General features: G+C 48.7%; 35 protein-coding genes across 35 annotated transcripts in view; 22 read left to right on the forward strand and 13 right to left on the reverse strand.

Moving 5' to 3' along the window:
* Positions 1 to 746: 746 nt before the first annotated feature.
* On the forward strand, positions 747 to 2,779 carry L228DRAFT_226149 (hypothetical protein). Its single transcript, XM_018330405.1, has 3 exons — positions 747 to 1,076; positions 1,224 to 1,355; positions 1,449 to 2,779. Exons 1-3 carry the CDS (start codon positions 882 to 884, stop codon positions 2,589 to 2,591), a joined length of 1,470 nt encoding a protein of 489 aa, XP_018191897.1. The 5' UTR covers positions 747 to 881; the 3' UTR covers positions 2,592 to 2,779.
* Positions 2,780 to 3,074: 295 nt separating this feature from the next.
* L228DRAFT_207370 (MFS general substrate transporter) lies at positions 3,075 to 4,455 on the reverse strand (the record flags this gene model as incomplete). Its single annotated transcript, XM_018329717.1, has 2 exons — positions 3,075 to 3,686; positions 3,757 to 4,455. The coding sequence occupies 2 exons, from the start codon at positions 4,453 to 4,455 to the stop codon at positions 3,075 to 3,077; spliced, it is 1,311 nt and encodes a 436-aa protein (XP_018191898.1).
* Positions 4,456 to 5,756: 1,301 nt separating this feature from the next.
* On the forward strand, positions 5,757 to 6,447 carry L228DRAFT_226153 (endoribonuclease L-PSP). Its single transcript, XM_018330406.1, has 3 exons — positions 5,757 to 5,982; positions 6,054 to 6,203; positions 6,327 to 6,447. The coding sequence occupies exons 1-3, from the start codon at positions 5,821 to 5,823 to the stop codon at positions 6,399 to 6,401; spliced, it is 387 nt and encodes a 128-aa protein (XP_018191899.1). The 5' UTR covers positions 5,757 to 5,820; the 3' UTR covers positions 6,402 to 6,447.
* Positions 6,448 to 6,841: 394 nt separating this feature from the next.
* On the forward strand, positions 6,842 to 9,457 carry L228DRAFT_257800 (MFS general substrate transporter; the record flags this gene model as incomplete). Its single annotated transcript, XM_018334018.1, has 6 exons — positions 6,842 to 7,426; positions 7,472 to 7,537; positions 7,610 to 7,645; positions 7,712 to 7,881; positions 8,010 to 8,625; positions 8,715 to 9,457. The coding sequence occupies exons 1-6, from the start codon at positions 7,075 to 7,077 to the stop codon at positions 9,455 to 9,457; spliced, it is 1,983 nt and encodes a 660-aa protein (XP_018191900.1). The 5' UTR covers positions 6,842 to 7,074.
* Positions 9,458 to 9,506: 49 nt separating this feature from the next.
* On the reverse strand, positions 9,507 to 10,057 carry L228DRAFT_10439 (hypothetical protein). Its single transcript, XM_018328881.1, has 2 exons — positions 9,574 to 10,057; positions 9,507 to 9,514 (listed from the first exon to the last, which is right to left on the reverse strand). The coding sequence occupies exon 1, from the start codon at positions 9,909 to 9,911 to the stop codon at positions 9,615 to 9,617; it is 297 nt and encodes a 98-aa protein (XP_018191901.1). The 5' UTR covers positions 9,912 to 10,057; the 3' UTR covers positions 9,507 to 9,514; positions 9,574 to 9,614.
* A 1-nt stretch (position 10,058) lies between these two features.
* On the reverse strand, positions 10,059 to 11,792 carry L228DRAFT_10470 (hypothetical protein). The gene has a single exon (XM_018328886.1). The coding sequence runs from the start codon at positions 11,348 to 11,350 to the stop codon at positions 10,205 to 10,207; it is 1,146 nt and encodes a 381-aa protein (XP_018191902.1). The 5' UTR covers positions 11,351 to 11,792; the 3' UTR covers positions 10,059 to 10,204.
* A 541-nt stretch (positions 11,793 to 12,333) lies between these two features.
* L228DRAFT_242807 (hypothetical protein) lies at positions 12,334 to 15,045 on the reverse strand. The gene is made up of 5 exons (XM_018331540.1): positions 14,811 to 15,045; positions 14,630 to 14,752; positions 13,785 to 14,562; positions 13,457 to 13,720; positions 12,334 to 13,399 (listed from the first exon to the last, which is right to left on the reverse strand). Exons 1-5 carry the CDS (start codon positions 14,963 to 14,965, stop codon positions 12,437 to 12,439), a joined length of 2,283 nt encoding a protein of 760 aa, XP_018191903.1. The 5' UTR covers positions 14,966 to 15,045; the 3' UTR covers positions 12,334 to 12,436.
* A 1,629-nt stretch (positions 15,046 to 16,674) lies between these two features.
* L228DRAFT_10495 (hypothetical protein) lies at positions 16,675 to 19,256 on the reverse strand. Its single transcript, XM_018328891.1, has 3 exons — positions 18,679 to 19,256; positions 18,055 to 18,625; positions 16,675 to 17,997 (listed from the first exon to the last, which is right to left on the reverse strand). The coding sequence occupies exons 1-3, from the start codon at positions 19,137 to 19,139 to the stop codon at positions 16,735 to 16,737; spliced, it is 2,295 nt and encodes a 764-aa protein (XP_018191904.1). The 5' UTR covers positions 19,140 to 19,256; the 3' UTR covers positions 16,675 to 16,734.
* A 1,771-nt stretch (positions 19,257 to 21,027) lies between these two features.
* Positions 21,028 to 23,800, forward strand: L228DRAFT_252013 (putative MFS multidrug transporter; the record flags this gene model as incomplete). The annotated part of the gene is made up of 3 exons (XM_018333661.1): positions 21,028 to 21,186; positions 21,261 to 22,687; positions 23,788 to 23,800. 3 exons carry the CDS (start codon positions 21,028 to 21,030, stop codon positions 23,798 to 23,800), a joined length of 1,599 nt encoding a protein of 532 aa, XP_018191905.1.
* A 260-nt stretch (positions 23,801 to 24,060) lies between these two features.
* L228DRAFT_264758 (hypothetical protein) lies at positions 24,061 to 25,270 on the reverse strand (the record flags this gene model as incomplete). The annotated part of the gene is made up of 2 exons (XM_018334608.1): positions 24,061 to 25,064; positions 25,210 to 25,270. 2 exons carry the CDS (start codon positions 25,268 to 25,270, stop codon positions 24,061 to 24,063), a joined length of 1,065 nt encoding a protein of 354 aa, XP_018191906.1.
* A 2,669-nt stretch (positions 25,271 to 27,939) lies between these two features.
* L228DRAFT_235436 (multicopper oxidase) lies at positions 27,940 to 30,177 on the reverse strand (the record flags this gene model as incomplete). Its single annotated transcript, XM_018330716.1, has 6 exons — positions 27,940 to 29,107; positions 29,163 to 29,276; positions 29,339 to 29,509; positions 29,567 to 29,626; positions 29,694 to 29,804; positions 29,867 to 30,177. 6 exons carry the CDS (start codon positions 30,175 to 30,177, stop codon positions 27,940 to 27,942), a joined length of 1,935 nt encoding a protein of 644 aa, XP_018191907.1.
* Positions 30,178 to 32,278: 2,101 nt separating this feature from the next.
* Positions 32,279 to 39,510, forward strand: L228DRAFT_235437 (polyketide synthase; the record flags this gene model as incomplete). Its single annotated transcript, XM_018330717.1, has 6 exons — positions 32,279 to 32,565; positions 32,625 to 32,910; positions 32,967 to 36,392; positions 36,449 to 36,655; positions 36,707 to 39,391; positions 39,454 to 39,510. The coding sequence occupies 6 exons, from the start codon at positions 32,279 to 32,281 to the stop codon at positions 39,508 to 39,510; spliced, it is 6,948 nt and encodes a 2,315-aa protein (XP_018191908.1).
* A 667-nt stretch (positions 39,511 to 40,177) lies between these two features.
* Positions 40,178 to 42,742, forward strand: L228DRAFT_257808 (hypothetical protein). The gene is made up of 5 exons (XM_018334019.1): positions 40,178 to 40,252; positions 40,548 to 40,711; positions 41,050 to 41,331; positions 41,509 to 41,814; positions 41,974 to 42,742. Exons 2-5 carry the CDS (start codon positions 40,574 to 40,576, stop codon positions 42,514 to 42,516), a joined length of 1,269 nt encoding a protein of 422 aa, XP_018191909.1. The 5' UTR covers positions 40,178 to 40,252; positions 40,548 to 40,573; the 3' UTR covers positions 42,517 to 42,742.
* A 1,651-nt stretch (positions 42,743 to 44,393) lies between these two features.
* On the reverse strand, positions 44,394 to 45,657 carry L228DRAFT_242816 (hypothetical protein). The gene has a single exon (XM_018331541.1). The coding sequence runs from the start codon at positions 45,225 to 45,227 to the stop codon at positions 44,691 to 44,693; it is 537 nt and encodes a 178-aa protein (XP_018191910.1). The 5' UTR covers positions 45,228 to 45,657; the 3' UTR covers positions 44,394 to 44,690.
* Positions 45,658 to 51,304: 5,647 nt separating this feature from the next.
* On the reverse strand, positions 51,305 to 52,822 carry L228DRAFT_235439 (S-adenosyl-L-methionine-dependent methyltransferase; the record flags this gene model as incomplete). The annotated part of the gene is made up of 3 exons (XM_018330718.1): positions 51,305 to 51,898; positions 51,964 to 52,476; positions 52,574 to 52,822. 3 exons carry the CDS (start codon positions 52,820 to 52,822, stop codon positions 51,305 to 51,307), a joined length of 1,356 nt encoding a protein of 451 aa, XP_018191911.1.
* Positions 52,823 to 54,115: 1,293 nt separating this feature from the next.
* L228DRAFT_235440 (hypothetical protein) lies at positions 54,116 to 54,721 on the reverse strand (the record flags this gene model as incomplete). The annotated part of the gene is made up of 3 exons (XM_018330719.1): positions 54,116 to 54,253; positions 54,290 to 54,457; positions 54,542 to 54,721. 3 exons carry the CDS (start codon positions 54,719 to 54,721, stop codon positions 54,116 to 54,118), a joined length of 486 nt encoding a protein of 161 aa, XP_018191912.1.
* A 1,083-nt stretch (positions 54,722 to 55,804) lies between these two features.
* Positions 55,805 to 57,025, forward strand: L228DRAFT_264763 (hypothetical protein; the record flags this gene model as incomplete). The annotated part of the gene is made up of 1 exon (XM_018334609.1): positions 55,805 to 57,025. One exon carries the CDS (start codon positions 55,805 to 55,807, stop codon positions 57,023 to 57,025), a length of 1,221 nt encoding a protein of 406 aa, XP_018191913.1.
* Positions 57,026 to 60,175: 3,150 nt separating this feature from the next.
* On the forward strand, positions 60,176 to 62,059 carry L228DRAFT_242819 (short chain dehydrogenase/reductase). The gene is made up of 4 exons (XM_018331542.1): positions 60,176 to 60,672; positions 60,760 to 60,868; positions 61,039 to 61,499; positions 61,626 to 62,059. The coding sequence occupies exons 1-4, from the start codon at positions 60,600 to 60,602 to the stop codon at positions 61,859 to 61,861; spliced, it is 879 nt and encodes a 292-aa protein (XP_018191914.1). The 5' UTR covers positions 60,176 to 60,599; the 3' UTR covers positions 61,862 to 62,059.
* Positions 62,060 to 64,484: 2,425 nt separating this feature from the next.
* L228DRAFT_235443 (hypothetical protein) lies at positions 64,485 to 66,411 on the forward strand (the record flags this gene model as incomplete). The annotated part of the gene is made up of 4 exons (XM_018330720.1): positions 64,485 to 64,488; positions 64,583 to 64,795; positions 64,868 to 64,965; positions 65,290 to 66,411. 4 exons carry the CDS (start codon positions 64,485 to 64,487, stop codon positions 66,409 to 66,411), a joined length of 1,437 nt encoding a protein of 478 aa, XP_018191915.1.
* A 591-nt stretch (positions 66,412 to 67,002) lies between these two features.
* L228DRAFT_216568 (putative nuclear pore complex subunit) lies at positions 67,003 to 68,938 on the reverse strand. Its single transcript, XM_018330121.1, has 7 exons — positions 68,853 to 68,938; positions 68,754 to 68,792; positions 68,540 to 68,655; positions 68,442 to 68,472; positions 68,264 to 68,346; positions 67,867 to 68,172; positions 67,003 to 67,670 (listed from the first exon to the last, which is right to left on the reverse strand). Exons 1-7 carry the CDS (start codon positions 68,853 to 68,855, stop codon positions 67,346 to 67,348), a joined length of 903 nt encoding a protein of 300 aa, XP_018191916.1. The 5' UTR covers positions 68,856 to 68,938; the 3' UTR covers positions 67,003 to 67,345.
* A 521-nt stretch (positions 68,939 to 69,459) lies between these two features.
* On the forward strand, positions 69,460 to 71,058 carry L228DRAFT_242823 (hypothetical protein). The gene is made up of 4 exons (XM_018331543.1): positions 69,460 to 69,655; positions 69,717 to 70,544; positions 70,637 to 70,700; positions 70,771 to 71,058. Exons 1-4 carry the CDS (start codon positions 69,539 to 69,541, stop codon positions 70,797 to 70,799), a joined length of 1,038 nt encoding a protein of 345 aa, XP_018191917.1. The 5' UTR covers positions 69,460 to 69,538; the 3' UTR covers positions 70,800 to 71,058.
* A 786-nt stretch (positions 71,059 to 71,844) lies between these two features.
* L228DRAFT_10917 (hypothetical protein) lies at positions 71,845 to 73,283 on the forward strand. The gene is made up of 5 exons (XM_018328926.1): positions 71,845 to 72,062; positions 72,126 to 72,159; positions 72,229 to 72,795; positions 72,864 to 73,128; positions 73,199 to 73,283. Exons 1-5 carry the CDS (start codon positions 71,981 to 71,983, stop codon positions 73,217 to 73,219), a joined length of 969 nt encoding a protein of 322 aa, XP_018191918.1. The 5' UTR covers positions 71,845 to 71,980; the 3' UTR covers positions 73,220 to 73,283.
* A 2,128-nt stretch (positions 73,284 to 75,411) lies between these two features.
* L228DRAFT_235446 (hypothetical protein) lies at positions 75,412 to 77,578 on the forward strand (the record flags this gene model as incomplete). Its single annotated transcript, XM_018330721.1, has 2 exons — positions 75,412 to 75,552; positions 76,079 to 77,578. 2 exons carry the CDS (start codon positions 75,412 to 75,414, stop codon positions 77,576 to 77,578), a joined length of 1,641 nt encoding a protein of 546 aa, XP_018191919.1.
* Positions 77,579 to 79,225: 1,647 nt separating this feature from the next.
* Positions 79,226 to 81,387, reverse strand: L228DRAFT_205792 (hypothetical protein; the record flags this gene model as incomplete). Its single annotated transcript, XM_018329660.1, has 5 exons — positions 79,226 to 79,574; positions 79,764 to 79,932; positions 80,113 to 80,199; positions 80,291 to 80,781; positions 80,939 to 81,387. Coding segments are annotated over 5 exons (1,545 nt in total), but the record flags the coding sequence as incomplete, so codon positions are not given.
* Positions 81,388 to 82,003: 616 nt separating this feature from the next.
* Positions 82,004 to 84,244, reverse strand: L228DRAFT_226175 (DUF1604-domain-containing protein; the record flags this gene model as incomplete). The annotated part of the gene is made up of 2 exons (XM_018330407.1): positions 82,004 to 83,984; positions 84,036 to 84,244. The coding sequence occupies 2 exons, from the start codon at positions 84,242 to 84,244 to the stop codon at positions 82,004 to 82,006; spliced, it is 2,190 nt and encodes a 729-aa protein (XP_018191921.1).
* Positions 84,245 to 86,758: 2,514 nt separating this feature from the next.
* L228DRAFT_264770 (Pkinase-domain-containing protein) lies at positions 86,759 to 90,078 on the forward strand (the record flags this gene model as incomplete). The annotated part of the gene is made up of 3 exons (XM_018334610.1): positions 86,759 to 87,370; positions 87,437 to 88,064; positions 88,121 to 90,078. 3 exons carry the CDS (start codon positions 86,759 to 86,761, stop codon positions 90,076 to 90,078), a joined length of 3,198 nt encoding a protein of 1,065 aa, XP_018191922.1.
* Positions 90,079 to 90,227: 149 nt separating this feature from the next.
* L228DRAFT_11006 (hypothetical protein) lies at positions 90,228 to 90,697 on the forward strand. The gene has a single exon (XM_018328927.1). It carries the CDS (start codon positions 90,376 to 90,378, stop codon positions 90,625 to 90,627), a length of 252 nt encoding a protein of 83 aa, XP_018191923.1. The 5' UTR covers positions 90,228 to 90,375; the 3' UTR covers positions 90,628 to 90,697.
* Positions 90,698 to 91,314: 617 nt separating this feature from the next.
* L228DRAFT_252020 (Rcd1-like protein) lies at positions 91,315 to 92,359 on the forward strand (the record flags this gene model as incomplete). The annotated part of the gene is made up of 4 exons (XM_018333662.1): positions 91,315 to 91,465; positions 91,531 to 91,686; positions 91,742 to 92,117; positions 92,182 to 92,359. 4 exons carry the CDS (start codon positions 91,315 to 91,317, stop codon positions 92,357 to 92,359), a joined length of 861 nt encoding a protein of 286 aa, XP_018191924.1.
* A 1,378-nt stretch (positions 92,360 to 93,737) lies between these two features.
* On the forward strand, positions 93,738 to 97,295 carry L228DRAFT_11053 (hypothetical protein). The gene is made up of 5 exons (XM_018328928.1): positions 93,738 to 94,143; positions 94,251 to 94,348; positions 94,407 to 94,623; positions 94,686 to 95,285; positions 95,338 to 97,295. Exons 1-5 carry the CDS (start codon positions 93,916 to 93,918, stop codon positions 96,973 to 96,975), a joined length of 2,781 nt encoding a protein of 926 aa, XP_018191925.1. The 5' UTR covers positions 93,738 to 93,915; the 3' UTR covers positions 96,976 to 97,295.
* Positions 97,296 to 109,732: 12,437 nt separating this feature from the next.
* On the forward strand, positions 109,733 to 112,005 carry L228DRAFT_279581 (hypothetical protein). Its single transcript, XM_018335694.1, has 2 exons — positions 109,733 to 110,304; positions 110,361 to 112,005. Exons 1-2 carry the CDS (start codon positions 109,918 to 109,920, stop codon positions 111,729 to 111,731), a joined length of 1,758 nt encoding a protein of 585 aa, XP_018191926.1. The 5' UTR covers positions 109,733 to 109,917; the 3' UTR covers positions 111,732 to 112,005.
* Positions 112,006 to 112,711: 706 nt separating this feature from the next.
* Positions 112,712 to 113,862, forward strand: L228DRAFT_279582 (GINS complex, Psf1 component; the record flags this gene model as incomplete). Its single annotated transcript, XM_018335695.1, has 3 exons — positions 112,712 to 112,738; positions 112,791 to 113,335; positions 113,393 to 113,862. The coding sequence occupies 3 exons, from the start codon at positions 112,712 to 112,714 to the stop codon at positions 113,484 to 113,486; spliced, it is 666 nt and encodes a 221-aa protein (XP_018191927.1). The 3' UTR covers positions 113,487 to 113,862.
* Positions 113,863 to 114,616: 754 nt separating this feature from the next.
* L228DRAFT_264776 (hypothetical protein) lies at positions 114,617 to 118,491 on the forward strand (the record flags this gene model as incomplete). The annotated part of the gene is made up of 11 exons (XM_018334611.1): positions 114,617 to 114,830; positions 114,895 to 115,597; positions 115,671 to 115,699; positions 115,764 to 115,909; positions 115,957 to 116,503; positions 116,554 to 116,753; positions 116,849 to 117,082; positions 117,130 to 117,736; positions 117,792 to 118,060; positions 118,120 to 118,409; positions 118,467 to 118,491. 11 exons carry the CDS (start codon positions 114,617 to 114,619, stop codon positions 118,489 to 118,491), a joined length of 3,264 nt encoding a protein of 1,087 aa, XP_018191928.1.
* Positions 118,492 to 121,816: 3,325 nt separating this feature from the next.
* Positions 121,817 to 124,213, forward strand: L228DRAFT_264777 (hypothetical protein; the record flags this gene model as incomplete). The annotated part of the gene is made up of 6 exons (XM_018334612.1): positions 121,817 to 122,085; positions 122,151 to 122,349; positions 122,418 to 122,619; positions 122,681 to 123,097; positions 123,169 to 123,584; positions 123,647 to 124,213. 6 exons carry the CDS (start codon positions 121,817 to 121,819, stop codon positions 124,211 to 124,213), a joined length of 2,070 nt encoding a protein of 689 aa, XP_018191929.1.
* Positions 124,214 to 125,693: 1,480 nt separating this feature from the next.
* L228DRAFT_235456 (hypothetical protein) lies at positions 125,694 to 126,644 on the forward strand (the record flags this gene model as incomplete). Its single annotated transcript, XM_018330722.1, has 3 exons — positions 125,694 to 125,696; positions 125,772 to 126,455; positions 126,525 to 126,644. The coding sequence occupies 3 exons, from the start codon at positions 125,694 to 125,696 to the stop codon at positions 126,642 to 126,644; spliced, it is 807 nt and encodes a 268-aa protein (XP_018191930.1).
* A 1,113-nt stretch (positions 126,645 to 127,757) lies between these two features.
* Positions 127,758 to 132,246, forward strand: part of L228DRAFT_264779 (calcium channel subunit Cch1) — a gene marked incomplete at both ends in the record, with an annotated part of 7,352 nt that continues 2,863 nt past the window's right edge. The window contains 9 exons of the mRNA XM_018334613.1: positions 127,758 to 129,488; positions 129,552 to 130,008; positions 130,069 to 130,115; positions 130,166 to 130,248; positions 130,310 to 130,470; positions 130,529 to 130,773; positions 130,829 to 131,132; positions 131,184 to 131,307; positions 131,360 to 132,246. The exon at positions 131,360 to 132,246 is cut by the window's right edge and continues 53 nt beyond it. Of these exons, the coding sequence (XP_018191931.1) occupies positions 127,758 to 129,488; positions 129,552 to 130,008; positions 130,069 to 130,115; positions 130,166 to 130,248; positions 130,310 to 130,470; positions 130,529 to 130,773; positions 130,829 to 131,132; positions 131,184 to 131,307; positions 131,360 to 132,246 (4,039 nt within the window). The remainder of the gene's footprint in view (positions 129,489 to 129,551; positions 130,009 to 130,068; positions 130,116 to 130,165; positions 130,249 to 130,309; positions 130,471 to 130,528; positions 130,774 to 130,828; positions 131,133 to 131,183; positions 131,308 to 131,359) is intronic.

Raw genomic sequence — 132,246 nt, forward strand, 5'->3', positions numbered from 1 at the left:
AAAAAAAAAGTGCCTTAGCTTACTGGTTCTTTGTCCTATCAACTCTTCCAGAGAAATTTTTAGAGTCCAGATATCATCAGTCGGCATCTTTTCCAGGCGTTCAATATATGTGACCAAATCACATTTTCTGTCATTAGATTAATGTGGAGGAATCCTGGAATTGTTAATTTGATATTATACTACGGCATATTGTTTCCATTCGATAGTTCCAAAGGTTGTAATCAGTATATCGTGCAAACGAACATGGAAAGAAGCCTTATGACCTGATGCAGATTTATTTGATTATTCTTGAAATCGGCGACAATCCCAATGTATGTACTCCGTTCAGCACAACAACTGTGCTATATCTCGTAGTAACATTGTTTACTTTCTTTTGGATTCCACTCATAATCCAATTCTCGGTGGAAACCATTGAGCTGGTCATCTGTCAGTGCGGAGTCGTTCTCTTGCCCAGGCCATGGCGTGGGTCTGTCACCACTGCGTGACGATGAACTGCTGAACTGCTGATAAGAACATTTGATGCATCCAAATTTCCAAGCTAACGATTTTGTCTTCTTAGTGCTAGAGAGGCTATCTAAGCATTGCGATGCACGGATACGTCTGAGGTCTTGTCTGATTTCAGTGTCCAATGTTCTCCGAACCGGAACGGGGGAAGATAAACACGGAGTACTAGCGGTCCGATCATCTGCCATTCAATTGCGCAATCCCAACTTGACTCATTCTGCTTCATTAAATATTCGTGGTTAAACGATTTACATCTTCCATTGTTTTTTTGACTTCTTATTGGGAGTCCCCTATAAAAATAAAAATAAAAATAAAAATAGAAATTGAAGTTGAATTTTACTGTCAATTTGCTGTCCAGAGGATCTTCTTACATCACAATGTCGAACGTCTCCCTTTATCCAGGCCCCACGACCCAAGAACTGAAGGAACGATTCGTAGGACAGTTGCTTCAAGATGTTGATGGCCCCGCAGCAATCATCGATACGGCTGTTGCTCAACGCAACTGCGCCCTAATGCTGGATGCGGCCAAGGCGCTGGGAGTCAAGTTCCGCGCGCATGTCAAAACACATAAGGTATGTAATAGTTGTACAGTTTGCAGCTAGCGTCTCGTTGTGCCAAATTCAAGACTATGTGGGAGGAAAGAAAACCAAAGTTTTTATATAAAACACGAGACTAGAAGTGCGTGCAGTGCGCTGACCCTGTTTTTTAATTCTGGGCAGACGACAGAATTGACCCGCTTCCAAGTGGGCAATGGCAGTGATCCTGTCAATTTGGTAGTGTCCACACTGATCGAATTGGAGCAACTTGTGCCCTTTCTTCTTGAATCCAAAGAAAATGGAAGAGCTGTGAATGTGAGTTTTTTCTGTTCCTGTTTCTGTTCCTGGGAGAGATGTGTCCAAATTATGCTTCATTACTGACAGAGGGATTTGTGAAATAACAAAAAGACCATATATGGATTGCCAGTGCAGCCTTCAAGCATCAAGCGTCTTGCCGCAATTGGCAAGACTTTGGGAGCCGGTAGTATTTCTGTGCTTGTCGACAATCCTGAGATTCTACCTTTTCTCGGAAAATATAAACAGCTTTGCGGACATACTTGCGGAATCTACATCAAGCTCGACACCGGCTACAATCGAGCAGGCATTGCGCCGGAGTCGGCGCAGCTCAAGGAGCTCTTACATGCAATTCTCGAACACGAGACTAAAAGCCCGTCAGAGATTAAGTTGGAAGGATTCTACAGCCACATGGGCACGAGTTATGGCTCAGACAGCATCTCACAAGCTCTGGACTGGCTCGTTCAAGAAATTGACCAATCTCAAGTCGCTGCCGACCTTGCCAAGAGCATTTTCCCAGACACTCGACGATTCGTTATTACTGTTGGTGCCACGCCAACGACTACTGCTGCGCAAAACCTCACTTCGTCTGAACCTTCATCTTCATCAGGTCCAGATTCGGGTTCGGATTCTGCAAACGCGGCAGTCGTGCGGACCAAGGAACTCATCGAGCGTGTAAAGCGGACACATGACGTGGAATTGCACGCTGGGGCATACACGACACTGGATCTGCAGCAACTGGCAGCACATGCACGATCACGCGAATCAAATCTCTCATTCAACGACATTGCGTTACGTGTGCTCGTCGAAGTGGCGAGTCTATATCCGCACCGCAGCAAGCCCGAGGCCCTGATCAGCTGCGGCTCTCTCGGCCTCGGACGCGAGCCATGTCGGAGTTATCCCGGGTGGGGCGTAGTCACGCCGTGGTCGTCTCTTGGGGGCTCGCAGAACGACGAGCAGAAGCAAGAGCAAGAGCAAGGGCAAGGGCAAGGGCAGAATGGCTGGTATGATCCCGAGGACAAGGACCGCACGGGATGGATCGTCAATCGCATCAGCCAGGAACATGGCGTGCTTGGCTGGGAAGGGCCGCGGGAGAAGATGCGCCAGCTACAGATTGGCGAAAAGCTGTTGCTTTGGCCTAACCATTGCTGCATAGCGGGTGCTGGATACGGTTACTATCTCGTGGTGGACTCGACGCGGCCAGGCATCGAAAAGGACCGTGTCGTCGATGTCTGGACTCGCTGGCGGGGATGGTAAAATTATCGATGATTCGATAGTGAACACTGAGCATGTCTCTGTATATAGCTGGTGTACTTTCAACCTTAGTGGAAGAATGTCCCGCGCTGTGATTTTGAGTATATTACTGGAAATGCAACTTTCGTTTTGCATGGATCCTATAAATCTGAGCAAGTATCGGGGACAGTGCTGAACATAATTCAAGAAATTTATAGTGGTCAGGTGTGTAGGTATGTATTATGATTATATTGAGGCCATCCATGCCATCTATTCATATACAGAGCCCCGTCTATTCTATGTATCTATAGTATCTATATCATCTATACATGGGTATATGCCAGGTGGGTATAATGCAAAATATGTCCGGAGTCATTAGATTCTCAAATCTGAGAACGCCGATAGGAAAAAGAGTATGCGGTGGTCAAGAAATGAGAAAGTAAAGAAAAGTTCCATCTGGCCCCCATCGCCAGCGAAGGGACCGATAAGAGAAAATGCAAATCGACTTCACTGGTTGGACTGAGCGGGACTGTTGGGTCTCGTCTTCTCTTTGCTTTCGTCTCCAATTTCATCTGCCCTCTGCTCTTCAACCTCCTGCTCAATGCTCATCCTTTGACTTTTCTTGTCCATCTTCCTTTGGAAAAGAGCGGCAGCGAAATAAAATAGACTGCCCACCATCATGAGCGAGCCCGCAAACATTTGCGCATACAGATAATTTCCATTGTTGGCCTTGATCAATGCGCCAGCAATGGGCTGCGATACAAGAGCCGCAATGCCCATAAACGACAGCGCCATACCCAAGCGGACACCCATTTTTCGGGGATCGGTAGTCAACGATGCAATTGTCGAAGGCATAAGCCCTTGGGTACCCGCGCCGAGGCTGCCATAGATGCACACATAGGGAATGAGCCCCGGCAAGGTGGACACGCCGGCCCAGCAGTATAAGACAATCGCAGCGGCGATACCAAGCGGTGCAATGGTCATCAACTTTCCAAAGTATCGATCGGCGAGATAGCCCGGAATCAGACGACCCGGAATGCCGACTGCGTTCAGAACGAGAAGGATGGTGAGTGAATTGGCGGATGAAACGTGAATTTGGTCGTGTGAGAAAGGGGTCAGCTGAAAAAGATGTCAGTTTGATTTCTCCAAGGACACAAAGCAAAGGCGAAAAAAAGGTGAAGGGACTAACGAAAAAATAAGGCACGTAGATGGCGCCAATGCAGAAAAATGAAGCCGCAGTGACGAGGAGCCAGAGCGGCTCGCGGAATGCATCCCATTCGATCCACGGACCGGCCTTGCGGGGCGGAGTGCGCTGACGCAGAACGGCCAGCGCAAAGGCTGCGTTGAAAAGCATGACAAACGCCATGACGCGGACGGTCCAGCCAAAGCCCAGCTGAGGCAACAGCTGCCGGGCAATGACGGGAAAGACCATACCACCGCTGGCCGAACCGGAGACGATAGCCGCCACTGCTACAGCGCGCTTGGTGGTGAAGTAGGTCGAAATGAGAGCCACGGCGGGCGCAAAGAGCATGCCGTCACCGAGTCCCATACAGACTCCTTGCGCCAGGAAGACCTGCCAGTATTTCGTGGAGAGACTGGTCATGAAAGCTCCAAAAACTTGAAGGAAGCAGCCAATGGCAATGGTGGCACGAAAGTATCCTGCATCCATGCTCCGGCCCGAAATGGTGCCGATGAAGAAGAGCAGGAAGATTTGTATGGAACCAATCCACGAAACGGTGCTCTCGGATTCGCCCAATGCCGTAACATAGTATGATTGGAAGAATCCAAAACTGTTGATGAAGCCCCACGTATTGAAATTGACAAGATGGGCGCCCACGACCTGTAGCCAGGCCATCCAGCCTCCATCAGGAGCGGGTTCGAGGCTCATTATGCTTTTCTCATCGTTCTCGTCGTCGGTGGTGGCTCCGTGGGAGGGGTCATCCTTGCCAGACTCTTCTTGAGGGAGAACATTTGGTCGGGGTGCGGGTGCGGGTGTGTTTGAGCTCTGTGGTGTTTTGGGTTCTGTGCCGGTGGGATTGAATGTGTTAAAGTCTAGGACCTGTGTTCCTTCTGCAACGTGGTGCTGCTCTCTGCTGTTTGCGTCCATGCTGGATGGGTAAGAGGAAATGTCAGGCTAAGCAGTTCGAGTCCAGGTCCAGCTGGGTTTCAAAGCTGCACGAGCGGATCGGAGGGGGTGGGTGAAGGGAAGAGTAAAATAGGTCTTGAAGTTTGGGAGAATTTGTGAATCATCTTCCTCCGAAAAAAAAATATGTACTAAAGCTTCAACGATCAATAATCGCCCCGAAATCACATCTCGGGGAAGGTCGCCCGACAGCGACTCAACAATGTTTTTCCACCATCAAGCAAAGGGCGGCGGGGTGTGTCATAGCGTCGATTCTTTTTTCTTTTCTCGACGATCCCGCTAAACTAACCCTTACAGAGCAATCGGTTCCTGACAGCTTGAATAAATATCCGAATATGTACTTTTCCACCCAATTGACTTTCCAGATGGGTCATATTTGCTGCTTTTTATCGTGGGGCGGAGGTCAGTGCTTGTCCGAAGATGGAATAGCATCGGAGAAGATAAAAAGGTAGAAGAACATGACTTAGCATGACCCCCACGCACTCAGCAAGTGTACTCCTAGAGCTCGGAAAAAGGCGGTTCTTGCCGAATAATCCAGAAGAGATGCGCATAGACAATAGCCAGAAGACGGGATGATTTTAATTGTGCACTGGAATCATTGAGCATTGACCTGAAGCATTCAAGTACTATTGAACAATAAGTCAGTCCAGTAAACTGCCTTACTGGGCACCTTTTAGCATTCAATGGCAGGTCAGGGCGGCGAGAGCAGCGAGATCGGAGCTAATACATCGAAGTCTTCGATTTAACCAAATACCCCTCCAAGGTTGCTTATCGGAATTGCTTATCGGACCTGGTTTACGGCTATAGAAGGGATTGGCCGAGGGGAGATTTCAGTCTCGAATCGCACGAGAATGTGTCACACGCTCTCCTCGGCCTTGCTTGCCCTTTGAGTTACGGAGCCAAGTCTTTTGATGAAACCTTAAGAGTTGCGTTATCGGATTGATTAGCTGGCGACTAATAGTTCAAGTCATGCAGAGCCCCGGCTGAAGATAATAATTGTACAATATAAAGTGTAGCCAGGCCCGTCAAGTCGCTGAAATTGTAGCCATAGTTTCCAGTCATTGTAAAATCTAAGTCTCTGTTCTACAGTGTAGGATCAACGCGTCGATAATGGCATCCGGAAAGCAAGTTGTTGCGACCGACAAGGCGCCGAACCCCGCGCCCCTCATTTCGCAGGCCCTCGTGGTCAACGGCATGGTGTACACAGCTGGTCAAATTCCCGTTGACCCTGCCACGGGAAAGTTGGTCGAAGGCACCATCAAGGAGCGTACGGTGCGTGACTGATATCATAAATGCACACATGTGTACCTGTGATATTCAGTGCTGACAAGATTTCACATTAGGCTCAAGTCTTCAAGAACCTTCAACATGTCCTCGAGGCGGCGGGGTCGAGCCTGGAAAAGGCCGTCAAGGTCAACATCTTTGTTACCAATCTGAAAGACGTCCCTGCATTGAATGAAGTCTATGCTACCATTTTCCCTGATCCCAAGCCGGTATGTATCTGCGTTTATGTTTGTTTATATTTCATTTTGTTTTTCTTATTATTTAATTTTTTTTTTATCCTATTTTTTTTTTTTTCCCTCTGTAAATAAAACGATACTAATATCCGACAATAGGTCCGCACCTGCGTGGGCGTTAGAGAATTGCCTCTTGGCACTGACATTGAGGTTGAATGCTCAGGCTACATCTAAGGAAATATACAAGAATGCATTGGGAGGAGTTTTTCTGGCAATGAACAAACAAATAGAAAATTGGATAGATACAATAAAACAAAATATCCAATGCAGTACCAAGTTCGTTTCGACTCTTTGCGTAGAGTTTTGTTGACTGACACTTGAGACGTACCTTTTCAACGATGACTAATCTAAGAAACGCTTGACTGGTCGAGTTAGGAACAAAGAAAAAAGCAGTCACTTACCTCAGGTACCTCACTCTGCTCGCACTAGGCCGGGGTCCTGGATGAGAGTCTAGACCTAAATCTACTCTTGGCCCGCTGTCATCCAACCAGGACCCTCGCGCTATTGAACCCCAGACTACTTTCGAGGACGTCACCACTTTCCTACCGCCCTTGCTATAGTACACAATCAACACGTCTTTATTACCATTATCACCCATTCTTTCCCCACCGTCTTTCCGCTTGCAGACAAAGGCCCTTCAAGTTGTTGCACAAGCCTGGAAACTCGAACACGTGGAGGGTCCCTTGCCCAGACGCAGTGTCACGATGATTTCGGTCAAGGATGATACCACGCCCAGGAGGCACGAGAATGATTCTCATCCCTTTCCATTTTTGTTATTTGAGACAGCGTTAAGTTATTCGACGGCAATCGATACTGTCTTGCCCTGTCTGCTTGTGCAACGTGAGATATGGCTGGCAAGGCAACTCCTCCTTGGACAAGCTCCTCGAAAGTAGACGGCCACGGCCGATATGTCGATTCAGTTGGCGAAGACGAAACTCAGGTCCCTGCGATATATGCAAGCCCAGCCACAGTCGCAGATGCGGACAGTGCAGGCACTACTGTCGATCCCGAAATGGAAGGCCTCACTCTATTCGAAAGGAAGTGCGTGCTGGTAAACCGCGAGCTCGATGCCATGGGCATGGGCCGGTACCAGTGGTGTATCTGGTGCTTATGCGGTTTTGGCTACATGCTGGATCTGCTGTGGGCACAGGCATTTGGTTTAGTGGTGAATCAAATGAAGCAGGAATTGGGATTCAATTGTGCGTTTATGCCCTCTCCTAAATCTGTTTGCAGAAAGTCAATAGCTCATCTCATTGAAGATTCTCAATCCGGAAACCTTGCGACTTCATTTTCTTCTGGACTTTGCGCAGGTAATCTTTTCCTTTCCTTTCTTTTTTTCTTTCCAACTTGCAGGGAAACTGTTTTAACATTTATTCACTTAGGCGCGTTTGTGTGGGGTGTCTTGGTCGACATTATCGGTATGGTTATATCATGAGATTAATTTGCCTTACTTTCCAAATTGTCTCCCACTGAACGACTATCAGGCCGCCAGTGGGCATTCAACCTTACAGTCCTCATATCATCCATCTTTGGCTTATGCCTCGGCGCATCCAACACGTATACCACCGTGTTGGTTCTCACAGCATTTGTCGGTTTTGGCGTGGGAGGCAACATCCCAATTGACACGACTATTACACTTGAATTCATTCCAAAGGTAGCCATTTTGATTCCCACCCTCCATTCCTGAGCACTGTCCAATCTCTCTGGATCTTATATTATCCACCTTCGGCCTCCCATAACATGATTATTCCCCTCAATCACTTCCTCGCTAATGATACTCAGAACCGGCGATTTCTCCTGGCCGCACTCTCCGTCTTCCAGCCCATTGGCGTCGTAGTGTGCACCGCCATCGCATACGGCTTTATCCCCAACTATTCCTGCCCGGCCAACGGTCCGGACGGGGAACCGCTCGAATCATGCCGCCTCGTTTCGCGGGGAACACCATGCTGCCAGCGATCCGCCAACATGGGCTGGCGATTCGTATGCTTCACCATTGGCGGGATCACGCTGGGGGTATTTATCCTGCGCTTTGTGCTGTTCCGATTCCAAGAGTCTCCCAAGTTTCTCGTCTCCCGGGGTAAAGACGAAAAGGCTATCCGTGTCCTGCAGCACGTGGCAAAGTTCAACCGGACCGAGTCTCGCCTTACACTCGAGGACTTTGCTCAGCTCGCAGACGAAACCACGTCGGTGCAGAGCAGCGATTCTGAAGCGCCCTTATTTCATAATCTGCGTGAAAGCGGCCATGGCCAGAAATCTATTCAGCAGTCTGTATTTGGTGGGAGTTTCAAGGCCGAGCTGGCTCGCTATAAACTCTTATTTTCCAATTTCACCATGATCCGGTTGACACTGCTGGTGTGGATCACGTATATCTTTGATTACTGGGGATTTACGATCGCTGGTACGCCGTCTTTCCATTCCAATCTGCTCATTACTCCTATTTTTGCTTGAACAAGAAATAAAGCACAACTAATACATGTTTATCTCTAGGCTTCTACCTCCCGACAATCCTTTTGCTCAAAAACGCCTCATTGCATGTCTCGCTGCGCAGCACATATCTGTCATATCTATGGATTTACCTTCCTGGGATTCCCGCAGTGTTGCTCGGGTCTTATTTGTATCATTTTGACATTGGTTTTCATAACTCTTCCCCTTCGCCAACTTCATCCTCCTCCATCTCCTCAGCATCCTCCGCGTCCTTCTCCACCCCTCCACCTGGATCCAGCTTATCCCCTCCTTCCCCCAGCCGAGAACATCATCATCATCAACACCCCCACACCACCGCCAGACGCAAACCCACCATCTCCTGCCCTATCCCCTTTTCTATATCCATATCCGGGCGACAAGCAACCATGGTCCTCTCATCCCTACTCATGTCTCTGTCCCTCTTTCTCTTCAGCCTGGTCAACACCCAGGCCAGCAATATCGGCTTGAACGCCATGGAGTACTTTTTCCAGTCCCTCTTCAATGCCGTCTTGTACGGCTGGACACCCGAGGCCTTTCCTGCTCCTGTACGCGGCACCGCTGCTGGCGTCGCTAGCTTTTGGGGCCGTCTTGCAAGTATTGTCGCTCCACTGATTGCGGGACATTTGTTGGACACTGGCAGTGGCGGTAGTGGAGATGATGCAGCAGGTATTAACAATGTCCTCTACCTGGCGGGCGGAGGCGTTCTCGTGTGTACTCTTTCAACAGCACTGTTGCCGAGAGGAGTCCTTGGTCGGGAAAGTTATTAAAGTTTGTCATTCAGTCATGGCCGCATATATGTTTACGTGTTGAGTTTAAACATTCAACTAGAAGAATCAGTTAGACAAATAGCCAGCATGGTCTTTTGAGATGCTTTGCAATTGACTTTATTGCTTGTTCGAGCAGGCTACAGTACGACAATCACGTCTATATCATCATCATCATCAAAGTAACAGTGACAATGTTAATGTTGAAAATTTGATATTGTTGTTGTTGTTGTTGTTGTTGTTGTTGATGATGTTGATGATATGATAAAGGCTCTGAAGAGGTAATGGGGGATACTATATAAAAGGCCAATAGTCCATAAAAGGGTAGAAACCTATCACGCAGAAAAGGAAAAAAATGAGAAAGGAGGAAAAGAAGCGGGGAAGCGTGGAAGGGAGAGAGGAAAAGAAAGAGAAAAAAATAATAGTAAGAAAAGATAGGGGCAAGGAAACGAGGCATGCATTCTCCAGTGCTTGACCATCAAAGGGGGCATATTAGTAAATCATTCAACCACATCAAACAGATACCCCGCGCTCTATCATCATAAATCCTAAATAACATATACTCGGATACAAATACCCGCCAACGTGGACGCAGACAAAGATGGAAACCGAATGCTCGCGCGTCGCGTGCTCATGCTCGTGCTCTCGCGTCCTCCATACAGAATGCCCTTTTGATTGTTTTTGATGTTTCTCATCCGTAAGTTGTCCTCGGATACAATGATTCATGATACTTTAAACCCCATGATTGATTCATCCTGCTGCACCATTCGTATCCATCGGACTGCCGCCACCGACGGCCACGCCAACGCCGGAGCCCGCGCCTTGTCTCCGTCTCCGTATGGGCGCCTTCTTCCTTCTCGCAATCGCATCTGCTGCATTATCGCCAGGCTGGTTGGAAGACATGGACACATCAACCTCTGCCTCATCATCGCCATCGTCATGCGCAGCCTGCTGCTGCATTTCGTGAAATCGTCTTTGCTCATCCAATTCGGTGATATCGTCCGGCCGCATACGCAACCATTTCATGCGAGGTCCGGAGCGAGCCCGTTCTGACACTTTGAAGCCGTAGATACGGGGTTCGTAAATCTTTCCTTGACCCAGTCCCGGTGCGAGATTGCTTGAAATCACACCATTGATTGTAGTTGGTTGACCGTGCTGTAGCTGATTCGCACTTGATGAGGAAGCGCCGCTGCGCGTGGCACGGTCAGCGTTAGTGGCTGATCCTGTGCCGCCAGTGGTGGCGGTGAGAAAGCTGTCGCCGCCACGGCCAACGTCGAGTTCAGGGAACGTCATAAAGAAGAGACATCCAAAGGTGGTACCGAAAAACGCACCGTCGAGCGACTGGAACCGGCTGTTGGGTGGCGTGTACACGTCGAGACAGCTCGGGCAAAAGAGCTTTACAGTATCCTGACCTGGCGTGTCGCTACAGCCGACGGGCAGGACACGACATCCGTTGCAGTGCACACGCGGGCAAACTCCAAAATGTTGAAGTTCGTACTTTTCTGCCATTTGTTGTATACCGGGCCGGGAGGTGATGTAGCGTTGGTGAATGAGACCGTAGAGAAGCTCGGCTGAGCTCTCGATGACGCTGAGATCGCTCGCCATTCGCATGTGCCGTCTGTCACCAGCGCGGCGGTATCCCAAGCGTCCCTCGTCGCCGAGAGCCTCATCTTCTTCCTCTTCTTCGTCCTCGTCCTCGTCCTCTTCGTCTTCTTCGGGCTCCACGTCCAGAATCATCTCCAACGCTTCCTTGTACATGTGGACGTGCGACTGAAGCCCTGTTAGATTGAAGTCATCTTCGATAAAGTCCTCTGAGACTTCAGCAAAATATTCATGACCGAGAAGCGAGCAAAAGGATGTGATCCAAGATTCGGGTGCTTGCGATGACGACGACATCTCGCTCACGTCATACGACTGCTCTCCCTCTTGCTGTGTGTAGTCGTCTTCGGTCTGGAGATCCAAGCCTTCGAGGCCCGCGACCAGGTCTTCGCCGAGTCGCGACACGGTGAAAGATTTGGATCAGAGATCTTGGATGTGATTAGAGCGAGTGGGCAGAAACCCAAGATTTCGGAGCCTGTCTTAATTGACAACAGGCTGCCGCGTATTTTAATCTTTGGCTGTAAAGGTGACCGGTTTCAAGGGTATCTCGGTGTGTGCGTGATAGGATGGCAGGTGCGGGTAATGGTGGAAACCAAAGGTGCGAGTCAATGACGGCTAAATTGGCAAGGACAACCGCAAGCTGAGATGCTCGCACGTATCATGTAGGGTATTGTTTGAGAGTGCTTCCACAAGACGCCGATCGAGTAACGGTGACTAAATCTCGAGATGACTACTACAAAAGCTGAGGCACTGCGTCAGCTTCGCTCCTCGCCATGACCAGACCGACTAGTTGGGGAAAAAATAGTATATTTACCCACGGAGATAGTTTTCACCAACCAATTAATCAGCGGTAGCAGAACATAAGGTAGGTTCCAAGGCAGTGAGCCTTTTTGCTTTGTCTAAGAACTTTATGGAGGTTTAAAAGGGGGACAAGAAAATATCGTATAAAAGGCGCTGCGAGGAAAGGGTTAAGGTTTGCTGATCTTCACTGGCAGTGCGTTCGTGTGGGTTCTGTGGAGTTGGGGGATCAAGTCTGTCTGCGATGGCTGATGGTTGATGGCTGAGTCCCATTTGTGGCTGGTGCTTCGCTACACTGTATCAAGTTAGACTGTCCTGTCCCTTTGGTGAGCTTCATATGTGGAAGTAGATTAGATGGTCCTATACAATTTTAGAAAGGACCATTATGATATTTGAATCAAATATTAATTATCGAGAAAGTTCTAATTGATATTATATTATATTACTTCTTCAATGGATATGGACATTGTTTGACAGATAATGACCATCAAGAGAAAGCATATGATCTCAATCCCAGTATTGCTTCTGCTTTATACACTCAAAACGCCCTTCGCCAATATAACCAAAAGAACGTTGCACCACAGGTCAAAAAAGATGCCGAATAACCTTCGGAGCTTCCTGCTGCCCTTCGAGATTCGGGTGAGTTGAGCCATCCCGAGGAATTGGGACAGACTGTGCGCCATTATATCCATTTATCCCCTCGGTTCCGCCATTCAAGACTCCGGCGGCCTCAAACAAATGAGTCAATTCGTTACTCATCTGATATCCATCAACGGGAGTGGTCCCAGCCACTGCTGAATTCATTGTAGCGGCTGTATCAGGATAACTTGCCACTGGACCCACTGGATGACCTGCGAGACCGGCCATGGCCATGGCAGCGCTAGAATGAGCGTCGCTCTCAGATTGACCAAAGTGTTGTACTCCAAGACCCAACTTCGGTGCCACGACTTTTAGTCCTTCAATGGTCTTCCAAAGACGCTTTGAGATGTACGATTTAGTGCTAAAGCCCTTGACGAGATCAAGAGCCATGTAAAACTCGTCTCGGGCGAGGCTGCTAAACTGTGCTGGAGCGTGCGAAACGGCCAAGAATAGCACCGCCAATGCCGAGACTAGAAAGTAATTGAAACAGACTTGCTGAGTTCGATAAATGTCTGTCTCCTGATTAAGCCGCGATAGGACTCGGATCGTGTCCTTGGCCACATCCACAACGGTCTGAGCGCAACCTCGGTTCTCTACGATGCTCGTAGCAGAATGTAGCACCGGACGATAGATAAGGATACGCATTTGATTCGCTCGAAGATAGAGGATCACCCGTAATCGAGCCAGGCCGCGGTTCTCCAAGTTAGTTCCTTGTGGAGACTCGAAATGATAGAACCGTAAATTTTCTGGAATGGAATTATGCCATTGAAGGGTCTGATAGTCGAGGAATCCCATTTCATCGCGACGAATCTCGCTGACTGAGCCATCGAGTCCGGCCACAGACTTCCAGACACGTGAACCAATCCGGCTGTATGCGATCATGGCAAGTAAATAGTGAGATGAAGCGTCCTGCAACTCGTCAACATATAAAGGGGCAGAGGTATATGTGAAACAATTTTAGCTTACTGGCTCAGGCAAGCTTGGATCGATATCCGAGTCCTGGAGTGCAAACGGTAGACCGGTGCTTAGACTCCACCGTCGATCAAGAACGTAGATGGACCAAAAGATGCCAATAGCGCGCGCACGTCGCTCCTGCTCATTCTCAGAGCCGGCAAATAACTTGTCCAGGCACTCACGGCGATGAAGGCCAAGCTCTAGGCACAATCGCACAACCAATCCATTAGTGCGCCAGGCCAGTGTCTCCTCGTCGCGATGAAAATGATAAAATGACTGTGCAACACGTCAACCTCAAACGATTCTGAGAATATCATGGATTTCAAAACAGGTGACCTACAATGACAACCAACAAAACAATGTCCCTGACCTCCACAGGCGCCCACAAGAAGTTTTCGGCATGTGGCCGGACGGTCTCATAGAGCCTCTCTCCGACCTCACTTTGACCGTCGCCCTCAATCATCAAAGCCGTCGCAAGTACCATTTTCAACACGTTTGTATATTTGTCTTGAAGCTGATCCGCGCCAGGCAGTGAAGGCTGGGCAAACCCGCTCCGGGCTGCGGCTTCGATGAAAGTATATAAGAGATTCGCATGTCGCATGAGAAAGTCGATGCTAAGGACCGGATACATGACGCCCACTTCTTCCTCATAGACTTGACAGAGTCGCATAACATCTTGTCGTGACAGACCCCATATCGGATCTTTCGTCGAGTGTATCTTGATTGGAGAATGCGGCGGGGATGGGGCAGGGAGGGCATTACGAGGGAGAGCGCCATCGGGTCCTATGTCTTCAGGACTGGTGATGCCCATTGTTTGTAGACTTGATCGAGCAACATCGAAACCAAACGCAGAGCTTGTTGGTCCTTGAAACCTTGGGGTACGCGAAATTCGTCTATCTTGAGTGGCCTGGTGGATCTGATTGAGCGGAGAGCTGGGATTAGGAATCGACGGCTGTGAAACCGAGACGGAACGTGACTGAAGTCGGCGGGGATAAGAGCCTGACTCTATTGTTGGAGTATTGATATCCTGTGAGCTGCGCAAGGCCGACATGCTCGCGAACAAGTTATCGACTTGATCCTGTAGCGTTCTTATCTGCGCATCCATCCGTTTGAACTCGCTGAATGCGAGTGGAGCAAATAAGTCAGCATTTAGAAACGCAGCTGAAGACTCCAATCCAGACTCACTCGGATTCTTTAAACGAGCTTCCGCAGCAGTTCGGTGCATATAGACACTCAAGGCCAAGGTTGCCGCATCGTTGGCAAGGCGTTTGTCCATTGCATTTAATCTTGCGCCGTTTACATTCGTTGCTGGAAATTACTCGTCAGATAAATACTGATCCTCTGGGTATGGTGACCCGAAACACACCAGGCAATGGATATATAACGATTGCGCTTTGCACGTTGAGTAGGTTGATTGGCGCCATCGGGCTTTCTTTTATTGGGGTTGTTGTTGGATGCGCTGTGGTCGCCACTGTCCGACCCGGCGGTCGAGGTAGGATGAGGAGGTGGAAGGCCGTCCATTTCTATTATTTACGAGAGCTTTCATTTGTCGAGTGAGGTGTGGCGCATGGAGAAGAGACCGGAAGACCTTCAGGGTCGGGAATGCGAAAGGATGTCAGGTCGCGTCGAGCTGTAGAGGTCGAGGACGGAGATAATCCCGTGGGGTCGGCAAGAGGATCGGAATCTTTCCCGTTTCTAGGATAAGGGGAGGGGAAACAGTAACATCATCCTTCTCTTTTCACATGCGGACAATTTCAAACTAACCAGTGATGAATTCATTTCCACAGACAAATATATGACAGCACGCAATCTTTGATATTTTACGATATTCTATATTCTGTGCTATCATGTTGTCACGATTAGTGAAAAACATGGTTTGTCACAACATCTTATCATCTGTTTAAGGTAAGGTATGAAGAAACACTGGCCTCATTGGCTTGGATGCAGGAAGATTAGCTGTGCAAAGCTATATACGGAGCTTCAACAAACATTTATTCTCTTTTACTATCTTCGATGCCGCCCTTTCTAAAAGATGGTGGCGTTGCGATGTTTGAATGTGCAGCGTCTTCCATCACGAAGATGTCGTTATTTTATGGAAATGAATGTCAATCCTCTTTCATTTTCTTGAGCACACACCTCTCGGGATTCGTGGCCTAAATTTCTGATCATATCATTCGATATTTGCTTCGGATGTTTCCATAAATTTCCATTCAATGCGGTCCCATGACCTGCATCGACTTCCTGCTGCTGTGGCGGCTCGGACTCTGCGTGACTGGTCCAGGAATGGGCTTTCCACGCGTATTCCCAGATCGTATCTTGAAGTGAATCAAATGTACAAAAGTGCCTTGTAGAATTTCAGATGCTTTGGTGCTGCAAACGAGCATGTCCGTCCGCGATATTCTATTCTGACGCATCCTCAATCAACGTTTCCAACCGAAACATTTGCTGAGAATCCAATTTGTCATGCCTCTGAGACACTCTAGAATGGGAGTACCTTCCCTATCTATAGCACCTTCGTCTATAAAATGGCTCTTTGAGCTACTGTGTCTTCTATGATTTACTGACTGGTTGGCTTGCCTGCCAAGCCATGAAACAATAAGATTGAAAAACGGGCAGCAGAAATCCAAACAGAGACAGGGGATGACGGCGGGGGAAAAGGAGAAAAAAACCCCAAAGCTGTCTGGTTTGGAAATACACAGATGTGAGGATGAGGTTGGGTAAGATGACCCGGTTAGTCAGGCAATTATCTGTTGGAATCAAAAGAAAAGATCGGCAGGGAACCACGGGGTTAGAAATAGAGCTCGGTGGAGCGTGGTCCCAAATGGAAACCAGAAAAATGAGTTCAAAGGCATATGTGATCAGCGAGGGAAATATAACAGATTATCAATGAGCTGGGCTGCTCTTCAAGAGATATCGCTCTTCTTTTCATTTTCTCGTTTAACCTTTTTTTTCCTCGCCTATATGGGCATTTTGCAAAGTATTTTATCCAGCTCTTCTATATCTCTTTTCATCTGTCAAATTGCCTCTTTCTTTCTTTCTTTCCATAAAATCATGTCATTATCATTACCTTGCTCTTCGCCGACCATTACCTTTTTCATATTTCCGTTGAACTTTCGAAATGTACCTGCTATGCCTCCCTTACCTACCTTAGTCAATCTCTCCGCGCCATAAGTAAATATGATATCAAGTCTCCCATGCGTATTCAAATGCACTTTCCTACCATTTCCTGGATCCCGTTCCTCATGCTTCAAAACATAACTGTCTTCTTAGGCCCCCGCCCTTGGAAGATGTTACCCATACTCCTGTTGTATATTGCCCTCGAAGGACTGAAGCTGGCAACCCTGAAGAAGATCGTCCCAGTAGGTCCAGTCCATGGGACTGAGGTCCATTGGGAGAGAGCCGGTCAACAACGGTGCTTCTATGCCCGCTGCCAGATCGACTGGAATGCCAGCTGGATTGCCGGACGTCGGGGTTGTTATTATAGGATCGTCAGCCGGAGTCGAAGAGTATTCAGATGATGTTTTGAGTGGGGATTTTTGGTTCGTGGGAGAGGCGCTGGATGTTTGACTGTGGCCTCGTTGGTATCGTAGCACCGAAATGAATGGCGGTGGCGGGTTGGGCGGTGGTTGGTTCTGGCGCGTGAACTCGGCTTCAAGTGCCTCCCATGCCTTCAAGGTCAAGTTCCCAACGGCCACGTGAAGCGCATTCTTGGTTGACTGAATATACTCTGGGTGGTTTTGAAACATATCGTTAACCTCATTCCATGCCCGCTCGACAAGCACCCCCGTCGTTCGACGACGTAGTTCGCTCAAGAGGTAGACTAGCACGTCGAGTTGGAAATTCATCTGGACATGCCAACGATATCTTTGCAAGCTCTTGGTTGACATGACTAGATTGTCGCTCTCAATGACCTGTAAAGCATTTCGAAAGAGCATATCCCGCTCTTCTTGGGGCAGGCTTGCCCCGCCGTCCATATATTGTCGAGGATGATGAGCAACTAAACGCATCTTGCTGAGAGCTGTTGACATCATCGTCGAGCTCATGTAATGAAGAGGAATTAGCGGTTCGCAGAATCGCAAATATTTTTGGTCCAAATTCCGCTCCAAATCGTCAAGCTCCTTATCTTTCTCCGCCAAGGACACATCATTGGTACTCAGCTTCTGCCAACCACCGTCGAAGCCTTTGCCCGGGGGGCAGCGACGCAGAAATTCGCCCACTTCATATCGAAGCTGACAAAAAACCATTTCAGTGATACCAGTATGCTCTACTGGGAGCTCCCGCATGTCTGGATTAAGGTCGCTGTCATTAACATTGAGAGGAGGTTTAGTGTCCCACAGATGGGAGAGGACCGAGGATCCAGAACCCGACATTTCTGCACTGCGACCATCGAGTAGTACAAGTTGCCACCAGAGCCGCCGGCGCATCTCCACTTCAAACATCGGCAGTTGCAATGTGACTCCATCACGGTGGAGACCAATCCGTTGACTGATTCGAACAGCAACACCAGTAAGAACCCATAAAGTTCGGGGATCGAAGGATGAACGGACGGAGATCTTTTCGGTAACGTTAGCCAAAAAAAATTTGCAACAAACTTGGGCAAAGGTACGTACTATGAAAAGGACAAATGCTTGCAAGACAACCAGATCGGAAGATTTAAGCAATCCCGCGGCAACAAGGGCTTGTTGTGTTGCGTACTGAAATCGTTCCAACAGTATTGATCTTTGTTCGCCAATCAAAGCCTCGCACTCGGCATTGGTCATGGATAATACTGCGCAGGAATAAATTGCAAACATCAAAGCTTCAGTACTCGTGGGTATGTTTTCAATATGACCGCTTGCATCGAGAATGGCAGACTGCACCGTCGGAGCGTGTATGATTTTGGTGAGGGGATTGATATTGTCCAAGAAAGTCTGCCATAATCGAAAGATATGTACGGTTTGTGGGTGCAGCGCGCTCAAGTTTGTAGTGATAGGACCGAAGCCAAATAGAAGGCCACTACCTTGGTAGAGTGCATCGTTTCCATGTTGAGTTGCCGACTCAGTCCTTTCATCCTCGGAGGATGCGTGTAAAATCTCCTTGGGGTTGCGGAGCTTGATCGCTGAATCAGAACGAGCTTCATCGGAGAGCAACAAAAGGGTCCAGGGGAAACTTACCTCATCGCTGAGGCTGGTCCATAGGTTGCTATTATCATATTAGTCCAAGGACTTTTGAGAGCACAACATAAGATATCTTACTTATCCAAATAGCGAGACATGCCCCGTTCCGAGATTAGTCTCCCTGGCTCCATAGCCGGCGATGCTGAATCTTTGATACGCATGCCTGAAATTCCAGATGTTTTTCGATAATCGACTTCAGAAGCCTCTGTGTCCATCTCGTTACCCTCAGGGCCAAATTCGCCACCTTCCCCATCTGATCCATCCAGTTTGACCCCATAGCTTCTCAACATCTCCTCGTAACGCTTCAACCGCGCAAGCAATGTGGCCTCGGGAGATCGTCTTTTGCGCCGTCGAGGCGGTGCAGGTGGACGAAATACACATTCAACCTGAGCCTTTCTGCATGCAGAGCAGGGGTCCTTCCTGTCACATTTGACCTTGCGCTGTTGGCATAACACGCACGAATGATTCTTGGGATTCTTCACGACCGCCACGCCTGGCGTCGAGGGCGTGGGGGAGACCAGTGGCTCTGCCGACGACATTATTGCGGCAAGAGCTCGAAGTGGGATCGAATGATGCGGCTAACGGGTATGGCGAGGAAGACCAGACGACTCAAAGAAACAGCTATACGATAGCTGCGGGCACATGGGACGCGGACCACTTGCGTCGGTCGCTTACGGGCGGTGAGGCTCAAGCATACAACCCCCAGTCGGAACGAGCCGAGCGGTGAAATGAATAATTTTTGAGATGCAACTGAGATGAAAAGGCAGAAGCTTGATGACCTGCCTCTGCTGTGTTGGTTGTGTGCGTGTGAGGCTGAGGAATGGGGTTTTCAATATTGGTGAACGATTTTCTTTGTTCCTTGAGAGAGGAGGTTAGAGATGATGCATCCACTTCCGTTGACTGGAGGTTTAGCCGGAATGGGGCGCTGGAGAGGCAAGTGCTCGGTACCTATATCAATGACTTCATTGTGCAAATTTCCAAGTAGCCTGTACTTTTCTGTTTTCCCAGAACAGCTATCGGCAACGGAAAATCCAATTTCCCGCCATCAGGCGCAGCTACCTACATTCTTCATGATGTCGTCTTTCACAAGCAGCAACTTCGTTTTCTGTTCTGTCGGAAATGTAATTCTTTCAGTAGGTTTGCTAAAAATATAACTCCTTTATTTCCTCTACTAATGCTAGATATAAAGCAAGCATTTCTGTTGAAACTACCAGTGACCCATACTTCTTGTCGCTGTAGCAAGCTGTAACGCTCTGACAAGCTTCGACTATGTTGTTGTAGCAGCGTTTGACATTTCAGACTAAAACGGGCTTCGATGCGCATCTCGCTGTGCGACTCCGTGGTTGAGGTTATCTGCGATATCACTATCTAGAGCAGGTTCGTTTCAGAGAATTAGGCTTAGTGTTGGATACAACCAGCGCAGGGTCAACTCGTGGTTACCTCATTTTGACGGGAGCGGCAGAACGCTCTGTACATGTGTTGGGGGTTCGTGAAGACCCTGAAATGGCCTGTTAATCTAAGCGCAAGCCCCGGCGCTAAGAATGACCGACCCCCGATTGCAGCTGCTTTAAGGTTGGAAGCAGTCGAAAGGATATAATGTACCCCGCCTTACTTCGAGACCTGCAAAGATACTTTACAGTGCGTGGGCTGCTCGCTCCCCGGGCAGGCCGAGCCGTCGGAGAGACGCCAAAACGATCGACCCGAAAGCTAACCTAAAGGGAATATATGGATCTAGTCGAACTAGCGAAGTAGCTCTTCCGTACTCAAGTGCAATCGTCAAGGTTCTCGCTTGCTGATATGAATGTATCTTCAACTATAGAGTATCATCGTAGATCTCGCTGTTCATGACATAAAAGTGCAATAGATCTAAGGGTGGAAAGAAATACCCTAGAAATGACACCGGCAAGATCAATCAGACAGGAATTTAGGGTGGGTCTCTTTTTGCGACATGCCAGTGGGTCTGGGTGACGGAAATTACACTAGCGATCAGAACTTTGCATAAGGGTACAAGGTACTTCGGGCCCGAAAGGATCGTGGGCCAGGCACCGTTTCGGGCCCGAGAGGTTCATGGACAATAACAAAAGCGTCCATGACTTGTCGGATCGGACTTCTTCTCCCTCAACGCCCCTAAATTTCGATATTCATTTCTTTAGACGCGTTGATGTCTTCCGAATCATCATTTTATTCTAGTTTTTTCTCCCCGCCCCTTCCTCCTTCATCTACTATTTAGAATACCTCACTTCCACTGACATGACTGACCATTCTCCATCCACATCTGTCAATAATCACCTTGAGTCTCCTCCATCTCATAAATCCTCTCTCTCCGTTCCCTCTCCTCACAATCCGACCACCTCTGAGCATCAAGCTCCTCATACTACCTCTCAAGTTCCCCAAACCACTCAGCCCGGTATGCCTTCGAGCACCGAAATGAGCCAGGACTCTGTGCCTACCGACTTGGAGAAGGCCCCTGAGCCTCCCAAGGTCCAGCAAAAGGGTCCACTTCCCGATGACTATGAGTACCCCGGAACGGTGACTGTTATCTTGGTTATGGTGGCTCTTTACCTTGCTGTCTTCCTCGTTGCTTTGGTAAGTTACTTCCCCCATGACAAAACAAAGTCCCAACCCATCGCACAAGATGAAAAATCTAACAGCCGGAACAGGATCGAACCATTATTGCAACTGCAATCCCTCAGATCACTGATCACTTCCGCTCGCTCGGTGATGTCGGATGGTACGGTAGTGCCTACATGTTGACCAGCTGCTCGTTTCAATTGCTTCTCGGTCGTGTGTACACCTTCTACTCTCCGAAATGGGTCTTCTTGACTACCATCATCATTTTCGAGATCGGATCTGCCGTTTGTGGAGCTGCCCCTAGCTCAACTGCTTTTATCGTCGGTCGTGCCATTGCCGGGCTTGGCTCAGCTGGTATTTTCTCTGGTGCTATCATCATTATTGTCTACACTGTTCCACTGCACAAGCGACCTGTCTATCAAGGCTTCGTCGGGGCCATGTTCGGAATCGCCTCGGTCGCAGGTCCCTTAATTGGTGGTGCTTTCACGACTAATGTCACCTGGAGATGGTGCTTCTACATCAACCTGCCGATCGGTGCAGTGACCATTGCAATCATCATTTTCATTTTGAAGCTACCTGCACCTCAAAAGGCCGGCACCCCCATCAAGCAGCAGATCAACCAGCTCGACCCTCTTGGCACGATTTGCTTTCTTCCGGGCATCATCTGTTTGCTTTTGGCTCTCCAGTGGGGTGGCTCAACGTACGCTTGGAGTAACGGTCGTATCATTGCTCTCTTCGTCATCTTCGGTGTCCTGATCATTTCCTTCATCGCTATTCAGATCTGGCGCCAGGAGAATGCGACCGTGCCTCCTCGCATCATCAAGATGCGCAGCATTGCGGCTGGTGTCATTTTCGCCTTCTGCCTTGGTTCTTCTCTCATGGTCATGGTTTATTTCTTGCCCATGTGGTTCCAGGCCATCAAGAATGTCAGCGCCGTGAAATCTGGTATCATGTCAATTCCCATGGTGCTTTCCTTGGTTATTGCCAGTATCATTGGCGGTTTCCTCATCAGCAAAATCGGCTACTACACACCCTTCATGTACATTTCAACCGTTCTTACTTCAATTGGAGCCGGTCTGCTCACGACCTTCACCACAACCACCGGTCATCCCAAATGGATTGGCTACCAAGTCATTTACGGTCTCGGTGCCGGCTTTGGCCAGCAACAGGCTGGTATGGCTGCCCAGACTGTCCTCGATCGTAAGGATATTGGCGTCGGCGCTTCTCTCATGTTCTTTGGCCAGTCGCTCGGCGGTGCCCTCTTCGTCTCCATCGGAAACAATGTCTTCGCCAACAAGCTTATCGACGGCCTCAAGGGCGTGCACGGACTGAATGCCGGTGCGATCGTTAGCACTGGTGCGACTGACATCCGCCGTAACGTCGCCCCCGAGTACCTTCCCGTTGTCCTCAAGGCCTACAATAATGCTTTGATGAAAGCATTGGACTGCGGTCTTGCTGTCGCCTGCCTCTCCATCATTGGTGCTGTTCTGATGGAGTGGAGGACCGTCAAGGGCAGGCGTAGTGGTCCTGGAGGACCTGGTGGACCAGGAGGCCCTGGAGGCAAGGCCGGCCCTGGTGGTCCCGGTGGTCCCGGGGGTCCCGGGGGTCCTGGAGGTCCGGGTGGACCTGGTGGACCTGGCGCCGATAACAAGGCCTAAGCTCAACGACTCGGGCCCATCTTTGGCGGTACTTGCTTTTACGTGTCGTCAAAATTTGGGTTCTGGTTGTGGGGGTGGCAGATGGGTGGTCTGTGTTGTGCTTGAAACATATTTTCGCTGAGACTGAGGCTGCGTGCATCGACATAATATCCTCATATCATCAATTTTCTTCTCATCATTAGCATGCGACATACCCAATATTGTTTGCAAGATTTTCAAAGCGAGCATCTCAATTTGCTAGACGAGATGTACGGGGTCTTGTGGTATTCCTCGTTTTCTCTTGTTTGCTATTCAAACATGTTGCGGAGATGCAGTCGCCTGGTTTCCCGAGGTTGATGGGTGGTCTGGCTGTTTACCTTAGCCGAGTGTTCCCTTGCTGGGTAATGGCGGTCACCATTCGGTCCGGTGACAAGTGCAACCACGACTGTGCCCGACTTTTTCTTTCTTTTGTCAAATCTGGGTCTGGGAAATTCTTCACTCTACACATTTTCTATGTGTATTATATCAGGGCGTTAGGGAGAAAAGAGCATGGAAAACATGGGGCCAGGGGATAATATACGAATAATGAATTAAAAAAATTTAATCAGCTAATATTTACATTTTTCCACTTCAATTATTGTTGTGCTTTATTTCATTTGCCGTGATAATTGATTGAGTACTCGCTGCATACACGTAAGATAGTAATACGTCCCATTACGCTATCAACTGATCTAGAAGGTAAAGCCAAGTTAATAAGTTTCTCAGGCCAGTATCACTCTAGCTATTGGGGGTCTTTGATCATATCAGGATGCCAAGATGACGAAAAAACTGTGAGAGTAGATTCTGGCGATGATTATCGTCGGCGCAGTACATCAAAGTTGCGAAACATTTGATACAGACCTGTCATGGACTCGAGACTTTTGATACAATGTTTAATACGTGCATGTCTACGCTGTGCTAACGAGAATTAAAAAGTGAGAGAAAAGGCTTAGATAAAATCGAAATTGAAATGATAATAAGAGTAGCCATGGTAAATAAATTTCATAAATGCATAGAAACATATATTGAGCGTAATTGAACTACCTTTGACAGGAACATCTCTACAATCAAAAAGGGGGTTTAAAAAGAAGGAAAGTATAGAAAGTTTATATCAATGAATGAAAACCAATGTTGCCTTCATCTGTATCATTACTGGGCAACCAGGTGACTGCCTTCTTACTTCCGAGGTCTTCGGTCCTCAGTAATTCACCCATTATGATTGGGTGATATCTCTTGTCCACTTGACTAGCTCGGCGATGCTCTCAGAGACGAACTTATTCCTGGGCACATCATGGCCGCCCTCATGATCGTACATTCTGCGGACCGAGGGGTCGCAAAACTGCGCGAGCTGCAGACTGGCGGGGTACCGGGGATCCTTTGAGCCATAAATGTGTACCGTGGGAATGGGAATGATCAAGCGCTGCGGGATCGCCGTGCAGTCGAACCCAAACACATTGGTCGGATCGAGCGCCGCTTGGGCCGCCATGTCGTCAATGATCTTGTTTCGCGTCGCGCCGGGTGGCGCCTCGCCGTCGCGCGTCATGCCCACGCCGTGCCACGACTTCGGGATCGTCGTGTTTTCCAGCACGGGGGTGGCGGTGCCGCTGCCGGAGTTTCCATTGGAGAGCGAGAAAAAGCCGTTGTTGGTGGCTGCGGGCGACAGGCGCGTTCCAGACGAGGGAGGCGGAGGAGTCGGGGTGGAGGTCGCGCGGCCATTGGAAAGAGACGGCGAAGGGGAAGGCGAGGCACCCCCAAGAGAAGCAAGAGGTTTACCGGTCCAGCGGTCTTGGCCTAGTTCAATGGCCGCGGCTTGGGCTTGGAGCTCGTGCCGCGTACGTTCGTCCCAGTCTTTGGCTTCTTGGCTGACGGGAATACCGAGCGCTTCAACGACTGGCAGGCCCACGCCACCGCAGATGAAGATGGCCGTTTTGAATGGAATAGGGTCGTCCGGGCGCTCAGCCATGTGGTAAAGCAAGAAGCTGGAGATCAGGGCGCATCCTTGCGAGAAGAGCATGACTCCGTCGTACGGTCCATCTCGGTCAATCAGGTCCAACAGCCATTGATGTGCCGCGCGGATGGAGGAGACCGCGGTCCCTTCCCAGAAGGAGTAGTATGGGGGAGGGTAGAAGAGGTCGATTCCAGCGGCAGGCGTGGAGGCGAATGGCGCGTCGCGGAAATCGAACTCGAAGCTTGGGTCGAGACGGAGGCGGAACGACGCTGATGCAGTCGTTAGATGGATGAAGTAATGCGAGCTCAATCCGGGATTGGGGTGATTTGAAGATTTATATGCGTGTTGGGTGTTTGTGAAGGGAGAAAACGGTAGGTTAGGGACATGGGAAACAAAATTTCGAGGCGTACTTACCAGTTTGCGAGCGAAAAATGGCCGCACTCGTGCCCTTGCCGTGCAGACAGAGGAATCGCATGATCAAAAAAGAGTGCCTTGCGGGGCGGCTAAGCGCGTATTGGTGTAACTTTTCCCCTTTTCGTTTTTGATTTAATGCTTGCACCTCTCAGAGGCAGATTGAATGGGTGGACTTGATACCAGATGCCAGATGTCGGACAGTATTTGGGACAAGGTTCGCAAGCCCAGTGGCTATGCGTGTGTAAGCGCTGCCAAAGTGAAGTGGAAGCGGGGTACTCTCTCAAGGGACGATGGAAAAGGTCAATAAGCCAAGTAAAAAAAAAAAGGTCGAGTTCTCGGCCTGCAAATACACCAGGCGTACACAACGCAAAACAGCCCAAAAGAATTGGAATTAAAAAGGGCTGCGTTTGGCGGGCGAAAGAGACACAGGAATTCGGGAGACACACGCGGGGTGATGTCCTTTGGTATCCCGAAAGGAAATGATGATTGTTTTTTGGCCACGCGAAGCGCAGTAAGACGCCTTAGGGCACGGGTCCGATGCAGAGAATGATGTCGTAATGACTTCCGAGGCTGAAGCTGAAGAGAGGAGATACCGCTGACAATCGATTGTCAAAGCCCAAGAGGAGGAAAGGTGAATAGTGAAGGCTGACAACAAGGGCGGCAGGCCAATCTAATGTTGAACTTGGTATAATGAGACACAAGGATACAAAAAGCGGCCACCCCTAGAAGTCGCTATCTGCAGTGACTGACAGGACAGCGGCCGACAGAGTTGCATGTGCTTCTTGCAGAAACAGAACAATAAAATACAATGGAATTGTAGTGCGGCTGTCGGTGGTACAGCTGGCCAGCTGTAATATGTGAGACACGACACAGACGCGAGATGCCTATCACGTAAAAGCGGCTCCCCGAACGAAAGGAATGGGACTAGGAAAACACGCGGAAACCAGGCAGCCAAAGTAGATTATGGCGTGCATCCTCCGAGTTGGAGCACCAGAGTGAGTAGAGGGCGTCGTCCATGGTAAGTACTGGGGTGTATCCCCGTGCCCGGACATCGAAAGGGATGAAGCGTGTCCGAAGGAGCTAAAAGGTCATGTCTAATGCAAGGTCTCGTCTAGCAAGGCCGATCATAAGGGCCAAGAGCCTGGCTTGCCATGAAGAGCGAGATAACATAAGCTCAACCAAGGCATTTTCGTACCAGGGTCGCCTAAATGAAAGTCCTGGACCCTTTGTTGATGCGGGGGCATGGGAGGATGAGTGGGAAACATAGAGGAAGAGCAGGCAGGGAATTGAGCTCCGGGGATCGGATAGCGTGGTTGGCGTGCGAGTGGCAACGATAGTTTTAGTTCGCACGTTGGTCGAAGTGGATCGACGGAAGCACACTCAAACATGTATAACGGTGGAGTCAAGTAGCGGAGAGTTGTTCGGGGAGAGCTAAATAAGCAGAATAGTATAGAGGAAGAGGGCCCTCAGTCTAGTGTGCAAAGCAGTCCGAAGGAGACACTTATATCGCGATTCATGCAATACTGTTAGGTAGGTTCTATAATATCATCCGAATATGTGTATCATCTCGGGCGGAAGAACCACAGTTATACATCTCCCGACCCTACCACAGAGGAACAATTGTCCTTTACCATGGGCTGCATGTATCATCATACCTTGGAGGACGCGAGTAGATGTTAGTTCAGACTAAGTTACTGGGTAAGAACTAGAGCTAGACAGTGACTAAGACGTAGCGAAAACTTGATCCCATCTTAGCTGGAAAGGTCCAAGTACGAGTCTGCACTCCATCCCATTTTTGTGGGTACGTCGTGCTGAAGTGTCCGAGTGTTTTAACGGTCTTCTTCGGGCACCGAAAGCCAGGATACGGTAGCGTGTTTTCAGCCCACCCAATTACCCTGTACTCCCCTTCCCCACGCCTCGTTACTCGTAGCCCACCCATATTAGGAAGGATGATCAATACCAGGTACCGACCATGTCGTATGAGAAAAATTCATGAACACGAACCGACATCTTTCAGCTTCGGGCCAAAGGAAAATTGAAAGGACCACTCATAAGTGCATTTGCATGTTGCAGTTGTTTTCCAAAACATGTACATGATCCCACTACCGCAATATTATGCGCACCCAAGTAACGCTTTAAAATCTATCATCAAGATTCTTCATTACAAGTCGATTGATAAACAAAAAATTCCATCCAGGGGAGCAGAATTTCAAATGTATAGGCCAGCATGCCCGTCTGTGAGACAAGATCACGATAAATAATATTAAAATGGAAATAAAATCAAATGTGACTATTAAACGAGTGGACGAGCGCAGAGGTAGCTATACAGTATCAAAATTAAATGGGCACTCAAAAAAGAAATAGAAAGGGCAAAAGCGAGCGCCGAAAAGGGCAAAGAGTATATACAGGAGAACAATCTCCCCATCCGCGAGATCAATGATGATGCCCTCTTAGGGCGAGGTCCCACCATCACCCACCTGTAAAGACGGCCGCCTGTGTTGCCAAGTCTCCGCAACACCAAGCATTGTATTAGTCCGACCTGGTGCTATAACAATCACCATCACTGCCTCATTGACTCCCTTCCGTCCTTGTAATTAGGTATTTTCTTTTTCGGGCTGATCCTGGGGTATCATGTTGACGAGACGACGATTGGCCTCCTGAACAAGAGAGAGGGAGAGAGAAAGAAAGAGAGTTGCTACCGCTGATGCCGTCATGGTTTGGAATCGTACTTCACTCGAAATCCAAGCCAGTCAAGCCCCGACGGTTTCGACGAGGATACGTGCCATTTGGACCATAAGTGACATTGTTTAGGCCGGGGAGTTCGTGACCAAACTGATCCACGCCATACTCTGGAGGAATTTCGGGCCAGGCATCAACGCCATCCATAATGACCATTCCCATACCAGCTGCCAGGTGGAGCTCAATGTGACAATGGAAGAACCATGCACCAGGATTTGTCACTTGGTACCGCATAACAATCCATGCAGGGCCGGCAAGCGACGTAACATATGTGTCCTTGTAATTGGGGTTCTCCAGGTTGAACAGATGTGGTACCTTGGAAATGGCGTCTGGAACAGAGCTATAGTTCCAAATGCCAGCTCCTGAACCGATAAGCCATGCCTTTGTGGAATGCTTGTGCAGCATGTGCGGGAACTCGATCGGCTCGCTAGCAAGAGCGCCAACTTGAGCAACGATATCGATCCACGATCCATTCTTCGTCCGAATAACTAGATTTTCATCAAAGGCCGCGGGGATATCGGGATTGTACAGCAAAGGTGTATCCTGTGTACGCCAGATTGGGTACATCGCCTTGCCCGTGAACGTGTATTCCCAGGCATTGTTCATTCGGCTAAGGTAGATGATGTACTCCGCATCGGCCGTCGGTGCGGGTGCGTCGACCTCAAACGGGGGCATGTGTTCATTATCCAGGATGGTAACGTTGGCCGTGACGTTGAGCCCACCGTAGTCAATGTAAGGCTTGCTCGACCCAATGTCGCTGCCGCCATTGTAAACGAGCGTTGAGAAGGACGAAATAAGTTGCGTCAAACCAGCATCAGCTACTCGGATGGTGTAGTTTCCAGGCTTTTTATCGAGTTTGATCAGAACAGAGTACCGCTCTCCAGCATACATGGTTATAACGTCGGTCTTGATCGGGTTAATGTAGCTGCCGTCTACTTCATAGACGTACATGGGATGTTCATCCACCTGAACATTAACAATCTTGAGGGTTGAAGCCATGATGAAGTTTAAGCTTGCCCATCCATCGGCAGCATCGACGTTGACGATTTCTGTCTCACCCTCAGAAGCAATGCAGCCTTCTTGCATGTGTTCTGGAATTTTGGAGGCATTCGAGTGGTACAAATAGTCTCCTTCTGTGGCGTGGACAAAGGGGAAGCATCTGCAACCAAATCAGTTATCACAAAGGACGCTTCGAATGAATGTCTCAGTCCTACCCCTTGTCATTGACTGTTCCTGGCGCTACAGCATAAGAAGTATATGGGCTGGTTTGATTGAGCAAATAGTCGAGGCTCGGGCAATAAACACTTCCTTTCCCGTTGACCAAGATGCTGTCCACACAACTATAGTACTCGTCAGCGAATATTCGCCAATTGCATCCGGCCAGGCTTACAATATACTAAGTGCGGAAGCGTTCTCGGCCGCGAGATACTGGCCTGACGTAAACTGAGTCCAATCTGACACCAGCAATGGCTCAGCATGATTCGCTGCCTTTTCCATTTGCTTAATCTCCTTTGTATCATTGCTGATCAACGAAAACGGCTTCTTCGTACCCGGCTTACGCCTATGTGTCTTCCTCAGCATTGCATCATGATCCGTGTTCAGCGGAACAGTAGCCTACCTGATGAAGAGCGAACCATACATCCCATCGAGAAGCTGCGCCTGTGCATGGGAATGATACCTGCCACATTTCAATTTTAGTTTTCTGAGTAGTCGGCAATGGATGATTGCAGAAGCAAGAGACAAACCAGTATTGCCCGGCAGGGTAAGCCTTAAATCGGTATATGAAGCTCTCGCCCACGGGAATGGGCTTCTGCGTGAGGCCGGGTACACCATCGGACCATTGAGTACCAAACATGCTATGGCAAGCGTCAGTAGGCAGGCAAAACTCGTTTGATTGATGGGAATATGCAAGTCTTACTAGAGTCCATGCCAATGTACAGTGGTGTTCCAGGGCAGTTCGTTGTGGACCGTAATCTGCCAGCTTATCAGTTTCATGTTTGGCGTTGCCCTTGCTTGGTTTGTTGCACCAACCTCCACGTCATCATCCTCGTCAAACACCAAATTTGGGGATGGGAATTGACCATTGGTCAGAACGCTCTCTCGTGATTGTCCATTGGGAGCATATTGTTCCCAAGTAAAGGTGAGATCGTGCTTCACCAGCCGGGCTTGAGCAGTATTGGTGAAGGAGAGAGCGCAAAGCACAAAACACAAAAGGGTGAGGGAAAACATGCCGAAAAACACAAAAGAATGTGCTCCCTGTAAAACGAATGTGCACTTGCAGAAGACAAAGGCTGAAAGAGAAGGCTGGCTTCAAGGGGAAGAAATATAAGAAGTCCGAAGAACCTGGTCGCTTGCAGCAGGTCCAAAATCGATTCCACGCTCGCCACCACCTCCTCGTCCATGGTGCTCCACTCAAGCCCCCTTCGGAAGCATTGTGGAGCGTGACTTGTTAATAGCTCTCGTGAAACGGAGCGACGAATAGAAGCATGGACTAAGGCCAATTATTCCCATCTCGTGTCTTCGTTGGCTGCCCGCTCGATCGCCACATTCTGCCGGGAGCTTCCAAGGGAAAACTGGGTCGAAGACAGCATATCCTCGGAAAGAGTAGACCGGAATGGCTAAACTTGGTGCCTGCTGGCTAATGTGAGAGCTGATGCAGGTCAGGTCCAGCGTATTTCGGACCTGGAGAACTGTCGCTGTCCGATGAGTGACGAGCCGAGCGAAGAGACGGCAAGTCTAAGTGTAGATCGACGGGAGGATGTAGCATTGGGAGCTAATCCAGCCCATGCATTTGCCGCTAGAGAAGTCGGGACGAGCCCCACATCGTCGAGAGGACCGAAATATCGTCCTCGATATTGTCTGCATTTCGGCTATTTAACATCAGGAAATGCACGTGTAACATGTCGTGCGACGACGACGGCCAATTAGCACCTCCTCTTCTACGCTTTGATCCGGGAAAAGGATCGTGAACAGTGCTGAACTTGGTACTAGACAAGCGGAGTGGCGGTGATGAGGCCCACACATATAGTACAGTAAGATATAGTACACCCAGTACAGATAAGTGTACCTGAGCGTCGAGAAGGTGGTGGTGGTTGTCCTTCTTGTTTGGTCTCGGGAACTTCGGGGTCTCGGGAAGCCAAATGGAGACGAACAGGGATGATGATCCCATTCCCGTGAGACTTTTCCTATGTAGGAAGGACCCTTGGCAAGATCCTCGGATCATTATTGATCCTTCCCGGACGCGCTACTGAATCTCACGCCCTGTCGACGACGGACAAAACCACTAACTCGGTCAACAGCATGTTCAGCGAAGATTGAATCGATCAATTTCCGGGGAAAGCTTACTGGGCTGGCCGCTCTCATTCTACCCAGCGTAGCATTCGTATTTGAAATCCTCTCATACAGTGGATGCTCAAAAGGACAAATTGACCTGGCTGAGGTTGGAGGTACAAGAGCATCTTCTCCACACTATATTCAGGTACTGATTGTGCTAGCGCATATATGTATACGAATTATGACGGGGTATTTAGTTTCCGAAAGGGAGAAGGGGAAAAATAAATCACACTCTTTCCGGACGGTTGCATTCAGCCACGTGAAGTGAGAAGCAGTCATGACGCGAGGATTTCTGTGACAATTGACAATTGACAGGTTAAGAAGTCTCATCAATCATGCTTCATTACAACATTAAGGAATCTTAGCTTGGCATCAGAAGCTTGATTAATTTCAATGGCGCCTGGTAATACCATGGTAAGCCCTAGCCCAATGATTGCGGGATACCCCTGTTGGTTGGAGATTATGCACATTTTCGGATACCGATAGCTTTCACACGCGACAACCACAGCTTAATGCACAAGCGAAAGCAAGATCCACCAGAAGATCTTGGATATGCTCACTCTATATCGAACCAATCTCTAGGTTCCAAATGGAATTTGGCCAAGGCCATCCGGGGCAACGGCCCCAAGATATTCGCGCTAGCTCAACCCCGAATGATAGCTTATTGAATCATCGGTCTTGGTCCCAGGATGAAACCCTGATAGGATTATTGTTTGCTCTTCCTTTCAGCCGTATACGATGGTTCCCACCTTCAGCTGAGTATCGCACTCCGCCAAAGCGGTTCGGAGGATCCGTTTCGGGAACTTTACGAGGTTGAACAGTATCACCGGTGGTGATTCGCCAGGGGAGCACAAGATAGCAGACTGGAGCCACAGTATATAGGGCCCTTGATCCATTCATCTTTTCGTGGTTCTGCAGGGCAACTCCTCTTCTTCTCTCCGATAATCATCCTCCAGCCTGGCTTGATATTTCTTGCTCTTAGGCAAAGTTCTTCACCATGGTCCAGCACATTCAGATTTATCTCTTTGGAGATCAGACCTATGACTCCAACTCAAGGCTGGGTTCTCTCTTGCGTTCACACAAGAATCCTATCTTGACGGCCTTTTTGGAACGAGCCTTTCATGTCCTCAGAGCTGAGATAGGCCGGCTGTCCCTCCGGGAGAGGGAGGCTTTCCCTCGATTTTCTAGCATTGCCGACCTTTTGACCAGGCAGCGTGAGGGTAACTTGAGCCCGGCGCTCGAGAAAGCTCTTACGTGTATATACCAGCTGGCTTACTTTATCAGGTGATTGGTTTCTTATACTGTATCTACGGCCTGTTTCCATTTACTAAATCTTCATAAAGTCAGCATGGCGACAAAGCATATCCTGTTGCGTCTGAGACGTACATGATCGGCTTATGCACAGGCACACTTGCTGCTGCTGCAATTAGCTCTTGCCGCACCCTCTCCGAACTTTTGTTGGCCGCTGTGCAAACGGTTGTGGTTGCCTTTCGTGCTGGTCTCTGCACCGTTGATCTTCGTAATCGGATCGAACCGTCCATCACAGAGGCCCGCTCATGGTCGATGGTTGTCCCTGGTATCAAGTCTGACCAGGCCTCCCAAGCAATCAAAGACTTCTGCGAATCTCAAGTATGTCTTGTTTAGTTTAGTCACCGTCCAGGATATTGAACTAACTTTATCTTCAGTCCATTCCATTTACATCCCAACCCTACATTAGCGCGCATGGAACCGAATCCTTGACGATTAGCGGCCCTCCTGGTACTCTTCAGGAGCTTCGAAATACCCCTACTTTTTCAAAACTCAATGCTATCAAAATCCCTATCTACGCCCCATACCATGCTGCGCACCTTTTTAGCAAGACAGACATTGAGTCGATTCTGGAAACAACCACTGCTGAGTCATGGTCTTCGTTCACTGCCAATATTCCTGTCATCTCGAGCGCAACCGGCAAACAAATCTGGGCAGGCAACTTTAGATCTCTTCTCCAAGAAGCTCTCGCCGAAATCCTCATCGAGCCGATGCGATGGGACAAAATCAACCAGGAATTTGCAGCAGTTCTACGGTCCAGCGGGGCCTCTCAATTCAAGGTCATCCCGATCGCGACAACTGCTGAGCAGTCTCTCTACTCGACCCTCAAGCAGGTCGCCCAGTCAAGCCCTGAGCCTAGCCCGACTGAGGCCCCCAGCGTTGTGCCGGAGTTTCCCACTGGGCGTCCGGATCAGTCCAAAATTGCTATCATCGGCATGTCTGGAAGGTTCCCCGATGCTTCGAGTCCTGCGGCTTATTGGGACCTGCTGTATCAAGGCCTTGATGTGCACAAGGAAGTTCCATTGAAGCACTGGGACATCAAGACTCACGTTGATCCCACCGGCAAGAAGAAGAATACAAGTGCTATGCCCTATGGATGCTGGCTGGAGAATCCTGGCTTTTTCGATGCTCGCTTCTTCAACATGTCGCCTCGTGAGGCGCCTCAGGTCGACCCAGCACAGCGGATTGCGCTCCTCACTGCATATGAAGCTATTGAGCAGGCCGGTCTTGTCCCGGATGCTACTCCCTCGACGCAAAAGGATCGTGTTGGTATCTTTTATGGCGTGACCAGCAATGACTGGATGGAAACAAACAGCGCACAAGATATTGATACATATTTCATTCCTGGCGGCAATCGCGCATTCATTCCAGGTCGCATCAACTACTGCTTCAAGTTCAGCGGTCCCAGTTATAGTGTTGATACTGCATGCTCGTCGAGTCTTGCCGCCATCCATGTCGCCTGCAATTCTCTGTGGCGAGGTGATGTCGACACCGCCATTGCCGGTGGAACGAACGTCCTCACCAACCCCGACATGACTGCTGGTCTGGATAAGGGACACTTCCTTTCGAGAACGGGTAACTGCAAGACCTTTGATGATGGTGCTGATGGCTACTGTCGTGGAGAAGGTGTCGGCACTGTGATCATGAAGCGTCTCGAGGATGCTTTGCTCGACAATGATCCTATCCAGGCGGTCATTCTTGGCGCTGCAACTAACCATTCAGCTGAGGCTGAATCCATTACACGTCCACACGTTGGCGCACAGCGAGCTATTTTTGAAAAAATTCTCAGCACAGCAGGCTTGGACCCTTACAATATCAGCTATGTCGAGATGCACGGAACCGGCACCCAAGCCGGCGATGCAGGAGAAATGTCATCTGTCCTCGAAACCTTTGCTCCTGGCGCAGCTCGTCAGAAGCGTCGAAGCGACCAGCCATTGTATCTGGGATCTGCCAAAGCTAACATCGGACACGGTGAGGCAGTATCTGGAGTCAGCAGTCTTGCCAAAGTGCTGCTGATGATGCAGAAGAATATCATACCGCCCCACTGTGGAATCAAGACCAAGATTAACCACAAGTTCCCGACCGACTTTGACGAGCGCAATGTTCACATCGCTTCGGCGCCCACTCCTTGGCCCCGGGCTGAAGGCGAAGTGCGCCATGTTTTCCTCAACAATTTCAGTGCTGCTGGTGGTAACACTGCGCTGTTGCTTGAAGATGCGCCGGAGCAGATCCCAAGCACCGAACATGACCCTCGTTCAACTCATCTGGTCACAATCTCGGCCAAGTGTGCAGCATCGCTCAAGGGAAACCTCAAGGCAATGCTCGAATACCTTGGCAGCGTCCATGAAAACCATTTTTCTTTGTCTCGCCTGTCTTACACTACAACTGCCCGCCGAATTCATCACGCACACCGAGTCATTGTTCATGGTGCCGATATTCTCGAGGTTAAGTCTAACCTTGAAGGTGCTATTGCACGCGAGGAAGGGATGAACAGGGCGAAGTCGGCACCCAAGGTTGCTTTCACTTTTACTGGCCAAGGTGCGCAGTATCCTGGAATGGGCAAGCAGCTTTTCGAGGCATTTTCTCAGTTCCGCTCTGATATTCGACGATTTGACCAACTGGGTCAAAGTCAAGGCTTCCCCAGCATTCAGCCCATTTTCACTGCTACTGGTGGCGATATTGGCGATTATACCCCGCTTGTTGTCCAGCTTGCAAATGTCTGCATGCAAATGGCCCTTACTCGATTGTGGGCTTCATGGGGCATCACACCAACTGCCGTGGTCGGTCACAGTCTCGGTGAATATGCTGCGCTCAACGCCGCTGGGGTCTTGACCGAATCGGACACGATCTACCTGGTTGGAAAGCGGGCGCAGCTACTCCAGGAACAATGCAAGCGTGGTACTCATTCTATGCTTGCCATTCTTGCATCGCTGGCGAAGATTGACAGCATTTTGGCCGGAAAGAAGTATGAGGTTGCTTGCATCAACGGACCGGAGGAAACGGTTCTTAGCGGACCGAACGAGGAAATTCGCGCCGTTCAGGAAGCTTTGTCAGAGCACAAGCTGAAGATGACTACACTCAAGGTCCCCTACGCATTCCACTCTTCTCAAGTCGAGCCGATCTTGAGTACTTTTGAGAAGGCAGCTGCCGGTATCACTTTCCACAAACCAACCGTGCCAGTTATCTGTCCTCTCTTTGGCAACGTCGTCTCGGAAGCGGGCACATTTGGTCCAAAATACCTAAGCCGCCACTGCAGAGAGCCTGTCAACTTCCTTGATTCGCTCCGGTCTGCTCAACAAAGCAAGGTGCTTACTGACAAGCACATTGCCATTGAAATTGGACCTCACCCTTACATGTCCAAGATGGTTAAGGCTACGCTTGGCCCGCAGACAAGCACCCTGCATATGATGCAACGCAACAAGGATACTTGGACTATCTTGACGCAAGCTCTGTCCACTCTCTATGTAGCTGGTACTGAGATTCGCTGGTCTGAATATCATCGCGATTTCAAGTCGGCTCACAAGGTCCTTCGACTACCCGCATACAGCTGGGACCTCAAGGACTACTGGATCCAGTATGTCAACGACTGGTCTGTACGCAAAGGGGACCCAATTCCCACTGCCCAGGCTGCTCTTCCGGAACCTGTCGTACCCAAGCTCGAGTCCACGACCATTCATAGACTTGTTGAGGAGAACAAGGAAGGCTTTACGGTCAAGCTCGTTGTGGAGTCTGACATCTCTCGCGCCGACCTTAGCCCCCTTGTTCAAGGCCATGTTGTCGATGGAATTCCTCTCTGTACTCCGGTAAGTAGTTGTGATTTATAATTTCCTGTCAGATCTTCGACTAACATGGCGTTTAGTCGGTGTACGCTGACATTGCGCTCACGCTTGGTAAATACCTTGTGGATCGTTATCAGCCCGACATGAAGGAAAGACTCGTTGATGTCTCAGATATGACCATCGAGAAGGCTTTGATTGCCAAGGGAACGGGACCTCAGCTACTTCGAACATCTGTGGAAGTTGACTGGCTCAATAAGAGCGCCAATGTTAGATTTTACAGTGTCAATGTGAGCCATCCTGCGATTTAATCCTCTGAAATGATACTGACCAGGAGATAGGAGAAGGGTGAGAGACCGGCAACCCACTCTAAATGCGTCATTCGATGGGTCGACAACTCGCAACATCATGTACTTGAACGCAAAGGGGCAGAGATCAAAGCCCGGTTCGATAGTTTGCGCCAGGGAGTTTCATCTGGCAAGACGTCCCGGTTCAATCGAGCCATGGCGTACAAGATGGTCAAGACATTGGCAGATTTCCCTGAGGACTACAAGGCGATTGATGAAGTCATTATGGACAGTGGCCTCCTGGAAGCCTCTAGTCGCATCAACTTCTCCGGTTGTAAAAAGGGAGGAGACTATAACACCAACCCTGCCTATATTGATGGTCTCACCCAATCTGGAGGATTTGTCATGAATGCGAATGATGGTGCTGATCTTGATAACGAGGTCTTCATCAACCATGGTTGGAAGTCATTCCAGATCTTCCAAGATATCTCCGCTGACAAGATCTACAATACTCATGTGCGGATGCACCCTGGCGAGTCGAACACGTATGTGGGAGACGTCGTGGTCATGGAGGGCGACAACATTGCCGCTAGTTTCCGTGGCATCGTCCTTCAAGGCGTTCCTCGTCGTGTTCTTAGCTTCATCCTCAACATGGAAGCTGGCAGAAGGCCACAAAGGCAGGCAGTCGGACAGGCCGGTGCTAAACCCGCCGCTAAGGCACCAGCTGCGAAGGCTCCTGCTCCTGTATCTGCTCCAGTTGCTAAAGCTCCTGTGGCATCTGTCCCCGTCGCTGCGCCAGTGACACCTATTGCTGCGCCGATTGCGGTGCCCACCTCGCAGCCAAGTGAGCCAAGCAAGGTTGGACCGGCGCTTCAGATTATCTCGGAAGAAAGTGGTGTCGCCGTCGAGGACCTGACCGATGAGAGCGTCTTTGCCGATATGGGAGTTGACTCTCTTCTCTCACTCACCATTGGCAGCAGGTTCCGCGAGGAACTTGATCTGGACTTGGAAGTAGAGTCTATGTTCACTCAATTTCCTACAGTGAAGGATCTCAAAGACCATCTGGCTCCCGCTGGAAACGCGGCGCCTGCGTCCGCGCCTGTATCGGTAGCCGCGGTGGCTCCAGTCGTTACTGCACCTCCGGTACAGCCTTCTCCTGTGTCTGTTCCTGTAGCCGCTCCTGTCGCTGCTTCTCCAATTCAAGACAGCAAAGCTTTGGAGAAGTACGAGACTGCGTTGCAGGTTATTTCAGAGGAGAGTGGTGTTGCCGTTGCAGATCTGACTGATGATAGCGTCTTCACCGACATGGGCATTGACTCTCTTCTCACGCTGGTTATTACAGGTAGATTTCGCGAAGAGCTTGACTTGGATGTTCAAGTCGAGGCTCTTTTCACCGAATATCCCACTGTCAAGGACCTGAAAGACTTCCTGGTGCCTTCTGGCGAAACAAAGCCTGTCGAAACAGCTCCAGCTGCGTCTCTCACCCCTGTCGCAACTCCTGCGCCAATTTCTGCGCCGGTGGCACCCTTTGCCCCGGTAGCTCCAGTGGCTCCTATCGCAGCGGCAACCCCCGTTTTCAAACCGGCTCCGGTCCCTACAATCGCAGTTTCTGTTGATAGTAAGGCCCAGGAGAATTACCAAGCTGCGATAGAGATTATCTCTGAAGAGAGCGGAGTTGCCGTCGATGATCTTACTGATGACAGTGTCTTTGCCGATATGGGTATTGATTCACTGCTCACTCTAGTCATTACAAGCAGATTCCGAGAGGAATTAGATCTCGATATCCAAGTGGAGGCACTGTTTACTGAGTACCCTACTGTGAAGGATCTCAAGGACTGGCTGACAGGTGGCGCTTCTCTCAACGATGCAGCAGCTGACGACTCGGATTCGACATCTTCTAGCGGGCAGTCAAACAACAATGACCGCACTGCTACTCCATTGTCAGACGTCTCCTATAGTGGCGATTACATTGCCAAGGGCCTGAAGCCACCCGTCCAATCCACTACCTCTGTAGTCCTCCAGGGCCTCCCGAAGAATACCTTGAAAACTCTTTTTCTCTTCCCGGATGGATGCGGCTCTGCTCACTCCTACGCAGCCCTTCCTCGCGTCAGTACGGATATCTGCGTGATCGGCCTCAATTCTCCTTATATGAAGAACCCCAAGGAGATGTCGCAGTACAACGTGCACGAGATAATCGAGAGCTATCTTACCGAGATTCGCCGTCGCCAGCCAAGTGGACCATATCACCTCGGCGGTTGGTCCGCTGGAGGCATCTACGCTTTCCGCGCTGCATCTCAGTTGATTAATCAGGGTGAGGAAGTTCAAAGTCTGGTTTTGATTGATTCGCCCGTCCCCAAGGGTCTAGACAGACTACCTCAGCACTTCTACGATCACTGCAGCAAGATCGGTCTTTTTGGCCAGGCCGTTGGAGCCTCCCCGGCCAACCCGCCCGAATGGCTTATTCCTCACTTCAATGCGACCATTGATGTCCTTCACGATTACTGGGCGGAACCACTCCCTGCTGGCACTGCCCCAAAGACATCCATCATCTGGGCCTGCGAGAGCGTCATGGATGGCATAAATTTTGTCAAGCCAGCGCCTCACCCTGATGATACTGAGGGAATGAAATTCCTAACGGAGAAGCGTGCCGACTTTTCCCCGTGCGGCTGGGAAGACTTCTTCCCCGACAGGGAGATTACGGTGGAGAAGGCTGAGGGTGCCACGCACTTTTCAATGATGGTAAGTCACAACCTCGAGACATAGGACGACTGTATTCCATTCGCTGACTGGCCAACTTTCAGAGGGACTCTTTTGCACCTAAGCTATCTGCCTTTATCGAGCGTGCTATGACTGTTTAAATTATTTGATGATGAATTTGATGATGAAACACAAACTACGGAGAAGAGGGTGATCACTATTGATTTGATAGACATGACTGGTCCTGAGGGATTTTCTTTGTTGATATATTTCTTTTGTACGATTTAATACTGTTTTTGGTCCTTTACTTTTCTGTTTGATGTTCCCGAGTATACTATAGACTGGAATTATCTTGACAACATAGGGTTATAACAATTTATGCTTTAGTTTTGTAAGAATTAATATAACTTTCCTTTTTATTCTAGAATTCCGAATGATCAGATCAACGTTGGAACCTCTTCATTCAGACTACACTGCAAGGCAACTGGGAAATATGAACCCTCGAGTAACTTATCAGGCAACAACCCTTAGAGTAGTGGGTTGAACTTCATTCACAAATGTCATACACGCAATACGAAAGACAACCGTATGGGTTGTTGGTAAAAGAATGTATGGATCTATTCCTCCGTCACTTCCGACCAAAGCTTCGGGCTCCGAATTGGTGATCTGACGCCCTGGGAGGTGCTCGGCGAAAGGCTGAGATTTAGTTTCGGAGGCGCTAACAGTGACTTGTCCTGGTGCGGTCAAATAATGTACTCCTCACGTGCCGGGACGCGATTTGACAGCTGCGACACCAAAGAAGGTCAAGTCATTTGTTTCAACAGACATAGTGCTTTGGCATTGTTTAATTTGCCTTCATTTGAGTCGAATTCCATGAAGAGGCAATTGATCGAAACTCTATAGGTGTGTATACAAAGTGTGCTCTAGTTGATGATAGTCCTTTCATTTTGTTCAATAGTTTTGCTTTTATACGCTACACTACGTTTTGCGGTATTACTCTAAGCTCTCCTCTACTTTTGGGTGTTATTCCAGCCGTTTATTTATGCTTTTGTATACAACAGTGTATGGAATTTAGTTCCTGAAAGTCCTTCAATCATATCTATTACTCTGATTGCGTCGCCGTCTTGTATTGGATTTCGGCAGTGCTTTTTGTTATATTCTACTAGCATAACTGACATTGCCCCTGATCAACTTCTAGGGGGACGAGATTTCGTTATGTTTTGAATGTTTGATCATCTTCAATCCGAAAGAAATAAAACTATGGCTGCCCGAGTATCGCAGCCTCGCATCGAATATGTCGCTGTCCCTGGATATTTTCTTCAGGACGAAACGAAGACTGACGCGTCGTCGTTTGATTGCTGGGTATGTATGCTTCTGGGAAATGCGCCAACTAATTCTATTTATCCCCTCTTCTTTCTCTCTTTTTTTTTGGTTTGGGCCTGGGAAATACCGTTACTTCCCCTTCAATTTTTTTATTTAGTCCGGATTATATTCAACGTTCTGGACTCAATATAAGACCGAGAAGCCAGAAGCATTCCCTTTTTGCCAAAAAAGGGGGGATATTTTACTTCTCGCAGTCTGAGAGGAGATCGTCATGGCGAAATACACACGTGTCTGCATTTTCCATTATTTCAACGCATTAGAGTAGTATATTAATCTCAGAAGTTGAACTAATCGTTTGTCACATATCTGTCAATTAGACAGCTCCAAATTTCGGCCTCGTTCCCAGACCATATGACTCTGACGCAACCATTGATCCGGACCACACAAGGACGACGCAATGGGTGCGATTCGCGCATCATATCCGCACTCTGAACAGACTGGAGCTTGAGCGCGAAAAGCAAGCGGCCGGCGCGACCGGAAACGACACTGTCCTACCGAATGTCCCCGTCAAATACAGGTATAAAGTCCTTTTTCTCGGACGCCATGGCGAAGGGTATCATAATGCTGCAGAGGCAAAATATGGAAAGGAAGCATGGGATGTGAGTTATTTCTATTTTATCGCTCTCCTTCTCTGGTCCGGCTGGCGCGCATTCTCACTAGTTATTTTACTTGTGGATGTTCTCTTGTTTCCTTACAATTGTGCGCCGCAATTTATGCTGTTCCTCCAAACAAGTAATCAACTTCTTCATAACCAACGTTAATCTCAAACTCTGTAGAATTACTGGTCCCTCCTCCCCGGGGACTCCACGTCCTATTGGGTCGATTCAGAGCTATCACCCAAAGGCATCCAGCAGGCGCTAGCTGCGAACAAAGCATGGGCGCAGCAATTTCATCAGGGACTTCCAGTGCCGCAGATATTTTATACGAGTCCGCATGTACGCTGTTTGCGCACAGCCCATTTTACATTCAGTGGGCTGCAGATTCCACTTTCTACAACAGATCCTGAAGCCCTGGCAACCTTGTCGGCGACGGAAAGGCAGACCAATTGGGGAACGCTGAAGCTGGAGTTGAAAGTAAAAGAAGTATGTCTTCACGTTACCCTGGATCACCCACAGGACTACGGGATCATGATATACCCCGTAGCTTTCCAATTTTCTTAAGAGAGAGAGAGAGAGAGAGAGAGAGAGAGAGAGAGAGAGAGAGAGAGAGCTTGCTAACACCTACGTAACAACGCTTTGCAGCTCCTGAGAGAAGTGATATCCCCACATACATGCGACCAGCGCTCCTCCAAAACGCACATTCTCTCATTATTCTCTTCCCCTTCCATTTCCTCCTCTTCTTCTCCGCCCACTGTTACAGACTCCTCATCCGAACCACCGCCGATAGTCACCATTGACGACGCTACTTTCGCCGAGCACGATCCGTACTGGTCACCTTCATTTCACGAGACAAACGACATGGTCCAGACGAGACTACGTGTGGCGTTTGATGAGATTTTCGAGCGGGAGCGACCACCGTATCCTGCTTCAGTCCCGGCATCTACCTCGTCCTATTCCTCTCCTTCTCCTGCTTCTTTCAATCCCGACAAAATTGGAGACAAATTGGGACCAGACCATTTCAATGAAATGGCACAGTCCGAACTGGGGCTTGGCCGAGATTTTATTTCGCTGACGATGCATTCGGGCGCCATCCGGAACACGCTTGCACTTCTGGGACATCGGCCTTTTCATCTCTGGTCATGCGGGATGATTCCGGCCGTTGTGCGCGTGGGCTACCATTACTGATCGAGCTCTGTCGATTTTTCCTTCAAATGTCGTATATTATTTCACATCCATGATGCACAAGCTGTATCCACCTCATATTCCGCAATCTCTGCTACACTACGTACTATCAACAAAAACTGCACATGGCAATATACATCTCACCTTCTTTCGGAACGCTAGACTGTTAGAAAAGCGACAAAACCTTAGAAAAGGGGAGGGTATTTGACATCTTTATATCAATACAGCTATATAACTATGAATATACATTTATACTTATGTGGATTACAGGTTCAATATAGCGCAAAGTGCATATTAAGCAGTGAGCTTTCTTGCACCGATAGATGGCATACACGACCAAGGTAGTTTCAACAATACCATCATCCATCAATAGAAAAGACAAGGTAAACAGACAACTTCGCAGGGAAGATTTTTAATCCTTTGCGCTGCTTGCTATACATGCACCACTGGATGCACAGGCAGCATAAACTATGCATCTGACATTGCGCAAGGTACAACGCAGCACAAGACAGCCTTATGCAAAATGTATAGTAAATTATGTTAAGCATATAAGTAGTGTAGCTCAACTAGAGGAAACAATGACAGATAGGGGCATCCTTGCGGCGGAAAATTGTCCGCCACGCCACTTGCGTCAGCCTACAGACTTTTGCCTGGGGGATGCGTACTGTCAGGTATTTCAATACCACTGGCATCATGACAAGGTTCCCGCAGTGACCCAGTGACCCTCTTCTTGTTCGCTTCGCCAGGAGGCCCAGCGACAGTTACTAATTGCAGCTTGCGGAGGTGAGAAGCTGAACCAGCGGTGGCAAAAGTTGGAAATCTGTTACTTGGTTGCCTTTTCGTTCGACGCCATAAAACTTTGTAGGCGATGCCGATGTGCTGCATTAGAAAGAATAAAACTGGCGCGATCATGCGGACGAGCCGATCGGCTCATGTCAGGAGGTAGAATGTCAGAGTGCTCAAGGCACATTTCCAATCTGAGGGACGTGACAGCGCCTCTAAGTCGAAAATGGAACGCTAGACAGGCGTTCCCGATCCCGGGGATTCTAAGACAGACAAACTCCACATCAAAGAAGGAAAGGCCACATATATACCTGTTCATGCACTGCATGATTTTCCAACCACTGTGTCCATCCCAATATTTCTACAAGACAGCTGAGACACCGGCAAGCAAACCATTAATGGCTGGCTGAACCAAGAACGGGATGGGTTGCGAGGCGCCCGCCACATAGGTAAGTGAGCAGCTGAGTGGCACAAATTGGATGCGTACTGACAGTCTTCGTATTTCGTTATGTGTCGCCCAGTACAGAGACCATGGAAAATGAGCGGCGGAGTCTCTTCCGGGGCCATGTTTTGGTGAGTACTCTTCCAATGTCTCAAGCCAGAAGTAGAGACTGATGTGAGAATGTTCTCCTTCTCGGGTGCAGCACAGAGGCCTGACGGCCGATTTCAGAAATCCATGCTCAAGGGACGCATATGCAAGCTTGACGTGACAAGGTTGCCATAGACAGTCCCGATTCAAATGAATGATTGTCACCGACATTGACATGTCAGACCGAGTTTGGCGAGACGGGGATAAACCATTCATACGTGCGTGGGGATGTGGTCGCCTCTGAAGTCAAAAAGATCTACGGAGGACCCTGCGCATCTTCATTAGAAATGGCGTCGTTGTCTTGAACTTAATCTCGATCGATCTGGCGTTAGCTTCCGGCTGGGCAGGTTGTTGGTCGAAAGGTTCATCCCTGGAGTGTCTGTAAAATGAGTCAGTGTGCATGCCCTCTTTGTATGATAGCGGTCCAACATGAAACACCAGTATCCTTGGAATGTCAACATGCATTTAGCAGCGATGACCTGGCGGTGAAGAACCGGGTCACCGCACAACGATCATGCAATATGATTATGTCGCAGGTGCAATGACGACACAGCAGCAAAAAAAAAGGCAAAATGACAAAAGCAGTAATGCAAGATCCTACATCTATAAAAGATGCAAGATGAACACCGTAAAAGTCTGAAATGCAATAAATGCACATTGCATCTACAGCAATGCAAGAAATAGTCGAAGTCGATCCCCGAAGAGCTCCTGAGCTGATTCACACCATTCAGTACTCACACCGTGCTCCAGGAAGGTTAGCAAAATGCGCAGAGAGTGAAATTGCCATGCGACAGAGAGAGAGAGGTTAGCCATGCGGGTGTACCAGGTCGTTGGAACAGAACATCATTGTCCCCACCGCCATTCCGGGGAGGCCCGATAGCGGTATGGGGACACGGAGTAGACTTGTGGGGTGGTGTCGCATGACGCGCCCAACGTAAGACTCAAAAGTTACAGCCTTGCCTGCAACGTGTTTCAGCTTGCGTTGCCCTATCATTCCTGTCTCGCTGACATCTAATCGGTCCTCTCGTAAAGTAAAACAGCCGAGCGCAAGTTGATAAGGCCCGCAAGGAATCGTACAAGTAGAAAGACGATTGATTCGGGGGGAAAAAGATGTCGGAGACTTGGTCCATCCCAGAATTAGGAATAGAATGAGTGCTCGTTCCCATGTGTCAAGTAAAAATGTGCTCAAACCACCAATAAAGATGAACGCACGGACCTGTCTCACGTGAGCGACGTGGAGTTGAGCGAGGAGCACCACAGCGAAGAATAGAGAAGAAGCTGGCACCAGACAGGCGACCAGGAACTTTTGCAGCGGAGTGATTGGGTCGTGGAGCGCTGGCATTCATCGACTAGAAAAACAAAAGTTGATTTTTAATGAAACAACTCAATGAACAGCCACTTTGAGGGGGAACAAACTATATGCTGTTATAGGTTTGATTCAAATGCCTGGTAGGATCGCACAGCGACTTTCATTGCTCGCGCCCGTGGCCAACATAACACCTCATCCTAGCCTAGCCATCGACACAGTATTTCAATATTCCTCTGCTCAAATACCTTGTACAATGCACTAGAGGAGCATCCGAAGAGCATTTGCTAAATGAAGCCATTTGTCTGCGGCGGATGATTGTCACCAATGAATTATGAGATTGAAAAGGTAGATTCGACACTTGGGGCACAGACAGCCCAAAAAAGGTTAAATCGTCAGAATTATTGGCCCTTGCTCTTCAGATGTGGTTGGGCCCGAGATAACGCACAAATGTCGAGAGCATTTAGCTCGCTGTTTGTTAAGGAAAAAAATAAAATAAAATAAAGTACGAGGCAGAAAAATACCGCGGAGATGGGTAAGCAAGAGCAGCTAAGCCCGTTGCCGACAGGGAAAGCTTTTCTCCGGCAACGAGTCAGTTCAGCAGGGTCAATATGGGCTAAGGTTTTTGTTGATCAGCTCGGAAGGCCCCCTGCCTCCGATGGGAAAGCCCTAATCGAATCAACTAGCAGGAAAAGGTGCATGCATATTTGTATGCATCACCACGTTCCGTGATATACCGATGCATTGCTGTGCCACCACCCAGCGTTAGCTCCGTACGGTACCTAGCTGCACAGTACCAGTGTACAATACAGCCTCTGGTTCCGTCCTTGGTTGATGTTGGCCGAGGAAAACGAGCCATCCTGAGAATCTCCAGGCCTGGTTGGCCCAGGCGTCGATATGCGCAAGACAGTGGCCTCAGATGGAGCTAAATGCAAGTACCGAAACAAAACTATGTAATTGTTCCAAAGCCTCGACGTCCTCTCTGACCGGATGTAGAAAAGACGATCGGAGTTTCGGAAAGGAATAGCCCGGCCAGAAAAGCCCAGGGGGCCATGAGGCAAAGACGGGAGAGCTATCTCCGCACCACGCCACTGGGACCGAGTCCTAGTAGCTGAAGCCAATGGTTCCGGAGAAATCGAGACGGCCCGAGGAGATGTTTCTTCTAACTTAGTTGCATAAGTAGACCTGGTGTACCATGCTTCGGTCGTCGTGTTTTGCAGGAATTGAGGCGTAGTCCTGACCCATGCCTAGGCTCACCTAGGGTCATCCAAGTAGATTCGTAGGCAGGACGGTTTGTTGTCACGATGTATACATCATACATTTCGTATTTGAAGCAATTTGACCACGTTGATTTGCGAGACGGGATATTATCAGTAGGAGAGAAGATCCCTGCCATAGTCATGTTGTCATTTTCTGCTTTTCAATTGTCCCAGCTGTAGTCTGTCGTATTTCGAGTCAAGGTTGTGACAAAAAAAGAACTTGAGCAGGGATTTCTTCCTCGCTGATAGATGAAAAAGCCGATTACGGGTATTTGGAGGTCTCGGGAAAAGATGCCCAAGAGGATTGGTTCAAAAAGCGCTCCATTCAGCTTGGTCTCCATAACCTCGGGATCAAGGATTTTCCTCGGACCCGAGCCGTGGCTACCAACCTCCGATGCCTCACACCGCTGCGAGCAAGTACATTCTCGTAGAGAAGCTTCACTTTTCTTCATCTTTCAAGAAAAGAAGGGCCCTCCCAAGAAGGGAAAAGGACATGGCCGGGTGGATCGTCCTATTGGGACACGATAGGGATTTTGGGTCGAGGTCCAGCACTCTGGTTCTCACATGTTCCCTTTCGGGAGAGCGGACTTTCACTTCTGTATCCCCTGTCAATCTTATCTAGCAAAAAATGGAAACATTCCCGTGGTCCCCTGTGAATTGAATTGCCCGTATAACGTAAGATGGTTTAGTGCCACCTGTATACGCTGCATCTCGTGTCCAATCGCGATAGGGAAGCGACTTTCTCATGGACTTGTCCAAAGAGCCTCCCTGGCGACGTTCAAATCAGAGAGAACACTTTCGCGGTCGCTGAGTATTACTAGTTAAGTTACTCAGTCAGCTTTTGAAATCCCAACAAGCTGCCCACGTCTGCTTACTTTCGGAGATTAATCCACCAATCACAGTAAACGACCGAACGCCATTCACGTGTCCAGCATGATCATAGCCTTGACAAAGTGATGCTAAGGCATTTTCAAGGCCGAAATTTAAGAGAGAGGAGACAAACCTGAATTCCAGGTGAAAGTGCTCGATTGAAAATAGTATCTTTGTCTGTCCATGATGTCTGCCAGGCAACGACGGAACGGGCCGAGAAACAGTGTGTGTGGGGAGGCATCAATTTTCGGCCCGTAACCGAGCTAGACCGAGAAAGCGTGAAGGTCACGAAGCCCTAATATGCCCGAGAACAATTCATGACCGGCGATCCAATTCGATATTGAGATCAAATTAAGCAATATAGGATGGGTTCACTTATTGTATAGCTCTGGTCTGAACTAAGATAGATGCTAAATGTTCTTCAAACGAAATGTTTCACGACAGCCGATTTGGATCATGAGAGTAATGAACTTCTACGTTGAGGCATCGGTATTCAGGATAGTTGCTGCCTTTTGCAGCATGATTTGTTAGAGTGTTATTGTGAAATGAAGTGTCACATATAGCCAAGACAGTTTGAATAGACTTTGATTTCGCTTGGACTCGTCGACTTGACATTCATGGAACCCCAGGCGCAGCCATCATTGCTACCATCATGATGAAGTGGGAGTTTGGTGTAGCACAGTCCGAACACCTTTCACTGACGTTCTCATCTATTTTACGGATAGTATGTGAGTTCTTGAGGCGTCCTTACGAAGGGGTCTTATCTAGGAATCAAATTTGGGAGAACCCCGTGGAAATGTTCGTTACTCGTAACATACGTACCTAGACACGTACACATGTGTGGATTGAGTTGGTCCTGACATTCGCCTGCTCGAGGAATAGTTCAAATGGAATCTCGGGATCTGTGAAGAAAAACATATTCAATTAGCCATGGCCCATTATGCGTATTTGAATCCAGAATAGCGATGGATCGCGAGGATAAAGCAATTTGGAAACTTTGATCTACTCATACCTTGCTCTCCAATCACTAAAGATGGCTATTCTTGGAATAAAGGAAAGCTGTGCTGTGCTAAAAAGAAAAGGGCAAACAATAAAAGCGTAGACAACCACTGTAGAGACCAGGTAGGTAGTTTGCAATGTATAACTAGTTTGCATGTACAAATAATGACAGCTGGACGTTGTATGGACGGCTGAAAAGTTGGTAGCCGATGCATGGAAAGCTTCATTTCTTGGTTTGCTTTTTGTTGGGTAGAAAAAGAGTGCGTTGAGTTTTAACCGGTCAAACTTCTCTATGTAAGTTGGCAGTGCCGCGTGAGGTGAACAGTATGCAGAAGCTGCACTCTTGCCAATCTGCGAGATTATGCTGGGTCGGATGAATTTCAAACCAGAGGGTTACACATGCTCAGCTCGGGCACAACCAATCCTGGATGATTCAACCGTGGAAGTGAACGTACACGCTTAACCGGCATCCAATGGCATACAGTCAGACAATCATCAGGAAATGAAGAAGCAAATACTGAGACGAGCTGAGATCAAATTTCATGGGGCTTTTGGTTCTCTCAAGCCGTCGTCTCTTTGCACCACACTCGGTTAGACTAGTAACAATAGATGGTTGATTTTCAGAGTGGCGTCAGCATCATAATGATAACCCAATGGCTGCGGGAAGTCAAAATAGCAGAGTCATTTTTGCAAGGCAAATGTTCAAACGCCCGTTCGCCACGCCAAGGCGCCAATATAGCCGACTGTGAGCCATCGGGCACGCGGAGGCCGGGGAGTGGAGCTCTCGTCTTCACAGGCAGGCATTGATCGTCAACATATCGTAGTAGTAATATCGAAACAGAAAAAAGGGAAAGCGAAGCAATTGATCTGCGGAACTGATGGCTCCGCTTCAACCTCATAAGGCAGGCAAATAACCAGGCCTCAACGAGCACATGATCGGCTTACGAGTTTTGCCCTTTCGCAGTGTCGACCAAGCCCCCAGCTACTGGGTTTCCAGCATCCTATAGCCTTGAAAAGCGTCATCAAATCGGGTCCGGTTTTGCCCGCTAAATAGAAGGCTGGCCTTGAGAAGTGGAGCTTGATGATCAAGTGAACAGAGCAACGATAGAATGGCGCAACATCTATGGTGGTCTGTTGATAGGGAAGGCGCTAGCGACAGGGTTAGCGAAAAGAGTCAACAAGGATAGCAGTTGGGAGAAGAAACGAGAGCAGCGCGGGGGTTGGGAGATCAGAGGGCGCACGGCAGAACAATAGTACTGATGGGGTATCAGTCGAATCAAACCCCGAAAACTAACACTGGTTGTAGATAGCGGCGGTGGGCGGAATAGTCCTGATACTGAACCATTTTATTTTGCCCAACCGCTATCATCAGGCTGTCTTGCACCGCCCACGTTAGCTCCTCGGCGGACTTGACCAATGTCTTGCGCGAAATGATGTACTTTGTACAGTCGCTCAAGTTCTATGATTCTTATTTCTACAATCGTTTCCCTGCATGTTCGTTGCATAAGGTATATTTTTGATGAAAGTAGGTCAATTACTACAAGATGAATCCACGTCGATTTAGCGCGCATCCACACTCCGTGCTTGTGTGAGGTGAATGTAAATCAGTGTAAAGAGGTATCGAATTGCCCTAACCTCGAGTTTCGCTCGCCCTCTCCACCCTCGTACAAGCAGAGCGCACTGCCGGCGTGTCTGGGATGAGGCGGGAGCGATTTTAGCGTCGCATGGGCCCTCGACCCTCCCCCTCTTTGATCGTAACCGTTCGTTACCATTAATGCTCCACTATATCGCACCAAGGGCACCAGAGCTTACGTGCTCCACCGCTCAAATCTGAGCTGCCCAAAAGGACGAACGAGATTGGACAGCCTGAGTCTGCGCACCAATCTCAACGGTTTAGAGCATACTCCAGCAGGGCAGACTTAGCGTGCCTTGGGAGTCTGGAAATCGCAGCCGAGACTTCTGGCCAAAAGTCCAGAGGGGAATGCCCTGGATATACCCTTGTGGCTAATCCTCGCAGGATCACGAAAAAAGATGCTTTAGTCGAACAGGGTATTGACAGGGGCATTTCATCATGTTGAGCACCAAAGGAAACGATACGACCCATCAAGGAAAAGCAAGAAAATTTTTTGACGGCGTTAAGCGTCCAAAAAGCAATGGACTGTAAAAAGAACGGAAGATATCCACTCAACCCATAGGACGATTGTAATGGTAAAGAAACATGGTGTAAGTTTTGGAAACCCCGATGGTTATTGTACGAGCTTCCTCACCGCTAGAGATTAAAAATTTTTCACCTGGGCATCCCCATTTCTGACATCAGCGGTAGATGTCGATCAAGTTCCAGAGAATCGTATCATATGCGTCTCTGAGCTAGGCTCTGACATAAGATGCAAGAGTTGGCGAAGGAGAAAAGAGTGGAAGAAGTACAGCGAGTACCCTTGCCGTGCGCCACGTTGAAACCCCCGCTATCAACAACAACAACAACAACAACAACAAAGCAACCCCCTCGTCAGGCAACTTGTGCAAGGATGATTAGTACTGGGATGTCCGGTCCTATATGAGCCAGGTACTGCGCAGCACAGCACAGTACGTATTCTGGTAAAGGCGGTCCCGCAAATGGACCCTCCGAGTTCGGACGAAGCTCGGCCCCTGCAATCATCATATTCGTGTTCGACGACGATCGGTCAGGCGTTATGAGCTTCTCAATATTTGTCACATATTGCGGCATTGGTTGCTGCAAACATGTCTCCGTCAAAAATCTTCGATAAAAAAAAAAATCTCTAAGTCATCTTGTGTGAGGAGAAATAACTATAGAATTATTGGAGTTCAGGATTTTAGCAAAATTCCTCGATGTAGAGAAAAGAACAACTCAATTCGTACCGCCATATTCATTTACTGCAATGAAAAATTTTTAAATAAGTTAAAACCCTTCTGCTATCATTGCATCGCTAGCCAGATGGGGAATTTAATATACCCTAGTCCGCAACTTCAAAGGATTGCAATGGGCATGGGTGTCTCAGCCACGAATGGGTGAAAGGATTTTGCTTCTTCAGTGAGCCGAGTGGGACCCTGGACTACCTCCATAACCGACATGAGGCTTCCGAAAGGATGCCTAACGCTTTTGAGTGATAAATTGCATTCAGTTTGCGCTAAAAGTCGGGTCCAGTCACCCAAGTCACGTTCCTGGCTATTGAATACCTGCAGCATAGTAAGATCACGAGCTCGAAGAAGGGCCTCTTCATGCGTAGGGATGGAGCCAGGGGAATGCAAGACAGTGTCCATGACCAGAATGCGAGCTCCAGGCTTGAGGGCCAAAGCCAGGTTTGCGAGTATTTTAGCTGCATCTCCAGTAGGCCATTCATGCAAAATCATGCGCAACAGGTATACATCTGCGCCTTTGACCGGCTGTGGTCCGAAGAAATCGTGCGGCTGGAAGCTGATTCGGGAAGACACGGAGTCTGGAAGACTGGCTAGATTGGTTTTGCAGCTAGCCAACGTATCTGCGCGGTCTTGGACAATACAATTGAGCTGAGGGAAAGAACTGGCGAGAGCAATGCTCGCATGGCCGCTTGAACCGCCCACCTGCAAAATTATCAGCGCCGAATTTCTGCGGATCAAAAGCGTAAAACGGAGAGCGGTGCACAAACATCGACTATGGTTGCCTCACGTAAGCTTGCCCAGTCAAAGCCATTGACGAGATGTTTCATACTCGTCCCTTCGCTGGAAGTGGCATTCTTCATGTAAGCTGCAAACTGTCTTTCCAGGTGGGATGAGCAGGAAAGATGATCAAAAAAGGACAATTCGGTCTTCATTGCAATGTTGTAAGCCGTTTGTTCTTTGGCTGATGTCTCGCCCCACCGGTCAGTGGCTTCAACCATTTTCGAAGCGGTGGGAGCCGAGGATTCTGTCATGAAAAGTGCCCAATCCAAGAACTTTGGATTAGTAACAAGTAGCGCCGAGTTCGCGTTATGAGCCAATTCTCCGGCAACGGGCTCGCAAAGAAAGTTGCTTGTCATTGCCATGCGTGCCACTCTTTTGAGATGAGACTCGGGGACACCAGCTGCAACAGCAACATCCGCATAAGGTGCAGAGCCATGAAGTGGAACAAACGAAAGGATGCGGAAGTGGCAAAGCCAACGTAGACAACTCAGATGTTGGTACTGTGTGAGTTGTTATAACCATAATCCGAGGTGATAAAAAGAGCAAATTGCAGATATAAAAGCAGAGGATCAGGCAGAGAGGAGTGAGACCACCTACCTGGATAGTTAGGCGCGGAAGGTAATCAGAAGGTTCAGTAGCTAATTGTTGAATCTTCAAAGCTGCTTCGACGAGGGTCTGCCGCGCGGACAAGATGTACTGAGGTGCGGAAGATGGAATAGTAATGCTCGGAGCCTCCGTGTCAAATGAAGGGTGCGGGTAGCCGCTTGATTGACAGTAGGCACTAATTATCTTCGAAGCGACGCAGATCTGCTGAGCAAAAGATTCCAGAGGAGAAAGAGGACACATTTGTACGATATAATAAATGATGATCAAAAGATAGTAGGCTGTTGGATGTGAGACTAAACAAGCTCAATGCTTATTTGATGTGCAGCTTTCGCTATTTTGGCAAAACTAGGGCAAGATATGAAATTGTACGAGACGAATGGATTAAATATGGGAAAAACTTCCGTCCGATGTTGTTTTGTCTTTCGATAAATCCCCACGTGAGCGATATCGCAGAGAACTGTTATGAGGCTCTGCAATCAGGCTTTGCAACGCGGCTCTGTAATAAGGCTCTGGATTTCAGGGAACAGAGAGCGCGATGTATGCCCCAAGCAGGTGAACAGCACAGGCCAGAGTGCCCGATGACGATCACTAGATAGCGAGCGACGGAGCTGAGTATGGGGTGAGACAAGGGTCTATAGACCTGTCCATTCTCATCCACTTTATGTTTCCTCGATAAAATAATGACTCGTTAAGTTCGGAGTCCGACAAGACCCTTGAGGATGGGACATACCGCCAGACCTGGCACTTATCACCATGTCCCGATCGAAGGGACTCAAAATTATACCTGTATACACTTGAAGAAGATGGTGTACGTTCCTTTGATCCGTGTGGAGTAATTGATTTCCCTCAGCGAGGAACGACGAGAATGCGCTGAGATCAAGATGCCTTGCATTTTCTTTCCTGCCGAGATTAGGACCAGCGGACGTTCCATGGTTATTTGTCCAGGTACCTGGAATTACGGCTGGGATTACGGCTGGGATTACAGTCCATTCAATCAGTCTGGGGAACGGCGAGCCGAATGAACCAGAAGCGGAGAAGAGTATTTGCCCCTTGTCGATACGCATCGTTTGCAAGGGTCCCTTACTCTGCAGCTTCCCCTCGAACCAGATGCTGAGGAGGTGCGGTAGAGGAGGAAAAAGCTTCCGATCGCGGTTGCCATGCAGATATGTGCATTGCTGAAGGCGGCCTCTGTTGAGGGCAAGACACAGGCCGGCAATTTTCAGCGAGAGCAGTCCAAGGGTCCTCAAAGCCATCACAGTACTCCGTACGATACCAAAATGCTAACTATGGGGGTAGGAGATACTACCGGGGTGTACTGTGTTGCAATCCCTTCCAGACCCACCTCTGTTGGTGAGTTTAAGAAGTCCCAGCCATTAAGGTCTACACCGGGACGGCACGGGATCGGGACGGAGCCACAACAGCAATTAGTATTCTAGTTTCAGAATACTCCCCCCCTCATCCCAGTCTAACTTCTTTCTTGACAGAAGAAAAGCGGGAAAAGGAGATCAATTTAATTAATTGAAAGCTGATTCATCATCTTTCCGGCTTTGATCTTGGTGGTGGACCCATGGTGGCGCTCATGGGGACCCTTTGGTCGCTTTTGCTAACTTGCCTAGGGTCGGCCCCAACTACAGGACGGATAAACGAGCGGCTAAGCAGTGACTCCCTTAACTAAAAGTTTCACTGTATTTTAGTTACTTGCCTTACCTTGGGTACTACTACTAGTGAAAGGACCGGGATAATTCTCGTCACGACGACCACAAGTACAACGACAACGCGACAATCAACATCGACCACGACGACCGTTCTATTAGACCCTTGACCCCAAATTGATGATGCATGTACCCCCTCGCACTCCACACCATATGATGACCGCTGTGGGTAATTAACCATGTCCAGCACTATCGAGGGCCCTGGAGCCCTTCAGGTCGATCCCCCTTAGGTAATCCAGGGACCCACCATGGGGCTGCATGGCGCAACCCACAGTTTTGTCCAGACGCTGCTCCCCTCCAAGCTCGGAATCTCCTCGTGTGCAACATTGGTCTTTTTGTCAGGTTGCACACTTTCCTGCCCGCCGTGGCGCTGAGTCGTAAAGACCATGACGACGACAACGACGATGATGATGATGATGATAATCATGGCGATGACAAGACGGTCATAATGATGGCCCCGAGAAACCACCAGGGCGGCTGATCCGAGCCTCACCTGAAGGGTGGGGTCTGATCTAGCGAAAGAGCTAATCTGCCTCCGTCCCGATCAAGCACTTCATTCACTGTTAACTGGCCCAGGTGGCAATTTGGGACAGATCCCCACTATAGCACATTCGTTTGTCGTATCCAGGAAGCTATCACTGCCCGGCGTGCGCAGAGCTCTCCAACCCAATACAGTGGGGTGTCTAATGAGATCGTCGTCGCTTTACCTACCCAACTCAATTTCACGCATTGCAAGTCGCAGCTACGACTTCGCCCACACCCACACACACGTGGGAGAGCATCAGGTCGAAGATGTACTCAGCTGCTTTCCATATTGAGCATGGCTCCCATCGCGAAGGGGCGGTTGGCTGAGAAGAGACCTCGTGCTAGGGCTCAAGGCATTGTACCCCTCCAACCTCGCCTTCCTCTCAGCGTCTGCTCCTGCTTACACCCTCGCTCTTCCCGCGAAGTGTTGGCAGTTCCCGTCAGTTCGGGTGGCATGGGCAACTGATATGCACCCGACGCTGCACGCTGCACCTACACACCCTGGGCCCAGCTTCCAATTTTGCAGCTTCAAACTATTCTACTAGCTGCGTATCAAACGCATGGTCTGACCGTGGGCGGGTCGTCCACCTGGTGAGTGCAGGGGTGCGAACCTCCTTGGCATAGACGCTGACTGCCCTCGCATCATTTTCTTTCCGGCAGACCCTCAGCTCGCCTCGCAGAGCTTTCTTGATTGTGTTTCCTTGCACGTGTGTGCCGTGTTCTTGATATTTGACTTAAATGATACCTTCCGGGAAGATGCATGACTTCCCTAAGGGAGTGTCGCAGGAATCCATTGTCTCTTTATCACCATATTGTCGCCTGTCGAAGTGTGCACTTCGGCACATTTTGTCCTTCGTTCCCCTCCTCATTTTGTGCCTCCCAAGCTGATGCTCTCTGGCACATTTTCTTGACGCGGGACTTCTCTTCTCTTGCACACTTTCCACCCAGACCGCCGTCCGCAAACCCATCAACAATGACCGATATAATGTCTATGGAGTTGACTAAACTTCCCTGGCAAGAAGCGGCTCCAGACAAGCAACATCCTCCTCAATCTCTACCGCCTCCAAGGACTGCCCCGAAGAAGCTCAAGGAGAGCTGCGATACCTGTGCACTTTCCAAAGTGAAGTGCAGCAAAGACCAACCAATATGTGTGCGCTGCGCAATCCGCCAACTGCCTTGCAATTACAGCCCCTCGAGAAGAATGGGAAAGCGGCGGGCCTCGCCTCCTGTACGGGTGGACACAATTACTCCAGATTCGACTCCTTCACCTCATGAAGCTCGCTCGAATGAATCCCCCGGAATCCGGCGAGCGTTGTCTTCCGACGCTGTTCTTCCTCTTGCCCTGAACATCCATGAATCCGAGATGCAGGTAGACAGCGACGTTCTTGCAGGGCCCCTGTCGATGTTCAGCCCTGAGCTCGACAGTACCCTCTATGGGCCACCCTCCACCGGACCGCATGATCCGGCTTGTCTGGTTCCGTCTGACATATGTATGATGGATCAATCGAGTGATACCGCGTCGATCCCATCCAGCTTCGATGATGTCAGTTCGCTCATGACAATGCTCAATCAGCCTCCGCCTAGCGTCTCTCCGCCGACTTTTCATGATCCTCTTCCACTACTTCCACATATCAAAACCTGCGCCGAGGAACCGCAAGATCACATGCGCCTTGCACTGAGTCTCTTGCACAGCCTACATATGCCGCCTTCATCACCTCCAACGCCCTCAGGTCCCTTGAGTTCGGCTGGTTGTGCACCAACAATAGATTACGTTTTGGCGAACAATAAGTCTATCATGGCTACTCTCAGCGCCATTCTTACCTGCCCATGCTCCCTCGACTCTCAGTTGGCTCTCGTCCTAACGCTTATCGCTTCCAAAGCCCTCGCCTGGTATGGGGCTGCAGCCCGCCATGACAGTAGTAATTCGGGCGCTGCTGAACGTGTGCTACAATTGCCCATGACTGTGGGGAAATACCAACTTGATGGTGATAATGAAGGAACAATGCGCGCGCAATTGGTTTTGAGCGAGCTTCACAACGTGGGACGAATTGTTGAACAATTTGGAAAACGTTTCTGTGACGACGTGGAGAACGCGGAAGAGGATAAGAGGCCGAGTAGTACCATGTGTGCTGAGTTGAAACGCTTCTTGTTGGAAAGGTTACGAGCGACTACAAAGGATACCGTGAATCTGATGAGGAACGAGTAATGGATTCATTTTCATTCTATTTATTTATTCATTTTCTCTTTTTCTTTCTCACCTTCTACTCACCTGTGGACGGCTTCTGCGATACGCCCTCTCGCGGGATAGACTGGGGTTTCTGGCGTGCTTCATGATACAAGGTTGCTCCGACTTTTATTTTCTATTTACGATTTCCCTACTTTTTCTGAAATTGGCGTCTCGAGCCGTGTTCGACCAATCCATACAATACAGACTTCGCAGCTCAGGCCACTACTTCCATTCGATAATACATAATAATTACGCGATATAGAAATGGCAAATGCCTCCTTTCAGTCGGTATAAGTTATTTACGAGATGAATTGATCGTATTGCACCTATCAAGGAACAAGAGCATAACCACGCGCTGTGCTCAGAATGGGGCGATAAACCTTTTATTCTTAGTGTCGCGCTCTAATGACGACGGTGTCTTGCCGCCAGAGGCATCATTTCTCAAAGCAAAACAGAAGGCTGGTTTTTGCGCTACAGCATACTTCAATACAAAGCGAGGTGATACTGATTGTCCCATACGAAGGTTTTGCTCATCGCATGTATTAGTACCGTGGCCACTTAGCCGGAGTGGGTGGGGTTTGCTAATGGGTAAGAGGAAAGGGATACGGTATCGAAGTCAGATACAAAAAGATATCATGACGATGAGTGCGGGCAGAGATTCGGTTGTGGCGCAGACTGACCGAAAGACATGCGCTTTACAAAGTAGCATCGAGAGGGGCCCGGTGGGTCCCAAATCGGCCCTACAGATCTCTGGCCCAACCTTGCGCGTGGACATCTAAGGTATGATACAAGAGAGGGAAGAATATGTACGTTGATCAACCTCGCGCGCACGGCCCACGCAGCTTTGGACGTATCTTCTCCCCCATAATCACTCCTCTGCATGGAACACCCCTCATGACGATAAGGCCACTCGAGGCTGTGAATGACAAAGGTGAAACTTAACCGCGGCCAGCCATGGAAGATATCGACCAAAGCAATTGATGAATCCATTGTGACATTATTTTGTACAACGTGTGGATAAGTTCAGGATTACGATTGGGCTCGACGTTGACGCTGTAGCTCCCAGTAACACACATCCTAAGTTACCATGCTCGTCGAAAATGTCCACTGAGGCGCAAGTTGTCTCCACCAAACGCCCGCGACCTGCTTGATTGAGATAGGCTGATCCTTGGATACAGCCACAGTCCGCTAACTTGGATAATCTTTCGTGAGTTTAGGATTTTATTGATGGCACATGGACCCTTGAGTTTAGTGAGCCTCTCCTGGACCCCTTTTTGAAACGGGTTGGCAGTCGAAACCATCTTGGCGCACCAATTTCTAGCTTTGCTTATCTAATTGATGTACTGGGCTCGCTAACTCAGTCCCCTCGGTCGGCGCTACACGGCGAATTGGCGCCTCCAAAGTAGTGCCGTTCTGGCCTTCGATCGCTTCGAGCGCCATATGGCCAAACCTGGCTTCCCTGTTGGTCGCATTCAAGTACATGCCCAGTGATGCTTGGAAAGCTTGGAGAAGCTTATCACATTTTCAAATTGAAGCGGGACGAAAGCTTGAGTCCCTTGGGATTTGCAACCCAGCCCACTGCCAAGACAGCTGAACGACTCAGGTAAGCAATGCTGACGGAAAGTTACTTTTGTTTCTTTTCCTCAGGGCGGCACTTCACGAATCTTCACCGCACCTTGGCTGTGCTGAATCTCGCATTGCATAAACCTGAATCGCTCGGAGTCACAATGCGAGGTTACATATATACGATATGCATTACAATCAATCCTGTTCTTCTTCTTCTTTTTCTTTGCGAAAGTGTCCTGCGTCCAGGTCATGAACAAACTCGATCCCATCTTTGTCTGTTTCAATCAAGCTAATTCCAAAATCACCTTGTTTTCGCTTGCTGATTGCATGGTCGCTGAGGCGCAAAACAAATCTCCAGTGACGTGCCAAGCGATAATCCCTAGCGCGATTCGCATGGGCGACTTTTACGAGTTTAGTCTGCTATATGTTTTCCCTCTAACCAGTACAGGTCATGTAAATGCAAGAATCTAATTATCCGCCTGGCTGGGCTCGGCGTCACCAGATTTGGTCAATTCAGCGCGGAATAATTATGGCGTTGTGGTTTCTACAATAGCGACATACGCAGGCCCCAATCTAACGGACAAGGTGGCAAGAATCGCCCTGTAATCTACACCCTATCCAAATCTGGTGAAGATGAACACAGTGGAAAAAAAATTGGTGTCTAGCTTTTTCTTGATGGTTTCAAACCTGGACCCTTAATGGTGGGTTAGCCACTTGGTACCTCCCTGCTCCATGGTGCTTCGGTCTCCGAACTGGTGCAGCAAATAGATCCACAAAAGACCCAACAACAATCGATCGCCCTGGCAGCGATGATCATCCGCTTAAACGGTCGATACAAGTTACGTCTCTCTCTATGCCAGAGTATGCTGGCATGGTCTGATCTTGACATCCCTCGTTCATTAGTGGCTATGCTCCACTAAACCCCCACAAAGGTCTCGGGCTTCGGGGTAAACAAGGCCTCGTTGAGCTCCCCAATTCCGTGATTATAGCAGAGGGCCTTTAGGAGGGTGGAAAGACCCCTGAAAATGCGCCTAGCTGACGTGAAGGGCGCAAGAGCAGGAACAATCAGATTGAAATTGACCATTACTACCTACCTTAGATATGTCGCAAGGGTCGCGTTACTTAATGGGCAAATAGTGGCGTGGCCAGCCTATTGAATGATAGCAAGCAGATTTCACCTCGGAAGCTTTCTTTCGGGGGAGGGAGTGGGACTTAGTCCCATATTGTGAAGATTCAGGCTGGGTTCAGACGTTAAGGCGTCGAAAGAAATTTCCCGATTTGCGCGATTGCACTTCGGACTTCGTATTTCTGTTGCTTACCTTCTCTCAGCACCGTCCCATTTGCTTGGCGGGAATAAGAAGTGTGCCTTGCCAAGAACGGAACGGACCGCATTGTCCGAAATCCGTCCTTCAGTGGCTTGGCTGAACCAGTAGCGGAAAGCCCCGTCAAGAATAACGAGGATTGGGCAGGTTATTGGTGGGGCTTACACTGGGCTGCAGGGGCTGAGCCCCTCTATCGCAAGAGTTCAACCCCGCCAATAATCTCCGGCTATCAGCATTTTATCGCGAAAACATCAAGGTCATGCATGGCGTTCGATGCGTCGAGTTCAACTTTGGTTTTGATACTGGGTTCAAATTTATACATTCCCAAAGGTGTTGATCGGCCGTGAAACTCGATTCTCTATATCAAACCTTCATTCAGACTTCTCTTCTCCGCTTTCATAAACCTCAATTGTCCCAACATGACTGTGGACTGTCGATCTCCGCTCTCGGGGCCCGACTTTCGGCTCCCGATCTAGCTTCAATTCCTTTTTTACCAAAGCATGTCTCCTTTTTATACAAGTCCTGTCAGCTTGGAAAGTGAACAACAAAAAAATCTGTCACCGAAGATTAACTCTCGCGAAATAATTGAGTAGCTACTCAAAGTCAAGTCACTTTTTATTTGTGCTTCTGACCATTTGTTTACATGATTCATTGATTGTGAAATCATGTCTACCATCAAAGCGGCTAATCTCTTTGGCGTTGAGGGCCTTGTGGCCGTCATTACAGGCGGTGGTTCAGGTGAGTGATAGACAGCTCGATGTGCTTAATAAAAAATAACAAACATGAAAGGGCTTGGCTAATTTTGTGACGTTTAATTCCTTTCAGGCATTGGGTTGATGATGGCAAAGGGTCTGGCGGAGAACGGCGCTGCGCGAGTTTACATTGTGGGTAGACGGGAGGACAAGCTTCGAGAAGCAGCAGCAAATCACCCAAAGTACGTTTATATTTATCGCTTCCTACTTCTCCAAAAAGTCACACCCTCTCGAACTTGGTGTGCTTGCCTTGCCTATTTTTTATGGCGATCTGCCGATACTCCAGCGTGCCGGCTCCATAGCAAAGCGATCGGGTTGCACGACTACATTTTCTGACAAGTCCTACCAATAGCATCGTGCCTCTCGTCGGGGATGTTACGAGTCAAGCAACACTCTTGGATCTAGCAAACAAAGTTAGAGCGGAAGTCGGATATATCAATCTGCTTGTGGCCAATGCAGGTATTACCGGCCCGGGGCTGGAGAACCTTAAGCCGCGGCACACGCTGCAAGATTATATCACACACGCATGGGGCTCTTCTATGGCCGAGTTCAACGCCGTCTACGACCTCAATTGTACTGCTGTTTATTACACGATTCTCGCATTTCTCGACCTTCTTGACGAAGGGAACAAGCGGAAGAACTATCCAATGAAGAGCCAGGTCATTGCCACTGCCAGCACGGCTAGTTTTCTGCGAAACCCGCGGGCGGGATTTGCATACCTGAGCAGCAAAGCTGCCTTGATCAGCATGATTAAGTGCTTTTCGACATTTTGCGTGCCTTGGGGAATTCGATTTAATGCAATTGCTGCTGGACGTAAGTATCGCAGCCAATTGCTTTTTGCTATTCTTTTCATCGTCGCATTACCATTTTTTCTCAGCCATGGTCTCCTCTTTTTTATCATATTTCTAGCGTGTCAAATAGAGCTGATATTGTCTATAGTCTTTCCCTCGGAACTCTCCGCTCCCCTTTTCAATCCTTTCAAGATCAGCAAAGAGAAGGCCCTCACCGAGGAGGGTGTCTTCTCACGCGCTTACCAACCTGCTGAGCGGGCTGGTTCTATTGAGGATATGGCTGGAACCATGCTCTATATGGCGAGCCGTGCCGGTGCATTCTGCAATGGAAGTGTTATGCTTGTTGACGGTGGAAAACTCGCGACTATGCCTGCGACATATTAACTGGACAAACCAATGAGTTTGCTTTCTCCTTGGATTTGCCGTACTCGAGACCAGTTTTATATGTCTGCCTTTGCTGAATTTGCATGGCGGCGCTCATAGGACAAATGATAAATCATGTTTGGTTGAAGCATATTATTTGATAATACTTTTAAAGGGAATAATATAATAGCATATGCAGTTTTCATTTCGATGACTTCCAAAGACATAGTATATATACTCTCCAAATAGTCCTACGTGATTAGACCATCGAGGAAAAGGTACTTCGTCACCTTGCCAGAAAATGTATTGGAAATAAAACATTTGATGCTTCTGATATAGATAAATCTTGCGAATTTACCGGCGCATTTCGCTGAATATTTGCTTTGCTACCATGGCTGCTTAGGCCATCGGATCCTGTTGTTTTGTCGCGACTTCGCAGTTCTGTCGTTCTGCGTCACAGCTGTAACTCCTCCTGTGCAAGGCGGTGAGCCATTCATGCACCTGTAGTTCTATCTCGGCTCGGCCTCGCTTCAGCTTCCACCGCTTGCTGATCTATCGCTTGTTCCTAGAGCCGCAACACCATGATATTCAAGCGAGAGAAAGCAACAACTTCTCACAAAGCCAAACCCATGGGTTTCTTCTCCTTTCTGTGCTTTTGCTTTTCAAGTATCCTTGCATCAAGGCCATGTCTGGACTTGATGTGTTATTTATACTGTGCACGCTTTTTGCTTTAGCAGTCGCGTTCTGATTGAAGTAAAGAGAGACTAACCTTTCTTCTTGTTGCTACTGGGAGCTCTGAGAATGCATTTACTGGCAGGTTCTTCTAGAAGCCGTATGAGAATATGCATTTGATGCGATATTTTGAGTTGAGAGCTGAAGATTCTCTCGAGCTTCTTTCCGGGAAGCATGGGGAAAGATAGGTTCTCTCTGGCTTATCGGCTTCCCAATAATGGCTTGCTTCTTGTGCCCACGACTTTCGTGGAATATTATGCTTTTTGTTCTGGTCTTGTCTTTCTAGTTCAATTGTCATGAATCCATTTGTGTTCTCTTTCAATTGGAGGCATCATTGCATTCTGCATTATTATCATCGTCGGTGATTGATATTGACAGTTGTTGCTTTGAGGCCAGACTCCTTAGTCGACTCATTTGGCTCTGGCATCTAAAAAAAGGCCATCTGAGTGACGAGTATGAGAGCCTCACTACTCGGCCTATCGCCTAAAGCGGACTCCGAGGCCGAGAGCTGCCCACGATTGAGATTCAAGTCAAGCGCGGACTGGAACTGATCTCATCACCTCTTACTTCTGCACCATCGTCTTCTACAACACACCTCATTCCTCCCCGATTTTCCTAAGTTCTATTTATTGTCCATTTCTGCTTCGTCACTGAAGAGCGTTGCATACTCCAGCTCCCCCCTTCCCTCCTGATTTGATCCGCTTTCTCGTTTTCACAGCTCACTCAATCTGCCCAGGGTAGGCCATAACCTACACCTGAGTCTTGTTTTATAGCGTCGGCGCTCAGCTTGTGAAGTGAAGTAAGCTTCTTTTCTCAAATCCCTCTCCTTCCCTTTCGTCGTCCGAGTGTTTACGCAGCTTCTGATTCTTTCGGTTGAAATTTTACCCTGAAACTCGCTGACCTACACTGAAGATACAATTTAGGATCTGAGCTCAGATCGAGACAATCTTTTCAAGTCTTGTCGACCTTGATCGGTCACATTCATTGTTACTTTGCTCAACACTCAATCTTCTCGAAGTTCTGCTTTCAATTTGTTTGTGTTGAAATTTATTCAACGGTAAATACAGGACAGGCGGCAAGATGAGTACTGTTCGTCTAGTCAAGCGGAATCTCGTGAATTGCCCAACAGAAGTGAGCTATTCTCTATTTCTCTCTCCTTCTTTTCCCGTCTGAGAATGGGCTTGTTATGTCAAGAAAATTGAAGCCTGGCAACTCATGCTGAGCGCTCATCTCTCAAAGCCTTATGCCTCCTCTTTTCCCTTCCACCTCTCCTGATTTCGAAACGGCTTGTTCCTCTGGACGAGGGTATATCCTGTTTTGGGTCTTTAGCTCATGATGCTCCTCAGATTCTTCAAGATATCGCATTATATCTGGACGATGAGTCCCTCGTGAATGTCGGCGCGACCTGTAAGAGAATGCATGCGGTCTTATTCGAAAAACCATACGGAATCTGGCGTCAGCGATTCAACCTCCGGTTTGATATGATCCCTGGATTAAGAAGCGAGACCATCTATCACTTATATGTTTATCGTGGCTCTGTGCTCAGGTGGAAGGGCTCCCCAGGGCTCACCCATCAGGACGTAAAGATCAATCATTTATATTTAGTTCACGATCTGGTGCTAGGTAAGTCGGTCCATATTTTGGTCACTTTCCGCAATCGCCTTCCCTTTACTGCCTTTCTCTGGGGTGCAAAGTGTATCATCCCTCTGGTTTTGGCTGCTTCGTCTGCCAGCAATATATTGACAAAATGTCTCCGCACAGAAGCGTTCGGGGGAAATAATGTTGAGCGAGACAAAGACGGCAACCCGATATCAAAGAATCTAGAGATTATTTCTGCTGTTGCAGGATCTAGCCGATTTTTCTCTGATAACTTCCAAGACAGCCAGCTTTCCTCGCGAATCCGGCATTCGCTATGTGTGAGTTTAGCACATGTAATTTTGAACCAAAAAACATTGCTCTCCGCCAGCAATTTTGCCTACGCGCAACAAGTAGTCTACCTCGATAGAATAGCTGCACCACTATTCGTTGATGGCTTCCAGAGGGTGAAAAGCGGTTGGCTTCTGCAAGCACTCCGGTTTTTCATGTATCATCTTCTATATGAAGACAGAGGTCTCTTACATGAGCAATTTGTCAATCTTAAAAGGGGACAAAGGCCTCGACCTTGGAGCAAGCAATTGCATGGTGGGCTTCAGCCACTTCAGTTACAATGGATTGGCAACCACGGTAGGTGATGCAATACACCTACAATGCCTTCTTTGAGGATTTTGGCTCCTAACTATTAAATAATCAATGCAGCCCAAATTCACGCTCATGAGCTGCTTCCTATCAGAACTCAACCGCCGGGCCGACATGAATATGAGGATTTCTTTGAATCCGGTCCGGAAGGTTTTGAAGTACGTATTATCCCTTTTCTCTCATATTCACGATCTGGTCTGCTTTCTGGAATTTCTTTCAGCTTATCAAGTTGGATTCTTCGTCTCTCTCGAAATTTTTCCTTCATCACACGTCCCTTACGCTTATGCTCCCTTGCTTTTCCTTCTTCCCGTACCTTTCAACTGTCGAGCTCATCTAAATATACCCTTTTCTCCTCCATACACTGTCCTTGATGACCTTTTTCACTTCTTCGGTTCTGCACCATTTCGGTATTGTTATCTTGGTATTCCATTTATGAAAATATCTTGAATGCGAGAATATCTAATGGCTAGTCCAAAATGTAGAGGCTGTGCATAACCAGCCAGACATCTCATCCCTCGGATACCCCGGCATCGCGTCCGCCCTTTGATCCGACATATGTACCTCTCGACAGCTTTTCCAGGCATATTCAGAATCTCCTATATGTCCCTGCATTTATCCACGGCCTCTTCAAACCAAAGCCGTCCTCTGCCTCAAAAACAAACTCTGCCAGCAACGTGGCTGAAACTAACCATCCGGCCGACAATGCTACCAATGCTCCTCCTACAAGCGGTCCGGCAACTCTTTTGTCGGCTCCACCTGGCTTTTATGCCCAGATGGTTCACCCGAATCTTGGACCCAGCACGGTTGCCACCGGTAGTGGCTCTGGTAGCACCGCCTTTGGCACAGATGCTAACACAACTGGAAATGGATTTACCGAGTCCAACAACTCTTCTTCCGCTCATAACAGTCACCTGAATATTGATATGACACACCCTGTCGTACTCAATAGCCCGCTGTCAACTCTTCCTGGTGGTCTGCTGCAGCAGATCACCATTGTGTTTCCGGGGACTAATTTTGTGGCTCAGCCACCATCTTCCGACAATAACGGCAACGTCAATGCCTCTCAATTCTTTTTCGGTTCCGCGCCACCTTCAGCCAATATTTATAACTCCCCTCCTTCGGCTTCCGCACAGGCAAATAACGCCAATCCTACAAATCTCGCAGATCCCGCAAATCCCCAAGCCCAGCCGACTCCAGAAGACACCCTTCCATCCATACCTCTGGTTCCATATTACCGCTTCACCGCCACCGGCTGCGACTCGCAAATCTTTGGCGCGCATGGTATCATCCATGAACTGCCCTCGCAGGACGAAATCCCCGGCTTCCATCGTTTTGCCATGCTGAAGTACTACCCGGCCGAGAATGGGGAGTTCAACGAAGCAGACATCGAGTGTTATGAAGGCGTTGTTATCCCCGGCGGGCAAATTATCATCGGGCGATGGTTCTATCCCGAGTGGGAGCGGAACCTGGTTACCGGAGAATTTCGGCTCATTGATGGTGTGTTGTCTGAATCCGGACCTTTTCTCTGGTGGACAGTCGAGGAGGCGAAGAATACCGTGACCGCCGCAGCGCCGCCGAATGCTGACGCTTCGTCCAATCAATGATGGCGCGTTTCTGGCGGAGGCAGACGGGAGGTCAAGATCAAAATTGAAAGAGATGGTGGCTGAAGTGGGAGTGGGGGGTCTTAACTGGACAGCTATTGTATGGGAAAAAGTAGCTGACTTCTTCAGAATCAGAAAGCCGCTTTTGCGTTTCTCTTCTGTCTACCTTTCTTCTTTCGTCCAGCCTCGCATCTCCTCTTTTCTTTCCTTTGATGTTCCGATTTCCTATGTTTTGCTTTCCCCCTTTCCCATCGTTTGCTCCCCTGCAAGTCAATTTCTCTGGCTTCTGAAGTTGCCTGCTATTTTCTTTTACCTTGCTATATTCCTCTTGCTTTATTTCATTTGCCTTTTCCCCTCTCTCATCTTGATCGCCCATTGATCACGCTTTCCTCCTCGTTTTCATCCACGGATAATTTCGCAAATAACTTAGCGGACATCGCTCATTTGGGCTCCATTCAGCCAGTTGAAAGGCGTGTCCTTTCCTTCCATTTCGCGGTAGAGCTTGTGACTACACCTAGCGTGGTCTTTATTTTCAAATACAGAGCCTTACTTATTTTATCTTTCGTTCGTAAGTGACTTGGATATGACCGTCATGCTAGTACATTAGTCGAGTGGTGACACTACCTCCTACCGCTGTGTTTGCGACAATGTTTTGATACGATGACGATGAGCGTAAAAGTTTATTTTTAAGAAGTTGATTTTTATATCCCTCGATGCTAGTTACCTGAAGAGAAAATACTTTAAGAAACAATGAAGATGATGGAGATGAAGAGGAAGGCGGCGATGATATCTTGATTGAAATTCCGTTCGGGCGTGAGGGAATGATAATTACGGAAGAGGCGAGGGTTGTGGTGAAAGATATTCTCTTCTGTGCGGTTGACTAGAGCATTTTCTGCGTTCGGCTACAGGCATATATAACCAAACGTAAAAGAAAAGATTACTCCTCGATAGTCTTGACGCACTCCCACTCGCCCTTGAGATTCTCCTTCCACAAGCTGACCTTGTTGTCGCCACCAGATACAGCGAGCACGTTGCCGCTCAGACTCCAGCTTACGCGCCACAGAACAGAGTCAAAGTTGAGCGTGGTGCTCTTCCATTCGCCCGGGTGCGCGGCGTCGGACGTCCAGATACGCACCGTCTTGTCCTGCGATGCAGACGCAATGTAGGATTTCTGAAGAATGGTCGGCGCCCACGCGACGTCGCGGACCCAGTCGGTGTGGCCGCTCAAGGTGGTCGTGTTGGTGTATGATTGAGTCTCGGAGCTGCGAGACGTTAAGAACCTAGTTAGCTTTTTATTCTTTTGCGGGGGTCATTGAAGTATGAAAGTGAAGTTTGTGTCTGTAGCGGAAATACAGGGTAAAGTTGAATGAAGTGCAATAAGGAGGGAGAGATTATCAAATAAAAGTTTCTGGAAAAGGAAGGTGACAGTTAAGATCAAATAGGCAAATCATGACATACCTCCACTCCCATATCTTCACGAGGTTATCACTTCCTCCGCTAACAAATTTTCGTTCGCGTTCCTTGCCGATGCCGCTGCCCGCGCTGACTAGTGAGCCTGGCGACGTGGACGGCGCCCACGATACAGCGTTGACGCCAATAATGTGGGCAGGGAAGATTTTGTGAGACCAGCTGTTGTCGGCGAATTCGAGCACACTGACGTTGCCATCGGAGCTGGCGCATGCGAGAAGGCAGCCGAGCTCATGGGGTGCCCAGGAGACAATGTTGACGCTTGCGGTGTGAAGTCCAAAATCGAAGACTTTTGTCCTGTTTCCATGCAAACAAACAACGGGACGTCAGTTGTTCATCTCCCTTTTGAAAGAATTCTGTCAGGAACCAATGGAATATTTCCGCATACCATTGTCCATTTTGCTCTCGCCAGATGAAGACCTTGCCGTCGAAGCTTGACGATGCGAGAATATTGCCATACTTGGGATGTGCCTAATAAGAGGAAACGAGGTATGAGCAAGGCAAGCTCTACTTGGATGATATAGAGGGAGGTTGTGACAGCGAGAAAGAGGAATTCAAAGACGCACCCATGAAACACACCACACTGCTCCCTCGTGTCTATATTGCGCGTTTTCCCACGGTCAGTATAAGCTGCGATGACGGCCGCGCGGCGAGCTCCGCTTACCCCTTCAGCGTCTCCGTCAGGCGGTGAGTCTCGCCATCAATTTCAAAGATTTTGATCGTCTTGTCGGATGAGCATGTTGCTAGTCTTCGTCCATAGTAGTCTAGGACAGCATCGTGCTGTGCGGGTGCAGTAGAGCATTAGTCAAGAGTTTCATTTCTCTATCGTCCCTGAGGTGGAAGCTGCGTGGTGGTGGGAGAGCAAAGGATTCACGTACGACCATGTCATCGTGGCCGGAATTGGAGATTACTTGCGACTAGAGGAACGATGTTAGCTTCATTGTTTTTTTGTTTGAGCATTAAAAATTATTCCTCACCATTGTGAGAAGAGACAGGGATAGATGTGCTACTCATGAAGCTCCTGCGGCGGTGGCTTTAGGACCATTTGTCCACAGTGTTGGCGTCGCAGCGCCCCTGTCGCTTATCTGATCGCCAAGAGATAATCATATCTTAACTGATTAACATCCATCTCATCAATGACAACATCGCATGCCTAAAAGTTCCCTTTCCAATAAAAGAAACGTAGAATTCCCTTATAATACTGACAAAATGCTTGCGTGGATATTATGTGAGAGATCAGATTAAATATATATTATTGAGGGAAAACTGGCTTCAAGTCATAGAGCATGGTTGGGAGACTTGATTATCCTTTCGCCGGCAAACCCGATAATATTCCCTAATCAACATCAATCTTATCTCATTCCCCTTTCATTCCACAGCTACTTCATTTACTTGTTTCTGAACGGATTTGCGTTACCAAAATATTCAAGACCGAATGTCTCAAACTGTGCATTCGATGTTGATGTAATTCACATGCGACGCCGTTCCTTCGGTTGGTCTCGCCTCCGGCGTGGGGAATAAGCGAGGCGATATGCCGAGGCCTTGTATCATAGGTCCGCAATGCGCAAACCGATCGAGGCAACAATCTAATTGCGAGCTTTCAGATTATTTGAACACATCCTACCTTTGGCGCCTTGATTGCTTAGATTTGGTAACAAACGCCATGACAGACGCGCTCTGCGGGCCTTCAAACCCCCTGCAGCACTTGCAAAAGCATACATCGGTCGATAGGACTCTGCAGCAAGACCGGCTCGTTGGGCCACGCCATTCGCCTGTACAGGTATGCTTGCTCTTGATGATATTCAAGTCTTTAAAAGATAGTCATCTTATTCTTTTTTTAGGATTTTAGATCACAGAGTCAAAATGCAGGGATATTAGATCCTGAGTTTAATGCCTTTCAGGCCGGCGCCCCAATCGCCGCGGAGCCGCCGCAGTTTCATCACCCACAACAGGGTCCGGCAAGGCAGTTTGACCCCTCGGTACAGGGCGGCCCATCAAACTGGGCTGTTGATTTCCAACGGCTGAACTTGTCGAATTCCGCATCGCCCTTGCCTCAACAAAAATCTGCATACCAACCTCCCGCGCAGCGAAGTGGTCCTGGCGGCTGGCATCAAGAGTTTATGCAGCACGAGGTCCATCCCCAACCGGTATCATCTCCCTTGGCGCATCAGGCTTATCAGCCTTATATGGGACATGGTGTTGGAAATTTCCAGTCACAGTTCGCCCCCCGGGCGGGGCAACCACAGCAACAGCAGCCGGCGCAAGCGGACAAGGGCAAGGAAATTTGGGATGACGAGGCATTCGAGCAGGCTTTCGACTCGGCAAGGCTAGCTATGCTTGGTCAAGAAGAGCAAGGGCAATCGAGGACCAAAGAGACTTTGGAGCAATTGACGGAACCCACGGAAATTACTGTACAACCAACGAACCTCGACCACATCTCTGAACAGGCGCGAATAGGCGCTGATACTATTGACCATCAAGAATCGAATAATCGTACAGAAGAAGAAATAACAAGAGACGAGAACGATGAGCTTGCAAGGGTAGCCGGAGATCTTCTAGACAAGGTCAAGGACGACCAGAGCCAGAAATTTCAGCAGAGTAATTTCCTCGCACTGATGCGGCGTTTCCGGGACCACGAAGTGCGAGTTGAAGGGGATAGGGTGGTAAATGTAAGTGGACGTTCAACGCATCTACAGATTCGCCTTGGCATATTTGGATCTTTTCAGAGAGTCGACAATGTCTAACGCTAATTGTCATCCAGAATGAAAGTTCACCTGAAAGGAATAATTCGCGAATGACTGGTGCGGTTGATAGCGAAGGTACTGGTAAGTTGAAAAATGTCTTGGTTTCTACTCCGGTAGTTAGCGCAGCCGCCGGCTGACGATCGCCAAATAGGCATGGGACAATCGCATGGCTTCGCTTGAAGCTTATAACGAGGAATGATGGGCGTAGGAATACTTAGAGTGCACAAATCTGTAAATTATGTGGAAATGGTGGTTTTTAGGGGCGTCTGGGAATAATGCGGGTCATATACGACATCTATACCATATTATCAACTTCCAAGCATGAGACGAACATTTCCGTCATTAGACCAAGATCTGCTTGATTTATTGAATTGGATGAGACATTTGTGCGGTCGTAAAATTTAAGCCTTTAACCATAATCAAAATTAAAAATCACCACAGGAAGAGAATTCAACTGTGAAACTCAGTTCCCAATCTTTTTGCAGGATATAAAATAAAATAAAATTAAAAGATAGTTTAATTGTGGAAAACAGTAAACAAGGTGTTTGTTTCGGTCTAGCCTATGGAGAAATCTGATTGGGCCAAGGCGGCTAGTAGCGCGGGTTGATTGACAGCCATCTCCAACTTCCTCCAGCGTATGGGGGAGCTCAGTCTTGACCTCATTAATCACTTTCATCCACCCAAACAATCACCAGCCAAGCACTTCAACGGATCCTACCATCTTCACTGGATTATTTCAGCTTCACCACTTTGCGCTAATGTTCTAGAACGAATGCGAGTGGTATTCTAGGGCAAGAGCTCTGCCCTCTTACCCCATTGGGTGATCTGCTGCCATATAGCGTCCAACCTCCTTCGCGACCCGTGAATTTCCCCTAATTGCGCTGTCCTCGATCACTTCATCAGCATTGTCGGCTTCACAAGAGACTCTTGACGGCTTGTCCGTCCAAGCTCCGCCATACGGCCACCAGCCAGATCCTCATCATTCCTGCAAGGTGGACCGAAGCTCGTACATCTCTCCACCTCCCCTCCCTCCCGCCTCCGAGGCCTCTTCCTCTTCATCTCCTCCGCCTTCACCTCGGCCGCCGCCATTCTCCTCTCTCTACTTTACGCCCTCATCGAAACGTCACAGCCTCGAGGCGACTTTACTGCCTGACGAGGATCCGGGGTTCCTACCTTCGTCATCAAATTACCCTGCGCCTCCCTTTGAGGAAGAGCCTTCGTCTCCGTCAAAGGCCGCAGCAGAAACAAAAGCGGCGCTCCCCACAGATTCAAAGCCTGAGGTTTCGAGCAAGAGCGCAGACGAAGGCGAACCGCCCCCGCCATATACTGAAGGATTCAGCCCACTTCATTCGTTCACATACATGATGGCGTCCGCCGGGGGAGAAGCGAGCATCATCACCCAGGTATCGCAGGGTGTAGGCCCGCCATTAAACACTTTGGGTGGTAAGTGACGAGAGGAAAGGTTGCGCTTTGAGTCGATCTACTAACTACCTTATATGATAGAAGTCGGCTCCGATGAAAATATTACGCTTGATCTCCGGTAAATACGCCTCGCAGAACCTGGAAGAATCATGAATTCCGAAACTAACTTGCGTCAACCACGTCACAGAGGCACACGCTTCACTCTCTCCAGAGATGAACTACTAACTCTTCCGGAATTTGTTCTCCTATCCCTTTTCCCAAATGGACTATTGCCTGACGGGCACATGAACTCTTATCACGAAGGAGATATCTATCCAGTTGATGTACGTTCGGTTGCATGGACACGGGCTGTCCTGGGGAACCCAAATATACATTTATCTGACAATCTTTTTTATGCTCAGTACGATCCCGCATCCCTCCAATACATGCTTGAGTTTTTCCGCAACGTCGCCCAGTCCATCCCGTCTAGCTCCCCTTCCCCCACGAGCTCGGATCCCAATGCAGTCTCGGTTGAGCCTGTGCCTGGCTCTGCGAGGGACATGCTCCAGGATCGAGCAGGAATTATCGTCCTGAGAGAGGATCTGGACTTTTATGTCATTCCTCCAAGACGTGAAATTGAGCAGCCCGAGATGATTGAGGTCAAGCGAGCTGCTGGGCGGGCGCTACTGAAGCAAGATGGCATCTTCTCTGGTTTGCGCAAAAGCGAGGAGGCCGGCACAACGGAGCAGCACCTGATTGAGATGTTGACAGCAGGGTAGGTTGCCTTTCGCCCCTTGGCCAGAAGGGAATTCGATTTTCTAATCATTCTTGTACGTATCTCAGTGGCTTCAATCACGACGACCGATGGGGTCATCGAGCGGGCGAGCCTAACAAGGCCGTCGTCTGCAGCCTTGCCTTGGCCCGACTACGTACGGATATCAAGGGTCATGACATGAACAGTCACGCCATGGGCATGGCACAGAAGCTATTGCTTTTCTGGCGGAAACCCGCGCGACGATGTTGGTGGGAAGGTGTCGAGCTGCTCGACGTTGAAGGTGTTGAAGGAAAATTAAAGGTTTGGATTCGTCGGGTTTGGACCCTGGAGATGGTAAGTGTGGCATGCTTTTCTGCATTCCCTATCACGTGTATCGTAGGGCTGACGATTGTAATATGAACAGAGTGTCATTGGCTTGCGTTGAAGCGAAGAATTTCATTTTCACTTTCGCCTTTTTGTTGTCCTTTCTATCTATCGGTTCACGGCATCATATCCCCCATTGCTGTTATTTCTCATTTTTCCCTCCTTCCATTTTTGCATTTTTACATCCGCTCATTTGATTCCACCCCTTTGAAATATCATCATGGTCATCCCTACTTGATACATACTACTGTGGAGCGGCCTCATTTTCTTTGTCATCCAACTATTCGTTAATCTGATAATTTCTGAAATTCGTTCAAAATTTGTTTTCGGTAGGTTGACATGGACATTGCATTGACTTTGCTGCATGCGTGCAATTTCACGAAGGAGAAGGAGAGGTAGAAAAATATCTGAACGAGGAAACAGGAAGACGCGGCGTGTTGTGGCTATGACAGGGCCGCAGAGACCATGATTAGATACAAATACTACCACGCATATGCATAAGGTACATAGCTAATAGGCCACATACCAAACGGTTATTTATGAAGTGAAGTGTGGTGCTTGCGATTGCTGTTAAACTCGGACTGATCGTTATTGCCTTGAAGGCTTCGGCCAGAGGCTCAAAGCGCACGATTGTATGATCCCGGAAGAGCCAAAATCATCAAAGCAAAACCATCCCCAACGACGCCGTTGGAATGATGCACTAAGAAAGAGAAAATACTACGAAGAGACAGCACAGACACGCCAGTTATTATGTCGGATGAGCTGATTTATATGTTTATCATACTGTGTATGATCTGAGCTCCATGATCTGATAATGGCCCGATTGATCAAGTTCCTGTAACCCTGAGAACCGAAAAGCGAAAATGTCACGGGCGAATGGAACAAATGCCAAGTACTGTGGTGGGTGCGTTCATCGTTCAGTTATAAGAAAAGTAGCTCTTGAGTTTATGGACTTTGTGCTTGTTTTTACTTGGTCTTGAGTGAAGAACTGCCGTTTAATCCAAGTAGGGTAGCTGTGAGATTGGATTTGATATGTCCCGTGAGAAACGGAAAGATTTCAAACCGAGAACCGAGGGATTGAGAAGCGGCCTGCGAAATGGGGGCCAAAATAGCAGACTAGGACTATTGGCTAGACATGAGGTAGAGAGGGGGGGAGAGACTGCGGATTCGTTGATCCGCAGGCGCAGAAAGGGCTGCGCTCTCTACGTACTATAACATACTTCGAGGCCACGGTACGGAGGTATATAGTATAGAGTAGCGCTCGTGTGATTGACTGTGCATATATAGCTAGCTAATCAAAGTTGATCACAGCAGTGCAATAATATTGAAATGATTCCCGCGGCACAGCAAGAAGTGAGAAGCTATAGTGGTAGATTTAATTGCTGGCGGACTCGGCGTAAGAGTAAATTTGGCCGAAGTGGACACCTTTGTCGCTTCTCTCTACCTATCTTTTGCACGGACAGAGTGGGACTGACAACGATAGCCCGGCAGACCGTCTGCGTGACTTTTTTTCGTTTACTCCACATATGCATCTATGCATGCGGGCTGACCACACACCACACACATCCACAGACTTTCGACGCATTTTTGCACTGATAAGCCCTACATTGTAGGAGCGAAACGCAAATATTGAAACAATGCCTTGAGAGTACAGTGCTGCATGCATATTTCGTGACCATGGATTGCATTGTTTCCCTGCCTGACACAAAGAAGATGAATCATTGTGATGCGAGGGGGACGTTTGAAATGAAAAGGAATGTTCCGAGTAAATGCACCGTACGAAGTACAATATGAAGCAAAGCTAACTTAAGTTATGGGCCAAAAAGCGCGGGCACCTCGCGGTAACAATTTCACGGTTGGAGCCAAGATGGAACGTGCTAAGTTGGATGGTTCAGACCCGAAACCGTTAGCCCCAGGTTCGGTTTCCCGTCACGATGATGATGCTGACGGTTCGCCTCGAGATTATCTCGAAGACTTGGCAAGGATGGATTAATAATAAGCATGTTTGATGCCGTCTGACCGGCGGAATTACTACCGTGTGTGTGTGTGTGTGTGTGTGTGTGTGTGTGTGTGTGTGTTAAAGCCTTCCTGAATGATCATCACTCTCCAGCTACAGACTACATTGGAAGTGGTCAACAACTGGTGAGACTTGAGATAGTTGTTGGGAATTTCAATCAAACGCCTTTTAGTCGGCGGGGGGGTTTTAATTTTGAAAGTATCTGATGCCATTTCATTTACTGCTCTTTCTCTGTGATGTTGCTCGTATTGAGAATTTGTGGGACGCGTCGTTGCGCCCTGCGGATGAAGGTGAATGCGACTTTCCCGAAAAGGAAATGGCTAGTGCATGCAGGAGATGAATCCGTCTATTGCAGCCAATGGGGATTCGCACTCAGAGTGAGTCATACTCTGGCACCCCTGTCGGCCATCTCGGACTTCGGCTCAGATCAAGTGTAGAGTACTTGAATTAAGCTTGTTTATGAGAAAGAGGTTCAAGTACTGGGTACTCGACATACCCCTCAGTTACACGCGAATGAATTGTGGTGGAGGCTGAACCGGCCGAACGAGGGAAAGAGCGATAGACCGACCAAACATGCCACTCAAACCTCTTTTTTCTTTCCCGCCTGATTGAATCTCCTCCTTTATCTCCATTTAAGGGCTGCCTGATTCCCACTTCGCTTGCCTGATTTTCTCTTTCCCCCTCCTCCATATTTTTTTTTCTTTTCTTACTTTCTTTCTACAACAACGGCGCTCTTCACAAAACACACCCTCAAGATCCCTTTTATCAGTCACCATTTATCATACGTTTAGACTAAAGGATCTTAATAATCGTCGCAAAAATGCAGTTCGCTTAAGCGATTCCCGCTCGTCTCGTCCACGTTATCTTCGTCGTTCTGACAAGATAGCTTCTTCGACTAATCAGTCTTTGAACTACTCCACTCAATATTCTTCTTCTTCCCTCTCAGAGTCCCCTCTTCGAGGATCTCTGAATTCTAGCCTCGCCCCGCGTCGCACCGGTTCTCGCACCTCTGCAACCATTTTACCAGACGACCTCACGTCGTTCACCACGGATACCCAGCAGTCATGGCTTTCCCAACCTCAGTCCCAGCGGCATTCTGCCTTCAATTCGAGTCAAGCAGCCCCAGCAGACTTTGTGCTGTTTCCGACGCCCTCTGCGCCAGCCTCCCGACCAGCTCGACGTCGTGCGACAGAGCAAGCTCTCGCCTTCAATCGCGTAGCCCTTAATCCCGCCTACCAAACGGCCTTGCAAGGTCATCATCGAAGAAACTCTACTCATCTCTTTTCTGCCTCTCAAGCGGTTCAGAATCCCAGAGTGACGGAGATTATTAACGGTACCGGGCACAATCCTTCGTCGACGTCTTTCCATCGGTTTATTCCCTCGGCCGGCCAGAGAGCTCGTTTTGTCAACGCTTCTTCTGCGCCCTCGTCCTCGTCTTTTGGTCTTTCAGGCAACAGCAGTCAGCATCGACTGAGCACTCCTTCTGTGCCGCCTGTTCCTCTCTTCGCCAGTCACAGCACCGGCAACTTAGAAAACTTTTTCCAGCAACCCAATAATTCTTTCAGTGTAAACAATACTGCGATCAACATGGTTCCAGGTAACTCTCTCTTTGCCACGGTCTTGTCACGTGACTTTGCTTGCAGCCTGCTGACCGCGTCTTTCGCGTTAGACAATCTTTTTGACTTGCCGCTCGACTTCGGCGCCGACGACGTCACCAAGGACGTGTCGCTGTTTGAGTCGGTGGGCTATTCGGACCCCAACTTTGCCTCCATGAATGAGTCGGTTGGTAGCAGCGGCACCGTCTCGCCAAAGGATCTCCTCCGGGATCCTCTGGCGTCGGCGCCGCCCTCGGCCGCGTTCACCAACCTGACCTCTCCCTCCATCTTTGACTCCCCTGATGTTGCAGAGAGCTTTGAGACCTCGCCCCTCTTCGCCAATGCCGACGCCGACTTGGCTGGCCAGGACGCATGGTTCTCCTTGTTCCCCAGCATTAGTGGCGGCGAGAACGACGAGTCGCCCCTGAGCGCTGCCGAGGATGTCATGGTCGCTGATCCCTTCAACATCAGCGCCCAGGTCGTCCTCGGAACGCCAGACATCAACGGCGCTGCCATGACTCCAAGTCTTAGCCGTCGTAGCTCGTCGCCCGGCTCATCGCCCAGATCGGGTGCGCGCAAGCACTCGTCAGTTGCCGGCGTGAACTCGCGTCGTCGTGACAAGCCGTTGCCACCAATTGTGGTCGATGACCCATCTGATTTGATCGCAGTCAAGCGTGCCCGCAATACGGCCGCAGCGCGCAAGTCACGAATGAAGAAGATGGAGCGGTTTGATGCATTGGAGCGCCAGATTGAGGAACTGCAAAGTGAGGTGGAGCACTGGAAGAATCTTGCTCTCGGCAGGAACTGAAGAGAGGGCAGTCTTGTATTGAATACTGCCCGGCATTATGTCGAGATGGGAGGGGTTGGGGTCGGGGCTTGAGCGTGTTCGCTCTCGTCTGAACCTGCATCTCCTCTCCCATTGCTCCGAAACGGCATCATCAGTATGATGGTCGAACAAAAGTTTTGGTCCCTTTTCTCGTTTTGTTTTTGCTTCTCTCCTCACTTTCGGTTTGTTTTGCTTTTTACGGTTCAAGTGACGAGACGGTTATTATTATTATTACGACAGTTCTTCGTCACTTCTTACCCCTCTTTTTTTTTCTTTGGGTTCGGGATTCAAGGTTCGGTCTCTTAATTGCTTTTCATCTCATCCCATCTCGTCACACCCACTTTTCCAAGGCAGTTTGGATAAGTTTGGTAATCGATGATGGCATTCGGTCATATAGATCTTTGATCATCTTGATTGATGGAGGTTGAAATTTTTATTATTATTATTTTATTACCTCGGGAACAGTCTGTTCCTTGGCAGGACTCATCTCCGCATACTACGTTAGGATGCACACAAGACCAAGACTCGATACCTCCCCTCACCCGCTCTCTTGTTTGCCTTCTCTTTTTCCACACGATTTTTTTTTTTTTTTTTTTTTTTTTTTTTTTTTTTTTTTTTTTTGATGGGTACAGGTCAGCTATACATCAGCCGGTTCTGACGTCTCCCGGTGACTTGTGTCTGAAAAGTCACTTCACTCTGGGATTGACTCGTGGCTAGAAAGGTTTTCCTTCTGCTTTTGCTTTTTTTTGCTCTACTCAATCCGGTAACTAAACCAGGAAACCAAACCCAAAAAATTAAACGAAGTTATTCTGCGTTATACAACTTTTTTTTCTCCCACATGACAGTAATGTGATACATTAATCTCGCGTGTTCTTGTGATCGTGAGTTCTAAAGGTGATGCTCTTCCATGCATATACTTAAGAAGGTTATAGTTACGTCTTTTCTGTTCTGGATAGAGAAGTATTTTCGTACAATCGCTGCCATAATTGCCCTATGCATGCTACCCGTTTGAATCTGAAAGTATGCCAAAGAGGCGATCCTTGCGATGACGATGGAAAAGATGATGATACTCATTGATTGGTCATACCACTATGATACAGGCTACAGACGACAAACATCTATGTAAGGTACTCGGTACAGTTTATAGATACTATTCCCACTTCAGGCCTCGTCTTCCAAAGCAAGATACATGGATCCCACGCCCTGAGTGTACCATTTTGCCTTTGTGTGCATGGAAAAGGTGTGTTGATCATCATCATCATCATCTTCATCAACATCATCGCCACCCTTGTCGTCGAGGTCAGTATGATCGGTGGTAAGAGCCGTGGCGGAAGTAGAGACGGTAGTATCAGAAATACCGTCACTGCTATGTCCACTATCATCAGAAGAAGAGGAAGATGAAGAAGAGTGGTCGTGATGGCTTTGTCCACTGCCATCAGCAACCATGCTACCGCTGCCGCTGCCGCCGGCGGAAATAGTTGTGGCAGTAACAGTGGCATCAGCAGACGGAGCAGTAGTCTGTTTGCTCTTCTTCATCTTATTGCCATTGGATTGTTTAGTTGTTTTGGCAAAACGCTCGGCCGTAAGATCTTTGGGCCCCTGAGGTGCACTATCCACCGTGTCCTCAGGTAAAAGCAGCTCCTCTACCTTCCAAGCAATCCGCTCGGCGCCCTGTCGGGCACCTTCGAGATTTCCGGCAAAGGGGCCAAGACGAAGTCCTGCAAATCGACCAGTGAGGAAGAGCGGCACGTCATCGCGCCACATGAGGTCGTTGGTAAGACACGGCAGGCCGCCTTTTGTGTCAATTGGATGAGAGCGGTGCAGCGGTTCTAGCAGCGGCATGGAGTCAATGTCTGCAACATTACCGGTGGAGTATATGATGAAGTCGATTGAGGGAAGGGTGTCTTCGTCGGAGGGGGGCTCAGTTGATTTAATTTGGCCTTGGCGAGTTGGGTGAGTGGCGGAGTCCGACGCGCCGCTGATTGTGTCGTCTGTCATGCTTGAGTGGTTGGCATCTTCTGAAGAATGCAAACCTGAGATCTCGACATCTTTATTGGTTGCAGAAGGAGGCTTTGATTGAGAAGTTTTTGATTCCTTCTCCATTGTAGCATCCTCGGCACTGGTGTCTGATTCTGCATCCTCGTCCTTGGACGCCAGCTGCGTTGACTTGATTTTGACAAGCCATGTCTTCGTTGCTGGGTCCCAGGTCTTTGATGCAATTTCTGTATAATTAAATAATTTTGCTCGGCCATGTGCACAGTGAGTCTCGAGAATTTTTCGATGCTCGGGGGTGAGAGTGCCGCCGTTCCGGGACTCGAGAATCATTTTGAGGCGCTCTAACGCAACTATTAGCCATTGATATCGACAATACCGTTCAACAAGCTTTGAAGTTCGAGAAATTTTGCTCAATCTAAAGCACCGCTATCGATTCACACGAGGTATGAAATCAAATATGTAGTGGAGTTTAAAGGGACACGTTTTGCATGGGACGGGTCTGATAAGATCAGTCTACCTACCATCGTCGTCATCACAACACCAGAATGTCGACAACTGATTATTTTTATATTTTCCGACCCATGGCAACTCAAGGTCAAAGTGGCGTACTTGATACAAGCAAATTTGTCAGTACAAAACAAGCCGAGGAAGTATTAGGTGAATAATCATTGATATGTATTCGAAAATTGATAGGCTGACCTTTTGTTGGACCCCTCATCAGATGCCACACCTTTGTTACACCTTTTTTAATCAACAAATCTGTAACCTGGGCGCTTGTAAGACCGCCACCAATAACCACAACGTTGGTAGCGGCTTTACTCTTGATTTTCTTCATGAGATGAGCAGGAAGCTCCCCGCCATCCATGATATATGACGTGTGACACGCGGCAAAGACATCCCCCTCGTAACTGGTTGGAACGCACTGGGGCACGCCGGGACCAATGGCCATGATCACTGTTCTAGAATAGAATTTTCCAGTCGTCGACTCGATCGTGAATAAACTTCGTCCAGAATCATCTTCTGCATGGTCATAGCTCACTGAGGTAACCTCAGTTTGTTGAATAAGATTATCGACCTTATACCGCCGGCTGACGTCCTGACAGTGGTCGCAAAAGAGCTTCTGCGAAGGTCGAAAGTAGTCTTCTCGGTCACGCTCATTGACTGGAACAATCTTCGGAGCTGCTGCTTTCCTTTTTTCATTGTATATGATATTAGCACATTAAATACTTGAGACGCACATTAGATAGGGTCGAACGCGATAGGCGGACTGAATTAGACGGACTGAATGGCGATCAAGAGGACACGACAAAAAAGGAAATTAAGAAACAAGTCATAGGGCAAGCTTACTTTCCAGCAGATCTCCTCTGCTTCCTATGGTGCTTGCTCAGCTCCTTGCCAACCACATTCCGGACCTCCTTCAGCTCCCGCTCGCGTCTTTCTGCATAGGCATATGCCAGCAGGCCATTTCGATCGCCAGGATCGACATGAAAGAACATCGGGCTGCGGAGGTGACTAATCCTGAGAGCATCGAAGCGGTTATTCCACCTCGACATCCATTGGTTCGAATGAGATTCGAGGACAGCTATCGAATAACGGGACACAGGTCGAGAAGTCGATGGGGACTGCCTAGTGAGATCCTCGGACTTGTTCAAGGTCTTTCGATGAGAGGAATTGTGCCGTTTCCCCCAAAATCTCTCATGCTCAGCGTCGGTGAAGAGGGCAGAGGGTGTAGCTTCAGTAAGGCGGGCCGCGACAGCCAGACCGCATGGGCCTGCTCCTATAATGACCACATCATGTGGGAGTGAAACAACTTCGGCCATTTCTGACGTTCGCTTTACAATGAGTCCAGGACGCCAAAATACGCTTCATGGCTTTTGTCGCTGCGGTCATATTATATATTTATGTGGCGTCTTGTGCAGGTGACTTGTGAGAACCTGTGTAGTAGTTAACCATCCAGGTCCTCATATCAATATATACGTTAAGTAACCGAGAACGCGTGTTGATAACAGCCGGATCTTCTGCTCTTTCCCGTTTGGCGGAACAACAAAATCTGCAAATCAATTCCAATTCCTCATTTGTCATTGTCGCCGTCGTCGGTTGAATGGTGGAACCGTATAAGTTCCGCACTGCATGGTTCTGAGCGCCAAGCATTGAAATATGCGCCCACCACAAAACTTTCTCAGTCAGAAAATCAGTGACAGACAAAAGCACAATGGGACTCTGGTAGGGGCTTAAAACAATGGTTTGAAGGTCAAGGGGAAAAGCGCTATAATCAAATGTCACTCGGCCGTGCAGAAAATGCGATGCAAGGAGGTAGCAGAAGTCGAGGGCGAGAAACGTGGGGGAAAATGCTCGATCCTGATGTGGTATATTATCTCGTACGATTAATGGTTCGTTAATTTAGACTTAAATTCATTCATCGTCTTCATCATCGCTTCCAAAAATCGCCTTAAACATGGCATCGCCGGCTCTTTGGCTTTCCAGGGCCTCATTGTGCTCAGGGTCAACTGGAGCTTCAACTGGCTGGTTGTGTGGGGTTTCAGATCCGCCGCTAGGTGTCGTTTCCCCAGATTCGCTTCTATGAGCCTTAGACTCGCGCAGGATCGAATCCAAGGTTGATTTAGACACAAGTTCTAGGGAAGCGCTAGGTATTCCAGTGGAAGTTGTTTTAGTACCACTTGTAGGCGTATCTGAACCCATATCGGGGTCCGGCGCGACATTGGCAGGAGGCCTGATGTTAAATCTCTTGCATAGGAGTCTAGTAGGGAAAAATTGCTGCACTGACCGAGTCAAAGGCCCGAACATGCCCATCTTGGCGGCAGACTCTGCTGGATCTTCTGGTTTTTGCTCTGGCCTACTCAGCAGCGCGCTTTGAGAGTTGGAAAACTCGGAATCTGAGGCGACCTTTGGCGATGTCGAGGAGGAGGTAAATCGTGAAGCCATCATTCCAGTCATTGGCTTGAAAATTTGTGCTGCATGGGCAAACTCGTGAAGCTCTTTCACCCAGTCTTCTGTGGACATTGCTGGAGCTCGTTCCGGTAGACCGCTTCGTATGCCAGCTCTTATCTCGAGGAAAGTTCTGTATCGAGAACGTTTCGACTCGTCCTCTGCGTAAGGCATCCAGCCGCTTATGCCGCGTCCTAGAGCTTGAATGGCAACACCCTTATCGAGTGCAGGAACAAGGCTCTGCAGAGATTGCTGACGTTGCTCCTGGGTCGTGGCAAAGCCTTCGGGAGGCGCTTCACCACGAGCTGCTGGTAAATCCGATCTTCCGGACGCAGACGCAATTCGAGCTCTGGCAGATGCGCTTAGGAAATCGAAAACAGATTTTCCAGGAAGTTGCTCCTCTCCAAGCACTTTTGCTCGCGATTTAGGGTCCAGCGATGAAGCTTTTGCCACATCTGCTACGCTCTGATAGTTGTCGTCGGGCGTTGAAGATGATGTCACCAACTCCTTCGCTGACTTCCAATCAGGAGGAATCTTTGGAGGAGGGTACCTTCCGTCTTGGTTTACAATAGAAGAATGCAAGCTTGTATCGACTGCCAGGACGAAGCCGTCCAGGGGTAAGCGTCCGTCATGGCATTTACGAAAGCCAGATTGAGATTTGGCGGCAGCTTTCTTTTTCGAAATAAACACTGGCTTTGCTGCCACCAAGGGATTAGCTGATCCTATGGATGATAGCCCGCCTTCTGATCGGCGCTTCTTTTTGGCATCACCACCAATTGTGCGATTGTATGAAATACGAGGCCCCATCTCAAACGGATCCTCATCATCTGAGCCAGTATCGTTCAGTACTCCCACACCAAAACCTCCACGTGTTTGAGGTTTCTCTTTCTTCTTTTTCGCGGGCTCCCGTAGCAGTGATAACCTCGAGTCGCTGTCGGATTCGTGGTCCTTTTGATCAGAGCCGCCTCTTCCTGCGGAATCTGATAGCCGTGCCTCCCCAACATATCCTAAGCCCTGATAATCGTCTTTCCGATCAAATGAAACCATAGGTGGATTGTCTGGTGCAAACAAGTGCGTAGTTTGCTCATCTTCTCTATCGTCTTCGTCGTGAAATCGAGCTTTCCTCCTCACTTTTGGCCCGACGCCCTGACCCTCTCGCCACCCCATTCTTTTTAAGAGCTTTACACCCATTGTTTCCCCTGCTGTCTTTAAGATATCCGTCAAGAATCCTTGACGGAAAGTATCCTCAGCCGTCGAGCCCAAGCCGGCAAACGATGTAGACGTCTGTAAGCGTTCCGCCTCAGCCGCATCCGCCAGATCCTCGTCATCCATGAAATCTTCCCGGCGCTGCTGGACATTATTTGGAGTTTCTTTGTAGCGGTCTGTCCGTGAGGAGACGAAAGTAGACGGCGTCCATCCTTCTTTGGATCCAACTGTATTGAAATACCTATAATTTCTTAGCCAGCTCATTTGATATTGCGCCTAGTGGTTTTCTTACCCTGCACTAAAACCTCCGGTGAAGGCACCATGTAGGCGCTTACGTCCTCGCTCGTCGGTCACTTCCTGCTTCCATATAGGTACATATGACCCGTCATCGCGGACCTCGGGATCGAGAGGTGGGAGGGCGGTGCCATAGAGCACATAGGGCGACTGCCGAGCCTGTAGATCGGCTTCATAGACAGCACGAGATCTCTTGTTAGTCGCCATTGCAGCTAGGACGATCGTTCTACCGCATTATTGCCAATTAAGAATTTTGCTGCTACTGTTATTTAAAGTATCGTTGTTATGAACGTAGACACTTTGGAATTATAAGATAGCTTTGGAGGATACAAGACGCGGCAGCTGCCGTATCATCGTCAAAACTGACTTATCAAAGATGATCAGATAAGTCTTTACAAGCGACAAGATCACACCAATCGCTTCTGACCTGTCGGGCAAGGGGCGTAGCCCAATGCCGGAAAGAGCACTGCGCCAAGCCTTGAGGTCAGAAGTGCCGGTTGAGGGTCCTCTTGGCCTTTCCCATTTGATGACCAGCAGCCACCGTTTAAAGGCAGGTAGCTACCGGGATTAGTACCTTGGCTCTGTGTAGCCAAGTCTAATTTTCTGTTTCAATGCCCATACTACGCATACAAGTTCTACATGGGGAGAATGAAAGCAGCATAAACTGTGGTATCAATGGTCGGGTATTCTCTGGTTACTTCTGGACTGGTTGGAAAATGCCATGATAATCCCGCCGGTGGAGCTTGCTCTGAACAACCCCTTTTTTTCGGGTTTCCGCGACGCCCTTGTGTTTGCGGCATGGAGGGATTACGACAGCTAATTTACCTATTTCTGCTGATGTTCTCAATATTATCATTATTTAGTTTATCGGAGAAGCCGTTCTTGCTACCTTTTTTTGTCTGGGCTAGTATCCAATGAGATAGAAGTGACTGAAAGGTGTTGGCCTAAGAGGGTCCATTAATCCATGAGCATTTCCATCTTTGTCTCGTTGCCCCTGTTGAACGAGAGCATTAGTTGCATGGTGGTTGATCGTTCATCCCTACCCTTGGGCAACTTGGCATGCTGTTACCGCGACCAAGCGACGGCTGCGGTGGGGCGGAAGAGAAATCCAGATCCGGTTCAGACCCCTCACTAAGAAAAGTACAGGTACGATAGGTACGAAGACCGCCGCATAGATGAGGAAGGTGCGAGTCAATCAGTCAAGCGGCCCTTTCCCTTTGCTCACGCATCAACTCACTCGCTCACTACCTCCGTACTCATTCACGCCTCTCTCCTCCAAGTAAGACCCGGAAGGCAGCGATGGAACTCTCTTTCCCCTGCTGCTTTCTGTTTAGCTTTAGTTAGGTGTTCTTTGCCCGGGAGATGGCCTTGACAGGTCGCTGGTTCCCTCCAATTTAGGAAGCAGCCTCCCTCGTTAGTGGGCTCTCACTAAACCGTAAACTATCTGTTGCTTGACCATTCTTGTTTAATTGTATGTGAATGTGTGGCGCCCATCAGATGAGCTTTCTAAATTCGCTTGGTGAAATGCCGACCAAAGCCTGACCACACCTTATGTCTTTGGCTAAACATCGTCCTCATCATCCTCCACTCTCAAATTCGAGGACTGCAGCCATCTATTCTTCTACAAGTCGCATTTACACTTTCCCTTTTTATCATTATTTTCCCTACTCCTTTTCAAGATCGTGGCCCTGGTTTGAGCGCCTTCTAGGTATACTTTGGCCATTAAATCCATCGCCCTCACGTCCTCCAGTGTCTCGTGTATCCCCCAGTACTCTTACAATATAGTAACTCTCGATTACGGTGGGGATGCGCGTGGCGGTGATTTGATCCATTGTGGCTCCTCTCATTCGACACCTGCCGTCGCTTCCTGTCTCTTAGTGACCCCCGACCTGATCACTGGCCCACTACGGGTCACTGGTTCTTCGCGGTCCCTGACGGACCGACCAGGTTGCGTGTGGCTCTTTGGCGCTGATTTGAGGTTCCTTGTCCGTACTTGGCACTTTGATTAGAACCGAGCACCAGGCATCGTGCATCACTCGCTCATACCCGCCGCCCGACGACGCTTTCTTTCCCCTCGCTCTTGGCCCTTGCTGCCAACCACGAACCCTGCTCAGAGAAATCCTCTTGACGCTTCCGCTGCTGTTCACTCTCTCGTTTGGGGCTTGAACGCACGCTCTCGTATCCTTTGCATCCCCCTTTGCTCCATCTATATCGCTTTTGTCCTCTGCTGCCATCGTTGGTGAGGACCAGAGCTGTTTGAACTCTCCAGTACGGGAGATCGGATAAAATAAAGGGTGGAGTGCTGGAACCCGCTCCTCCAGGTTCAGACTCTTTGTAAGTCAACCCGTCAAACATCAACCACTCCTTGCAGCCCGTCGTTTGCCTTCTGCCATTCAAGGGGATTTAGAGCTTGCAGAGTTGCAAAAGCCTCCTCGCGCCCGCTCGCTTGCTCCCGATCTTCTCACGCGTGGCATCCTTGGACCCGTTATTCCCGTCATCGCCCCTCTAGAGTCTCCTTGCCTCAACTGATTATTGGCGAATAGAGCGTTCGCAAGGTACTTCTGATGAGCACAGGTGCCGCAGTGAACTGCGGTCATTATTGCCGCTTACTCGCTGTGAATGCTCTCCGATCAACTACACTGGAATCCTCCGAATTCGTTTCTCGTTGCCAGCTGTAATTGCCTGAACGTCATACTTCCCAAGGAACCTGGCCTGTGAACCATGTCGACCGCTTCACCTGCCGGTTCCAATTACACTCATACCTCTAGCCATCGACCACCACCGTACCAGCCAGCGCCCGCGGACCTCCCTCATAGGACGCAATCCACGTCGGTTCGCAACCCTCCTTCTGCTGGAATACCCCGCCGTTCCAATTCTCATTCCTATGCATATGGACGGCAAGGGACAATCCAATCGCAGCAAACCCCTTTGATCAATGTGGCGCGTAGAGATCAAGCTGTCTCAAACGTGGCTCAAGCGCCTTCATCATCTCCGCACACCGCTTCCCACGAAGGAACCGTTCCGATGGCAGCCAATCCAACACGAGTCGATTCTCTTCGGAATGGTGCACACGCCGCGTCTCGGGCGGCGCATGGCCGCTATGCATCGGAGGGTGCAACGCCTGTAGCGGGCAATGGCAGCCCTGCTGGCCCTGCAACTCCTCGCACTGTCGCTGAAGCTCCGGAGAGGTCGATCCCGATGAATGCAGCTCCTCAACCGAGACGGCGGACGACCATAAGCGCACAAACTGGACAGTGGGCACTGGGAAAGACTATTGGTGCGGGCAGTATGGGTAAAGTGAAGCTGGCAAGAAATATGGAAACTGGGGAGCAGGTGAGTTTACATGCAACGATTTAAGGTCACGCGTTTCTCGTAGCTGATATTGTGCTCTGCGATTAGGTGGCCATCAAAATTGTGCCCCGCCAGTCCACAGAAGACCACCATAGCACTCGAGATCGGGAACGAGCTGATCACTCAAAGGAGATTCGAACGGCAAGAGAAGCCGCTATTGTAACGCTGCTTCATCATCCTTACATCTGCGGCATGAGAGATGTCGTGCGGACAAATTATCATTGGTATATGCTTTTTGAGTTTGTCAATGGTGGCCAGATGCTCGATTATATCATTTCGCATGGTAGACTGAAGGAGAAGCAAGCCAGAAAGTTTGGTCGGCAGATTGCTAGCGCTCTGGATTATTGCCATCGCAATAGCATTGTGCATCGAGACTTGAAGATCGAAAACATTTTGATCAGCAAGACAGGTGACATCAAAATTATTGACTTTGGGTTGAGCAATCTTTTCTCGCCGCGAAACCACCTCAAGACATTTTGTGGTAGCTTGTATTTTGCAGCCCCGGAGCTCTTACAGGCTCGCCAATACGTTGGACCGGAAGTTGATGTGTGGAGTTTTGGCATCGTTTTATACGTTCTCGTCTGCGGCAAAGTTCCATTTGACGACCAGAGCATGCCCCAGCTTCATGCAAAGATCAAACGCGGTGTAGTAGATTATCCGGCATGGCTGTCAACAGGTTAGTTACTTTCCACGTGTCTGTGCCCCTAAACTATTTGCTGATTTGGCTAATAGAATGCCGGAACCTGATTTCGCGAATGTTGGTCACCGATCCTCGGCAGCGAGCAAGTCTGAGTGAGATTATGAATCACCCTTGGATGACAAAGGGCTTCAATGGGCCCCCCGAAAATTACCTCCCGCATCGGGAACCCCTTCAATTACCACTTGATCCTCAGATCATCGAGAAGATGACGGGCTTTGACTTTGGTTCACCAGAGTATATCACCACTCAACTTACAAAAGTCATTGAATCTGAGGATTATCAAAATGCTGTGCGTTTGCTAACCCGCGAGCAAGCTGCGCACACGTCGTCAAGTGATCGGAAAAGGGGTGTCTTTGACTTTTATAGGCGGCGCAATTCCATTACCAGCAAGGACACTCTGGTGAATTCCTCGGCCGAGGCCATCCAGCTGGGCTCCGACCCTGTTAATGCATTCAGTCCACTGATTTCCATCTATTACCTTGTCCGTGAAAAGCAAGAACGGGAGCGGCTTGAGACGAACCCTGGCGCTCTTAGCATGCCAAGATCGCCGGGCGAGAAGCCCCTCAAGATGCCCGATCTTCCTGCACCTGCTGCGGCACATACCAACGAAGCCGCATATGAAATGCCCGGTGAAAAGGCCACGGGCGGGCGGGCGAGACCTCGAGCACGGACCCATGGAGAAGATGAAGTAACAGAGGGTTTGAAGAAGATTGATCTCAACCCGCCGCCTCATCCAACTCCACCTTCTCTAAACCTCCCACAATCCGAGCAACCGCATGTTAAAAAGGAGAGTGCTGCCGCGGGGTTGTTGCGGAAATTTAGCACTAGGCGACATCGTGACCCTGATAGAGAAAGGCCCAATGCTCCTCCACCTGCAGTCGCTGTGCAAACCCCCGATGAGCTTGCGCCACCTCGAAAGAGTTTCAGCGTTAGAAAGCCTCGGGACCGAGAGACGCCGCCCCTCCCGACAATCGGTAGCAGTCAATCTCAGCACCCAGATCTTTTAGCGCCTCCTGGTCCTCCTGAGACGGTAGCAAGGCTAGGAAAGGGCCTAGGAAGGTCCACTAGCGTCAGTTCAGCTGATTTCAGGCGGCGGGGATCGAGACGCACAGGTCGTGAGAGTCCGCTGAGCTCAAGCCTTCATGAAGCCATTCCGCCAAGCGGCTCCAATCAATCAAGCCTTGTGAATCAGCCTGTGTCCAGCAACGAGGGAGCCGTACATGACAACAGGCCACGGTTCAACGCTCGCGCAGCGGCTACCACTCGGACAAAGTCTCTCGGGCACGCCAGGCGTGAGAGCATCCAGGCAAGACGAGCCAGGCGAGAGGAAGCACGCGAGGCGAATGTTCCAGAGGAGACCAGTCAAGAGCTCGAAGAGGAGCAAGAGTCGGGGACAGCCGATAACGTGGAGGGGCTGAAGCCGGTTTATCTCAAAGGACTCTTCAGCGTCTCCACTACCAGCACGAAGCCCCTTTCCTTTATCAGATCCGATATCATTCGGGTTCTCAATCAACTGAATGTTCAGTTCACTGAGATTAAAGGAGGTTTCAGCTGCCGTCATGCTCCGAGTATCGAGCTCAGTCGTTCACCAGACAATGGTGGTGAGCTGCAGACCACTGGTACGAACCAAAGCCATAAACGCAAAATCAGCTTCGGAGGTCGCTTTGGAGGAGACCGCGATCCACCTCAAGAGTCTCCAGAGCACTTGAAGAAGACGATTTCCAGGAGATCAGGTCCCGACACCAGCTTCACAAATTCAGAGGAATCATCGGATAGCATTCCGAGAGTATCAACTGGCCCGACAGTGCCGGGAGAAACTACGACTCAGGTCCAGAGCGACTTGGGGGGCAATATGGTTCTCAAATTTGAGATATTCATTGTCAAGGTTCCGCTATTTTCCCTGCACGGAGTGCAGTTCAAAAAGGTTGCTGGAGGAACTTGGCAATACAAAAACATGGCACAAAAGATCTTGAACGAGCTTCGACTATAGAGCCAATGCCATGAGAACAGCCACGGTTCGTTTCTTTTTGTTTGCGGACATTAATCAGGGTTATGCATTATGAAGCCGCTTATTGTTTATTCTTTCTGCTTGTGGATGTGGGCCATCATTTTCTAGCGTTTGCAACGATTTTCCTCGTTTGTTACTTTCAGCGTCTCCGCCGAAACGGTCGCATTTGCCGTACGGTTTTGACTTGAACTTTTCCGTATGGATTAATATCACCTATTCTTTTCTTCCTTTGTTTTTTTGTATAGAAAGTCTCTCTGAAGTCTCTCATTGCGGGTCATTATGTTTTCGACGAGTTGTTGGAACTCTGCTTATTGTCGATGGCAACTTGGATGGCACAAGAAACGCATTCTTCAGAGTCTGGCGCATGTTAGCATGGTCATGATCCTTCCTATTGAAGTCACATCATATGCATATGTATACGCATTAATAATTCAGATGAATATATCATCTAAAACTGAGGTTTTTTTTTTTTTTTTTTTTTTTTTTTTTTTAATTCCCGCTCAACTCTGTGATCATGGTGAAGTTCATTGAAGTAAATAGTCTTGCTGTTTATAGGATGGAATGGAGTGTGGATTTTTAAGATTATCAATATTCGGGCGACAGAAAATCATATGGCAATCTAATGGAAATAATTTTGCTCAGCATGCTCCGTAATGTCTCTTTTCGATCTAACCGCAAGGCGAAAGAAATAGTGAGTTTTAGTTTTCGAGGTGAATTTGCGGACTCGCCTTAGACTCCCTACAATAATAATCTGCGATGAGCCGCAACGGGAGCCGAAGCGCTAGGCAAGCTTAAGTGACATCGCATCGTCGAACTTGACCAGATTCAACTCACCTCCCCACCTCGCCAAACGGTATCGACCTTTCCTTGCCGTCGCAATAATTCTGACTCTGACACTCACATCTCATCATTGTACTGGCCATTCATCCGTATCCAACCAAATCGATCCGCCTGAGCGCTACTTTCGCAGAGATGCTGCAATCGCAGCACGTGTTCTCCCATCAGCATCAATACCCTCAAGCTGAAGCATCATGGCTCCATCAGCAGCAGACGCACCACCCTCAGCATTCTCACCAAGCAGCTCAACACCACGCGCAAGCGCAAGCGGCTGCCGCTGCCGCAGTTGCTGCTCAGCAGCAGCACTATAATCGCATTGCTGCAAGCAACAACAATGCCGCTGCAGGCCTCGCCGCTGATCACGGGCAGATTGCTGCCACCATGGATTCCAGCATCAGCGAAGAGAATAGGCGTGTTCTCGGCTGGATTGCAGATTTAATGAATGGCTCGTCACGAGAAGCAGCATTACTTGAACTTAGTAAAAAGCGGGAGCAAGTTCCTGAGCTGGCCTTGATTCTGTGGCATTCTTTCGGTGAGGCGAAATGACTTTGGAGGTTTGGATGGTTCTCAGTTTCTAACCAAGTTATCGTTGGGTAGGGGTTATGACGTCTTTGCTTCAAGAGATCATCTCCGTTTATCCACTGTTGAATCCGTCGCAGCTCACGGCTGCCGCTTCAAATCGCGTTTGCAACGCGTTGGCACTGCTTCAATGTGTGGCATCACATAACGAAACCCGAGGCCTTTTCCTCAACGGTCAGTATATCCCAACGCGGCCTTGCGAAATACTCAGCCCTGACTTTGTCGCTAGCGCATATTCCTCTCTTTCTCTATCCCTTCCTCAACACGACATCCAAGTCTCGGCCGTTTGAGTATCTCCGTCTTACCTCGCTCGGAGTGATCGGCGCGCTGGTAAAGAATGACTCTTCTGAGGTCATCAACTTCCTTCTTACGACCGAGATTATTCCTCTTTGTCTCCGCATCATGGAAACTGGCTCAGAGTTGAGCAAGACTGTGGCCATCTTCATTGTGCAGAAGATCCTCCTCGACGACCTTGGCCTTGCATACATCTGCCACACTTACGAGCGATTCTATGCTGTGGGCACTGTCTTGAGCAATATGGTCAACCAGCTTGTTGAGCAACAGACGGTTCGGCTTCTCAAGCATGTCGTACGATGTTTCTTGAGGTATGTTTGGACAACAATTCCGTGTACGTGGGCTCAGAAATTCTTGACGCTAACGCTTGAAAAGATTGAGCGATAATGCACGAGCACGGGAAGCTCTCCGTCAATGTCTGCCTGAGCCTCTCCGCGACGCGACTTTCTCGTCGGTTCTACGCGACGATGCAGCAACAAAACGATGCCTCGCCCAGCTTCTTATCAATCTTTCCGACAATGTTGTGGATGCTTCTGGCAACCAAGGGTTGTAAGCGTCATAAAAAGTGCGAAATTTTTGGAGTCTTCATAATTGGGCATGACATGCATGTATCATATGGGAATGTCGTCTGGCGCGCGTGCGGGGCCGGGTATCTAATAAGTCTCGGGAATTCTTTCCTTCCTTCAGCAACCAAAAGAAGCGCCATCGTCTCTTCAGGCTTCTGAGGACGATGCATCCACGATTAACGACAAATTGATTTGAAAAAGAAGAAGAAGAAAAGTAAAACCCAAAAACATATTTTGCGGATTGTTCTTTACTCGTTTTCGGTCTGCGGGCGAGCTCCATGTCATGGATGGGTTAGAGGTTTGCGGCTCCGTTTTCTCATCTTCATGAGGTCGAATTGGCCGCGCGCATAGGAAGATGTCACGCTTCTTTACAGGTTTGTCTTAGCGATTCCGAAGCATGATGGCGGAGAAGGTGATGGAGTGCCGGACATATACTTCTTTTCTTTTGGTGGGGTTCTGTTCTATAATCCATCCTTCCATTCACTCATCCATCCGGCACTTGTCTGGTTATGTACGGTCTGGTCCATCATCTACTCCTACATCTCGGCGGCGTCTGTTGCTAAAGGGTTTACCAGGCTATCTCAGATAGCTTCGTTTTGTTCTTGCTGCTGACTCGAGGTAGCATTTCTCATTAAAGGGTCTCATTTTTAGGGTTTGCATGGAAATAGGATTCCGGCAGTTATGTCATCATTGTATTAGTTGTCTGATGTTTTTTTATGTTTACTTAATTTCTTTTCATCCAGTCATTGTCAGAGGGGTAAAAGATTGCTTGCTTTTTCATTGTGTGTATATATACGAATATCAGTCTGATCTTGTCTTTTCAGTTGCATTCATGAAATCGTTTCAAATTCCTACCATTTGCATCGTGGCAGCCAAGCAGGGCAGAAGGATTATGTAATACGCTCCTTGAATTCCTTCCTGTTCGGCTTTCTCATGAAACCAATCCTAATAGGGGATAGCGCATTTTGAGGCTCTGCTGACCTGGGGAATCAATTCACCCAAATTTCCGTGCGAGCGATACCGTGCACTTTGCCCAAGACGCGTCTGACCGTGAGGTTTTTGCCAGGCAAAAACACCGGTGACGATTTAACGACAACTTTAATGGTTTTTGAGATACCGACCCATAGATATCTTGCATCCTTCCTTTTTCTTCTCTGGATTTGAAATTTTCAGAATCACCCGTCATTTCATTTCAGCTCTAGCTGGGAATCTACGGTGTTTCGATTCGCGCGTCGCAATTCTGCACCGACGCCATCGGGAGTCCTTGCTTCATTGTTCCGCCAAACAGCTCTTTCGCAGGAGCTTCACACCGAAATTTCTGAACAAGGGCAACTCTGATCATTTCGGCGGATATTCGATCCTTTCTTGTGCGGTCCTCTCTTCCACAGATCATCGTCCACCGACATTTCACCTCAAACGCTCCGAGCGCAGTCATTCGAAATTGTGTTACAGGATCTAGAAGGCCAACACGCGACTTCAACCTAGTCAACCCTCCTGCTAGGACTGCGCTGGGTTATTCAAGGAGAAGGAATTAACGCACAAAATGGTTGCCAGGAAACGAGGCAGGCAAGAGATAGAGGAGGCTTCTCCGCCGACGACAGCTAAACGGTCCTCGCGGGCCGTAGCTGCAGCGTCGAAGAAGGCTGCTGCTGAACCCGAAGAGCCATCTACGCTCGATCGTATTCGGAACATGTGGGAATTTGCGAATTTGATGCAGTACATTTATATTTTTGGGAAAGCTGTCAAAATTGACGAGGATCTAACCATCGAGGTACGTCTGGGACATTTATCAGCGCACACGAGCTGGAGCAAATTGCGCATGAGATTTTGCTCTGTCTGATGTCCCACGTGGAGCTCATTGCTGACAAGGCCCTACAGGATTTGGAAACTGAGTGTCTCATCCCAAGTCCATCCCGAAAACTCGCCGAAATTGGATTGGCACTTCTAAAATTTGTTTCATCACATCGGGGACTCACGTGAGATTTCACTTTGGAAATCATGAAACGTTTACAATGCTGACGCAGTGGAGCCTAGTCATGATCTTTTTGATGAATACACACGTCGCCAGTATTTAGCGAAAGCGCCAAACCGCAATCCTTTTGGTGATGAAGAGACTCCCAAAAGGTTTGACGATTTTGACGCATTCACAAAGATCCGGGTGCTATATCAGTTATCGCAATGGACGTTGATCCCCTGCGAACGAATGAGGGAACGGATGCCAGAGGTCAAGGATTCGGAGCAGACACAATGGGTACGATAACCTGTTCTCAATATGGGCATAATCAACAAGGTACTGATTACATATCGTTATAGCGAGTTGAGGAAATCGGCTACGATTCACATGAACGCCTTTACTTTGTTCTTGACGACAATCGTTTGTATCGTCGTACAGATCCTCCTCTTCCGTCGCCTCCACCACCGAAGCCCAAGGCAAACACGAAGAAAGCAAAAGCTGCAGCCAGGGCTAGCAAACGAAGAAAGCTGGCTGTGGGCGCAGAAGCAGAGGACGATGAAGAAATCGGTGCCGTCAACGGAGACTCAGGCGCTACTGACGATGGATTTGGCGGGATGAAATGGGAATGCCTAGCTGTGACTGGCGATGACTATCGTACTTTCTTGGAATCTATTCGGCGAAGCAAGGACGCAGATGAGAAGTTTTTACATCAAAGAATTGTGGAAGAGGTGATGCCAGTCATTGAAAAGGCAGAAGAAGAGCAACAGCGCAAAGCGGCGAGGAAAGAAAAGGAATTGCTCACGCTTCAGAAGCTCGCCGGTGCCAAGCGATCAAGCAGAATTGCCAGTCGGTTGGATAAGCAAAAAGAAGAGCAAGAAGTCAGAGAGGCTGAGGCCAAACGGCAGGCCGAGCTTGTGCAAGCAAAGAAGGATGAGGAGAGACGAACCAAGATGGAAGCTGTGCGGTCACTCATCCCCAAGACGTCAGAGAGAATTGCTAATTCTTTTCCAGGAACGTGAGGCACGTATGATGACACGCGAAAAGCGCCTTCTCGAACGCGAATATCGGCGACGACTCCATGAGGAGGAACTTGCGAATCTCTCACAGGGGAGCGAGAATGTTGAACCTGGTCAGGGGCGCAAGTCCGAGAGGCACCTTCAGGCAGAAAAGGAACGACACGAAAAAGAGCTGGAAAAAATTGCGCAAGAAGACGAGTGGTTTTTTGACTGTTCCGGCTGCGGTGTACACGGCGACAATGTGGATGACGGAACACATAGCGTCGCTTGCGAGAAATGCAATGTCTGGCAACACAGTGCCTGCTTGGGCGTTTCGCGCGAGGAGGCTGAGCGTGAGGATTTCCACTTCATCTGCAAAGACTGTCAACGACGGATTGAAGATGCGAAGAAACCCAAGATTCCTTCGCTCAAATTTCGCGTTGGGCCTTCGTCCTCGCCACCTGCTGCTCATCATATTTCCTCTTCCTTTGACGAAGATGTTGCCATGGCCGACATTGAGAATCAAGCACCCGCGGCTTCACCTTCTAAGAGCACCAGTCACCATCACCACCATCACCATCCTCCTCCGTCAAGCCACCATTTGACTCACCCAGGACCCAGGCTTCACATCTTGCCACCACATCCACCCGTCTTTGGTCAAGCCAGGCAGTCCACTAATGTGGGCTCGTCTCCTCTTGGGGTGCTGAACGGACCCCGCCTTTCTCCTCAAGGCCAGACTCAGGGTCCACTCTTTGGTGCCCATCAAAACGGTCATGCAGCACTCGGCGCGGGATCTCATCAAAATGGCTTTGCACGCGAGCATGCCCAAGAGTCGGCCCTAGGCTCCTTTGGCTTGTCATTTGGCCCTTCTGGCCACGCCAATTCTCGACCAGGCTCTTCGTCCGGTGTCATCGAAGAACGTGGACATCATATCGCAGCACATGGTATCCCGAATGGAGTAGCTGCTAGTCCGTCGAAGAGCGCAAACGGAAACAGTATTTGGCGCAGCAGTCCGATCACTGGAAGTGGCGGTGGCGGAGCTCATCATGGTGCATTCACGGCCTCTCCGAATAATAGCTTCTTTGACTCTTTTGATCGGCAGCGCAGGCCATCGTTGTCGTCGCAAGGTCAACCACAATCCCCTGTCCCATCACCGGTGAAGTCTAGATCGTCGCCGCCGGCGCCGAACAAAGATGTTGGAAAATTGGAATTCCCCGAACCAGGCAGTCCAAGTCTTCCACCATTGGCACCTTCTACAACGCGGCCGGTAGCTATTTCGCCCGTCAAACGATCTTCGTCTCCGGTGCAGCAGCCGCTTCCTCGTGCGCCGTCGCACCCGCCGCAGCAAGCCCTACTATCTTCGCCGATTTCAGCACCTTCAGCCATACCCCCTGCAAGCTCTGGAATTTCGCCGACCAAGCATTCTCCACCTCGACGCCCGAGTCAAAGCCGTGTTGGATTACCATCCGGCGTTGGAAGCGGTAGTCTTGGTGAGGGAGCAAACGGGTCAAAGACTCGGACCCCTGTTGTTGTACCACCTGTCGCTTCTTTGTCTCCGAGCCCACCACCACAACAAATAATGACTCCTCCACACAAGTCACTGCCGCCAATGCAGGAACAGTCTAAAGGCGACGTCAATAACCCAGGTCTTTGATCTTGTCATTGTTTATGTGTGGGAACCACGCGGCATTATAATGGCAAATAACCCGCTCGACGAATCGGATCGATCTCAGACTTTCGGACCCGAGATGTCAACTTTATTGTCCTCACCCCTACCATCTCGATCTATACTGCCGGCCAAGCCTCACAAGGCGCCTGTTTCATTGGGGTTAGGCCGGAAACAATCTCTAAATTAGATTCTGCTTGCCATTCATTCTGCCTCTTACGACAGAAAAAACTCATCAAACTAACAATCTCTCTGTGCTAGCGCTGATCGCCGTGCATGCTCATGCATATGCAGGTTGTATCTGGTTTCTATCTCCATCTAATCCGCTTTGTGTAAAACCGGACCTCGATCGAGTTAGCGTCCAATCATACCTCATGATTCCATGCGTATTCCAAGACTTTTTCATTGTCGTGGTTGACAGCCGGGCTCATTTTTCGAGCGGCAAACTCACCCCTGGCCTCCTCCTCACCGAAGATCCGAGGATCAAAAATATCCAAGCGGCAAAGTCTTCTTTTTTTCTTTGTGCGAGATGGCCGTCAGCTTTCTATGAAGGTTGGTGTAACTTGATTCGGCAGCTGAAGTCATGAAGACGATGGTTTGATATTTATCTAGTTCAGTGATATTCGGATGGCCAGGGGTCCTTTTCATTCTCTTCCCCAATTTTCACTCTTTATCCATGTGTCTTTGTATCCTATCGGTGTATCGGTTGGTTCTCTGCTTCTAAACTGGCGCGCGCGCTGTACGCAACGCATATCAATACCACAGCGTACAACCCAACAGTGTTTTTCATTGGCCTATTCTATTTTTCTACTCTCGGAACTTTCTCCGCAGTCGGGTCAACGGGCCAGTATACCTGACGCCCGCCCTGAACGCTTGTTCTTTGGACCTTGGAACCCTGCGATTTGAGCCTCGAACGGGACTTTGATCACCTTGGAAATAGGGCTACCAAAAGTATGCTGCAGTTCCGAGCAGCTATTTCGATCATAGGATACGTTCGAATTAAACAAATAATATGAACAAGTGCATCTCAAGACGACATCAAGTATGAACTTTTAAGCGGGACTGTCGCTTTCTTGTTTTGTTCGACACGTAGTGTAAAGGAACCAGTATTAGATTTACGTCTCGTATTTGAATTGATTGATCAACAGGCGGCAATCGACGTGAGAAACATGTGTCCAAAGTCCCAAACAGAGACATTTTCACGTTTCTCCTATTATCAGGCTTGAAATATCTGGACACTGGAATCTGTAGACTTTTTTATATTCCACAGTGTGTAGATGGAGTTGCTTTTTCATTGATCCTTAAATCCCCTCTTCTGTTTTCTTTGCTTTGCTCCTCCGCTCTCTTGCCTTTGTGGGGCATATATACGAATATACATATCAGCCACACATTCTCTCCATTTCCTAAAAGCCAGACTAATCACGTCCTTGTCGTTATTTAATTCGATCAGAAGGCTTTTATACTGAAATCTCGTAACGGCATGCCGTAGACTGGTAAACTCAGCTACCGTATGACACCAATATGTTACATGATAGAAAGGCGTACGACCCTACAATTGCATCGTGCACGTATAGATATACGTCCAACTTACAGAAAAAGAATGACAGGGCCTACTTATATGTATACGCTCATTCTTTAGCCCAAAGTAGTACCTTTAAGGTTCAACCGTTCAACTATTCAGTCTATTATATTTCGCTGCACAAGAGGGTATGTACACAGTTTAAAGTGTACAAGTCGTATAGTTACAGAACACTGAAATATTAGTTATCTCTCACTAGGGTTTAGTTGAAAAAGTCTTCTCCGATTAACTATAAAATAGTGGGTGTATCGTTGTACAGTGGCTCGAATTAGTTTAAACTTAGTTAGATTGCTTGGTGGTAGTAGTGTATAATAGAATCGAATGAACACTGAAGCTGCGTTGAAATAGTACGAGGCTACGATAGTTGCGCTGGTATAAAAGTTCGCCTGTGAGATACGAAATATGTATTTCTATATTATTATGTCAAGGGATAATGTTTGTAGTTGTTGTATTATTTTAATTGAATTCTCTTGTATATTTTTCAGAGTGAGGATGCGTAAACGGGAGACCATTATTGCAAAGCTACGGAGCATAGAGTAGGGAATCCAAATATAATTTTGATTACATCATTAATATTTATCGCTCAGAATATTGGTAAATAAATCAAATACAAGTTTAACAAAACCTTTAATATCAAGAATATTTGCGCGGTGAAAAGAATAATTACGAGAAAAATTTCTATTGTGTGGCATAGTTCCTTATGCGATTAATGCCACAAGCTCACAATGTCAACAAGTATACTGTATACCTGAATGACCGCACAAAAACCACATGACTGTCAGTCCATGCGAGTAACCAGTATCGTCCTCGGTATACTCTGTACTTCGGGGTTTGCCGGTGGGGGAAACAAGAGAAGAGAAAGAAGGAAGAGGAACATATCGAGTACGACGCACATTCTTACTGCCTGTGTAAAACGTACAGCATAGTGGAAACCGACAATACTACTGTAAGTCTGTACCGTCCGTGTCCCATCGAAAGGTCGAGATCGAACCCAGGTTCCAAGGATGAGACGTACGGAGTAATTTCCCCTATCCCTGTTGATATATATCCATGTCGGTGATCCATGTCGATATCAAACCCCCCATGTTCGTTTCGCCCCCAATTAAGGATCTGTCCCCCCCAAGTATCATCTGTCAATCTGCTGCAACTCGCCAAGGCGGCAAGCCCTGCGCGGGGGAAAATATGGGGACATGGTTCAAGGAATCAAGCAATTGGTTCGAAAGATTTGCGGCACATTTCGACCCAAGGCGCTGGGAAATGTCATGAGCACTAGCTGCACCACCTGAATTACGGACCCCTACGAGTAATGAACCTAGCAAGGACGGCCCGAATATTGGCAATGCTGTGAAGTCGGAGAGGGGTAAAAGAGATTGATCATTTACGGGCCAGCGGCTCAGAGTCAGGGAGACTATTCATCTTGAATTTGGGCACCAAGAATCCATAATACCCAGGATCCCGGGAATCAGGAAGCCATAGAAATGTAATGCAAGCTGTAAGAGTCTGGGAGTGGGTAAACTTACTAGGAATCGCATTCAAGTTTCCAGATTTCCGCTCCTCCGAAACGTTTTCACCCCCACCTCTTCCACTACTGTGTATAATGGTACGGCGAGAGGATCGATTGTGAGAGCCTCATCTGCATGATGCGGCACGACAGCCCCTCATACGCTTCATATGTCAACCGTGGGTCCTGCGAGACTATGCATTCATTTCCCCATCCCCTGGAACTCACTCCCTGGTACCATCATATCATCCTATCAAACCCTGGTCTAATTGTTCTCTACCCCTGTATTGTGCTATCGATTGCTTAACAATCCATCTCGCCAGCTCTGACCACGGAATCTGTTATCCCGTGCGGCACTGTTGGCACCATTACCATCAAGTCACTCATTCCGTGCATCCCGAGCTATATGACTTGCGATTCGTGAAGGGAACATTGGGAGAAAAACCGCCCGTCATTGAGCGAGGCATGACTCGTATGACTGAAGCAGATGAAAGGTCTAGGCCCCGTCCCTGTCCCATCAGTGGTATAACCCCCTCCGTCCCTCAATTACAGAGACGCGGGAGCGGGCACTTTTCCGCAACCCTACACCTGACATCATAGAAAAACAGCAGGACGGATGTATTGCGGCCGCTGCCCCATGCCAATCGTCCCATCAGAGCGGCTCCCATGGAATGGGTGGAATTTTCTCCCACCCCATTCTTTCGCGGATCATTTCCGGACCCTACTCTTGAGTCACGGCGATCGACGTGGTAGAAAGATCAAATTCTTCGTCAGTTCGCCGAGGAGGCGTCGTAAAGACGTCACACCTGCTGTTGAACAGACCATTTTGTGCCAATTTGATTGAATACCGAAGCACTGGCAGACGGCATTCCTATGGCATCCCAAGCCTGCCGTGTATAATACTTATCTTGGAAACGACGCATGCGTGACTGAGCGGAGGGAAGGACAAAAGAGTATATCGGCTCCGCGACTTCATCAAGCAACACGTAGTAAATCCAGGATTCTGGGTGCCTTGGTCTGTATACCGTACATTGAAGTAAGCCTTCAATGCAGAATTACTGTGGAGCCGTCAATTCTGAGCGTGGTTTTGGTTCAAACAAATGTGTATGAAAGTGGGGGAGAGACATTCTTCACCGCTTCCAGGGCCCCATGCTAGCATGCAGTGCTCCCCTGTATTGTTCTTAGAAGGAGAGCATACTGCAGTACGGACCATTCAATCTGGCACGTTTCGCAAGATTGGGCGAATCAAAACAGAATTGACCTTGTAATAACAACGACGGCGACCAGGGGTTGTCGGAGTGTAAGGAAGTCGAAACGTCACAGGAACGGCAAGTGCTGGCGGCTAGTCTCAAGCGCACGGTTGCGCTCAGCACAAATTGCTTGCGTTGCGCAATTTCATTGGTTGGTGGTGCCGATGTGCATTTGCTGGTACATAACATTCTAGCACATCTCACAATCTTGGTGAAGGGTGGGGGTGGCAGGGAGGTGTAGGACAGCAGCGCGCTCTCTTCCCCCTGAACCTATCAATTGTCGTCCGCTTGTATCATTACCTTGCGGGCTCGCAGTATCTACGTTGACAGGCAAGAGGTCACATGCCTGATCGCGCGCCTGGAGGGTCTGAGAGCGGATAGGTTGTCGAGCGCATTTTGTTAGTAGAAAAGGTTGTAGGTCTAAACTAGCTTTTGTATCCGCGTAGCTAAAAATTTAAAGTTTTATACTTTTTGATTTTTAGACTTTAGAGTTTGCAGTCTTGCATCTTGCAGTGCCAAAGGTACGAGGAAGTGGGAGGTAACATTGGGATTCTTAAGCGATCAGCAAAGGGAGACGCCCTCGGCCGATATATCCGAGAGGGGAGTCGGACATGGCGAAACATAATTAGGGGGCTCTGGAGCAGCTGCAGTAGCGTGCAGCTTCAAGGTCTGTTTTGCCTAAGAGTCACCAATGCAATAAACTGGATGGCCACCTGCAAAAGCTCAAGGAAACAGACTTTACGCCTCAAACTCGTCCTTGAAGCAGTGCATATGCCAAAAGGAAAACTAGGATGGTCATGTACAGCTTGAATCACCATTGTCTATCATCTTTGCTCCGCTGGTATATTGTTGGTGACCACCTCTGATGCGATCAGACACCTTGCGATCGTCAATGCCCATGCCAGGTGGAGACCATCGAAAAGACATCTGAACGATCAACAAAATCTCATCTACTGAGTATACTATGCCAAAACAGCTCAAATGGCTCCAGCCAATTCACTGGAAGACGTCATGTCTCGTTGTAGGAGAAGGTATAGAGTACTTCTTGCCATTCTAAGGGGTACACCGTACACAATCATTCGGTTGCTCCCTTGCCTCTTATAAGTCTTCAAGACCTCCCCGTCTTCGTACGTCTTCATTGAACAGCTCGTGTCCATAGTCCAGACGAAATGTAGAATAGCTTCGGGAATAAGCACCGGGGTTTATACACTTTCTTTGATAGTCAAAAAGGGGAACGAGCCGGAACTACCCAGAGAACAGAACTTGCGTAGCCCTTTCTTGTGTCCACGCCTCATCGCCCTCCTTTCGACTACTTCTTCAAGCAGGGCGGTTACTGACCAAGTGTATTTGCAGAAGAATAAAATAATAGAAAAATCTGCTGCAAGAATATACTGCATTTGTTGAACCCAACAGGGCTCTCGATTAACTCTTCCAGATACATTTGATCATCGAGCAATTTTTCATTGGCAATTTGTATTAATTTTAGGCTCGTTGAGTTGAGAAATGGGTACATTTAAGCAATAACGTGATTTGACCGTACCATAGGCGCTACGCCTATGTCCAGAGAACCATTTTCGTAGTCTAATCATGGCCGTAACCGGTCCTTCGCCCATCGCTGTCGATAAGCAATGCTGTAGTAGACGGCATGCCGATCTATTTCTTTTCCCGCATCATTGAGCAGAAACAGCCACTCCTGTCCCACTCATTTCTAGATTCCGGACTAGGTCCCTGCATTCAGAAGCTAGCATAGACGTAATAATGTGCTCTCAAGGTTTTCGATGATTTCCCATTCATTCTCCCATTCGGAAGCACTTGAAGTTGGTGCCACCTATGAAGTTGTATTAGTGTGAAGCAGGGAGGGAGGAACAGGCTATAACTCCAAGTCAATAGACTTGGTGACTTGGGCTCTTCGATATCATCCGATAACTGCGCAATGCCTCTTGATAGACGCGAAGATCGAAACACACAACCGCTATCGTAAAAATTCGGGCGGATTGTTAAACTCGACTTTGGGGGAGACCCCCGCCTTTTGCAACTTCAATGCTTGCACAAATCCTAATTGAGAAAGTTAAATAATGGGTAGAGAGCTTTTGTCTATTTAGACCCAAGAGCATCTCGTTCTAATTCAATATTTGGGCGCTGGAAGCGTTACATTCTGACATAATGTTTTAAAGCTGTCTTAGCCGTGTAGAGCTGTGGTCTCAGCTAAGAGAGTAGCTATGGCCAGCGGTGGCCAGGCAGGGCCGCATGCGTTACTAAATGACTGCACCAAAATGATTGACATGTATTATTGCGGCATTAGGAAAGCTCATGCTGGCTGGATCAGGGGCATCGGGACATTCAGCCCAAATAAAATATTGGTCTCCTTCTGAGATTTCCGCTATTGCATGTCCGAGGGTCTTCCGAGCATATCCCTTCATAGCCGAAGAACTGCAGATGCTATGTGATCTGAAGTGATAGCGCAGTGTCGCAGTTTCGCACAAGTCATACCCACCTGGTGACCCCCACGATACCCTGCATCGGCGGTAGATACATAGATAGCTAGGGCCAAAGCCCAACTAGGTGGCCCCTGCCCGCTCACGAGACTCCCTAACCTCATTAGCGTTCTTCCGCGCGGCAAGGCATGGTGCTTCTCAATCGTCGACTGAGCAAGCACACACTCCTATACGCGACTTACGAGCATGAAAGTCTTCTCTGAGGCAAGCCGCCAAGTTCCGTAATCTCCAACATGGCAATAACCGATACTCTTGGCCCGGAGACGCCTTTCCCAACAAAATATATGAGATACACAGGCCACATATTGACTCGCAGAGAAGTGGCTACCCTTAAGGCCTCCTATAGACTCTGAGCTTCATGGACCCATTAGATCGTCTGACTTTCTCTCAGACTGCACCTGTAATTACACATACGAGCCACGATCGCATGATCTTTCCTGCCCTGAACATGAAGAGACGCCCAGATGACAGTGAATTCCACCGCGAGGGAACAGCCAGTGTATTACTGCCCTGGACGGCACGACCTTTCTGTATCCAGATTCGAACGCCCCAGGCGCATGCCGTGTATGCATAAATTACCGAGCTATGGCCAGGGAAGCCGCGGAATGATGGGACGATGGGGCAACAATTGCGGTGGCTGAAAACCGGTGATAGAATGTGATATCAGATGAAACCGAAGACACTAATAACGTGGCGAACTGTATAACGATGACGAGATGAATCGTATGTTAGCATTCATGTTAGTAGGTACATATTTTGCTGCCTGAATCACCCCGCTCATGGCAGGCCGATGCAACTTTGGACATGTGCATGGTCGGTACAAGAATGGCCAGGACAAGCCCAGATTCGTCCTTTCCTGAATACAGTACCGCAGAAAGAGCGTGGAAAGAAACAAAAAGATGATATGACGGACAGATTTGCGAAGACATTGAAGAGCAGGGCAACCTAGGCATTCACCACAATGAAAAGCTATGATCGCCTGTTTAAATGAGACACGCCCAGAACAGGCACGTTTTGGTGACGCCGCAAAAGTTATTGATTTTTGCCTCGGAAGTCATCGATATACAGTTTTGGAACCCAAGTGAGAAACTTCAAATGAGTTCGTGTCGGGGCCAAAAGGAATTTCTGGTTTTCTTAATTTAGCCAGCACTTGTGCTACTCATTTTCTGCCGTATTTCTTGTTTTCAGGCCAAAAGACTTCGATCGGACATTCTGGGCTGTGAATAATGTGCTGCCCCCCGCAACAAGCGGCTGAGAAAAGAGTAGTGAAATTGAAGTCTGCAAAAGAGACCAAGCAGATTGGAGGAAATGGAACATCCCGACCAGAAGTGACGGTAGCGGCATGCCGAGCCAGAAGAACAAGGACAGACGAGATATGAGAATATCTAACACCTGATGGTTTAGGAAAGACTTGCGAATGATCAAGAAAAAAGTCTTGGGGAAGGGCAAAGAAAATTAACGGAGAAGGAAGTAAAGCAAGAGACGCTAAGCTATTCCTAAAAATCGCGGGGTGCAGATGACAGACTATGTACATGGCCCTGGTTTGGGAAAGGGCGTATAACCTCCGGAACACAGACCAGCCGGACTCTGGGCCCAAAGGCTATATTGGAGGGAGAAATGTCTTGGCATCTTGGTGGGCGGAATCAAGAAAGAAATGGCTTGGGACTTTCGAGCAGACGCAAAAGGGCAGCGCAAAGAAAGGGGGGAATTTTCCACCCCCAAGAGAATCTGCCTAGGACTGCCACAATGGGAATCGCCCTACTTCATGATTATCTGACTTTTTCAACGGTCGAGATCGACATAGATCAGTTCCTTTCCCCAAGAGCGTCAAATAGAGGAGGGTTACACCAGATCGTGGTCATGACAGCACCGACGAGATGGATCTAAACGTGTTTGAGTGGTAAGCTCTGAAAGCCATGTCGTGGAGCTTGGGATCCCGGGATCATGATTGTGGAACTGGCCGTTTGTTGTTGAAGGTCATCAATCAAAGCAATGTTCGTCACCATAATCAGTCTTGCGGATGGAGAAGCTACTAATACGGAGATTAATTCACGTCCGACGGGCCCGAGCATCCGTATATCCGTACATCCGAGCTCCCGAGCTGCTCCGCGGCCTTAGGAGATTACTTTTGAAGAAAGTGCGACGCGGATTAGCCACATTCATCCTAAAGCAACTGGTGCCTTGACGCTGCACAGTTATAGTGTCTAAGCGCAACTTAAGTGAGCATTAGTCAGGACGACCATTTCCCGAACTGTCTTCCTTTCCATGATAGGCTGCTGCACCGCGGTAACGGAGCTATCCGAGCCTCTAGATTACTGTGGAGAGGCGAGCGTTTAGCGGCAAGGTCGCACAACCCCTTCAAACAGGCCTCACCATCTCACGTCGACATCATGACTTGACCAGATCTTCCACCCTTTCCTCCGACATTCCGATGCTTCACTCAATGTCAATTGCATTAACATTCTTTATTCTACTTTTGTTGATGCGATGCCATCGAGGAGGAGTTCGCCCTCGTTGTATCTCGCTGGAATGTATTTTCATCCCGCATATTCCCTTCATCATATACTAAATTTATCTGTCCTTCTTTGTTCGAGATCTATGTTTCCCTATTCTTTCTTTGCTCTTTCTCATCCTTTCCCTTGTTTTACAGTGATGAAATGGGTCGAAAAGAATTTTTTTTGAAGCAGACTTCCTGGTCTTACCGCTCTTCGCATTAGCCATTGCAAATTGAACAATTTCAATCATTCCTTTTGCGCACTCTCGCCCAGGGTGGCCTCCACCAAATGATAGGTCAGCCAATGCCACATCGAAAAGCCCTGTTAGGGCGGATGTGGATTTGCATGTCTTGGCTTAGATTGATAGGCCGCGGGCACCAAGTCTCTTAAGTGTATTGGCCCAGCCTTGATTGGGCTTTAGTTGGCCGAAGGGCGGCACGGCGCCCTCGGGGCCCTGGCCAAATCCGAAGCTGCTGATCCTGATAATTTGCCGTGATATCGCGACAGATCGTTCAAAATTTCGGCAAGTTTCTTCGGATCAATCATTTCTGTGCAGACAATTCATTGCTCGTAGACATACACTTACCAACTGCAGAGCATGGAGCGTTGCCAACCCAAAGTAGCCTATCTTGGACAGGTTTCAACGGTCTGTTGGGTTAAGGGAATGGAATCCGTCGCCGTGGTTCTCGATGCTCAATCCATGCTCGGATCATCAAGCTGCCCTTCATGATCGGACGCTAATTACGTGGGTACGTACTGTCAACAACCACACCGAGACCCTCAACGTGAGCTACTTTTTCGCTTGCCTTTCTTCGTCAGAGTGTCTTGACCAATCTCGACATTTGATATAGTCAGACTCAGTTCACTGGTTAAATTTCGTGCTATTTGCTGTCGTCACTACAGTCGAAATACAATTGACTTGCGGCGGAGGTTGAATTAGATCCTGGGAAAGAAGGTACATTGCCAAAAGCTTGACCTACAGCAGCGACGATCGTCGCGAGGGTCCTCATATACCTGATGATTGGAGTTCCCTCAACTGAATCCCGAGCTATCTTGCTTGCGGCCTGCCTCCCACATACCCTTCCCCTACCAGTTGCTCGGAGACTATTTGTCTCACGAGCCTGTACGCAATAATGAATCGTCTTATATTTCAAAGTCACATTGAAACTTCGACTCGCCATTTTCGTAAGGCGCAACCCATTTGTAATCGGTAAATGCATGAAAAAGTCGTCCGTAGGCCACGCGTAAGAGGCGCCAGCAACGCAAAAGATAGTCGATAAGCAAGTATTTCCCAAGCAGCGATAAAGATGGTAGGTTGCCCGGTGGTTTCCAGACACAACCTTACTGTAAAGCTTAGCCAAGCGCTTCGATTGCCATGTGCATCCAAAATTTCTATTCTAACTACGCCGTGGTTATAGAGCACGGTGCCGAGGTAAGCAGCTGTTGACCAATATGGCCCGAGACGACATCATGGTAGAACTCCTTCGGTCGAAGCATTCATGATAATTTTCCGGGAAGTCTAGATCATACTCCCTCTGAACAAGGAATCCGATGCTCTTCCTTCCGAGACCCCGAGATTTCGGTGGGGGTTTTGCGGCACTAGGTGATCTGGCCCTCGAGTAGGCTCTACCCTTGGCGTGACAGTCTTAAGCAGGAATTTTGGTGTGCATCATTCAACCCCTTTTGTCCTAGTCAGAATAGTCAACAACCACTTCCGTTGATCTCGCGGCTAGGCTACGTCTCAGGTAAGGTCTTTCTCAAGATCTCTACTCCTGTTTCCAGCATATCAGAATCTTGAAGAGCGGCTTTTGACAAGACGGGGTGCTTATTCGCCAGAACATCCCCGTCCACAATGAAAATACTCGCCTGCATAGTACAGTTGTTACCAAAATCGACGTTGGAGAAATATTATGCCGCCGACGTAATCGTTGTGTCCAAAGACTTTGTGGAAATAACCGTGCAAACAGTCATGTGGGTTGGATGCAATGCAAGCCACTAGTAGTCTAATCCGGGGGCCAGTGAATTTGCACAGGGGGTCTACAATCCGATTGCCGTCAACATCCATCACCCCGCAGCTTAGACCCTGCAGAATGTCCGTGAGACAGAACGGCGAGACAGCATTGCGCCATTCCCAATATACTGACCCTATCTGTAAGTAGCCGCAGTTATGAGCCGTCCCCCAAGCCGGTATCCGCGGTCCCCTTTTGGACTGCCTAGCCAACGATGCGTTTCCAATGTACATCTTCCCAACTTCAGCACTGAACTGCACAGGACAATTCCCACTGAGGCATGGAGATGTAAGCGAGAGCCCTGAAGGGCTGCGTCAGTCTGTCCTCTTCTAGTCTTTGCCATTGAAAATACTGAACCCCGGCCTGTAAAATCCCGTGTAACCATGCCTCGAGCGGCGTGCAAGCGGTCGAGACCCGTCCCTAGTTCAAACCCATCTGATATTGCTAGCTAGGGTCGCGGAAGAGACTAATGTGAGGTATGAAGCCACATTTGTTTGCGTTAATTGATATTAAGTGCCGAGGAAAGAAGCCCGGAGCCTTGAGCTTGTGTGCCTTAACGCAAGACAGCACGCAAGAAACGGGAGTTAGAAAAGTAGCGTTAAATCTTGGATTTCACTGCTTCTGACCTAAGCCACGACTTGCAGCAAAACAGTTTCCATCATCGCGTGCACCCTCGTGGTGATAGTGTACCTTGACTCCAGATTTCAATCTCCGCATTTCGACAAGACCACACAGCCACCATCCCCATATAGATCTGCCCTAATATAGTCGCCCATCCGTTGACACACGAGTCGGATCCGGCGAAAACCACCTTGGACCCAAACTGGCGTCGTGATCAGGAACCGTTTGTGTACTTAAACTGGATCTCGTCCCTGCTACGAGGGCGTTCCTTTTGCGTGGACAAAGAAGTGTTGCAAGTGTTGAGAGAAGTGCCCCTGTCTGGCTATTCAGCAATCGAATCTGCGTCCAATACAAAGAGACTGAGACATAACCAGCGTGAGAATACTAATCAAGAGACCGCTTGGTTCACTCGGATGCTTGCCAGATATCAAGCTTCCTCTTGCCGAGATAACTCATTCAATCAAATGCACCTGGCTGCAGCACGGGTATCCGCAAGACTTCGTTTCAAGGCTGTTCCATCTAGTCGGTATGCTTCATTCCAGCGCATTGCCTTTCTTTCCTCTATAGGAGGCCCACTGCTGGATCTAATATGGAAGCTCAGATGAACCATCCAGATAACTCTTATCTTTTTTCTCGCATCAGTCGAATTCTTTCTAGAATTCTGTAGAGCCTAGAATATCAACCTGCGAGGAATCTCAGCCGTCAATTCCAACAAGTCTCAGACAGCTCGAAACAATACCGACGGGACTAGAGCATTCCGACTGCTCTTGTCTAGCCCTGGACGTCAATTCAAGTGATCTCCACAAAGACAGAGATCTTGCCAGAGTCTTGTTCCATCTCAATAGATTCCTTTTAGCGGTTCCAGGTGCATCTCTACAGAGGGGACCGTCACTTGGGTATTGTTTCCCTCATCAGTTTAGTCGCCAAACATCGTCGCAACCTTCGTTTTTATCCAGTGTTGAACGATCTTCCAAGCAACTATGATAAAACGGCGCCCCGTATCTCCTTCATCCTCGAACAATGGCGGGGTCCATTATAGTCTGCAGCCAGCTCTGAATCAGAACAGAGACATCGTGCATCCCCACGAATACTGTATCATCGATGGAAGTTATCCTGGCCCGTATAGGTTACAGTATAGGCCTGAGCTGCGACCAGCAGAACAGGATTCTACTCAGTTCGCGAATATGCGAGACGTAAATGATGTCGGACTTGGTATCCGAATGGGAAGATTTGGCGATGCAAAATCCGCTGGCCCCATGATTGGAGGCTCTCATGAAGAAAATTGGCCCGGAAATGATGCAATGATAAAGGAGTATCGGCTTGGACATAACGAAGGATTATCAACTGCAGCTGTGGACCCTCAAAGTGTAAGCTTCATCTTGCCAAAAGAGCTTCTGCCATAGACTGACTCCAGAAAACCCAGTATCTGCACCACGCTTTTAACATATACAATCCACCGACTCCGGAGTCTCTGGCCCAAAGTCAGGGTGGCAGCCAAATTCTCAGCGGTCGATCGATGGCTTCTTCTGAGTCGCCACCCATGACTACGGCCGTGGCAGATTCTCATTTCCGACCGTCCAAGTCACCCAGACCAAAGAAAATCACGAAACAAGGAAAAGCCGATAAAGCTAAAATTCCAAAGATCAATGCACCTTTGAGCGTTCTGACCAAAGATTTTGAGGATATACCAATTCGTGATATGAGGGAATGGGTTAATAGATCGATTGAGACAAGACACAAAGAGGTAGAGAAGCGCAACGGATACATCGCTCGGCCTATGAATTCTTTCATGCTCTATAGGTCGGCTTTTGCAGAAAGAACGAAGCAATGGTGCCTTCAGAACAATCACCAGGTCGTCTCTTCCGTTTCGGGTGAAAGTTGGCCTCTTGAACCTCCCGAGGTTCGCGATGAATACAATGAATATGCAAAAGTGGAGCGCATCAACCATCAGAATGCACACCCAGGTTACAAATTTTCTCCAAGCAAAGCACAAACAAACGCTCGCAAGCGAAAACCTACTCCAGATGATGAAGATGAAGAGATGTGCAATGTCGAAGATGCTGATTTTGATTGGGTGCCGCAAAACCAGCGAAAAACAAGACTGAGATCCAACAAACGTCAAGGTAGAGGAACGAGCTCAAAGCCCGGGGACTTGGAAGACGCAGCCACAGACATTGCACCGCCTTCCGCTCACATTGTCGTGAATAAATCATCATATCAGGCAACAAACCCTGGAAAACCGCCACCTGCTGCAATGGGAACGGACCTCAACGGTCATTATTATCAAACGACCGTACACCAACACGCAAACGTGCCAAATGTTGAGGATGTAAAGATCCGGAAAACTGAAAGGCCAGCAATGCAATACAATGGCTCTGGGTCTCTCATTAGCCTGCCTGGTGCCGAGCACTATGATCTACTTCAACCAGCATCCCAACAGAGCAGCCCCGCTGCTTCAGGCATATGTCAAGTGGACCCGCTTCTTCTTGCGTATGATAGCAACTATGGCTCAAGTAGCAGTAGTCAGCCAGAAGAGACGATGGCAGCGACAATCTACCAATTGCCAGGCCAACCGACAACGTTCAACCCAGGATTTGTACCCTCTCACCGTGAAATTGATCATGCGGGCTACGGCCCCTTTCCAGATGGTGGTTTTCAAACTCTTGAGTGTCATGGGCTGCCTTTCTATCATAGCGAGATCTCGCCTTTCGCAGACCCTCAAGAGCTTTGGAGGGTGGAATCAGATCTTTACCACGCGGATTGTGTATCTGAATTCAATAAGTGGGTCGACTGAACAGATGAGAAAGCTGCGTTTCAGCATCAATGATTGTACAGTATGAGACACTTCATACGCAAGGCTCGATCAAAGCAGGAGTACGGAATATATCTTGGTAAAAGAGAGCGTGCTGGTGGGAGGCTTGGTGCTATTTTGAAATGCGATGTCAGTTAGGCTTTTTTTTTTTCATGAATGTGCTGGGGGCGTTGTGGAACGGAAAGGAAATGTAAGAAATGTTTTATCAGGCGGCTACCTGTTTCCAGGATAGACAACTAAACGTTTTTGGCTCTTGGCTCTCTGTTAGTTCTTAATCCCTGCTTGGGCATGACTTTCTAGATATCATAATCTCAATTCGATTCGTATACCTCTGTGATAGTTCGAATCTTCAAGAATCCAAGGTGAGCCAAGCATGCAGCATGCTCACAATTTGACTGGGCCATGCTGTTCAAAACAGGAGTTTGTTCCTTGCGATGGACAAGCAATGGAGTAGATTGTAAGGAGATCATGATGTGCTGACTTAGGGCTGGGTTGAAGTCTCTTTTGTTACTTGTCGATTTAGTCTGAGAGCTCGATGAGAAGAGCGTAACACGTGGCTGGTTAAGGTACATTTTGAAATGTTGCACAATCAGGAAATACGTGTGCGACATACTATTTATTCACGTAGATAGCAGTTCTAGTGATCTAGAGATACACTGTTTCTTGATGATCACTCAAATATCAAGATCTATACGTCTACTAGGAAAAGGTCAAAACCGACCTCTTCGATATAACTAAATGTTCATTTGCCAACGCGAACCAAGTTCTCGCCAGGGATGAGGAGGCTATCCCGGATTAGGATTAGCCACATACACCCCGCGGCGCGTGGCTCCACGTCTCGAACAGGAAATCCCACATGCGAATTGCAGCTCAGTTTCTATATTCATACAGTATCTTCAATCGAAACGATTTTCTTTGTGTTTTTGGGAAGCGGGCAGCTGTTGAAGGAAATCTCAAACTCCATGTACGGCGAGCTAGGAAATAAATTGGTAAATCGTATCCTCGTTTCTCAAAAGGCCTGGCCCTGAAGCTGTAAACTAGGTTCAACATGCAAAACGGACCCAATCTCTCGCCCATCTTCCTCCGTATCAGACTGAATTTGTCCGTGCCGTGACTAGAGAAGTGCGGGATCTCGACAAAGATGCCTCAGTAACACTCAGTCAACTCGGTACTGGATTCACTCCTTCTGCCGACCCTGCGACTGCGTGTGCTCTCTTGGTGAATCATCTTTCTATGCGACGGAATAAACGTTGTCTGCTGGCATATCACCGTGTTCGATCAAATAAGCTGGAAGAGATGTGCTGGAACGGTATGGACATTCTTGAGCAGCAGCAGCAATCGCAACAAAATCGCGGAGGAAATAATCATGGAAGTGCGGAGACTACCCTTTTGGCTGGCGAGTCAGCCGGTGTGAATTCGCTGAGTCCAGAAGAGGAAGAATTCGTAAGGCAATACAGCGATCTTCTCGCTGCATACAAAGGACAGTGGACAGACATTGACCTGACTGGGAGCCTGGAGCCGCCCCGTGATTTATTTATTGATGTCAGGGTGCTCAAAGATGCTGGTGAGATACAGACCGAGTATGGGTAAGATCACTGTTCGCTGCCATTTGGAGGTTAAGAAATTTACTAAGTATTTGGCAGCTCTATAAATTTGACGAAAAACAGCCAATTTTTCGTTAAACAGGGCGATGTGGAACGTTTAATCGCACAGGGTTTCTTGCAGCGCCTGAGCTGAGACCTGGCTTGCCTAAACGGGATGATTTGGCGTTCATAGGGTTTTCACATTCATATACCACGCATAAACGCATTCTTTTTCAGGGACGTCATGTTTGTCTCATTACCGATCGCGTATAATGACTCTACGGAGTTAAATTTGGAGGGAATTTGATAGAAAATGAAACAGAGCGAGTTGAATATGCTGGGTAAAAATGGAGCAATGATGAATTGAATTGAATTGCAGAATTGCTCAAGATGCAGGAACCTCTTCTTCGGACGTGACGTTCGTCGTAATCGAGGCTTCAAGTTCAAGAGCAAAGTAGGTGCCAATGTGACAGGCAGAACCACACAGACAGGGACTTCGTGCTACGTGCTTGCGCATGAAGAGATGCAGGAGAAAGGAAGGAAAAAGCTGATTTCCAAGAAATGCGCTGTACATGTACAACACCGCGAATCATCAAAGTAGCTGCTGACCCCGCATGAGCGGAGGTCGAGAGCTCATTTTACATCATTCACGAGGAGGACACCTGGCACCCTATATTGTAGAGTTCGTTTTCGCGAAAGAAAGAAGAAAGAACATCGCAGTATCACAGAAAAGATTCAGCCAAGGTAAACGCATATTGGCCGCTGGCGATACCTGAGATACTGTTACAAAAACAATTATCATGCGCGTTATCAACCAACGGTTCGCTAATGCAAGCCTTGTTCGCCTCCATGGCCCGACAGGCCCCGACCGACAGGGGGCCAAAAAGAAGGAAGAAAAATGATACCAGGATAGTGTGCAAGATCGCCCCACTGCTAAGGATAAAATTGATAGGATGCCTACGCCATTGAGTTCCTCCTCCAAGAGGTTCCAATTCTTGCTTTTCGACCTCGCAGGACAAGGAAAGTTGGGAGCTGTCTTTCGGTCACTTGGTCGCTCTTCACCAAGGAGCGCAGAGCAGTTCTACTAAAGGTTTCCTGGACCGTGCCGTTCCCTTATCTCTTGCCTCGCTTGTGCTTCTTTCGAACTTGGCCTAAGCGGGCTTCCCGAGCTTTCTCCAGGCGGTCTGTTATTGCAATTGCGTATCCGCTTAGCTTGTTATTCTATCTTGGCTGCACGAATTGCATCTACCACGGCAGCAGAAGAGCTGTGGTTCGCAGCACGGGATGCCTGGCTCTCCCAATGAGTCCAGCGGCTCATCACAGCCATTCTCCCGTCACCGGTCGATCGCTATCCCAGAGGAAGCTACACTTCCCTCGATCCCTTCGCACACCAATCAACCACTTGTCGAAACGCAACATGGCACACTTTTGCCTTCGTCATTCAATCAGAGAACTCCCACTCGATCCTTTTTCCACCGTTCCTATCATGTTGCTGCCGGTTTGTGGATATGGCCCTATCCAATGTTTCGAAAGCATATCACTAATGGTCGACCTTTCATTAGATGTCCCGCCTCATTCGCCGTTAGCTGTGCGAGAGCAGACAGCGGAATTAGCATCGTGGGCTCTGTCCGACGCTGCTTCAATGCAGAGTGGAAGCTCTCCGCCTCATCATTTTATGGATGAGGAGGCTGGGTCACAAACCTCCGATATCAACACTGGGCATGCTAGTAATTCGGAAGACGGAATCTTAACCCCGCGAGCCTCTAATGGACCTTCACAACCGGAGGTGGATGATCCGCCTTCAGAAACCGGTTCCCCGCGCAGCACGTCTTCTTCCACCCACAGAACCCCAAAAACTTCGTATCTCACAGAGATGCTCCGGAACTCCCCACCAGATTCAAAGCCCTCCCCACGCCGCGAGGATACCAAGGATCCTACTCCACCAGAGCGTAACGTACCCACAGTAGAAATCTCTCAAGAACCTGATCATGGAATTGGCGAGAACACACCCTTGTTATCAAAGAGGACGGATCCACAGTATCATGCCTCCAATTCTCAAAATCAAGCACAAGATATTGAGAGTTTGACATATTCAAAGCAATCAACCTGGAGTAAGCTCCAAACTTTTAGTAGCAGGTCAACGCATCGCGCTCGAGACTGTCTTCGAATGGCGACGAGTCCAAAGGTTTGGAACAAGGAAACCATTTGGCGAGGAGGGGTGCTTGAGGTTGGAAGCCGTCTACCCGCTGTGATTCTTGGTCTCCTGTACGTGGATCCCGATCTCAATTTCTCGCAGTCGCGTTTGCAAACCATTGACCTAATTTATTTATAACTTTAGGATGAACGTCTTGGACGCGCTGTCTTATGGTAAATACACATGTCTCTATTTCTTCTCGTCCGAACTTGCAAATTAACGTTACCCTACAATTAGGAATGATCCTCTTCCCTCTCGGAGAACCTATATTTGAGGACCTTGGTCCGGATGGTTTATCAATCTTCTACGTTAGCTGTATCGTCTCCCAGCTAGTGTACTCTTGTGGTGGAAGCATTTTCAAAGGCGGAATTGGCTCCGAAATGGTACGTTAACATTTGAGCGTTCCACATAGTCTTCTGACTTGTTATAGATTGAAGTTGTACCATTCTTTCATAAAATGGCATTCACCATCATGGCCCGAGTCGGAGAAGACGACCCGCACGCCGTCATTGCGACCACGATTCTGGCTTTCTCTGTGAGCTCCGTTCTCACGGGACTTGTATTCTTCCTCATGGGCGCATGCAGATTGGGAGCGCTGATTGGGTTTTTCCCGCGGCATATTCTTCTAGGTTGCATTGGAGGTGTCGGATGGTTTCTTGTGGCTACTGGGTTTGAGGTTTCCGGAAGACTCCCTGGCAGTCTGGAGTATAACCTACCAACTCTTAAGTTTCTTACACGCGCAAATACCATACCTCTTTGGGTAGTGCCTCTAGCTCTTGCAATCATTCTGATGGTTGCGCAGCGTTGGATTAAGAGCTCTCTGTTTGTGCCCATCTACTTTTTGGCCATCCCTGCAATATTCTACTTCTTTGTCGGGGTGATACCGTCGCTTCATTTGGAACCCCTAAGAGGAGCGGGTTGGATTTTCGAAATGCCTCGGGCTGGTGTACCTTTCTATCGTTTTTACACCCTTTTTGGTGAGTGGACACGGAGCTTCTCTGGTGGACATGTCTAACCTCCTCCATAGACTTCAGAGCAGTACATTGGGGTGCACTAGCTGAGACTATACCTGCCATGTTCGCCTTGACATTCTTTGGGGTCCTACATGTCCCCATCAACGTACCAGCCATGGGTATTTCGTCAGGAGAAGACAACGTAGATCTTGACCGAGAGCTAATTGCTCATGGAATATCTAATGCTCTCTCTGGCTGTGTTGGCAGTATCCAAGTATGTGTGCCTTTGACTAACTGTTCTCCCCCGTCCTCCCTCTTTCAAATCTCTTTTTTTGAGTGCCATTCATCAGTATACTGACTTGTCTCGAGAACTATCTCGCCTACACAAACAGTCTACTCTTTATGAAGACAGGTGGCGACAGCCGACTAGCTGGAATCCTGCTGGCTATTGGAACTTTTGGCATTATGGTCATCGGCCCGACCATCATTGGCTATATCCCGATCATGGTGGTCGGCGCCCTCATTTTCTTGCTTGGAATTGATCTAATGAAGGAGGCTTTGTATGATACGTGGGGACGAGTTCACCGATTAGAATATTTTACTGTAAGTGCTGCATGTTATCCTCTAACAAGGCTGTCTAACTTTGATAGATCGTGGTCATTGTTGTGACCATGGGTGTATGGGATTTCGTCATCGGCATCTTGATTGGAATCATACTGGCGTGTGTTAGCTTTGTTGTGCAGACCTCGCGCAAGTCAGCAATTCGGGCGTCTTATTCTGGCGAGATCGCTGTCTCAACCGTCCGTCGGCACGTTTTGCAACACCGTTTTTTGACGAAGGTCGGACAACAGACTCATGTCGTCAAACTAGCTGGGTACCTCTTTTTCGGCACCATTGTCAGCGTGGAAAATCGAGTCCGTGCGATGATTGACGAAAAGTCTTTCAACGAAAAGCCTATACGATTCTTAATATTTGATCTTCTTCATGTTTATGGCATTGATTTTTCGGCCGCCGAAGCATTTACTCGGATAAGCCGTCTTCTTCACACGAGAAATGTGAAGATGATTGTGAGTGGCGTTAGTCAGGACGGTGAGATGGGGAAAAGTCTGCGGAACGTAGGCCTTTGGGAGAAGGATGATGTTGAAATATTTGAGGACCTTAATTCTGCACTTGAATTCTGCGAGAATGAGCAGCTCAAGGCATTCTACCACAAGAGGGATGATCTAGCTCGAAAGCATGGCCGCACGAACGTTCTGAGTACGGTTTTCAATGTCCAGCTGATTTATAGCCTGCAACAGCTAATCGCATATAGACGTACCAAGGCAGCCTTCCCTATCTTTCTCATATGACACCACCTTCAGCTCTCCAAGACGACAGCATTTACAGCAGGCTGCGACCACAACGCTTAACGATCTTGACGCTCAGGCTCCTGCAAAATGGCAAAATTTCAAGCAGCCTTTACCGTTGATTCTCCAGACCTTCCAAGACTTGACCGAGAAGAATGAAGATTTTTGGTTCAGAATCTGCCCCTACTTTGAAAAGATGCAGTATCCGGCTGGAACTATTCTCTATCAGCGCGGAGTAAGTTGTAACAAATTGCTGTCTAGTATGAGAATCTACTAAGAATTTTGATCTATCAGGACGAGTCCAAGGGATTTTACCTACTGGAGGAAGGAATTTTGCGGGCCGACTACGATCTTCCGCAAGGGAAATATTATGAAAGTATCGTCGCTGGTACGACGTGCGGGGAGCTTCCATTCTTCTCTGAAACGAACAGGACTGCAACTGTGGTTGCCGAACGAGACTGTACCGCTTGGAGGTTAACAGTAGCCAAGTGGGAGGAGCTTCAAAGTAAACAGCCCGACGTCGCTCGTGAACTTTTAACCATAGGGTTGAAATTGACAAGCGAGAGGATGAGCGCAATTACATCGTACGTTATCCTGTTCTTTGGCCAGGCTGATTTGAGTGTCACTAACATATATAATAGTTATGTTCTTACGATGGCGAGTTAAAAATATATGCAGGCATGAATAGTTGATGTCCAGCAAATTTTCTTTCTGGAAAATGTGTGTATAATACATGATGATAAATCTCTTTGACGTGTCAACATGGCGTGTCGATAATGTATCATATTTCTGAGACAGTTCTTCCATTTGAGGGTAATGGGTGCCCATCAATTTTGAAACAATACGTTCACATGTCAGGTGCTCTATGGATTGGCTTATCGTAAAATTGGGGCAGGGATGGCGACATTTGTTGAGCGACACCACTCTCAAATAGTGTCCAATCGAGATATGCCCTGATAAGGAAGTATCGATGGATCAAGGCTTACTCTCTTCCACCCGTAAACAGTCATTGGTGATCATATCTCTCAAAGATATCACAAAATTGCTGCGCGCGGGATAGTGTCGCCTTCTCACATGGGTTGAGGGGATTGCGATAACGGATAACGACATTGCTCATGTTAAAGGCATCATGTGAAGTCAAAGTAGAGACTAGTGATGACCCCTGGAATTTTCAACTGGTTGAGGATCTCATAGCTGAGGAATAAGTCAACGGTCATGAGTAACAATTAAGAAGATGATGGGATCTAAAGAAATCTAATAGTGTTCATTTTGTTTTGGCAATTTGAAGGCTACTGAAACTGTCGAAGCGCTTTGTTCGATTTCAAGCGTAACAGGGCAACAGCGATAACATCAGTAAAGTACAATACAAGGAGCGACAGCGCCCTTTCTATGTGGCGGACGACGACGTAACCTTTCACGTGAAGTAAGCAGAGTCCATCACGAAAGAAATTCGTGTCAAATGAGCCGTCCAGGACAAGGGTTACGCGATGAGGGCTCGCGCCTGTCTTCTGCTCTGCACATTCGCGAGCCAATTGGCCATTTGGGATTTTCCTCGCGATCCGACTTCGAAGAGCATCCAAAAGGTCAGTCTCAGTCTGCCATTAAGCTGTTACTGTACAAACTACCCAAGGTACCCCGAAATATCCTTAGTGAACAGTACTACGTAGCGTCGTACCTCAGCATCGGAGTCTCTGAGACTGATCAGAATCATGTGGTTCTATGGCCAAGGACAATTACGGTAGGGAAAACCCCAGCTGCCAATAGAACCATGGTACGACCAACAACTTCCTCGAGCTGTTTAGGGCAATTTGCGACTCAACTGATGAGTCCCGCAAATATGCTTCTCTCACATTCTACATACGTAACGAGACCAAACTGCCCCAATTAAAAATAGGAAAATAATATACACAAGCCAAAAAGAGGATTATATCGGAAGGCTTTATTTCGGTAGAGGTTGTCTATTCGGACCACAACGATGAGGAGAAAAAACTTTTCTGTCCCCAAGAGGACATAAGACACAAGTGCTCAGGAGGTCTGGACTCGCGTTTACGTTATTACTCTTGTTTCCTTCGGTCAAGCTCCTTTTTTCTCTGGCCACTTACCTTATGCACAGGAGAAAAAAATTTTCCTTTGGCCGACTACGATGAGAATTGGCTCTATCACCGGAGTGCTCTCCTGAGCACCTAAGGGGTCTCCAAGGCACCTGGTTGGAGTAAGGTTAAGACGTCTAAAACAAGCCCCAGCCTGCCAGTCAGCTGTCGTGACGAAGGGGCCCTTCGTTCAATTCACGGGGGAGACCATGCGACAGAAGTTACAGGGGCCTTTTCCTGGTTGAGGCAGACAGGCGAGGTCCTGATTTTCTCTCCGTTTCCTTTCTGCGCCCCCCTTGGGTCTGTTCCCCCTTCCCTCTACTTGGCCGGTGGACGAGGCCCAGTAGAGACCAAGAACGGCTTTGAAAGCTCGCCCCAAAAGCGGCTAGCAGGGAGGCTTTGCCGGCGCTGTATAAAGTATGCTTCCCAGCTTGCGCAGCTCCCCTCGGGCCAGTTCGTTGTGTCGCAGATGATCCACTTGGACAACCGCCTTGGCATGTAGCATTAATTAATTAGCCCGACGCTGGTTGGATGCCTAGGTTTCTGTGGAATTGGTTTAGGTGGCATATGGGATGTACACAAGTACTTTCACTTTTGAGACCGCTCAAGAGTCAGTTCGTATATTAAAAGAAAGAAACGTCCGCAAGTGACGAACAGGAGAGGAAAGGGGAAGAGTGTTATAATCTAGCGCGAATCTTGTTTGTTTAGAGTCGTTTTATGGCCAGCGTTTAGGGGAATTGAGCACGCTACAACTACCGTCCAAGCCTTGCCATCTGTCCCTGGGTACTACGGTACGTCAGTGACACGTGCAGGGATGATATCCGTCTCGAGTGTGGTCTTCGAGATGGGATGAAGATCTTAATGATTTTATGAGGACCCTCAGGGCATCCCTATCGAATGGAATTACTCGCCGACGTCTACGTGCTTCAACGGCGGTTATGGAGCGTTGCAGGTATAGTACTAGTAGGTTTCCTTGGCGGTGACAAAGGCATCAAGTTGGGGGATGTGCTGCGTCACTGGGGCAGCATGGAGCGATGCTTGGAAAGGGAGAGAGGGCGGTGGGGACGATTCTTCTTTGGGGCATGCGCCCACAGGAAAGGAGGGTGATAGATGAATGAAACGAAATAAACCAATCCGCGTAGTGGGATCGCCATTCATTCCCACCCTCCCCTCGTCTGAGAAGTCGTCGTGAATTGGATTTTACCTGAATTTTCAGTCCACAAGAGGGTACCACTACAGAATACTTGTGCATGTAGTATACTCTAATTGCTGGCCTAGAGAGGTGGAGCTCTCTACCTTAATCTCCCGCGTCGCGCTGGTGGGCTCGCTTGGGCGCTAGGAGCCAGACCGGACAGTTTACCTTCATGCCTAGCGCCCTCTCAAAGCTCCTGCCAGGCTGCTACCCACGCAAAGCTCTGATGCAGGGCACTTACCGTTCTTGATCTTTTGCGGAACGAACGAACGTGACTGACTTTTGCTTCCCCTTCCCCGATTGCTCGCCCATTTGTTGTGTCGCGCAAAGCCCCTACCACCATCAGGCGCTCTCCCATACAAAGCCCTTCTGCTGTTGTACCACCTGCCACTCCTTCTCTCTCTTTCTCTCTCTCTCTCTCTCTCTCTTTTTTCCCTCTTCTTCTTTTTAACCCTCCCTACAATTTTCCTTATCCTTGTATTTTCTTCTTCCGCCGCTTTGCTGCATCTTTTATTTTGATCTCTGCTCTGCCCTGGTTTCCGCAACAAGGGTAACAGTATACCTGTCTTGGAGATACCGACCTTTATATCTTGACAAAGGAAATTTTTGGGATACCCATTTTCCTCTCACGATCCTTGTGTCATCATTTCTCGGACGTGTCCACCGCCGTCGAGTTTCACCTTGACGACTTTTCGAACAAGTAATCATCATGTCTGAGGTCACCAAGCCCGTTGAAGAGACTCCTGTCGCTGCTCCTGCAGTCGCCGAGCCAGCACCCGCTGCTGAGCCTGCTGCTCTGACGGAGAGCAAGCCCGAGGCTGTGGCTGATACTGCCGCTGCCCCCGAAACAACTGCTGCTGAAGCGCCTGCTGGAGAGACTGCTGCGGCGGAGCCTGCAAAGGAGACTGAGACCACCAAGGCTGAATCTGAGCCTATTACAGAGGGAAAGCTGGGTTACAAGGCCCCTGGCCTCGTCAAGTATGAATACAATTGTATTACCCATGGCGCTGGCACCAGTTTGCTAACCCTCATCTGCGTTGTAGGAGCCTAATCTTTTCGAAACGTTTCTTCTGGTTTGGCGACGAGGCTGTTTCCCCTCAGAACCTTCACAGCTATCTCCGCGGAGAGAAGCCCGAGGTTGCCCACCACAATGCTGCCTGGTCAAGCCAGACCGGCAAGGGCCTCCTCTTTTTCACCAAGCACGCTGACTCCAAGGCCAGTCCTGCCGGCGTCATCAACCTTGTAAGGCTGCCAAATACCCAATAAATTTTGACTCTTGACACGGAGCTTCTAACTGGTTTTCTTTACAGGCCGATGTCTCTGATGTCACCAAGGAAGGCCCCAATGAGTTCCATCTCAGACTCCATGGCCACAAGCACACTTTCCAGGCCGCTACTTCTGCTGAGCGTGATAGCTGGGTTTCCGCTATTGAGGCTAAGTCGGCTGAGGCTAAGACTTCTGTCGACAGCGTGACTGGCAGCGCAGGCTACAAGGAGCAAATTGAGAAGCTCAGTAAGTACTGCGTACAATCTGGTGCGCCAATCGATCGTCAATAGCTCATGTATCTCTTTAGGCAAGCCCACCGCCGCCGTTGGCGCGGCCGCTGCCGCTACAAAGGCGGAATCGTCCACTCCTCGCAAGAGCACCGATGCGAAGGAGCAAGAGGGCGTGAAGAAGGACAATGCTTCAACCAGCAGCAGCTCTTCCGAGGACGCCGAAGGAGCCAAGAAGAAGAAGCAGAAGAGCCGCTCCGTCTCCCGCAAGCGGGGAAGCATTTTCGGCGCCATCCTGAACAAGAAGGATGAGGTCGAGGAAAAGAAGGAGGAAAAGAAGGAAGAAAAGGCTGAGGCGAAGGCTGAGAAAAAGGCCGAAAAGGAGGAAAAGAAGGAAGAGAAGGCTGAGGAGAAGGCGGAAGAGAAGGCTGAAAAGAAGGAGGAGCGGGAGGGCGCGAAGTCTGTTGAGCCTGCTCCCCTCGATGCCCCCGCAGTTGGTAAGCTTTGATATTCTTGTTCAATTTGGTTCTTTCATAAGAATTATCTGGCCTAATCGACGAATCTTTAGCTGCCCGCGCTGTTGGCGAGCCCGTTGTCCCTGCCGAGGAATCCAAGAAGGAGACCGCTGCTGAGGCTCAGTCGGCTGAGGCTGTCCCTGCCAGTCGCGAGAACGCTCCCAAGCCCTCTAAGCGGGCATCCCTTTTCGGCTCTCTCTTCCAGAAGAAGGAGGCCGAGAAGAAGGAAGCTGCAAGTCCCGCAGAGGAGAAGAAGGCCGAGGAAGTCGCACCTGCTGTTCCTGCCAAGGACATTGAGGAACCCAAGGAGACGCCGGCCCCAGCGACTACCGAGGAGACCGCGGCTGAAGTCCCGCCTGCTGCTCCCCCAAAGGACGCCGCCGCTGAGCCTGCCACTACTGCCAGTCCTGCAGCTGGTGTCACCCCCACCAAGGAAAAGGAGAACTTCTTTGGAAAGTTCTTGAAGAAGGTTCGTCCGATTATTTGCGCAACTCCTGTACAAAATGTATGAGCAAAACTGACTTCAAGTAGGAGAAGAAGGAGGAACAGGTCGCTGCTCCCGCTGCCATCGCTGAGGAGGCTCCTGCCGCCCCCACCACCAACGGCGAGACCACCGAGACTGTTGAAGCTCCTGCCGCGGCGTCCGCCACCCCTGCTGCCGCCGAGCCTGCCAAGGAAGTCAAGGACAAGCGTCGCTCTTCCTTTTTCGGTAATCTTGGCACCAAAAAGGAGAAGAAGGCCGACGTTCCTTCTGACTCTGAAGCCGTCGAAGGCGAGAGCAAGCAGAAGACTGCTTCATTGCCTAAGATTGGTGATCTTTTCCGTAAGCCTAGCCGCGCTGTGAAGGGGCAGAAGGAGACCAAGAAGGAAGTCTCCAGCCCCGCTACTGTTGAGGAGGGCAATGAAGTGCCCACCACAGAGACCGCAGGCAAGGCTGCCGCTCCTGCTACGGAAACTCCGGCCGCCACCGAACAGCCTGCCGCCTCTCTGCCCGCGACCACGGAACCTGCTACCAACGGCACCTCTGCCGAGTTGGCCCCTGAGCCCGCTGCAGTCGCCAAGGAGCAGAGTCCTGCTCCCGTTCAGGCTGCCGCTTAAATTAAACTTTTGGGATGATCAAGATGACGACATTACGAAAAGGATGACTCGTAAAGAAAAAGTTCTATTTTGAACGTCATTTTGGCTGTCATTTCAAATTGCCGGCCGCCTTGAATTCGGTTTGACACTCCAGATGCGTGCGTATCTGATGCGCTGATTGTTTTCTGCGAATGGATAAGTATGCATCGAGCTTGGGTCGAGCATTCGCCTTTTGGTGTTTTGTTGGACTTGGTCTTGATACGACCTTCTCTTGTCGATTCACTCGTTGGTCGCAGACGTACACCCAACGAGACCTACTTGTGTTTAGTTCTTTTCTTGTTCGCTTCCAGACTGATACCACATCCTTCTTTGTTGTTTCAACCTTTTTCGATTGGTATATTCCTTCGTTTTCTCCTCCCTTGAGTTTCCGCGTCCCCTGATACCCTGTGTATTCCTTATAAGGTTCCGCACAAGCGGCCACTAGGGCTTTAACCGAACCTAATAACCTAATAGAATATTATTTTGATTTCCAAGTATTTTTTTTAACACAAGATTATGAGATTGTGAGTCTTTTTAAACGTTGGAATTCGCCAGACCAGAGGCAAGGCTCGTCGTGAGTCGATACTCTCGGCTTTAACTCGGACAGCGCGTTAAAAAGATATTCTGAGCGACCGGATTGTACTGCGACGCTTAGCCGATTACGGTAGGCTATTATTGGAACAAGGGAGCTACCGAGCATCAGCGCTGTCGCTGTCGCTTCTGGAGAACGCCTTTATCCGACCCGAAAAGAGACGCCTCTAAGGCGGCCGAGGCGGCCCAATTCAGCCCGCCGCACTCGGAGAGTGGGACCTCGCTGCGAACGCCGGGCTGGGACTGAGTTGAGGCATATCGAAGTACTGGACCCTGAACCCAAAGCGAAAGAGGGTCGCGATTTATCTACCACCAAAGTATGTGAGTCTGAGTGAGATGATTGAGGAGTAGCCTGTTCCTTTACGCCTCTTAGATTCGTGTTCTTTCACTGTTCAATTGCAACGCTCGTTCAAGATTTCGAGGCCCCGTACCCAAATAACACTGAACAGGCCTAGTTACACTCTTTTGCAATCCGCCACTCTATCCTTCACTTCAGCTATTCTCTGAGCATTCACTTCAGTTCACTCGTTTCGTTTGCCAAGCAGCTTGCGGCTTGGACTTCTCACCACTGATATCCGCCCGTCCATTAGGATTGAATTCTGGTGGCTTTCGAGTTTGAACACAATAAAGCGATTTCGCATTGTGGTTTTGGATTGATTGAACACTCTCGTCTTCTTAGACACTTCCTCTGAGCTTTCATTTAGCTCAGCTTTTCGAAAATTGTATCGCTCTGGTCTCTTTGCTTCCCTGCCCCAGATTTCCTGTGATAGACAAGCTCTCTCTGGGTTTCCTGATTTGCGACAACTATATTAAATTGTGGAGGAAAGTGTCTCGTCTTTGTGAGATCGCGCACGATTGTGCACCATGAAAAATGGTATGTTCGTTCTTCGTCGTGTCATGCACGCAAGCCTTTATTTTCCCGTGGTCTATAATACTCAACCATTCACAGGGCTGCTGTCAATCCTCCCCCCGGCGCAATAGCTTGTCAAGCCGCTTTGCTCCTGCGCCAAGAGTTCACGGTGAATCAAGCAATGCTATCTCTGCCGATGCCGCAAATGTAGCCGTTCTTCCCGTCGAATCCCACCGTCGGCGATCGACAACTCTCGGAGAACAGGCAAACCGGCCTCTAAGACGGCACGTCTGGACGAGCAAACGACCTTGGTCCAGGCCAGATTTGGAACTTGAAAGGCAGGAATTCTTTGATACACGGGTCACGGGTCAGCCGGATATCTGGAGAGCTCTACGAATGGCCATCGAGATTATGCCCACGGAGCTAGACACCGCTCAAGGTATCCTCGACGCTGCCGGAATCACACTACCCACAGGTGACTTAGCCGACGGGGCATACGACGAACGTGGAAACCTCTATCAGATGCCAGAACATGTTGTTGTGGACCCTGTCAATCTTGTCTCTGATATGGAGAAGACTAGCGCACGAGTAGCCAAGGCTGACGCGGAGACTGTTGAAGAGAGTGACGCGCTGAGTGGAAAGCAGGAAGAGAAAGGGGAAACGGCAGGAACCTACACCGTCAGGGCCAGATTGAGCGACCGCGGTGGACGAGACGTCCTGGTGACGTTGACCAAGGAACAGAAAGTCGAAGCATTGGCGAAGAAGATCCAAGAGGAAGCTCAGGTAAGTTTAGCCACAATTAGAGTCTGCCTTCGTTCTAGAGCCTTTGTGTCCTAATTTTTCGATGGTTAGCTGCACGACAAAGTCAAAGTAAGGATCGCCTACATGGGCCATATCCTGAAAGAAGGGCGGACCTTGTACGAACAAGGATGGAAGGATGGCCACGTTGTCAATGCATTGGTCTCACAGTAGGAGATGTTTGAAAGCTTAGGGGTCCACTGTTCCGCCTGTCTATTGTGCACTTGAGCGTTGCATGTGTGGGGTTTTGGGATTTCTCGGCGTGATACCAGTGCTACGTTGTCACCCTTTTTATTTTATTTTATCTTTTTTTTTTTTTCCTTTTCCTTTCAATCTGCTGCCCGGGTTCCAGAGCTATCTACGTCAGCTTTTCCTTTCTATATTGCTCCTTTTTTCTGTAGTCCTTGATTTGATTTCGTTTCCCTTTCGACACGAGATCGAACATGCATTTTTCATCATTTTTCATCATTATCTGGTGTATTCTCTTCTCTGATTCCACTCTAAGTCTGGTCTTGTCGTTGTGTATCTATACCATATTGGACATATACCTACTTTAGCACTGGCCAGTGGAGACGCCTTTTTTTTTTTTTTTTTTTTTTTTTTTGCCGTAAACACGCAAGTAACTACCTTACATATGAAAATCCCTACTTTCCTATCCAATTAAGGGCAGATTCCCGGAGTGTGAGCCTATATAAATGCTACGAATGGAAAAACGCATATTGCTTAGCTTGGGGGGATTTCTGCTGTTTCGAATATTTCTATTCGTGTCGTACAAAGTGGGGCAACTTTTGACGTTTGGTTAAGGAGTCCTCGTGTTGTGTCCGTCAGTATAGTACCTGCCTAGGTAGTCGCTATTAATATCGCATGTAAAAGGGTCGTGCGGCCCACGTAATTAATGTTTTGGTTCTTCAACGTCTCTCGCTAACTCACGTCTAGCAGACTAGCAAAGCGTAGCGATCCCCTCGGGTTTGGATAAGCTTCGTCCCTGGATGAACTACAATTAATTATTGCGCTTGTTGACAGTCTGCCATATTCGCTCTGCTTATCACAATTGACAGCACCTGCACCGATCTGCTGTCTCAATGCCCCTATACGACAGATACGATTACCCATGAATGATTTGAACAGTCGTTAATGGTGTGTATGGACTTTCTGGATTGATGATCTGTGCAGGCTGCCGCCTTGTTTGGCCCCTAACTGCTCGGCGTTGAAGTAACAAGCCTCCTCTCGAGGCACTTCAGCCAGCTGCATCCGGTGCACATCCCCGATTCTGGGTTGCAATTACGAATGGCTTCCAATTCGCATGCCCAAGGGGACCCGTCAACTCCGCAATCAATCCCTCTTCGCGATCTGACGCGGCCGGCAGAACCTGAAGACGTCACTGGACAATCCTCGCATCGAAGAACTGGAAGTGCAAGGATAAGGAGCCTTCTGAGGAGCAGAGACTCACACGGTCACCGGCCATTCAGCAGAGGGTACGCCAGAGTTGAAGGGTCTCCAAGTCCGCCGATAAGGACACGACACCCATCTCCGCCGCGACTTGTAGTTCCATCGAATACCGACGCAACACCGTACGATGATGACATTGACGGTACAGATGAGGCATCGCTGGAGGATCGGATGGGATTTCAAGCAGCGACAGCGGGCTTAAGCTTCCAGGCTCCCTCGTCGACGCTGCGACTTCCCTCTTTCGATAGTGTGCGTGGTGGAGACAGCCTGGACGTGACACATGCCCTCGACTACGAGGGCATATCGCCGCTTTCGCCCGCGCCGCATAGCCCCCATTATGACAATAACGCAGACTACTTTACTTCGACTGATGCAGATACGACACCCTTAACGAACAATACACATTTACAACCTATCAGCGGCGCAGGGCCGTCCACCCCTCGACGACAGTCGCGGGACCGGACAAGCTTCCAGACTATCCACTTCACAACTCCAGATTCCCACTCTCCTGGTTCGAGATTGGGTGATGATCTTCCCAATGTCGAGGCCGGCTTGGGCAGTGGGTCGAATGGAAGCAGGGTTGGAAGATCCGGCTCCAGCGCTCGGTCACGGTCCTTGTCTCCAGCATCTGCCGGATCACCATTACACCGAGCTGGTTCCATTGTTCGCAAGATGTCGCAGCGAGTCGTCAACCTCAGTAATGAGCCGGAGATAGTCGAACAAAGCATTGCAAAGAAATCCGTTGACGAGTCGTCGCGCCTTGACGGCCCTCCTTCTTTGCCGGCTATGACTGATTACGCGCATGATGAGCCAGTGCCGCCTCTTTCGCCCATTGAAAAGGCTCCACCGTTAGCTTTTATCGGTAGAGCGCGGCATGAGTATGAGCAGCAAGCAAATCCGCTCAAAGGCAAGTCGCTGGGGATATTTTCCCCTGACAATAAGCTGAGGATGAAGCTTTGCGACGTCTTGGTTCATCCTTTTACGGAGCCTTTCATTCTCATATTAATCATTTTCCAAACGATTCTTCTAGTTGTGGATTCTGCGCCGAGTGTTTGGCATGATCCTAGATCCATGCGCTGGGGTTCTTCCTGGATAGATTATGCTTTACTTGCGCTTTTCGTCATTTACACGCTGGAAATCATGGCCAGGATGATCGTATCTGGGTTCATTTTGAACCCTGTCGAATACAGCACACTCAATCGCCAGCTCGGTTTCAAGAATGCGGTAATAGAAAAGGGTCGGGACCTGATAGCACCGCACCGACAGCCGTCGAAGACGAAACAGCAGGCCCCACTTGACCCTCAGCCTTCACTGCTCCGGAGTTTCACTGGCAATCAGGCACAGATTCAAAACCCAAACCATAGCAGACAGCAGCAGCGCGTGAGACTTGCGCACCGTGCATTTCTTCGTCATTCTTTCAACAGGCTTGACTTCGTTGCTGTGGTCTCTTTCTGGATCTCTTTCTGCCTTGGCGTAGCTGGGATTGAATGGACCAGACAGATGTACGTATTTCGGATGATGAGCTGCCTTCGCATCCTAAGATTACTCGGTATTACAAGCGGCACGTCGGTATGGCTCCCCCCTCCCCCTTCTTCGACTCATAATACCGTTTCAAATTACTCATTAGTCTAGGTGATTTTACGAAGTCTGAAAAAGGCTGCACCATTGCTGGTCAATGTGGCCTTTTTGATTGGCTTTTTCTGGCTTCTTTTTGCAATCGTAGGGGTTCAAAGTTTCAAGTCGAGTCTCCGTCGAGGGTGTGTCTGGGTGGATCCTGAAGGCATCCAGGCCAACTACTCGCTCAATGACTCAGGCGATTACCAATTTTGTGGCGGCTACCTCGACAATACAACGGGCCTGGCGCTTCCCTGGATTTTTCCCGACGGCACACCGGGAACAGGAAAGCACAAAGGCTATCTGTGCCCACAAAACTCCTACTGCGTTCAACAAGACAATCCATATAGTGGCACAGTCAGCTTCGATAATATCCTCCAATCTCTAGAAATGATTTTTGTCATAATGACTTCGAATACCTTTACCGATATAATGTATTATACAACCGACAGTGACTTCCTTGCCGCTGCTATATGTGAGTCGTTATTTCCCCCCTAATCTGAAGGACTCTCGCTTTTACTAAACTGATTTGTAGTCTTTGCTGCTGGCATCATCATTCTCAGCCTTTGGCTTATGAATTTGGTAAGACTTGAAGCCCTGCTTTTTTGAGGAGTACAAGCTTACGATATCAGCTTGTTGCAGTAATCACGTCCTCATTTCAAGTCATTCGGGAGGAGAGTAAGAGGAGTGCCTTTACGGCCGAGAAAACTATAAAGTACGTGGAAATTATTACCTATCATACGTGAAAGCTGCGGACATTGCTGACCTTCCTGCAGCAGCCAGTCGACACTTGAATCAGAGCCAACGCGACGAATAGGGACTTTAAAGCGGCTCTATGAAAAGTCGTCTGCTTTTTGGGTTCTTGTTATTGCGTTTGACATGGTCTGCATGTGCTTTCGAAGCGCAGATATGTCAGATACACGGGAGCTATTCATTGGTAAGAAACCATCGTTTGAGTGTACATTTTCTGAAGGCCAGCTAACGTGTTCTTCTAGATGCTTGTGAGACTATAATAACTCTCATGCTTTTGGTCGAAATCTTCTTCAGATTTGCAGCAGACTGGCGCAACTTTTTCAAAAGCAAACGGAATATGGTGGACTTGGGACTTGCAGTCGTTACCACTATCATTCAGATTCCCGTCATTCATAATTCGGGCAGGCCATACGCATGGCTCACAATATTCCAGATATTGCGCATCTATCGGGTTGTATTGGCAGTTGGAATAACGAGAAGACTCATTGTAAGTTATGAAAATCCAGTGGACGAATAGAGTATCTGCTGACTTCTATGGTCAGCTTGTTGTCTTCCGAAATGTCAAGGGTCTAATCAACTTAATTATTTTCGTGTTCCTCATTACATTTCTCGCCGCAATCTTTGCCGTCCAGCTTTTCCGAGGTGAGATTCCTGCTGAGGACGATGGTGGTGACACGATACGCATAACTTTCAGTAATATCTACAATGCGTTTATTGGAATGTATCAAATACTTTCCAGTGAAAACTGGACTGAAATTCTCTATGATGTCACTGCGTACGATGTTCATTTTAACACCGCCTGGATTGGGGCTGCGTTCCTTATCATGTGGTACATTCTTGCAAATTGTAAGTTATTGTTGTATCCTCTTCATTAAGCGGAAAGACTTACGTCTCTAGTCATTGTTTTGAACATGTTCATTGCTGTCATTCAAGAAAATTTTGATGTCAGTGAGGACGAGAAGCGAATGCAGCAAGTCAAGACATTTCTGCAGCGCAAGGATTTGCATGGATCAAATCATGGGTAAGATATGTGTCTTGATCTCAAGATTCGAAATGCAAGCTAATTGGCAAAGTAATCTGTCTTTATCCACCATCTTCCGTTTTGGACGGTCGGGCGGACGCCGCCGGCCGATGGAATTCGGAAAAGCTACAATGGAAATGCTCCTAAAGGATGCCGTCGTCAGAGACTTTCTAGACGATACTATCGAGCTAGGCGACGACGGGGCCGTTGATGAGCCTCCTAACAGCATGGAGTCTGCTCAGCCAGAGGAGAAGCGTGGTTGCTTTGGAAGAGTTAAACAATTTTTTCAATCTCTTCGAAACCGAGAAATCAATCCATTCTACTCACGTTTACAGTTCTCCAAGGCCTATGATGAGCTCGACCCCCGAACTATGGCAAAGGAGGTCGTTTCGGCTACGGAACGGCAGAAGCGCGCGCAGAGAGAGTACCTGGTGCGTCATCCGACATACAATGTTTCGCTGTTCATTTTCAAGCCATCAAATCCTGTTCGTAGGTTCTGTCAGCGCATTGTGGGTCCGGCCCGAGGTGATCATCGTGTCGAGGGTGTCGAACCAATCAAGCCAGTGTGGTATGCATTCTCTGCTTTCATTTACGCCGCAATTGTTGCCATGGTTCTGCTCGCCTGCGTCACAACGCCACTCTATCAACGAGAATACTTTTTGTACAACCAATATAGCGTCAAGAATTGGTTTGTGTTCACAGATATGGGTTTCGCTGCACTGTTTACTCTTGAAGCTTTAATCAAGGTCATCGCCGATGGCTTCTTCTGGACACCAAATGCATATTTCAGAGGCTCATGGGGTTTCATCGATGGTGTCGTGCTGGTGACCCTGTGGATTAACGTTGCTACGTCCCTTTACAGCGAGGGCTCAGTATCAAGAGCAGTAGGAGCTTTCAAAGCATTAAGAGCTTTGAGATTGTTGAACGTTAGTGATAGCG

This window comes from Xylona heveae (genome assembly GCF_001619985.1).
Source record: "Xylona heveae TC161 unplaced genomic scaffold L228scaffold_1, whole genome shotgun sequence".
Taxonomy (NCBI): Eukaryota; Fungi; Ascomycota; class Xylonomycetes; order Xylonales; family Xylonaceae; genus Xylona; species Xylona heveae.

Bases quoted from the DNA above. Each gene is read 5' to 3' on its own strand.
- L228DRAFT_226149 (XM_018330405.1), top strand. From the start codon at position 882: ATGTCGAACGTCTCCCTTTATCCAGGCCCCACGACCCAAGAACTGAAG. The intron at 1,077-1,223 runs GTATGTAATAGT...AATTCTGGGCAG, and splicing joins CGCATGTCAAAACACATAAG to ACGACAGAATTGACCCGCTT. The intron at 1,356-1,448 runs GTGAGTTTTTTC...AATAACAAAAAG, and splicing joins AAAATGGAAGAGCTGTGAAT to ACCATATATGGATTGCCAGT.
- L228DRAFT_226153 (XM_018330406.1), top strand. From the start codon at position 5,821: ATGGCATCCGGAAAGCAAGTTGTTGCGACCGACAAGGCGCCGAACCCC. The intron at 5,983-6,053 runs GTGCGTGACTGA...ATTTCACATTAG, and splicing joins GCACCATCAAGGAGCGTACG to GCTCAAGTCTTCAAGAACCT. The intron at 6,204-6,326 runs GTATGTATCTGC...ATCCGACAATAG, and splicing joins TTTTCCCTGATCCCAAGCCG to GTCCGCACCTGCGTGGGCGT.
- L228DRAFT_10439 (XM_018328881.1), bottom strand. From the start codon at position 9,911: ATGCCTCGTTTCCTTGCCCCTATCTTTTCTTACTATTATTTTTTTCTC.
- L228DRAFT_10470 (XM_018328886.1), bottom strand. From the start codon at position 11,350: ATGTCGTCGTCATCGCAAGCACCCGAATCTTGGATCACATCCTTTTGC.
- L228DRAFT_242807 (XM_018331540.1), bottom strand. From the start codon at position 14,965: ATGGACGGCCTTCCACCTCCTCATCCTACCTCGACCGCCGGGTCGGAC. The intron at 14,753-14,810 runs GTGTGTTTCGGG...AGTAATTTCCAG, and splicing joins CGTTATATATCCATTGCCTG to CAACGAATGTAAACGGCGCA. The intron at 13,721-13,784 runs GTAGGTCACCTG...CGTGTTGCACAG, and splicing joins TTGTTTTGTTGGTTGTCATT to TCATTTTATCATTTTCATCG.
- L228DRAFT_10495 (XM_018328891.1), bottom strand. From the start codon at position 19,139: ATGTCGTCGGCAGAGCCACTGGTCTCCCCCACGCCCTCGACGCCAGGC. The intron at 18,626-18,678 runs GTAAGATATCTT...ATATGATAATAG, and splicing joins ATGTCTCGCTATTTGGATAA to CAACCTATGGACCAGCCTCA. The intron at 17,998-18,054 runs GTACGTACCTTT...GTTACCGAAAAG, and splicing joins AAGCATTTGTCCTTTTCATA to ATCTCCGTCCGTTCATCCTT.
- L228DRAFT_257808 (XM_018334019.1), top strand. From the start codon at position 40,574: ATGTTTGATCATCTTCAATCCGAAAGAAATAAAACTATGGCTGCCCGA. The intron at 40,712-41,049 runs GTATGTATGCTT...TCTGTCAATTAG, and splicing joins CGTCGTCGTTTGATTGCTGG to ACAGCTCCAAATTTCGGCCT. The intron at 41,815-41,973 runs GTATGTCTTCAC...AACGCTTTGCAG, and splicing joins TGGAGTTGAAAGTAAAAGAA to CTCCTGAGAGAAGTGATATC.
- L228DRAFT_242816 (XM_018331541.1), bottom strand. From the start codon at position 45,227: ATGCCAGCGCTCCACGACCCAATCACTCCGCTGCAAAAGTTCCTGGTC.
- L228DRAFT_242819 (XM_018331542.1), top strand. From the start codon at position 60,600: ATGTCTACCATCAAAGCGGCTAATCTCTTTGGCGTTGAGGGCCTTGTG. The intron at 60,673-60,759 runs GTGAGTGATAGA...AATTCCTTTCAG, and splicing joins CATTACAGGCGGTGGTTCAG to GCATTGGGTTGATGATGGCA. The intron at 61,500-61,625 runs GTAAGTATCGCA...TATTGTCTATAG, and splicing joins TAATGCAATTGCTGCTGGAC to TCTTTCCCTCGGAACTCTCC.
- L228DRAFT_216568 (XM_018330121.1), bottom strand. The intron at 68,656-68,753 runs GTACGTGAATCC...GCACCCGCACAG, and splicing joins CCGGCCACGATGACATGGTC to CACGATGCTGTCCTAGACTA. The intron at 67,671-67,866 runs GTATGTCATGAT...AACGTCTCGCAG, and splicing joins GTGAAGATATGGGAGTGGAG to CTCCGAGACTCAATCATACA.
- L228DRAFT_242823 (XM_018331543.1), top strand. From the start codon at position 69,539: ATGACAGACGCGCTCTGCGGGCCTTCAAACCCCCTGCAGCACTTGCAA. The intron at 70,545-70,636 runs GTAAGTGGACGT...ATTGTCATCCAG, and splicing joins AAGGGGATAGGGTGGTAAAT to AATGAAAGTTCACCTGAAAG. The intron at 70,701-70,770 runs GTAAGTTGAAAA...ATCGCCAAATAG, and splicing joins GGTTGATAGCGAAGGTACTG to GCATGGGACAATCGCATGGC.
- L228DRAFT_10917 (XM_018328926.1), top strand. From the start codon at position 71,981: ATGATGGCGTCCGCCGGGGGAGAAGCGAGCATCATCACCCAGGTATCG. The intron at 72,063-72,125 runs GTAAGTGACGAG...ATATGATAGAAG, and splicing joins GCCATTAAACACTTTGGGTG to TCGGCTCCGATGAAAATATT. The intron at 73,129-73,198 runs GTAAGTGTGGCA...TAATATGAACAG, and splicing joins GGGTTTGGACCCTGGAGATG to AGTGTCATTGGCTTGCGTTG.
- L228DRAFT_11006 (XM_018328927.1), top strand. From the start codon at position 90,376: ATGTTTTCGACGAGTTGTTGGAACTCTGCTTATTGTCGATGGCAACTT.
- L228DRAFT_11053 (XM_018328928.1), top strand. From the start codon at position 93,916: ATGGTTGCCAGGAAACGAGGCAGGCAAGAGATAGAGGAGGCTTCTCCG. The intron at 94,624-94,685 runs GTACGATAACCT...ATATCGTTATAG, and splicing joins ATTCGGAGCAGACACAATGG to CGAGTTGAGGAAATCGGCTA. The intron at 95,286-95,337 runs GTGCGGTCACTC...ATTCTTTTCCAG, and splicing joins GACGAACCAAGATGGAAGCT to GAACGTGAGGCACGTATGAT.
- L228DRAFT_279581 (XM_018335694.1), top strand. From the start codon at position 109,918: ATGATAAAACGGCGCCCCGTATCTCCTTCATCCTCGAACAATGGCGGG. The intron at 110,305-110,360 runs GTAAGCTTCATC...CAGAAAACCCAG, and splicing joins CAGCTGTGGACCCTCAAAGT to TATCTGCACCACGCTTTTAA.